This window comes from Ambystoma mexicanum, chromosome 11, assembly GCF_040938575.1.
Source record: "Ambystoma mexicanum isolate Mex_15411 chromosome 11, UKY_AmexF1_1, whole genome shotgun sequence".
Classification (NCBI taxonomy): domain Eukaryota; kingdom Metazoa; phylum Chordata; class Amphibia; order Caudata; family Ambystomatidae; genus Ambystoma; species Ambystoma mexicanum.
This window is the reverse complement of record NC_090934.1, coordinates 1,244,429,459-1,244,573,637: the sequence shown is the minus strand read 5'-3', so window position 1 is coordinate 1,244,573,637 and position 144,179 is coordinate 1,244,429,459. Positions and strand designations below refer to the sequence as shown.

At 48.8% G+C, this 144,179-nt stretch overlaps 1 protein-coding gene across 5 annotated transcripts; it reads right to left on the bottom strand.

Moving 5' to 3' along the window:
• Positions 1–28,066: 28,066 nt before the first annotated feature.
• PKM (pyruvate kinase M1/2) lies at positions 28,067–142,923 on the bottom strand. 5 transcript variants are annotated; one of them, XM_069624647.1, is made up of 11 exons: positions 142,547–142,923; positions 129,374–129,549; positions 129,165–129,256; positions 124,664–124,795; positions 124,391–124,577; positions 122,436–122,706; positions 108,784–108,934; positions 107,938–108,090; positions 75,507–75,673; positions 51,635–51,816; positions 28,067–29,011 (listed from the first exon to the last, which is right to left on the bottom strand). In XM_069624647.1, the coding sequence occupies exons 2-11, from the start codon at positions 129,528–129,530 to the stop codon at positions 28,905–28,907; spliced, it is 1,599 nt and encodes a 532-aa protein (XP_069480748.1). In that variant the 5' UTR covers positions 129,531–129,549; positions 142,547–142,923; the 3' UTR covers positions 28,067–28,904. The 5 variants fall into 5 exon arrangements, with proteins under 5 accessions (XP_069480748.1, XP_069480749.1, XP_069480752.1 ...); XM_069624648.1 differs by having other exon boundaries at positions 142,736–142,813; XM_069624651.1 differs by lacking the exon at positions 75,507–75,673 and adding an exon at positions 76,138–76,304 and having other exon boundaries at positions 142,547–142,805.
• Positions 142,924–144,179: the final 1,256 nt, after the last annotated feature.

Genomic DNA, 144,179 nt, shown 5'->3' with positions numbered 1-144,179 from the left:
CCTAACAATGGCCTTCGTCCTTTCCTCCGACGGAGACGCCACTCGTTCCACTGTATCGAGCTTCGCTCCCAGAAACAGTGCCGCCTGCGACGGAACCAGACAGGATTTCGGGTAGTTGGAGAAACCCAGCTCTGTGAGTAAGCGGACGGTCTTCGCCATGTGCTCGACAGCGAGTTCTCTTGTCCTTGCACGGATGAGCCAGTCGTCCAGGTAGGGGTAGACGTGGATCCCCTGCAAGCGCAGCTGCGCCGCCACTGGTGCTAGACACTTGGTGAACACCCTAGGTGCCAACTTCAATCCGAATGGCAGAGCTCTGAATTGGTAGTGGCGTCCTTGAACTACTAATCTGAGGAACCTTTGGTGCCCTTTTAGGATGGGGATGTGGAAGTAAGCATCCTCCAAGTCCAACGACGATAGGAAGTCACCCTCCTCTAGCTGTTCCAGCACGTGCTTGGAGAGTGACCATCCTGAACTTCTGTGCCTCGATGTATTTGTTCAACCGACGTAGGTCCAGGATGGGGCGCCAACTGCTGGTCTTCTTTCTGACGAGGAAGTATCTTGAGTATACTCCTGAGCCCCGGAGCCTCTTGGGGACAAGCTCGATGGCACCTTTCGAGCATCACCTTTACCTCCAACAGCAGTTGAGGGACGTGATTTTCCTTCCTGGCCACGGGAGGAATGCAGGGACACTTCTTTTGGAATTCGAGAGTGTGCCCATGGGCCAGGGCATCCAGCACCTAACGGTCGGTGGAGATGGACTCCCACACGCTGATGAACTTTGCCAGCCGGCCTCCCACCTGGGTGCTTCGATTGGGGCCTAACACTACGGCCGGTTCAATAGAGGAGCGGGCCGCCTGGCGGTACGTAGAGGAACCACCGCCTGATCCCTTGGAGGCCCCCTGTCTGCCTCTGGCGCTCCGAAAGGGCCGTCGTTGCTGAAGGACTCCCAGGGCTCGGGCCGTCTGTCGGCCTTGATAGCCTGCAGCGACTCATCCACCATTTTCCCAAACAGGTTGTTGCCGTCGAACGGCATATCCAACACCTTGGTCTGCACGTCCTGACGGAAGTCTGTCGCCTTGAGCCAGCCTTGTCGTCGAAGGCAAACGCTGTTGCCTAACTGGCGAAACTCTGTCGTAACGGGCCACAATCGCTAAGGCGTTGGCTGCTTTAATTGTCGCCGCCGACGACATGACCCCGTCGCCGCATGGCGTCCAATTTCTTTCCCTCACCGTCAGGTGGGGAAATGGAGGTTGAAGCTGTCGCCCCGCCACCACCTTCTTGGCCGCCGCTGAGATGACCGAATCCGGCACCGGCTAAGACCTGAGGCAGAAGGGGGCAGCGTCGAGGACCCGATACTACTTCTCGTACCGGTCCCTCTTGGCAGGCGTCGTGGACTGGTTCTTCGGGACCGCAAGTCCCTCGTCCCAGATATCGTTGAGTAACGGTACCGTGAGGACCGTCTTTCTCTTGGCCTCTCACCTTTGATGGAGGAAACCTTCCTTCTGTTCCTCGGGGCAGAGCTGGAAGAGCTCGGACGCCCTGGCGATCATGGCGTGAAAGGAGCCAATTTCATCGGGCGGGGAATCCCGAGGGGGTGATGTTGGAAGGTCCATCGCGTCGTTATCCGTCCCCGTGTCCATCGCCCTGTCATCCCTGGGATCCAGAGAGGGGGGATGAAGGCTCCACAGGCCGCGAGGGCATGAAGGGCGGGGGGGATGAACTCTCCTCCGCTTGTTCGGAGGGCTTCCCGACGGGCCCAGTTCTGGATCATCCGCCGGGGTTCGTGGTAATCTCGTCCTTATCTCCGTGCATAAGGTTTGTATCGCCATCAAAATGGCCGCCGAGTTGTACAGAGGCTAGGGCAATGGCTGTGACGGGAGGGTTGGCTAGTCCTCAACAGGGGCCTTGTCGGCGCCACAGTCATCTTCGACCACCTCTTCGGGATCTCTCCCGTGGGATCGTACCTTCTCGAACCCCTCGTTGAGGCTGTTCACGGCCTCCACCAGCTCCTCAGAGGCTGAATCCGTGTCCATAATGGCCACCACCCCCCCCCCCCCATCTTTTTCCATCGGGGTCTTCACGGGGGTCTTGTCGATGGGCTGGAAAGAGGATTCCCTCAACAGTGGCAGGGAAACTCTGGGCCCAGAGGTCACCTCCACTGGTGTAGCCTGGACAGGCTTCGCCAGGGTCGCCGTGACTCCCTCAATAGTGGCCTTAGCCGGGTGAATCAAGGCCTTCACCACCTTGGGCGCACTTGAAGCCTTCACCTTGGGGGGGGGAGAGAGGGAGGGTCACCGCCTCGCTCCCCCTCGGCTGAATCCTTTGAGATCGACCGGGGCCTCTCCAGAAGCTTACCCGGGTTCTTGGATTTCCTCTTCCCCGAAGCAGAGCGTTGGGTCGTGGTTGATGGTGCCAGGGAAGGTGCACCCTGCCTGGCAGCCGAAGAGCCTGACCATTCGGCACTCCCTGTGCCCGCAGACTCGCAGTGCTTAGCCTTCTGTCGGGCCCCCGTCGACGGGGCGCCCTCACAGGACTTAGAAGACTGCTCCGACCCCTTCTTCTCACCTGCTGGGCCATTCTCCAGCCAGCTGGCGAGGCGGGAACAACGATCCCTCATGGTCCGTTCCAATAGGTTCTTGCAGAACGCACAGTCCTTCTCCACGTGCGTCTTCTCCTCATGAAGGCAGTAGAGACATCTCGAATGCTCGTCCTCCTTGAAAACATTCTGTAAACCGCATCCAGGGCAGTTCCTGAAAAGCTTGGATCCGGGCGTCTAGCTACCCTTGTCCTGGGCTGCGTCCATGGTAGGCCTCAGATCTTCCGGAATCCTCCAAGAAGCGGCACTCGACGAAAACTTCACCCTTGAGGGGCATAGGAACGGGTCCCCGTTGATCGGAAGAAGAAACAGTGGAGCTTGAGGCTCGATTTAACTGAAAAATGAGAAAATCTCCTAGAAAGAGCGAAAACGCAGCAAAAGCTCGAGAGCTATAGCACAAGGACACCCAACGCTTGAACGTGCGGTAAAAAATCTGAAGATGGCTGCCAGAGGAGGGGCTTTGGTAGAGGGCAGTCATTGGCTGGGGGCAGTATGACCCAGAGACCAGCGATTGGTTATTAGTAGAAAGACAGTTCAGAAACTGAAACTGATTTTTTCTTTACCGAGGATTCCCAGCCTGACGGGGAATATTCATGAGCAGGTGAATCCATGCCAGACCCCATGTTGGAGAACATGGTTCTCTCCGAGGCACCAGAGGCAAGCGTTGTGCGTGTCCGTCAGCGACATTTTGGACCCGCACACTCAACACTTAAAACCGGACAGCGGGGTGGAAGAAGCTTAAGACGACATACAATATTTCGCAAGGAAGAAACAGGTTCGAAGAACCGAAAGAACAGGATTCAGTAGAACCAAGGCGCGCCGAGATCTCCGAAGCAAACACGTCCGCGGAAAAAACGGAACTGAGGCTATGGGCGTCGTGCGTCCTACTTATAACATCCGGTGACGTCGGCTCGACAGAGGGCCTCGAGGACAGCATATCGACGTCATCGATGCAGAAAGATTTTCCGAAGCAGCACAGCTGTGGTGATTACCGTCATAGATATGGAATACAGAGGACCCAATCCCCGTGAATAATATTTTAGGTTCACTCTTAAACTTACAGCAAGTTATAATGCAGATCCCTCAAATAACAATGGAGGTGTAAGAGGGGATAGTCACTAAGCCCATACAGACTGAAAGGAGTGAGATGGGTGTGTACTGACCCCTTTTCGTTTCAATCTATACACAAAACTGCCATTATTGACCCCATGCAGGACTAGTGCATGTGTGTTAAATTCTCTAATTTCTCCGACTTTGGCGATATTGTCCTACTTGTAAACTCTTAGATCATTGTATCACCTAGTTGATTCCCACTCTAGTTCCATGAGAAAGCTTAATGTCAACTCTCAAAATATGTTGCAGTACTATTTGGAAATAGACCTTTTTAATTTTTCTTTTTTTTGAAGTGCAAGTAAAAATGGGGGGAATGCACTATTACCAGGATGTCATTTGACCAGGCACTTGCCTGGAAATGACATGCATTTCTTACTGTAATAGCATTTCTGATGATTGCATCTGCTTAGATTCACCTGCTGTGCATATAGTCCGACATCTAGTGGTGATCTAAGAGTATTGCATCTTTCTTTCGAGAAACGAAGGGGGACGTCGACATGGGCGCGACTAACACTATTCCGAACGTGACGTGTAGTGTACCCAAAATCCCTCACGCATCGAGGTCCCTCAGATTGTGTTTTTTCTGCCGCAAGGGAGCCTAAGTCATCACGAGTACAGAAGAGATCAGGTTTAAGATGTCTATGTTCCCTCTACTCCATTAGGGGAGGAAGGGTGGGCGCATGTGACTCTAAGCAGATACAATCATCAGAAATGCTATTACATTAAGCAATGCATGTCTTCTGATGCAGGTTAATCTGCTTAGAATCACATGCTGTGCATAGGTAACCAGATATGGTGGGTGTGGGGTGTGAAGGAACAGTAGCAAAGAGAAGTCTTAGCACTGCTTGTCCCACCCGAGAATCAGACCAGAGTGTGTAGGTGTGTACAGAACACCAGGTTGCTCCTTTGCAAATGGACTCAAGAGGAACATTTGCAATGAAAGCTATGGAAGCCCCGTGTCCCGAGAAGAGTGTGCTCCAGGCCCGAATGGCAGATCTCTTGGCAAGAGTGTAGCACATTGTGATGCAGTTTATGATCCACTTTAAAATGGCTGATTAAGAAAGGGTTCCCTTCTCTACCAGCTGCCACTGAAATGAAAAACTGGTTGGTTTGCCCTAGTGGTCTTGTCCAGGTAATAGATCACCGCTCTCCTCACATCAAGTGTGTGGAGGCTTCTTCCTGCCACATTAGTTCGGTTCTGGAAAAAGATGGGTAGCTCTAATTGGTTCACATGGAACGTTGAAATACATGTAGGCACAAATCGTGAGTGAGCAGGACCACCTTATCCTTGTGAATCTTGACAAATGGGTCTTGAACTGAAAGGACTTGCAGTTCACCAACTCTCATTGATGAGATGGTCACGAAGAAGGCAGTCTTGTAGGCAAGTGCTTTAAGGCTAGCCTTATGCATAGGTTGAAAGGGAGGCTCCATTAGTCTAGTAAGTACAATGTTCAGGTCCCATCCAGGAGCCGAGTTGGAAATAGGGGGATGAAGTCTTTACCCCTTTCATAAATGCCTGTATTACTGGAACTTTCCAACACAAAACCTTCTGGGACGTGGTGTATGCTGAAAATGCAGCTAAGTGGACTTTTGAATTGAAAACCAGGCCTGAATCTAGTAGGCGAGTTAAGTACAGGAGAATAAGTGTTGGTGTGCATTCAAAAGGATTGATGCTTTTGGCATTGCACCAGATGTCAAAGCGTTTCCATTTGCTGCAGTAGCAATGTCTGGTGTTCGGTTTCTGTACGTCCCCAAGTATGTCCATACATCTTTGAGGGAGTTGGAGGTGCCCAAACTATGGCCTCAGGAGCCAGGCTGCTAAATTGAGAGTTTGAGGGCCTGGATGTAGTGTTCCTCCCTCCCCCACGTCTTGCGATAGCATGTTGTAAGGGAGGGCATGGCAGCTTCCTGGGAGGGGAGACCTACATTGACGAGAGAACCAAGGTTGGCAGGCCCACATCGGGGCAACCCGAATCACTGCAATTGGTTCCTGGTGCATTTTGTGCACCATCTTGTTGAGCACAGGAGTCGGTTAGCCCTGCAGAGTAAGTGCCCCCTCGTTTGTTCAGGTAATGCATGGCTGTGGTACTGTCCGTGAGGACTAGGACCATCTTCCCCTGGAGGTCTGTTTGGATTGTCTTCAGGGCCTGAACACTGCTAGCAGTTACAACAGGTTTATGTGGTTGGTTGCTAGTGCTGGGGGTCGTGCGCCATCTGATGAGGTGAGCCCCACACCCCATCAGATGCGTCCGTGGTGAGAGTGGCTTCTACTGCGGGGGTGGTGAAGGTCTTCCCTTGCAAGAGGTTTTCTCTTGACCACCACTGCATAGATTGAACGAGGGCTGCCGAGTTAGTTTAGTTTGTTTATTTGTAGAGCGCAGCAAAACGCTGGGGTAACTGGGAGCTTTATCATTAGGATCAACAGTGGTTACAGAAAGTTGCATACAATGTAAAGGCAGGTGAAACAATACAGTGGATAGTGTGAAGGACCTGGTTACAGGTTGGTCCTTGATGTGGCATAAATTAGTTACAGAATCATCTTTGAAACAGGCAGCATAAAATGCGGAGAAGGCAGGTGTCTTGCTGAATGTCTACATCAGTTTACTGCTGAGCTGTGAGTAGTTCATTTACCTTGGATTGGAAAGACAGAACGATACGTCTGCTCTGATAGTCATGGTAGTGCATTGCAGGCTTTGGCTGCTACCACAGGAAAGCTAGCTCCCCCTGCTGTTTTAGGTTGAACCTAGGGATGTTGAGTTGGTGTAGGTAAGGAGATCTGGTGGGTCTAGTAGAGATCGGTCTGATAGATAGCGTGGGGCCGTCAAATAAATGCATTTGTGTGCGACGACTAATGCTCGAAGTTTAATTCTATCACGGATGGTTAGCCAGTGATATTTTTTCCTGACCGCAGAGATGTGGGCCTTGCGCGGAAGATTCAGGGCACATCTAAGGGTGTTTTTTTGGAGTATCTGCAGTCTGTTCAGGTTGTGGTTCGTAGAGCCGAGGAAAAGCGTGTTACAATAGTCCAGTTTAGATAATATGAGGGCCCTGCCCAAGGTCAGGCAGCTGTTAGTAGATAAGGGTTTGCGAGCATTGATGAGTTTTTTGGTGTATGCGATGGTGGCACTGATCTGTTTGAGCGAGAGTGTAGTGTCAAGATATACGCCCAAAGTTTTGGACTTCTTTGAGACTTTTATAATGTTGCCGTCAATAATGAAGGATTGGTACCTGGGGTCAAGTTTATTAAGACGGGTCTGTGAACCGACAATCAGCAGGTCCGTCTTGTCGTTTAAGCAGAGGCTATGGGTGCCATCCATGCTTGGATTTCAAGGTAGATCTCGTTCCATTTTGCAACGCCTTCATCATAGTTCCCTGTGAGTGCGATGAGGACCTGGGTATCAGCATAGTTTGTATGCGACTCCCAGGTTGTCAAGGCAGTCAAAGAGGAGCTTGGTAAAGACGTTGTAAAGTGTGGGGGAGATGCAGGAACCTTGTGGGACTCCACATTGGATAGGGACAGGGTCAGCTGCAGCGCCGTCTGACGGGGCAAAGACCCTGCTTGCTCTGTCCGAGAGGAAGGATTGAATTGGTGGCATCTGGGAGAATGCAGCAGCCAAAGGGGAGATGTTCAGTAAGTATTTGGTGGTCGACTAAATCGAAGGCAGCAGACCGATCTAACAGGAGCAAGATGGCCAAGTTGCCCTTGTCTTTAGCTTTATCCATTTGGATTTTTAGGTCCAGGAGGGCCGTTTGTCCCATGCCTGGGTCTATAGCCAGATTGCCGTAGGCCACGAAGGTTGTCGTCTTCCAAATGTTATATTTGGAGGTATGCTACTCTGTCTATTATTTTTAGTAGAAGGGGGACAGTCACGATGGGCCTATAGTTCGTGGGTATATTGGGGGTTGAGATTTTTTTTTTTTTTTTTTAAGTCGTGGTAGGACCCAGGCCTCTTTGAGGTTGTTAGGGACTGCCGAATTTTTAAAAGACGAGTTAATCAGTGTGGTGATAAAGTGGGCAAGATCTTTGACTGCGTCCTTGATAACTGAAGCCGGACATAGATCACCTAGACAATTGGAAGGTTTTAAACTGGCAATTATGTTGATTACTTCGTTCTCTGTGACTGGTGAGAAGTGGAAGAGGGGGCCATTCTGCTGGGGGTGCATTGTGTGTTGTTCACGTAGTCTTTGGAAGCAATATTGGCTTTTTTGGAGGCTCTTGGTTTGCAAGAGGGCTATTTTATTAGATAGTGCTTGTTGTATGTTATTGCACCAGGTTTTATCCTGGATGCAATCATCGGTAGGGGGCACAGGTGATTCCAATTCTCTTAGGATGGAGAATAACTCTTCATGCCAGATTTTGAGTTGTGGATTCTAGTAGTTATAGCCACTTTGAATGTGGATGTTGTCCGAGAGAATTTTTCTTTAGTGGAGATGGATGGGGCTTTCCTCCAGCTAGATTCAGCCGTTCTCTTGCGGTTGCGTAGTGCTTTTAATTCTGCCGAGAACCATTTGTTCACATGGGCAGTTGGTTTTAGCTTTTACATTTTTGGCTAGTTCCAGTGTGTCATTGTAGAGTTTGACTAAGGTTCTGGGATTGGAGCAAGTTTAGTAAGGGCAGCTGACATGATGGGGTATTGTAGTGGTCTAAGATTCTCAATGGTTATATTAGGTTTATTCCTGGCTAGAGATTGCTGAGAGGCCGTGGGTGGTTGGCTTTTTTGTGGAGTTTTAGGTATGGTGAAGGTGATAGTCTGACCAGGCGCATGGTGTGATGTTGGTCAAGGAGCGATCACAGTTGACGTCGGCTAGCCAATCTAGGGTCCTGCCTTTGTCATGTGCAGGTTTGTTGATACGTTGCGTCAGGCCCGATTGTGTGATGTGTCATTAATCACAAATGCATTTTTGTCACCTGGGTCCTGGAGGCCACGGTTAGTCTCCCAATTGCTGTCAAGAGGTGGGAGAGGTCTTCCTCGAAGAATGTAATAGCTCCTGGAGGCCTGTAGAGGAGGTGAAATAGTATAGTTTTGGAGTTGGAGAGTGGGAGTTTAAAGGATAGTAGTTCAGCTGATATATCTACTTTGGTGACTTCTCGGATTTTCAAGTTAGATTTTGCAATGACAGCGACCCCACCGCCTGTCCCGGTTCTGTCAGCTCTGATAGAGTAGTTCTCTGGGATGGCAATTGCGAGAGATGGTCTGGCAGCCGTGTGTAACCAGGTTTCCGTTACTGCAAGGAAATCCAGGTTATTGGAGGTTAGCACGTCTGCTACGGCAAGAGAGTGGGCTAATAATGATCATGCATTGATAAGTGCACCTTTCATAGTGGTAGTAGCAGGAGCCACTGAATCGTGAGGTACGGGGTTGCCTGGTGAAGGGAGGCAGTGGTCATTGGCTGTATATATAAGATGCTCGTGGGGAGGGGGTGCCGGTATGTGGTCCCCAGTGGAGGGTGTTCTCAGTGGCCAGTGTTTGGGGTTAGTGCAAGATCTTAGTCTAGTGTTTTAGGAACACAGGGCATGCAAGGTCTAAACTCATAGTATTGGTGTGTTCAAGCAGGAGCCAAGTTTAATGTTTCTCAAATGGGTGGGGCATGGGATAAGAGGTGTAGGTGGGGTAGCGAATTTCAAGATCCATTCTACTGGTGACAATGGAGACGGATGGTTGTGCATGGTTTTGGTAGGTATAGTAGGGGGAATTGTTCCCCACATTAGATGGAAGGTTAGAGGGTGGTATGTTGTGGAATAACGGGAGGATAATGGCCATAGTAAGAGTCACACTTACTAGTGCAGCCATAATTGGGTGCTGGGTTGTTGGCCAAGGGCAGCGTGTGCTGCTAAGAGTAAGATCGCAGTAAGCTAATTTGGGCTGTGGGACTGGTGCAATAGGCCATTTCAACTGTGCAGAACTTTAATAGGCTATTTCAGGAGTTTTCTTGGGATGGTACCATGTTGCCATGATAATGAACGTCTGAGAACCGTGGAGACGGTGGCCCGGTTGCCAGACAGGCTAATCTTGTAGGCGGTGCCTTAGTGGCAAGGGGCCAGGTCACTCCTTCCAGTTGTGCCGGGAGCAGAATGTAGGCTGTTGGTTGCTAGGCGACCAGAATAACCATAAACTTGTTACGAAGTGGCAGCCATGTTCTGCATGTAGGTAAACTCCACAAGGCAAATGGGGGCCCGTGATGGTGGACAGGTATGGGCTCGATGGTGGCTGTGAGAGCAAGTTAAGGCACAGCAGGGCTGTGGATGGCCTACCGTGATTATAGCAGCACGGGACGGCTAGGAGGCGCAGGGGTAGCTGCTCCTGCAGCTGGCCCTCTAAAGGCTCCTGGGCTGGCTGAGGGTTCCTCGATGGCGCGGTGGCTGCTCCTGCAGCTGTCCTGGGAGCTCCTGCCCGGATGGGTGCTGCAATAGAGTCAACCACTAGATCAACCAAGACAACCACTAGATAGTCTGATTGTCCGCTGGCCTGACACCATTGGTTCGATCGAGAGCCACTCTTGCATGGGGCACATACGTAGATGTGCATGTGGAACTAGGTAAATGCAGGAGGCCATCCCTAGCAGTCGCATGGCTTTGCCTACAGTCACGTCATAACTGGCTACATATTGAGGGATTTGGAAAAGCATGTTTTGAACCCTCTCGTTGGAGGGAAAGACACCGTCTCTGGTCCAAATTAGAGCCCCCAGAAACTGTTAGACTTTGACTGCTTGCTAGTGCACCCTAGACTGGATATCTATTGTCTTCTGGGTGTTAGGCATGTTCCGTACGAATCCCCGGTCGTTAGTCGAGGTAAGGGTAGACTGAGGTGGACTGCATGCCAGTACCTTCGTGAACACCCTTGGAGCTGAGGGAATGCCGAAGGGAAGAACCTAAAACTGATAGTGTGCGTTCTCAATCATGAACCTTAGGTACTTTCTGTGCGCTGGCAACATTAAAGTATGCATCTTTCATATCCAATGTTGCCATGTAATCCCCTGCACCAGCAGCAGGATTACTTCTTGCAATGTTGTCATTCTGCACTTTAGCGGTTTGACATATTTGTTCGCTGTGCGCAAGTCTAACAGCGCATGGTGCAATCCTTTTTGGGTACAAGGAAGTACACTGAATAAATAACCTGGTTTACCTGATGAATGGAATTCTATAGCACCCCTTTTCCTGAAGTATCTGCATCTCTTCCAGCAGGATTTTCTGGTGATGGGCGTATGCTCTTTGGAGGATGGTATTGAGGTGGCCAGTGGAACTATATACAATAACCGTGGGTGACAGTTATCAGCACCCACTGCTCTGAAGTGATCCTCCCATGCGTGAATGAATGACAGCTGTCCCCTGACTGGGGAGGCATGGGAGGGGACCTGGACTGGCGGGTCATTTTCTGGTGGAGTTTCTGCCTCTGCACTGTGTTGCTATTGGCAGTTGCCAGATGAACCTTATCCATAGGGCCAGGGGGTACCTACCCCCTGACCCATATTGCCCGTGTAGCAATTGGGAGAAGGACTGACCCCGAAAGGAACAGTGAGAGTTTGCACCTCCCCACTGTTGAAGGTTTGTGGCTGTGATCTGATCAGGGATTCCCCCCCACCCCCCAACAAGAATTTGAGAATATGTTGACAAACAGCTGTATACATTATTCAGATCATAGTTGGGTTGAGATAGATGAGTGAAGCACTAGTCCGCTTAACTCCAGTCTCTTGTTTGGTAGATGGTCTGTGGGTGCCCACAGCGGGTTTATGAGCATCATTAGTCGTACTTCGCCAGCCAGCGGAGGGACAGCGGTTGTCTCACCACTCCTGGGAATAGTTGCGCGTAGTCCAGAAAGGGAGCCCAGATATTGTAGAACTTGCTTCTGTTCCCCCATGCGGAAGACAATTTTTTCGGCGACTGCCATATCCAAGCACTTTGTCCACCACATGGGGACCGCTGAACCTTTGGGATGCTTCCATAGTCTTGCTATTGAAATGTTTGCTGCTGTGAGTAGCTGAGACCATAGGTCGGCCAATCATCAGGAATTGGCAGTCTGCTGTATCAACCCAATAGGACCATTCCTGGGTTCCACAGGATCAATAGGCAAGAGATTAGCTCAATCTGCTCTAGCACCCCTTTCCAGATCCATGCAATTTGATTGAGGGATTTTAATGCCTCATGTTGCTTCTTAGCCATTTCCAAGGAGTTATCCACAGCTTTACCAGACATGTAGTCTCTTCTACTGACTTATTTATCAAGGAGGCCTGGGTCTCCCGTTTAAAACGTGAATTCTTGGATTCCAAGATGGCCACCAGCACAGTGTAGACGTGCTGATTGCGCTCTCCGGATCCCGATCGGTGCGATGTGCCCACCCCCCCACTAGGAGGTCCCCAAAAATGGCAAAAGGACCACCCTGCGATTTGGGGGAGTTGTGCATGAACAGCAGGGAGGGAGCAGAGGACGTTGAAGTCGCCCAAGAAGTGAAGCTCCCAGGTGGGACGCGGCGGCCCTCAGCGAAGGAGCCAAGGAAAGAAAGTCTACCTGGAGAGTGAGGGAGAGGAACGCCCAGTGAAGGCGGGAAGAGGATCCGGCGCTCCTACGCCACATTAAGAGCCGCTGGGGCGCCCTGAGGAGGGACGGCGTTCAGCGAGAAGGTGGGGCCCTGCGGGCTGCCGGGCCTCAGTGTATGCGGGGCGCATCGGCATCGGACGCAGCCCCTCAGGCTGGCTAGCGCCCCCCCCAGCAGAGTGCAGCACACCAGCGAGTACCGCAGTCCCCGATGGTCTTCAGCAGGAGGAGGCCGGCAGTGAGGGTGCCCGGGAAGCCGCAGTAGCAGCGCAGTATCCCGCAGCAGAGGGGTCCGCGGCGGTCACTGACGGATCTTGGCAGGAGGAGGTCCGCAGCCTTGGTGACCGGGCAGCCGCAGGAGTGGAAGTAGACCGGGAAAATCAGCAGTGGAACCCCAGAGGCCTGGAAAGCCAATGAGCCAGGAAGCAGCGAGCATGGGAGGTGCCATCGTCAACCGGCACCCCCGACCCAATGGGGGACCCAGCCAAGAGCCGAGGAACAGGGAAGGCTATGGTGAGTGCTCACGGAGGTGGGAGAGCCCCCAGCAGCGGAGGGCCTGGTGGCCTGGGATCAGTAGTCCAGCAGTGGGAGGGGGGACGTGGTGCCAGCTTCGTGCCCCCACTCCAGAACACAAAGGCAGGGAGAGGCACACCACGAGGCAGGAGGGGGTTTTGGCCCATCTGTCAGAGGGTCGGAGGACCCCCCCCCCCTTTCCTGGGCAGCAGGACCCCGGGCCCCCAAATCAGGGGTTGAATGTGGATGAGAAGGCCCAGGCCCGTGCAGTCACGCGGGCTGATTACCGGGAGCACTATTTGGCAGAGCGAGTCAGGCGGCGGTCTACGCTTACATACCATTTCGCCATTGGGGGCACAAACCTTGCCCAGGTTGCTCCTAACTGGGGCCGGTGTGGAGGCGAAAGAGGCGCTGACAGAAGGGACACTAGTGAGCAAGGCATACAGAGTGAAGAGCAGGCGTAGGAGGACTGTCGTGAGCGGCTGGATAAGGGGGGGTGGGGGGGAGGTACAGTGGTGGTAAAGCTCCATACCCTGAAGCGCAAAGGAGGACTAGAAAGAAGTGGAGCGGCCCGGGACCACCCAGCGGAGAGACAGAACTGCGCCAAGGAGGGGGAGATGGATGATCAGGACTACGAAAGCCAAAGGAAAAGGGGGTAAAATAGCTCAAGCCCCAGGAGATACCTCGGGCACCCTCCACGCAATGTGGCCTGCGCAAAACAAGAAAGACGGGGCCAGGAACAGCCAGCAAGAGACTGGAGAAGGCAATGTTCAAGGGTGTACAGAGGACTCGACCTTGATGTCGAGACAAGAATTCCTAGGGGAACTGCATGCTCTATAAACCAATCTGGCGAAGACTTTTCAGGAGCAATTTCAACTTATGCGGGCCGACTTAAATGAAGCCCTAGGTGCGATCAGATAAGAGGACAGACCTCCTGGAAAATAAAAGCCTTCAAGAAGTGGACAAGGACACTATGGCTAGCAGTGAAGCTATTGAGAGATTGGACATAGCAACTCGTAATCTGGAGATTCTGATAAAAGATATTGAAAACAGATCCCGAAGGATCAATATAAGGATGAAAATGCTACCAGAATCCGTGCCAGATAGACCTAAAAACAGTAATTCAAGAAATGTTAGCAGATATCCTGGACGAAGGGAGCCCAGAGACGATTGAGTTGGATCGGGTGCACAGAACAGGGCGGCTAGCCAAAGGACAGACAGCAAGGCCAAGATATGTACTGGCTGCTTTCACCAGATAGGCGCAGAAGGAAGCGGTCCTTCGAGCTGCAAGAAAACGGGAACCCATTATGTTCAAAGGGCAGCAGATTGCACTATTCCAAGATTTGGCGAGTACCACGCTCACAAAGGAGACAAATTAGCCCGGTGCTTAAAGCATTACATGAGGAAAGCCATCCGTTACAAATGGACCTTTCCGTTTGGCCTGCTCTACGAGTGGGAGGGGAGCCAGAAATGGATCAACTCTGTACAGGAAGGGGCAGATTTGCTTCAAAGAGATGGCGGAGGCCGCCACAGGCTCTGGCATACAAGGAACAAGCATTCAGTCCAGCCGAGACCTTGGGAGTGGATGACATTCGGGGAGAAAATAAAAAAGGAACAAAGGAGGGTGGAATGCTGTGAAAAGAGAAGACCAGAGAAGAAGTGAAGGGGACACAATTAGACCTCTGATGCGAAATAGTGGTAGATGGGGTGGTGGGCCTTTGAAAGGAAGATAGAGGCTTTGGGGGTCACTGGGGGAGCAATCATTTTGGGAACGGAAAGGGCTGGAATGCCAGAGTTAGGAGTGGCGGGTAGGCGGGAAGGAATTGTCCTCCTGGGGGGGGGTTGGGGCAACGAGCGATTCGGCAGAGGGGAGGGCGGTAGGGCAGTAGCACGGGATGCGGAGCAAACATTAGGTAGTGACCTTTCAAGTGGACAACACATAATGTGAGGGGGTTGAACACCCCTCTTAAATTAAGAGGAAAAAGCTGGAGCAATTTACAAGGAAAGAGGGGCCAGACATTATGGGGCTACAGGAAACGCATCTTTTGCACAAGGATCAGGGGCGGTTGAGAAGCTGCGTGGGTTTGACCAGATTCTACACGCCTCCAGTCAAAGCAAAACAAGGGGAGTGGCCCTGGCTATTAATACGTTTGACTTTAGAGTCAGGTACGTAATAAGGGAAAAAGATGGAGGTATATTGTAGCGAAGGATCAGGATATCCCCTATACAATAGCAGTCGTGTACGCTCCAGACAGGAGTAGTTTTTGCAGCGAGTTCTGAAGGTGCTAGAAGAACAAGCTTGGGGTCAGATAGTCCTGATGTGAGACCTTAATATTGCCTGGGATAGAGCGGGATAGGGTCGGTGGACAAGAGTGGGGGGGAGCGATAATGTCAGTGGAACTGAAGGATAGAATCGGCAGGATGGGTTTGAGAGATCCGTGGAGAGAGATGAAGGGAGGAAGGATACACCTTTTTATCGGGGGTCCATTGGTCACAGTCTAGAATTGATTATATCTGGGTCTCTGTGGGAGAAATTCGGGAGGTGAGCACAGCACCAATAGGGATTGCAGACCACAAAACAGTATCAGTCATTTTGGAAATGGGTCGAAGGGACAAGGGGCTATGGGGTTGGAAATATCCAAGGTCAATTTTAAGAGATCCAGGGATTCGGAGTGAAATTCAAGAGAAGATTAAGATTTTTGCCATTAATAGGAAGGAGGATACACGAGAAGATGGGATGCGTTCAAGGCCACTCTCAGGGGGGACTTAATAGCAGTAGCCGCTCACTGAGCAAAACAAATGAAGGCATTAGAAACGCAACTTGAAGCTGAGGTGGAGGCAGCTAGGCAGAAAGCGGGCATGACTCCATCTAGGTCTGCCATGAGGGAATACAGAAGAGCAATGGGGCAGCTAGAAATTCTCTGGACTAAAACTACAGGCGCGCTTGCTTAGGGGAGCGAGAGCGAGGAATGCCATCACAGCGCTGAAAACGGGCTCAGGGGAGCGGGTCACGCAGGCAGAGGATTTGCAGGAAGTTTTGGCGGAGTACTATGACTCCCTCTATACTTCTCAGAATCCTCAGAGCAGTTTGCAGGAAAGGTTCCTAGAAAGGGTGCAGCTGCAGAACATTGGGAGGGAGGCCCGGGAGATTCTTAATCAGGAAATTACGGAAGAGGAAGTACGAAGAGTGATTAGGGCCCTACCGGCAAACAAGGCCCAGGTGGCTATACCGCGGCCTTTTATAAAAATGTTTATTACGGAGCTGGCCCCGCAATTGACCTAATTATTTAATACATTTCGGCAAACATGCAGAATTGCCCCATCCATGGAGGAAGCTAAGCTAACCCTCATACATAAGCCAAATAAAGACCCAGACAAAAAACATCCTATGGGCCTATAGCATTGATAAATATTGATGCCAAGATATTTACATAGATCCTAGCAAACAGACTTGAAGCCCACCTTCCAAATCTGATACACCCAGACCAGGCAGGTTTCGTCAGGGGTAGGCAAACGGCAGATAATATCAAGCGGTTGGCCCACTTGGTGTAAAAAGCACAGAAAACTGACACTCGGTCCTTCTGGCACTAGATACAGAAAAGGCATTTGACCGCATGGAGTGGTCTTTTCTGTTCTAGGTCTTGCGGAAAATGGGTTTTGGAGGGGAATTTTAGAATAGTGGTGAATGGAACAACGTCACGACCGGTACGATTGCAGAGGGGAACAAACAAGGTTGCCCGCCATCTCCAATACTCTACGCAATATATCTGGAGCCTCTTTTACAGGAAATAAGGGAGGCGGAGGGGATACAGGGCATTCTCTTTGGGGGGGGTGAACAGAAGGTAGCAGCGTTTGCTGACATGTTGCTCACCCTGACTACACCAATCACCTCAATCCAAGCTAGCACGACCCTGTTGGGGGAGTTTGGGGCGGTCTCAGGGCTAAAGACTAATGCGAACAAATCTGAAATTCTGAACTGAACACGGAGGGCAGAGGAGCGCGACATGCTGAGGACAAGCACTCATTTTATATGAAGTCCGGTGGGGGAGGGTTAAGTACTTAGGAGTTAGGATTACAGCAACCCTGTCAGGTTGGTATATGGCCAATTACCTCCCCCCACTTCTGAAGGAAATTAAGAGACTTCCAGAAATGGAGATGTCTCAGGGTGTCATGGTTGGGGCAGATTGCCGCAGTCAAGATGGTCACACTCCCACGATTGCTGTATTTATTTCAAGGAATCCCGCAGCCGATACCACCGGGTTTCTTTAGGGAATTAGGAACGCTGACTAATGGATTCTTATGGGGAGGGAAAAAGAGCTGGGGTGGGCAACCGCTTACTGATGGCACCCAGGTGTGAGGGAGGGCTGGCATTACCGAATTTTAGGTGGTACTATGAAGCAGCGCAGCTCCGGGTCATTAGTGAATGGTTGAAGGGAGACGAGGGTACCCAAGACAAAATTATGGGTGAAGATGGTAGGGCAGGAGCGCATCGCAACTTGGCGGAAGTCTTATGGCTGCCTAAACCGCATAGACCTAGGCATCTCTATGAGAGCTCCATAACCAAGCTCATGGCGGATGTCTGGGACAAATTGGTAGGACCCAAAGGAATTACGACATTTCCGTCGCCTTTCACCCCTATTTTTGGCAACGTGGACTTCACCCCGGGACTTAAGGGGGCATTTAAGCGTTGGCAAGATGGAAGCTGCAGGAAGCTGAGTGACCTGTTCCGAGGAGGGGAATTACTGTCTTTCCAGGACTGTAAGCGGGAATTTGCAATACAGGAAGGGAGGGGTGGAGATTAAGGTATGCACAGCTACGACACTGGGTGCTACACCCAGGGATCTGAACAGCGCTACTAGAGAAGCAACGAAATTTGAAAGCTTTCCGACCAATGACGGAACGAGGGGCCTAATATCCAATCTGTATAAGACTCTGGATGGCGGGAGTGCAGGTCATCAGTGGACGTATATGCAGAAATGGGATTGTGTCCTGGGAAGGGAATTCGACAGGGCAGAATGGGAGAGGCTGTGGAGGAAAATACCCAAATTGGCAAAAGCCTCCCAACTGCAAGAAGCTTGGTATAAGATACTGGTTGGGTGGCACTATACACCGGCTCGTCTCCAGAAGATTTATCCGGGAACCTCAGGGAGGTGCTGGAGGGGTTGTGGGTTGGTAGACGCAGCGGAGCATATTTAGTGGGAATGCCCAAAAATCGAACCTTTCAGGAGGGAGGTGCAGAGAGCACAGGAGCATGCCTTTGGCCTGGGGGATGGAACAACACCAGTACAGATCCTTCTAAGCATTAGAGGAACCACGAGAGTGGGGGAACCTAGGGCGAGGGAGAAAGCGAAAGTGATACTAACTTTGGCAGCTACGATAATAGCCCAAAGATGGAAGTGTTTCGGAAGCCCCCACGATTAAGATTGGCTTCAAAAGGTCTGGGAAATAGTAGCTCTCGAATGGGCAACGTATGCCTTGGATAATAAGATCCAAGAACTTTGCCATGGAGTGGGGGGAAATAATGTTTTTTCTTAAGGACAATTTCAGGGTGATGTGGTGCCCGCAACGTCCGAGACTGCTAGATCTACAATGAATGTGGAGTGTGGGCCAGGAGGGAAAGAGAACCAGGAACTGAATGATCATTGCCTTGGGGGGAGAAATGGGTGGGGGGGAAGAGGGGACTGGAAAGGGAGGGTATGTTGGGGGAATGTTTTAAATAGGTTGTAAAATTCAATAAAAAGTTTTTTTAAAACCTGAATTCTTTATCCAGGTGTGTCTCTTGAGGAGAGTTCCCTGTGCCAGGGTGTGTCCCACCATCTCAGCAGCGTCAAAGGTGTTTGAGGATGTTGTGGGTCACCCGTTTACCCTCAGTTACAACTGCCAGCAGGCTTGATAGTGTGGGTTCAGGGACCTCTTGGAGGCCTTCTTGGAGCAGGCCACCTTGCGTGTTGCTGTAACTAGCACGAAGGAACAAGTTACTTATCTGTAACTGTTGTTCTCCAGCATGGGTCTGGCATGGCATCACATGCTCATGAATATTCCCCGTCAGGCTGGGAATCCTCGGTAAAGAAAAAAAAAAAAACAGTATCAGTTTCGTTTCTGATCTGTCTTTCGTAGTAATAACCAATCACTGGTCTCTGCGTCATACTGACCACAGCCAATGAATGCCCTCTACCTAAGCACCGCCTCTGGCAGCCATCTTCAGATTTGGAAGCACGTGAAGTGGCAGTATGACCAAGTGAAGAGCCGCAGAGGGGTAGGCGGGAGGGTTCGCATGTGAATCCATGCCAGACCCATGCTGGAGAACAACAGTTACAGGTAAGTAACTTGTTCCTTCTCCAGCATGGGGTCTGGCATGGATTCACATGCTCATGAATAAAGAATACATAGCAGTACACACATGCACAACCACGGGAGGTGGCAAAGGCTCAACATTAAGCATTACATCAAACTCAACATTAAGCATCTTACCTCCTCACCAGGCTCACCTCAGGCGAACAGGTTGCGCAGCACTGCTTGGCCGACCCTGGACTCCTCCCTGGAATCCCGATCGACGCAGTAGAATTTCGTGAAGGTGTGCGTCGACCTCCACGTAGCAACCCTACATATGTCCAGCAGGGGCACACCAGAAAGGAACGCCGTGGTAGCTGCGATCGCTCTGGTGGAATGGGCTCTCGGACGGCCAGGCAGCGGTCGGTTTGCCAACCGATGACAGTACATGATACAGCCGGAGAGCCATCTGGAAATGGAAGCCTTCGAGAGAGCCTTCCCCTGATTGACAGGTCCAAAGTTCACAAAGAGTTGTGACGTCTTCCGAAAACACTTTGTGCGGTCCACGTAGAACTTCAGCGCTCTAGCCACATCCAGCGAGTGCAAAGTCCTCTCAGCCGGCGACGAAGGCGACGAGAAGAACACAGGCAACACCAAGGGTTCGTTGAGATGGAAGTCCGACGGTACCTTGGGCATGAAGGAGGGGTGCGTCCTGAGCACTACCCTCGTGTCGTGAAAAGTCAAGTACGGGGCCTTGCAGGAAAGGGCCTGGATCTCTCCCACCCGTCGTGCGGAGGTGATGGCCACAAGAAACGCTGTTTTCCACGACAGAAACTTCAACGGGGCCGAGTGCAGAGGCTCGAACGGAGGTCCCATGAGCTTGGTCAGCACCACGTTGAGCTCCCACGCCGGGGCCGGAGCCTTCACCGGCGGGAACGATCTGAACAGTCCCTTCATGAACTTTCACCAGACGATGAGACCACAAGGACGTCCGCCCCGTGGTTCTGGTGTATCGGGAGATCGCAGCAAGATGAATCTTGATGGACGCGTGTGCCAGACCAGCTTTGGCCAGCGTCAGCAGGTACGGCAGTACCTGGGGAGCCGTATTCCGTAGAGGGTTAATCTTCTGTGCGTGGCACCAGACAGAGAACCTCTTCCATTTGTGTCCGTAGCATTTAAGAGTCGAGGATGCCTGGCCTTTGCAAGAACCTCTCTGCAGTCGGCCGGTATGTCGTATCCCCCAAACTCTAGCGCTGCAGGAGCCAGGCCTGCAAGTTCAGCGATTTCGGGTCGTGGTGGAGGATGGCGCCTCCTTCCCTGTAGAGTAGATCCGCGTCCACCGGCAGCTTGATTGGCGGGGACGCTGACAAGTCCAGAAGGTCCGGGAACCATATCTGCCTCAGCCACGCAGGTGCGACGAGGATCATCCTGCACCGTGACCTCTTGAGCTGGTTGACGAGCCGGATTAGCAGTGGCAAAGGAGGGAACGCGTAGAGGAACAGGCCCTCCCAGGGGAACGAGAAAGCATCGCCCATGCTCCTCGCCTGGGGAAACCTGCTGGCGAACCTCCGGCACTTGGAGTTTGTCGCCGTCGCGAACAGGTCGATCTGGGGTGTACCCCACCGTCGGAAGAGGCGATCCACTAGATCCTGCCGTAGTTCCCACTCGTGGCACGAGCGCAGCTCCCTGCTGAGTGAGTCGGCGATGGTGTTTTTTATCCCTGCCAGATGAAACGGCACCAGAAACATCCTTTCGGCGACGGCCCAATGCCACAGGTCCTGCGCCTCCTTGGACAGTGCTGGGGACCTGGTTCCGCCCTGTTTCCTGATGTAAAACATGGTGGTGGTGTTGTCGGTGAAGATCCTCACCACCTTGCCCTTGAGGGACGGAAGGAAGGACCCGAGGGCCCAGAACACTGCACGGAGCTCCAGGACGTTGATAGGGAGGGACTTCTCCGTCGGGAGCCAAAGGCCTCTCGCGTGCAAATTTTCGGTGTGCGCTCCCCACCCTTCCAGGGAGGCATCCATGGTCACTGTCTCCTGGTGGTCTGGGGTCTGGAAGTCCATGCCCGTCGTCAGATGCGCGCGGGTGCCCCACCACCGGACCGCTCGGCGGAAACTCTCGTCGAGTGTGATCCTCTCCTCGAAGCCGCCCGTCGTTTGGATCCAGCGCGCGTCCAGGAACTCCTGCAACGGGCGCATCCGGAGCCTGCACATGGGAATGAGGTAGATGCAAGAAGATATCATTCCGAGGAGGGACTTGATGGACCTCACCTTGGCCGCGTCGGAAACCAAAATCCGCTGTACCTTGCCCAGGATGGACCTGGTCCTTTCCTCCGACGGGAGGCCAGAAGGGACACTGTCGAGCTTCGCTCCCAGAAACAGTGCGTTTTGCGCGGGTACCAGGTGGGACTTGGCGTAGTTTACGGAGAATCCCAGGTCCGTGAGAAGGTGGACGGTCCTTGCCGTGTGCTCCACGGCGAGCTCCCTCGTCTTGGCTCGGATGAGCCAGTCGTCCAGGTAGGGGTAGTGACGCCCTTGGACCACAAACCTGAGGAATTTTCGGTGCCCCTTTAGGATGGGAATATGGAAGTAGGCATCCTCCAAATCCAACGACGACAGGAAGTCTCCCTCCTCCAGCTGACCCAGGACGTGCTGGAGGGTGACCATCCGGAACTTCTGCGCCTTGATGAACTTGTTCAGACGTCGCAGGTCTAGGATGGGGCGCCATCCTCCCGTCTTCTTCACAAGGAAGTATCTCGAGTAAACTCCGGAGCCCCGAAGCCTCTTTGGGACGAGTTCGATGGCGCCCTTCCTGAGCATCGCCCTTACCTCCAGGAGAAGCTGAGGGACGTGAAGCTCTTTCCTGGCCACGGGGGGGACGCACGGGGAGCTTCTTTGAAACTCGAGCACGTGGCCCCGGGCTAAGGCGTCCAGCACCCAACGGTCGGTGGAGATGGACTCCCACACGCTGACGAAGCTCGCCAGCCGGCCTCCCACCGGGGTGCTTCGGTGGGGGCCCGACCCCACGGCCGGTTCAATCCTGTTTCGACGAGGCTTTGCCGCCTTGACCTCCTTGGCGACGAGGTCCGCCAGACTTGCCTCGTCCTCTGTAGGCCTCCTGAGACGACGAGCGGGCCGCTTGACGGTAGGTGGAGAAACCGCCGTCGGAACCTTTGGAGGCGCCCTTGCCTCCGCTGCTCCGAAAGGGCGTCCGTCGTTGCTGCAGAACCCCCAAGGGCCGGGCCGTCTGTGTCCGCTTTAATGGCCTGAAGGGAATCGTCCACTGTTTTCCCCAAACAGGTTGTTCCCATCTAACGGCATGTCCAGGACTCTGGTCTGTACGTCTTGACTGAAGTCCGTAGCCTTGAGCCATCCACGCCGCCTAAGGCACACGCCGTTGCCCAACTGGCGAAACCCAGTGTCGGCGATGTCCGTCGCAATAGTGATGGCGTGGTCCGACGCCACCTCACCTTCCTGTAGGATCTCCAGGGCATCCGCCCTCTTGTCGTCCGGTAGGAAGTCCAGCAGGGGAGCCAGTTTGTACCATAGCTCCCTGTCGTAGCGGGCCACGATAGCCAAGGCGTTGGCCGCTTTAATCGTCGTCGCTGCAGACGAGATGACCCTGCGTCCCATAGCGTCCAATTTCTTTCCCTCGCCGTCCGGTGGGGAAGTCGATGTGGAGGCCGCACCCCCCCCGCTTTCTTCCTGGCCGCCGCGGAGACGACTGAGTCCGGGGTAGGCTGCGCCCCGAGGCACAGGGGGGCCGCGTCTGGGACCCGGTACTTCTTCTCGTACTGGTCTCTTCTAGCTGGCGTCGGGAAGGGTTCTTGAGGAGGGCGAGGCCCTCATCCCAAATGTCGTCCAGTAGAGGCACCGCGAGGACCGTCTTCCTCTTGGCCTCGCGCCGTTGATAAAGGAATCCTTCCTTTTTCTTCTCAGGGCAGAGTTGGAAAAGCTCGGATGCCCTGGCGATCATGGAGTGGAACGATCCAATCTCGTCGGGCGGAGAAGCCCTGGTGGGAGGTGACGACGGTAGATCCTCATCGTATACCTCGTCGTCCGTGCCCGTCGCTGCCGTGTCAGTCCCCGTATCATCCCCTCGGGTGGACGGGGCGGAGGGCTGGACAGGGCGCGACGGCTGAAAAGGAGGTGGAGGGTGAATCCTCCTTTTCTTGGGCGGGGGAACACCAGAAGGTCCCGGTTCAGGATCCCCGACGGGAGAGGTTCCTCCGTCGGCAATGGTAGTCTCGTCCTTATCTCTGAGCATAAGGACTGTATAGCCAACAAAATGGCCGCCGAGTTGTCTTGCGGCGCTGGCAGAGGGGAATCCGACGGGCGATCAGTGGCCCCGTCGGCACCCTCGACGATGTCGTCGTCACCTGCGTCGGGATCCATCCCGACGGGCCGGCCTTCTTCCACGCCAAGGCCCTGGCTTAAGACCTCGATCAGCTCTTCCTCCAAGGTTGAAGCCGAAGCTACGACACCCTGCCCCCCCTTTTTCTTCCCCGCCGGGGATTTCACGGGGGTCCTATCGATGGGTACAAAAGAGGACTCCCTCCGAGGTGGCAGGGAGACTGAACCCCAAGGTCGCCACCACTGGTGTAGCCTCCACAGGCTGAGCCAGGGCCGCCGTGACAGCTTCGATAGAGGGCTTGGCCGGATGGATTAAGGCCTTCACCACCTTAGGTGCGCTCACCGCCTTATCCTTGGGGGGGGGGGGGGGGGGGGGGGGGGGGGGGGACACTGCCTCGCTCCCCCTCCGATGGGGCCTTTGAGGTCGACCGGGGCCTCTCCAGGAGCTTCTCCGGGTGCTCGCCCTTCCTCTTACCCGACCCAGAGCGTTGGCTCGTGGCTGAAGGTGCCGGGGAGGGTGCGCCCTGCCTGGCGCCCGTAGAGCCCGACCGTTCGGCGCTCCCGGTGCCAGTGGACTCGCGGTGCTTGGCCTTGTGTTGGACCCCCGTAGCCGGGGCGTCCTCAAAGGTCTTAGAAGACCGCTCGGATTTCCTCTTCTCGCCTGACGGGCTCTTCCCTTCCAGCCAGTTGGCGAGACGTTGATGGTGGTCCTTCATGGTCCGCTCCGACATATTGCCGCAAAACGCACAGTCCTTCTCCACGTGCGTCTTGTCCTCATGTAAGCAGTAGAGACAAAAGGAGTGTTCGTCCTCCTTAAAGACGTTCTGCAGCTGGCATCCAGGGCAGACCCTGAACAGCTTTCCGGGCGTCGAGCTTCCCTTCTCCTGGGCCATGTCCGGGCCGGAGAAGCTTCTGGAGTCCTCCAAAAACGTAGCTCGACGAATTCTTCACCCTTGAGGGGCGCAGACGAATCCGACACGGGTCCCCGTTGATCGGATGGAGAGTCGGTGGAGCTTGAGGCTCTTTTGACCGAAAAAAAACGAAGTTTTTGAGAAAAAACGTGAAAAAATAGCACTAACGCTCGAGAGCAATAGCACGAGGATCCCAACACATGAACGTGCGGTAAAAATCTGAAGATAGCTGCCAGAGGCGGTGCTTAGGTAGAGGGCAGTCATTGGCTGTGGTCAGTATGACGCAGAGACCAGTGATTGGTTATTAGTACGAAAGACAGATCAGAAACGAAACTGATACTGTTTTTTTTTCTTTACCGAGGATTCCCAGCCTGACGGGGAATATTCATGAGCATGTGAATCCATGCCAGACCCCAGGCTGGAGAACGGTAGTATTGTTCCCAATTCTGGTACAATAGGCTGCAGGCGTGGTAACGCACTTGCCAAGGGCATAGAGTTTCTTGCAGTCATCATCATGGGGAGCCTGCGCAGTAGACAATGGTACCCCAGCCATTTTTTCTGGTGGTTATGACCAGAGAGTCTGGTGTGGCATGGCCTCAAATGTACATAGGGTCAGCTGGAGAGGGGCGAAACAGTACTCAACTCGAGGGTTAACAGCCTTTGTGAGGGGAGGAGCCAGAAAGGAAGGAGCAAGGAGTTTCTTGATAAGAGTTCAGCAGAGGAATCGCTTGACTCGTAGGTGGTTTTTCTTAAAGAATGTCGATCAACCAAATCAGTCCTGAACCCCCTCCTATGTGGCGATTTGGAAATGGTCTGCTGCCCTCTTCAGGATGGCATTAAAAACCATCTTGTCTTCTATTGGCGATGGCCGCCTCTGTTGAGATGAGGAAGGTGGGTCCAGACAAATAAGGTCTGGGATAGGAGTGGGTGAGAGTCAAGGCACTTCATCTGCTGGTTGGATCTTGTCCCCAGTCTGGGCCCTGGTCAGTTATGTCCTGACCAAAAGGATTGTCCTCCGGAATAAAAGGATCCTCATAAGTTTCTTCTGGCTCAGAGAACTCAAATACCTCCTCCCGCTGTGTGTGCGTGAACAGACAGCTTCTGTATCTTTGGTAAAATGGGACAGTCGTCCTCCTCCTAGGTCTCTTGGGAGTTATGTTTCCTTCAGAAAAGTCTATAAACTGGGACATCCTATCCATATCATTTTCAAACCTGCTTCTAGCAGAGGGGTCTGGAGGAGCGGAAAGAGGGAAAGGCTCTTCAGGGAAGGGGAGGGTGGGGGTACCAACTAAAGCCTTAGGGAGGGGCTGGCATCCTTCGAGTACTCCTCTCGACGAGAGGATGTACTTCTGGGCCGTTCACTGCCAAAATTGCTGCAAGACTTGCGCTATTTCGGCGGCTGTGAAATAGATTGATGTGCCTGTAGGTGCTGGCCTTGACAGTCACCGCCCCCCCCCCCTCCCCACCACCCGGAGCCTTAGGAGCTGACCTGCTCTTAGACGTGTCAGTACTCGTGTTTTTAGTATGAACGCCCTTCTGAGTAGAATGCCCAGTTGCATGCCAAGAGGCCAGTTGTGGGGCGGGCACCAGACCGCGAGGTTCGGCAGGCACTGAAGCTAGACATGCCTGTTGGTGTTTGGTGCCTCTGACATATCCGTCAAGGAGGCTTTGGGGGTTGTGTCCTTTCCCTTGATGGTGCGCGAGTGCCCCTGTCGCCAGGGTGTGAACTCCCCATAACAGTACCAGTGGCTTGTCTGTCGGGGCCAGGAACAGGCATCTGGGACCGGAGGGGTCCGCCGAAAGGTCTATGCCTCCAGGTTGGAGCCATGGCTGCTGCTAGAGTCCAAAATGCATTGGCATTTTGCTTGAATTCTGCCTCCTCACTTAAAGATGAACTTTGGGGTTGGGAGGTGACTTCGGCCTGCATTGCGTAGGCCGCCCACCGCTTTGTCCACCCATCTTAACTTCTTAGGACAAAAGTTAGCAGGACTTACAGGATCGCTCATGGTCACGAGGTAAGCACCCATTGCATTTGCGATGGGCGTCCTTCCAAGGGTATTTTCCGTTGCAAGACGGACACAATTTAAATTGGGTCCTCTCCATAGCAGAGGTGAAAGGCAGCCAGACCAGAAAGGAAAGCGGGGGAAAAGGAAATTCATCCTCAGAAAGAATCAACCCAGGGCCCTACTCCCTACTGTACGGGCCTGGCCGGAGGGCCGAGGCCACACGGTCGACAGACTATTGATGCACCAGTCGCCGAACAGCAATGGAGGTCTTCGGCGTAGGGGTCCATGAAGCAGTCGAAGACTAGACGACCATTGGTTGTGGGACAACGAAATAACTATTGAGCAACCAACTCTTGCAAGCACCGCATATGGCGACCAACTAGTTGGGCAGAAAAAAACAATCCGAGGGACCTCGACGTGTGAGGGATTTTCAGCACAGTACATGTCAATGTTAGAGTGTTACAATCACACCCATGTCGACATCCCCTTTCAATCCTCGAAAGAAAGATTCAATGCTGCGCGATTACCACTAGATGTCAGACTATATGCACAGCACGTGATTCTAAGCAGATTAATAAGCATCAGAAGTAATTATCCAAGCCATCAAAACATCAAGCAATTGGTAGAATGTGTTAGTAAAAACCTCAAGCTTCCGCTCATCCAATCCAACAGGAAAGGTGGAAATCTGTCTAGAAAAGGGCAATGAGGCATTAAGGGACCCTACAATCAGCCCAGAACACGTTTTGCAAACGTCTTTAGGTTTACAGCTCTGCCCCATACTCTTGGGATGGCCTTAAACATTTACAAAACAAACTGTATGGTCTAAAACTGAGCTCTGCTGGGCAACAGGAAACCCAGTGATTCTTTGGCCAAAATATGTAGATACAGTTCCACTCAACACCTGAAATCCATCCACAGATCCATCTACTTTAAGGTAGGGTTAAGAAAAATAAAGGCAGCATCAGAAAGATATTGTATTATGAAGATACCATTAAAACCAACAAAACAGATCCATAGCAAGCACTACAGAGGACAGTTATTTACTTGAATTGCCCGCTACTTCCGAGTGATAGCCATTTAACATGTATCCGGGTTGTCGGTTTAAGGGAAACAAGGCAAATGCAAACTCCTTTGTCTGAACATACTTTCCCCCATATTGTTCTTCTGCTCAAGTTCAGCATTACAAATTTTTTTTACTTAAAAAAAAGAAAGCCATTATACGAGAGAGAAGAGCCTAAAGTCATTGAGAAGGGCATGTGGCACAAGCTTTTAATAAAAAACCTGGTTGCCAAGATTATAAATGGGAAATTAATTAAGGCTGAGGGATTTTACAACTTTTGATTATACAGATATGGAATTTCAAAGGAATCTGACCTACTGAGACAAAATTTACCAATAGAAGGAAAATTGTGCCTTCTAAATGTAAAGACAATGATTTAAAAGTAGAAGCAGGTGTAGTAGAGTTTGTCTAAAAAGGTTAACAGGTATGAAGATTAATTTTTCGGGGTGGAAAAGCAGTAAATACTCAGTTATTTGGGACAAGCGAGTCAAAAGGTCAAGTTTGCCTTCCCCTTTAAACAGGACTAGAAAATTGTCAAAATCTTAGAAGTTGAAAGGAACTTAAAGCTACATTATGTAAGACCCTTGCCAAACCAATGCAAAAAAACAAAAAACCTCCTGCACCTTCCATCCCTGCCCCTTCATTATTCACACAATGGTTTCAAATGATTTATAAACTTGAATTTGTAAATGAACACCAAAAGGACAAATGAGACGGTGCTGGAGATCTTTAATGGAGTACAACGTTGCAATCTGTAAGCGGAACACCCACCATAGTTCTACATTTGTCCGGAGTGATTGCCAGAGAACAAGCATGGAATGAACAGCTCACACATACACCTATACTGCCAGGAGTGCAAGGAGCTCCGAGGCCGCCGGAGACTGAAGATAAAGATAATGATCAGGACAAGGGCAGAAAACACGTGTGTGGACTAGTGTACATTCCAGTGCGCAGTGGAGGCTGAGCCCGGCAGGTGCAACAGTGGGTACAGACAGGAGTGTAATGCACCTCTGAATAGATTCCTCACTCCAACCTGGTGCTCTCTAAACAATAGCTACAGTAGTGGGAAATTGGGGGCATAGTGAAAGTTGGACAGAGGCCCAGAGTAAAGGGAAAAAAAGTGCATTTGCCCACAACATATTCACCTACACGTGTCGTTCATCACAATAAATCCAACTATACAAAAAAAGGGAGTAGGTTTAGGATGGGCAAAAGAAATTCAGATCACAGATGATTTTTTGAAGGAATCTGATATGCAATATGGGTAGAATCATTGTAGTATTCTCCCAATGGCCACAAGATTCAGGATTTCACAGAGCAGACCTTGGCAACAACTGTCAGAAAGAATGACTAGGGCCAAAAGTGCACATATAATTTACTCCTGTGAAGGGATGTAAACTTATTTTCTCCAGCAGGTTTAAGTGGGTCTGTTCTTTGTGCTAGTTACCTAGCAGTCAACATCCACTCTACAAACGTGACGGAACACAGCAAGCAGTTCTAGACTAATTAAACAGTGCAAAGGAAGTGGTCTGAGTTCTGCAATGCAAGCTTTAAGGAACTGGCACCACGCGCATGGTGTTGGTGTAACCGGAGCCAGGGCGCCAGCCTGTGAGGACGACGACCACATCTCCACTCTTAAAGAACCCTCGTGCCTTTCCTGCAAGGAGAAAAAATAAAAACAGATTAGTTTCAGCTGTAGCCTCAAAAAGACTAGCTACAAAGAAATGTTAAACTCACTCAAAGGAATTTGTTCAGACAAGGCAGCAGTTAGTCATATGCCCTATAACCAAAAAATAAAACCCTCACCAATGGCACATAGCCGGCTCAAACCTACCCCTCCCTTCATCCGACAAGGTAAAGCCCCAAACAAGTTCACAGCAGCGACTACTCTTATGTTCATAGACACCTTTGATCCCCATTTTCTCATCCCATCACCTAAGCAAATTCTGCCACCCACCCGCAAGTTCTAGAGCAGCACTGAATAAAGAACAAGGGAGCCCAGCCAAGCCACCCTCTAGGAAATAGGAAATAATTTAATACTTTAAAAGTCAGTCCCTTAAGACTCTGGTGAAGGCAGGAGGGCAAGGCACTATGAAGTACAGTTGCTACTAAAATTAGTAACCTAGCATTAGAGCGCTTTCCACCTGCTTCTAAGTGATTTTTAAGCATCTCAAAATAGATTATATATTGGACACATTATGTCCCAGAAAGGGTAAAGCAGGACTACCTGACCAAAAATGTGCTTGTGAGCTAGAAGAACTAGTTACTCTTACCTTGTAACGTTCTTTCGATGGGATGTTCCTCCGACGTATTCCTTATCTTAGATAGAAATCCTTCAGCTTTGCTGGCCTCGGAAAATTTTTTCGCCAGAGGGCGCTGCGCGTCGATGATCGCCGAGTCGATGACCCTCGACGGCCTCCGTGCCGACGTCGACGTCATCCTGCCTATAAAGGCCGCGCGCAGCGTCCGTTGCTCAGTTCCGTTTTGTAGTCCCCAGTAATGTTTTTGGATTAGACTAATCACCTTGAAGGAGCATAGGCTGCAAACCCACAGGAAGTCATACTGCGGGGATGGATGGGAGGGTCGATAAGGAATACGTCGGAGGAACATCCCATCGAAAGAACGTTACAAGGTAAGAGTAACTAGTTCTTCGAAGGGATTGTGTCCTCCGACGTATTCCTTATCTTAGATAGACTCCCATAGCAGTGGTATTGTGACTGGAGGCGGGAGTAATAAAAGTTATGTTACCCTTCCAGAATGGACAGAGTGTAACACAGCCTTGCCGAATCTAGTTTCTTGACTAGAGGAGGAATCCAGGCTATAGAATTTGGTAAATGTATGTGCGGACGACCATGTGGCAGCCGCACATATATCTCGAATTGGCACCCCTCTTTGAAGGGCTGAGGATGTTGCGATACCCCTGGTAGAATGAGCCCTTAGATTTTGAGGAGGCTCCTTTCCTGCCAATTTGTAGCACTCCAGAATGGCTAAAATAATCCATCTGGAGATGGTTTGTTTTGTTATTGGAAGGCCCAACTTATGTCCTGCATAACCTACAAAGAGTTGGTCTGCTTGTCTGATCTTAGCCAATCTGCTGATATAGAAGCTCAAGGCTCGCTTAGGGTCCAGCCTGTGCAGTCTCTCTTCCTCCTTCCCCGGATGAGGAGGAGGGTAGAAAGAAGGTAATATAATCTTCTGAGTGATGTGAAACTCCGAGACTACCTTCGGGAGGAAGTTAGGCTTCACCTGAAGAACAACTTTGTCCTTGTAAAAGATTGTATGTGGAGGTTTACACGATAAGGCTTGCAACTCGCTAACCCTTCTAGCAGATGTCAATGCTATTAGCAAAACAGTTTTGAGGGTGAGAAGCTTCAATGAACAAGAGTGTAGTGGTTCAAAAGGGGCACCCTTTAGGAAGTTTAAAATTAGGTTTAAATCCCATAAGGGAACTTGAAAAGGTTTCGGGGGATAAACATTAGTTAATCCTTTTAGGTATTGTATTACCAATGGAATTTTGAAGTATGAAGGCTCCTCTGCAGTGCGCTTAAAGATTGATAGCGCTGCGAGATAGCCCTTAATTGTGCCAACCTGTAGGCCTGAATTAGCCAGGTAAAGTAAGAATGACAACACCATAGGTGTACCACAAGAAAAGGGTTCAATATTCTTTTCTCTGCACCAGCTGCAAAATTTGTTCCAACGGCAGCGGTATAGAGTTTTAGTTGCCGGCCTTCTGGCCGAAAGCAACACCTCCATAACATCATCCGGAAGGTCCCAATCCTTGTACCTCAACCTTTCAGACACCAAGCGTGAAGGTTGAGGGTCTTGATGGCTGGATGGAGAACCTGACCTTCCTTCTGCGAGAGAAGATCCTCTCTGTATGGCAGTCGAATTGGAGGGCAGATGGACATGTCTAGAAGGTCCGGGTACCACGTTCTCCTGGCCCAATCCGGGGCAATTAGGATCATGGTCTTCCGAAACCTTCTCAACCTCCTGATCATTTGAGGAATGACAGGGACCGGAGGGAACGCGTACAGAAGTGGGAACTCCCAGTCCACTACGAACGCATCTCCTAGAGCTCCTCTCGGGGGAAATTCCCTTGAGCAAAATCTGTCGCATTTCCTGTTGATACTGGTGGCGAACAGATCCACTTGAGGGGTTCCCCAAAGGGCGAAGATCTCTTGAAGGACTTCCTGAGCTATCTCCCACTCGTGAGAGACTGTGCTCTGCCTGCTCAGAGCGTCCGCTGTCAAGTTCTTCTCTCCGGCTAGGTGAATTGCCGATAGAGAGATTCCTTCCTGAATTGCCCAAAACCAGAGCTGCATCGCCTCTCTGCACAGTGGTAGTGAGCCTACGCCTCCTCTTTTGTTGAGGTAGTGCATGGCCACTGTATTGTCCGTCATTATTAGGACGTTTCTTCCCCGTACAGACGGCAGAAAAGCCTTCAGCGCTAGTCTGATGGCTCTCAGCTCCAACAGGTTGATATGTAGTCTGGACTCCGATGGAGACCAACGACCGCTGATGGTCAAGTCGTTGGCGTGAGCTCCCCACCCCGTGAGTGAGGCATCCGTGACTACTGTTATCTCCGGCCATGGTTGCCAAAACATTTCTCCTTTCAGGATGTTCTCCCGACAGGCCCACCACTGAAGGTCTCGGGCTACTTTGACCGGGATCCGAAGGAGATCTGTCATCCTTCCTGAGAACTGTGACCACTGAGTTCTCAGTGCCCACTGGAGGGATCTCATTCTCAGGCGAGCCTCCGGCACGAGGAATATGCAGGATGCCATGAGGCCTAGCAACCTCAGAAAGTCGTAGGCTGGGAGATATTGGGCATTCTGAAATCTGATGACCATCTGCAGAATATCTCGAGCCCTCACCTCTGGTGGCAAGGCTTTTCCCAGGGAAGTGTCCAGGACTGCTCCAATGAATTGGAGTCTCTGTGATGGTATCATCTGTGACTTCTTTAAATTGAGGGAGAAGCCCAGCTTGTGAAGGAAGTGGCAAACATAATCTAGTTGTCTCTGAGCCTGTTCCGAAGATACAGCTCTGATCAACCAATCGTCTAGGTAAGGGTAGACATGAATCCCTTCCCTCCTTAGACTTGCAGCCACAACCGACATTAGCTTGGTAAAGACCCTCGGGGCGGAGGTTAGCCCAAATGGCAGAACTCGAAATTGATAATGAGAGCTGCCAATTGCGAACCTCAGGTATCTCCTGTGCCTGGGATGGATCGGCACATGGAAATAAGCGTCCTGGAGGTCTAGAGATACCAACCAGTCCTGAAGCTGGAGGGCCTGAAGGATCTGAGAGAGAGTCACCATCTTGAACTTGTCCTTTCGGAGGAATTTGTTCAATTCCCGTAAGTCTAAGATGGGTCTCAGTCCTCCGTCCTTCTTCGGTATTATGAAGTAGGGGGGAGTACCAACCCTTGTTCCTTTCCGCTACAGGTACCAGTTCTATGGCACCTTTCTCTAGCAGGTCTAAAACCTCCTGCAAGAGGAGCGGATCTGGAAGCTTCAAAGGGTTGTTCCCCGGTGGATGACTCTGAGGGATATGTAGGAAGGGCAGGCAGTAACCTTGGGCTACTGTCTCCAGAGCCCAAGCATCTGACGTAATAGCCTGCCATTCCGTCAGATGGTGAGTTAACCTGCCCCCTACTGGTGTTCTGTGAGGGGAGACCTCAGAGTGGTTTTGAAGCGGCTGATGCAGTTGCCGAAGGTAAAGTGGCTCCTGCTCCTGCGGGTGCGGCTTTCTTTCCCCTACCCCGTCCACCACGGGTAAATCTTCCTTGGCCTCTTTGAGCCGGTCGTCCCCTGCCCCTTCCATATGAGGAATAGTAACGAAAGGACCGTCCTCTCCACGATGATCCCGAAGGACGAAAGGTATTCTGACGGATAGCAGCTCCCAATGACTTGGCTGCTGCCTTGGACGTTTGCAGTTTCTCCAAACTGTCATCCGCCTTCTTTCCAAAGAGGGTAGAACCGTCAAAGGGCATATTCAAAAGCCTGGTCTGCACGTCAGAGGCAAAACCAGACTTCCTCAACCACGCATGCCTGCGGATTGTGGTACTTGCCGCCATGGCCCTGCTGATACTGTCAGCAGAATCTAGGCCAGTTTGTAGGGTCTCGCACATCGCATCTTTACCATCCCTGATGATGTTTAAAAATGCGTCCCTTTCCTCTCCTTCTTGGAGGCAGTCAGCCGCTGATGAAGCGCACTCCCAAAGGGTGTGGCTGAACCTAGCGAGCGTACAGGTCGCGTTAATAGACTTTAACGCCATGCTACAGGCAGAAAAAACCTTCTTAGCCATGGCATCATATTTTTTGTCATCCCTATCCTGCGGAGCAGTGGGGTATGCAGATGTGCTGCCTGATGAGGTTGCAGCCTGTACAACCAAGCTCTCAGGAGTAGGGTGTTTTGACAAATATTCAGGGTCAGAACTAGCCACCCTGTATTTTGTTGACAGTTTTTTATTTACTGCCGGGATAATTTCTGGCGTTTCCCAGTTTGTCAAAATCCTTCTCTGTAGAGCAGAATGAAATGGAACCACAGGATCCTCCTGTGGGCCCTTGTCCAGTATGTCAGTGAGGTCATCCTGCTGAAAGGCAGGAGAAGGTGCAGACCAACCCATAAATTCTATGATTCTAGACATCAGAGCTCTATATGGAGTCTCCGCATGTTCTCCTGGGTCTGGTTTGATAAATTCTGCTTCAGGAGAAGTGTCCAAGCCACTAGCTTCCTGAAGTGCATCCTGAAGATTTTTTAATCTTCCTTCCTCAGAGGCGAAAGTCTCTGGCTCTGGTGATGTGGTCCTCTGTAAATCAATATCTTGGTCTGAATCCTCCCTTTCCTCAAAAATCGAGGTTAAAGGGGGATACATTGGTTTTTGGAATGGTATAAACCCCATTTCCAATGCAGAAGGAGCCATCATCACAGGCCTTGAAAACGTCGATGTCGTCGACACCGACGTGAAAGTACTCGAAGGCGCCGTGAAAAGCGTCGAGAAATGTGTACTAGGCCTCGAAGAACTCGAAAGGATCGGAGTCTTGCTCGAGAACGACGTCGACGTTCTCGGCGTCGAGTCGGAGGTCTTTTGTCTAACCGTTGGCTGTGGAGTAGCCGTGGTTCTTTCCTTCACCGGCGTCGATATCGGCGTCGACGTCGGCGTCGACTCGATCGACTGATGCGCCGATGAATCCTTCGACAACGGCGTCGATGGCGCCGACCTCTGTTTCGAAGGAGTTTTCGACGATGGCGTCGATGATGCTTTATCTCCCGATGGCTCGAGGCGCTTTCGGGTTGACTTTTCCGCCGGGTACTGCGACTCGCGGCGTTTAGATTTTTTGGGTTTTTTACCCGGGGTATCACCCTCAGCTGTCTTCGAGGGGGACGAGGCCGCTTTCTCGAAGACGCTTAGCATCTTTTTCCTGAATTCCTCCCACTCAGCTTGCGAGCTGCGTTTTGTGGGGCAATGAACTCTCTCAGGAGAACTCGACGAAGATGACGAAGGGGATCTCCTACGTCTCTTCTTCGAGTGTCTCGATGTCGACGAGTGGTGGGAGCCACTTCGTGATCTAGATCGAGAGTGTTTTTTATGGTGAGGAGACGAACGTCTCGACTCTACCGAAGAAGCTTTCGAGGAAGTTAAAGTTGACCTACCTCTCTCGAGCTTCCCCCTACGCTCCTTCAAGGCTTTCGCCGTCATGGAAAGGCATTCCTCACACTCCGAACTCTGGTGCGTGATTCCCAGACACCACAAACAGACCCTGTGAGGGTCCGTCAACGACATTTTCTTCCCGCAGTCTCGGCACTTTTTGAAACCGGACCGAGGGGTCGTCGGGTCGGAGGAGGATGCCATCGATATCGAGGTAAATAGTAGTTATTATATACGTTATCTTGACGAGAACTGAGCAACGGTGTTCCGAGGCACAACGAAGCGCGGAAAAACGGAACTGAGCAACGGACGCTGCGCGCGGCCTTTATAGGCAGGATGACGTCGACGTCGGCACGGAGGCCGTCGAGGGTCATCGACTCGGCGATCATCGACGCGCAGCGCCCTCTGGCGAAAAAATTTTCCGAGGCCAGCAAAGCTGAAGGATTTCTATCTAAGATAAGGAATACGTCGGAGGACACAATCCCTTCGAATGGCAGGTTTTTCACAAAGCATACATAGTCCCAGATGGCAGCCTTACATAGGAATAGGCCTTGGAAAAAGCGGATGTGGCTCTTGGAGCATGCCCTCTGAATGTGCGTTATTTCTCAACCTGTAAGTTTCTAGGATGGCAGTCTGCCACTGTTGCTTTAGAGACTGGTCTCTGCAGAACCACTTCAAGGTTAAAGTTCTCCACAGATAAAAATTTGAGTTCTTATCGGAGCATGTAAGGTCCAACCTGTATTTAAAGGCCCAACCTGTATTTAAAATAGGATTCAGACACTTGACTGGTAGAAAAATGTCCTGATCAATGTGAAAACTAAACAGTCGGAAGATCAGAAGAAATGATGGGTCCGTCCTCAACCAACTTGTTGCTATGAAAGATCAAAATTGGCTCTTCGAAGTACAGTGCTTGCAATTCACAGTCTATGGGGAGATGTAAAAAAAAAAAAAAAAAAAAAAAAAAAAAAAAGCCGGTTTCATAGACCCATAGCAAATCAGTCAAAGACGTTGGCTGACATGGTATGACTCAGACTAAGCCACCCATGGTTTAAATTGGGCATTTCTGTAGATACATGCAAAACAGATTCATCTGCCATCAGGGTGTAATTAAATGTCAAAATGGGGTGAAAGGCAGAACTTCATCCATTGACTAAAGGATTGAGACCAATTACAGAATCAAGTCCATAAGAGTAGTGTAATGTAATCAGATCAATTTTCTAGTAACTTTAACAAAGGTTTAAACTCCGATACCCAAAATGACCACATCCTTATGGACCAAACTTAAAGTAAAGGACCAGTAAAAAGGTGTGGTGTAGAACCGTTTCACCTGGGACACAAGAGGCTAGTTCTTCCAATGCTGGCCGAGTACTCTTTAGGAACCATAGGGCAACCAGCAAGACACCCAAGTGAACATTAAAGCACTGGTCAAAGTGGGAGGGGTTGGAGGCAATGCAGTTTGCTCAACAATCTCAAGCCCTCTCTTCAAAACAGTCAAACGCCTCCCTGGGAATGTCCCTTTAATGCAGAGCATTAGATTGGTGGTTTAAAAGGTCTGCTTGCACCTTATCGCCTGCCAGTTGGAAAACTAGAACCTGAGACATCAATGCACTGGCTCCAAATCTCCATTGCCAAGAGGCAGCAAGGGATTCTGCCATGTTTTACATTAACAAGTAGAACTGTCTTGGTGCTTACAGTCATCAAAATGAGGGCAGTAGAACTGCCATAAACTCCAAAAGTGAGCTTGTGCTGCACATTACTCAAGTCCCACAAATCCATTAATGCGTCCCAGTCCTAAACAAGGAGTTGGAGGACAGGAGTCTCAGATTCCAATGGTAAAGTTTGGCACATGCATCCACCATAGCAGATCTGCAGTCAATCAGGCAACCATAAATCAACTGAGGTGGCTTGTCCAGAGACCAGTAACCCAGTTTTAGGGGGATTGTCCAGAGACCAGTAACCCAGATTTAGGGGGATGTGCTTTCTATATGAAGCTTTGAAGAAGGAATGACCAGAATACATGAGGCCATAATACCAATATACTTTTCAAATGTCAAAACACTAAAGTGGTGGTGCGCAGACATTCTCTGCAAACTTCCGATCTTGTAGACTGCAGTACCAGCCTGCCCCAATGTACTGGATTCTTTAGAGACAGAATCAATTTTGATCGTTTAGCACAGTGAGCCAGAGCACAAAAACTCAGTTGCGGAACCCAATTGACGCAACCTTTGGCCAGCAAAATAGCATAGGCTTGCCTTAGCCAATTGTCTCCGGCGTACACCTGACTCAAATGATAGTATGGAGTTATTACTTTTGTAAAAGCCATTTAGGCTAAATTGGGCAAAAAGGGAATCGCGGCATGGGAATACATTATTTAAAACAGATGCCGACTCTGGCTCCCTGATCAGGACGTGCACAGGCCACTTGAATGTCTATGGCGAATAGCCATTTTGAGCAGTTTCAAAAGACAATGAGGGGGGGTGATTGAAATCTCTGCTGAATGTAAGGTTGAAGACCGAACGATTGAAGATTGTCCTCCACTCAGTCTTTTGCTGCTTTGCCTTCCAAAGGAAGCACAAGACTACATCCTATAGACATCGTCCAACAACTGGAGTTTAATGCTGTGGGACTGTCTTCATAGCTTAAGCTACTCACCCAGATTCTAGATCTAGTTTAAAAAAAAAAGTTTCTCTTCTGGTTTGTGCCACAGAAGACAGTCCATATCAATCTCTGGTCTTCGATGAAAGGGTGAGGATTAGGGAGCTGACAAGCCATTGGTCGTTGTGTATTTTCTTCAGCATTTAATTACCTGTTGAGGGGTGAAAACAGCCAATGGGTGCAGCATTTGTCATAGGTAACTCTAGGAACTCCACACAAAAAGCAAGACAGCCATGAATGACATTTATTTTCAGTGGACAGGGTATTTTCTCAGGGTATGGACCGTGTCCTGCAGTGTACACTGGAAATAGTCAGGTGTGGTACTCTGAAGTAGCATACAAGATGGAAGAGATCACACTGCACCAGTTTGCCTGTGCCTGCCACTACTGTTGGCATCACCCCCTCCAAGTGAGGGACATTTTGAGCCCCATTGGCCGATTACCAGTCCATGTCCTTATGGGTTATGTTGAAGTAGAAGTCCGAGGCATTACTTCATGGAACTCCATTTGATGAGGTCTTGAAAGAAAATGGCTCTGCTGGGTCTTGAAGGGTTTTAGTTTCCACACCAGTTACAGACGTGGACTCCGGAATAGTGTGCTGAAGCGAACTGCCCAGGAAAGGATCATGTAAGGCACCCAGACCTTTGGCAGTAGAGTCATGTATAGCCTGCTCAGGTCAGACTTCATTGGTTCACAATGTTGGAGAATTGGAAGGGAATAGTTTACCTGTAACACCATTTCTCCAGCATTGGTATCTTTCATGGATTCACATGCTTAGAATATTCCCCGTCGACAGACTGGGAACCCTCGGTACACTTATAAAGCCGTTTCCCATAGGAAAACTTCCAACACTTGTGTCCCATCTACGTTGTTTTTTGGGCCGCCCACGCATGCCCCACTAGGACGTAGTGGTATAAATGCCCCACCCCCGCGGCTCCCTTCAGATTCCGACCCCTCCAAAGCAGAATGGGATGAAAACCTAGTTATACAAGTCGATTGCATTCCGGGGAGGCCGGCAGGCGCATGTAAATCCAAAGATACCAATGCTGGAGAAATGGAGTTACAGGTAAGAAACTATTCCCTTCTCCAGCATTGGCTCTTTCATGGATTAACATGCTTAGACTAGAATGCACAGCAGTGATCCTGAAAAAGGAGGTGTGACTGCAATCCGGCACTCTCCTAAGCACACGTATAGCGAACCACGCTTACGTAAACTGCCAATTTATAAATACATAACAGTACATATGCATATATAAGTACAGACCCTTCTTGAAAAGGGCTTACCTTATTGAAACAGATGGCGTAAGACTGCTCGTGCCATTTGTATCTCGTCCGCATGCTGCCGTTCGAGGAAGTAATGGTGGGTAAACGTGTGAGGCACTGACCATGCCGCCGCCTGGCAAATGTTCGTCAGCGGAATTCCTGCCCACAAAGCCGAAATTGCCCTTGTGGAATGAGCACCGACGCCCTTGTAGCGGTTTTCCCACTTTGGAATGACAGAAGGCAATCGTCGATGAGACCCATCGGGCCAGTCCCTGCTTTGAAATTGCTTTTCCTCTCGCCGACGGACCATATGCAATGAAGAGTTGTTGCGTAGATCTAAGTTGCTGAGTCCGATGAAGGTAAAACTTTAGAGCTCTCTTTACGTCCAAGGTATGGAGGACTTTTTCCCGCAGCCGATGAGGGGGGTCGCGAAAAAGGTAGCCAGGACAATGGGTGAGTGTTTATGATAAGCCGTAGGAACTTTTGGAATGAAACTAGGATTAGTTGACAGAACCACTTTGTCCTCAAAGAAACTTAGGTACGGCGGGTCTACGACCAATGCTTGCAATTCCGAGATCCGCCTAGCTGATGTTATAGCTATTAGAAAAGCCAATTTCCATGACAAGAACTTCATCGACGATGTGGCCATTGGTTCAAAGGGTGCTTTCATTAACCATGCTAGCACCACATTAACACTCCACGTTGGTGGAAAACGTTTAACCGGCGGGAACATTCGGAACAGACCCCTCATGAAGTGTTTCACCAGCCTGTCACTAAATAAAGGGAGACGAATGCCTCCTCCTCGTGAACCTAGAGATGGCCTCCAGGTGTACCTTTGTTGATGAAAGACAATCCACTCTTCGCCAGGTGTAGCAGATACGGTAGAAGCTGCTCCGGAGTTACCCTTACAGGTTGCACTCCCGTCTGTCCTTGACACCACGTACAGAACCTTCTCTACTTACAAGAGTACGACTTGTTGGTGGAAGGGGCCTGTGCTGCTTGCAGGATTCTCCGACAATCCGACGAAATGCTCAAGGCACCAAATTCTGAAAAGTTAGGAGCCAAGCTGTGAGATTGTCTGGATTGTGATGTCACACTGTTCCTTCGTCCCGGGACAGGAGATTGGGAACATTATTGGTTGATCCGACAGGTGAAGCAGGTCGGAAAACCATGGCTGCCTCGGCAAACATGGTGCCACTAGGATGACCCGGCACCTGTACCTGCGTATCCACTGCAGAGTTCTCTGTATAAGAGGGAACGGAGGGAAGGCGTAGAGGAACTTGTCCGTCCACGGGAAGGAGAACGCTTCCCCCAGAGAACCTTCCTGTGGCCACCTGCTGGCATACATTTCGCACTTGTTCCTCTTCGTAGCGAAGAGATCCAGCGGAGGCCGTCCCCATTTCTCGAAGACCTTCGACAACTGAACGCTGTCTCCCATTCGTGTATTTGGTCCATTTTTCTGCTGAGTGAGTCCGCTTGCTCGTTCCTTAATCCCGAAGATGAGCTACGATGGATATATCGTGTTTCAGAGCCCAATGCCACACCTGAGCCTCAGTGGAAAGGGTTCTGGATCGCTTGCCCCCTTGCTTCCTCAAGTAAAACATTGCCGTTGTGTTGTCTGTCAATATTCTCACTATGGACCCTCTGATGTGCGGCAGGAAAGACTTCAAGGACCAGCGCACTCCTCTCAGTTCCAGAATGTTGATGTGCAGGAGAGACTCCCTCCGAGACCAATGACCTTGCGTTTCTAGAGTGCCCATGTGTGCTCCCCAGCCTGTCAGGGACGCGTCCGTCACTATGCTTAGCCGAAACTCCGGCTCCTGTAGGGGTACCCCTCTGGATAGATTCTGAAAGCTCTTCCACCACTGAAGAGCTAGTAGGAGCTCGTTGTCGGTCAGTTTGTCCAACCAAAGCCCTTGGGCCTGCGTCCACCGTTCCGCCAGAAACTCTTGAACCGGCCTCATGAACAGGCGGCAGTTGCCTACCAGAGGAATGCAGGACGCCATAGCACCCAGAAGCGACACATTTTCTCACTGATTGGCAGGTCAGCAGAAAATCAATTCCAGACTATCGATTGAGTTTGGTGATTGTAGAGGGATGGCTTCACTAACCCGGACTGCGTCTCGAATTGTGCACCCATGAACACCAAGCCTCTCGACGGCGTTAACGAGGATTTCTCGAAGTTTACCGCAAACCCCAGCCGTTGTAAGAGGTGCATGGTGGCCTGTAAACGTGCGAGTCGACATAGGGGAGGACACCCTCACCAACCAGTCGTTAAGATACGGGTACACATGATGGCCTTGCCTTCACAGCTAGGCCGCCACCGGGGCCAAACATTTCGTGAACGTTCTGGGAGAGGATTTCAGCCCAAAAGGAAGTACTGTGAACTGGTAGTGAGTCCGTCCTACCACAAACCTTAGGAACTTTGTGTCGCCGACACATTGGTATGTGAAGTATGCGTCCTGCAGGTCCAAAGACGCCAGAAAGTCCCATTCCTGAACTGACCGGATCATTTCTTGGAGCCTGTGCGTCGAATTGCCTTGTTTAGATTGCGCAGGTCTAGAATGGGACCCCACTTTCCGTTTGGTTTTTTCACCACAAAGTATCGGGAATAAACCCCTTGAACCCTCTGCGACGATGGAACCAATTCTATAGCACCTTTTTGTAGCATAAGTGCTACTTCCTGCTACAACACACTCAGATGGGGTTGAGCTACAAACGCCAGTGGAATGTGCAGAGGGTTGCTTTTGAATTGCAGGGAATGTCCGTATCTTACAATGTCCAACACCCATTGATACATTGTTATTTGCTCCCATTCGTCGATGTAGCATGATACCCTGCCTCCCAGAACGTTCCGATGCCCGTCATTGCTGGTCCTTGGTCTGCTTATCCCTCGTCAACGAGTAACCTGTTCTCTTCTTGGGGGGCCTGGTAGTCTCTGCATCGTTTGGCCGCTTGAGCCCGTCTGTATCCCTGGGAGGGGTATGCTGGCCTACTGAAGGATCTGTCTCGATGCCGAGAATCTGGAGTTTCCCGATGCTCCCCTAAAGGGACGAAAAGACCTGAAACTTCGACCACTTGGAGGGCCCCTAAGGAACGCACCGTGTCCGAGTCCTCCTTCATGCCCTTCAGGGCCTCGTCCACCTTCTCGCCGAACAGAAGGTCTCCCTCAAAAGGCATATCGCACCTTGTATTGCACCTCTGGTCTAAAGTTGGTGCATTTTAGCCATGCTTGTCTTTGGAGAACCACACCGTTATTCACCTACTTAAACCCCGATTCCGTGAGGTCCACCGCGATGTTTATGGCACGATTGGAGGCCTCTTCACCTTCCCTGACCAGTAACATCGCCACCTTACTATGTTCTTCCGGAAGATGCTCCATAATAGGCACCAGTCGGTGCCACATCTCCCTGTCGTATCTGGCTACTATGGCCAGAGAATTGGCTGCTTTCACTGGTTACTCCCACTGACCGCACACTCTTTCTCTCCGTCACCACCGAGTCAGGGGTTGGTTGGGAGGACAGACACTTGGGGGTAGCTTCTGGGGCCTTAAATTTTTTCTCCAGGCGACCTTTTATTGCTGGTTCCGAGAAAGGGCGACGCATGGTCTGTAACCCCTCCTGCCACACATGATCCAGGATGGGTACTGAAAACACCAACCTTCTCTTTCCCATGTGGTCAAAAAGGAACAAGTTACTTACCTGTAACTGTTCTCCAGCATGGGTCTGGCATGGATTCACATGCTCATGAATATTCCCCGTCGTCAGGCTGGGACTCCTCAGTAAAGAAAAAACCAGTATCAGTTTCGTTTCTGATCTGTCTTTCGTAGCAGTAACCAATCACTGATCTCTGCGTCATTCTGACCACAGCCAATGACTGCCCTCTAACTAAGCCCCGCCTCTGGCAGCCATCTTCAGATTTGGTAGCACGTGAAGTGGCAGTATGACCAAGTGAAGAGCCGCAGAGGGGTAGGCGGGAGGGTTCGCATGTGAATCCATGCCAGACCCATGCTGGAGAACAACAGTTACAGGTAAGTTACTTGTTCCTTCTCCAGCATGGGGTCTGGCATGGATTCACATGCTTATGAATAAAGAATACATAGCAGTACACACATGCACAACCACGGGAGGTGGCAAAGGCTCAACATTAAGCATTACATCAAACTCAACATTAAGCAAATCTTACCTCCTCACCAGGCTCACCTTAGGCGAACAGGTTGCGCAGCACTGCTTGGCCGACCCTGGAATCCCCGATTGACGCAGTAGAATTTCGTGAAGGTGTGCGTCGACCTCCACGTAGCAGCTCTGCAGATGTCCAGCAAGGGCCCACCAGATAGGAAAGCCATGGTAGCTGCGATTGCTCTGGTGGAATGGGCTCTCGGACAGCCAGGCAGCGGTCGGTTTGCCAACCGATGACAGTACATGAACAGCCGGAGAGCCATCTGGAAATGGAAGCCTTCGAGAGAGCCTTCCCCTGATTGACAGGTCCAAAGTTCAAAGAGTTGTGACGTCTTCCGAAAACACTTTGTGCGATCCACGTAGAACTTCAGCGCTCTAGCCACATCCAGCGAGTGCAAAGTCCTTTCAGCCGGCGACGAAAAGAAAACAGGCAACACCAAGGGTTTGTTGAGGTGGAAGTCCGACGTCACCTTGGGCATGAAGGAGGGGTGCATCCTGAGCACTACCCTCGTGTCGTGAAAAGTCAAGTACGGGGCCTTGCAGGAAAGGGCCTGGATCTCTCCCACCCGTCGTGTGGAGGTGATGGCCACAAGAAACGCTGTTTTCCACGACAAGAACTTCAACGGAGCCGAGTGCAGAGGCTCGAACGGAGGTCCCATGAGCTTGGTCAGCACCACGTTGAGCTCCCACGCCGGGGCCGGAGCCTTCACTGGCGGGAACGATCTGAACAGTCCCTTCATGAACTCTTTCACCAGACGATGAGACCACAAAGACATCCGCCCCGTGGTTCTGGTGTATCGGGAGATCGCAGCAAGATGAATCTTGGACGTGTGCGCCAGTCCAGCTTTGGCCAGCGTCAGTAGGTACGGCAGTACTTGGGGAGCCGTAATCCGTAAAGGGTTAATCTTCTGTGCGTGGCACCAGACAGAGAACCTCTTCCATTTATGTCCGTAGCATTTAAGAGTTGAGGACGCCGTGGCCTTTGCAAGAACCTCTCTGCAGTCGGCCGGTATGTCGTATCCTCCAAACTCCAGGCCTGCAAGTTCAGCGACTTCGGGTCGTGATGGAGGATGGCGCCTCCTTCCCTGGAGAGAAGATCCGCGTCCAGTGGCAGCTTGATTGATGGGGACGCTGACAAGTCCAGAAGGTCCGGGAACCATATCTGCCTCGGCCACGCAGGTGCGACGAGGATCATCCTGCACCGTGACCTCTTGAGCTGGTTGATGGGCCGGATCAGCAAGGGCAATGGAGGGAACGCGTATAGAAACCGGCCCTCCCAGGGGAACGAGAAAGCATCGCCCATGCTCCTCGGCTGGGGAAACCTGCTGGCGAGCCTCCGGCACTTGGAGTTTGTCGCCGTCGCGAACAGATCGATCTGGGGTGTGCCCCCACCGTCGGAAGAGGCGGTCCACTAGATCCTGTCATAGTTCCCACTCGTGGCACGAGCGCAGCTCCCTGCTGAGTGAGTCGGCGATGGTGTTTTTTATCCCTGCCAGATGAAACGGCACCAGACACATCCCTTGGGCAACGGCCCAATGTCACAGATCCTGCGCCTCCCTGGACAGGGCTGGGGACCTGGTTCCGCCCTGTTTCCTGATGTAGAACATGGTGGTGGTGTTGTCGGTGAAGATCCTCACCACCTTGCCCTTGAGGGACGTAAGGAAGGACCTGAGGGCCCAAAACACTGCACTGAGCTCCAGGACGTTGATATGGAGAGACTTCTCCGTCGGGAGCCAAAGGCCTCTCGCGTGCAGATTTTCGGTGTGTGCTCCCCACCCTTCCATGGAGGCATCCGTGGTCACTGTCTCCTGGTGGTCGGGGGTCTGGAAGTCCATGCCCGCCGTCAGATGCGCAGGGGTGCCCCACCACTGGATCGCTCGTCGGAAACTCGTCGAGTGTGATCCTCTCCTCGAAGCTGCCCGTCGTCTGGATCCAGCGCGCATCCAGGAACTCCTGCAACGGGCGCATCCGGAGCCTGCACAGGGGGATGAGGTAAATGCAAGACATCATTCCGAGGAGGGACTTGATGGACCTTACTCTGGCCGCGTCCGCAACCAGCATCCGCTGCACCTTGCCCAAAATGGCCCTCGTCCTTTCCTCCGACGGAGAGGCCAGAAGCGACACCGTCGAGCTTCGCTCCCAGAAACAGTGCATCTTGCGTGGGCACCAGGTGGGACTTGGCGTAGTTTATGGAGAATCCCAGGTCCGTGAGAAGTTGGACAGTCCTTGCCGTGTGCTCCACGGCGAGCTCCTTAGTCTTTGCTCGGATGAGCCAGTCGTCCAGGTAGGGGTAGACGTGGATCCCCTCTCGGCGCAGCTGCGCCGCCACCGGTGCAAGGCACTTGGTGAACACCCTGGGCGCCGACCTCAGTCCGAAGGGAAGGGCTCTGAACTGATAGTGACGCCCCTTGGACCACGAACCTGAGAAACTTTCGGTGTCCCTTTAGGATGGGAATATGGAAGTAGGCATCCTCCAAATCCAACGACGACAGGAAATCGCCCTCCTCCAGCTGACCCAGGACGTGTTGGAGGGTGACCATCCGGAACTTCCGTGCCTTGATGAATTTGTTCAGTCGTCGTAGGTCCAGGATGGGACGCCATCCTCCCGTCTTCTTCTTCACGAGGAAGTATCTTGAGTAAACTCCGGAGCCCCGAAGCCTCTTTGGGACGAGCTCGATGGCGCCCTTCTTGAGCATCGCCTTTACCTCCAAGAGAAGTTGAGGGACGTGATGTTCTTTCCTGGCCACGGGGGGGAGTGGGGGGGGGGACGCGCGGGCACCTTCTTTGAAACTCTAGCGCGCGACCCTGGGCTAGGGCATCCAGCACCCAACGGTCGGTGGAGATGGACTCCCACACGCTGCCGAAGCTCGCCAGCCAGCCTCCCACCGGGGTGCTTCGGTGGGGGCACGACCCCACGGCCGGTTCAGTCCTGCTTCGACGAGGCTTTGCCGCCTTGACCTCCTTGGCGACGACGGCGGCGGGGCCCGCCTGACTTGCCTCCTCCCCTGTAAGCTTCCTGCGACGACGAACGGGCCGCTTGACGGTAGGTGGAAAATCCGCCGCCGGAACCTTCGGAGGCAACCTGTTTGCCTCCGCCGCTCCGAAAGGGCGGCCGCCGCTGCTGGAGAACCCCAAGAGCCCGGGCCGTCTCCGTGTCTGCCTTGATGGCTTGAAGGGAATCGTCCACTGTTTTCCCAAACAGGTGGTTTCCGTCGAACGGCATGTCTAAGACTCTGGTCTGCACGTCCTGACTCAAGTCAGTAGCCTTGAGCCATCCACGCCGTTGCCCAACTGGCGAAATCCAGTGTCAGCGATGTCCGTCGCAATCGTTATGGCGTGGTCCGACGCCACCTCTCCTTCCTGCAAGATCTCTAGGGCATCTGCCCTCTTGTCGTCCGGTAGGAAGTCCAGCAGGGGGGTCAGTTTGTACCACAACTCCCTGTCGAAGCGGGCTACGATAGCCAAGGCGTTGGCCGCCTTAATCGTCGTCGCTGCAGACGAGATGACCCTGCGTCCCATCGTATCCAATTTCTTTCCCTCGCCGTCCGGCGGGGAAGGTCGACGTAGAGGCTGCGCCCCCCCCCCCGCTTTCTTCCTGGCTGCCGCGGAGACGACCGAGGCCGGGGTCGGCTGTGCCCGAAGGGGGCCGCGCCCGGGACCCGGTACTTCTCGTACCGATCCCTTCTAGCCGGCGTGGATGGGTTCTTGAGGAGGGCAAGGCCCTCATCCCAAATATCGTCCAGTAGAGGTACGGAGAGGCCGTCTTCCTCTTGGCTTCGCACCGTTGATAAAGGAAACCTTCCTTCTCTTCCGGGCAGAGCTGGAAAAGCTCAGATGCCCTGGCGATCATGGAGTGAAACGATCCAATCTCGTCGGGCGGGGAAGCCTGGGTGGGAGGTGACGACGGCAGATCCTCGTCGTAAACCTCGTCGTCCGTACCTGTCGCGGCCGTGTCAGTCCCCGTATCATCCCCACGAGTCGTGGACGGGGAGGAGGGCTGAACAGGGCGCGATGGCTTAAAAAGGAGGTGGAGGATGAATTCTTCTCTTAGGGGGAGGGCTCCCAGAAGGGCCTGGCTCCGGGTCCCCCGTCGGGAGCGGTTCCTCCGCTGGTGGTAACGGCAGTCTCGTCCTCATCTCCGAGCATAAGGACTGTATAGCCAACAAAATGGCCGCCAAGTTGTCTTGCGGCACTGGTTGAGGGGAGTCCGACAGGCGGTCAGGGGCCCCGTCGGCACCCTCGACGTTATCGTAGTCTCCTACGTCGGGGTCCCTCCCGACGGGCTGGTCTTCCACGCCAGCGCTGTGGCTTAAGACTTCGATCAGCTCTTCCTCAGAGGTGGAGGCCGAATCCACGACAACCTCCTGCCCCCCCTTTTTCTTCTCCGGAGGTTTCACGGGGGTCCTGTCGATGGGCATAAAAGAGGACTCCCTCCGCGGTGGCAGGGAGACTGAGCCCCGAGGTCGCCACCACTGGTGTAGCCTCCACAGGCTGAGCCAGGGCCGCCGCGACTGTCTCGATAGAAGAGGCCTTGGCCGGATGGATTAAGGCTTTCACCACCTTAGGTGCGCTCACCGCCTTCTCCTTGGGGGGAGGATCACTGCCTCGCTCTCCCTCCGATGGGGCCTTAGAGCTCGACCGGGGCCTCTCCAGGAGCTTTGCCGGGTGCTCGGCCTTCCTCTTACCCGAACCAGAGCGTTGGCTCGTGGTTGATGGTGCCGGGGAGGATGCGCCCTGCCTGGTGCCCGTAGAGCCCGACTGTTCGGCGCTCTCGGTGCCAGCGGACTCGCGGTGCTTGGCCTTGTGTTGGACCCCCATCGCCGGGGCGTCCTCAAAGGTCTTAGAAGACCGCTCAGATTTCTTCTTCTCGCCTGACGGGCCTCTTCCCTTCCAGCCAGTTGGCGAGACGTTGATGGCGGTCCTTCATGGTCCGCTCCGACATATTGCCGCAAAACGCACAGTTCTTCTCCACGTGCGACTTGTCCTCATGTAGGCAGTAAAGACAAAAGGAGTGTTCGTTCTCCTTAAAGACATTCTGAAGCTGGCATCCAGGGCATACCCTGAACAGCTTTCCGGGCGTCAAGCTTCCCTTCTCCTGGGCCATGTCCGAGATGGGCCTGAGAAACTTCTGGAGTCCTCCAAAAGCGTGGCTCGACGAAATCTTCACCCTTGAGGGGCGTAGACGAATCCGACACGGGTCCCCGTTGATCGGAAGAAACGGTGGAGCTTGAGGCTCTTTTGACCGAAAAATCAAAGTTTTTGAGGAAAAAACGTGAAAAATAGCACTAACGCTCGAGAGCAATAGCACGAGGATCCCAACGCTTGAACGTGCGGTAAAAATCTGAAGATGGCTGCCAGAGGCGGGGCTTAGGTAGAGAGCAGTCATTGGCTGTGGTCAGTATGACGTAGAGATCAGTGATTGGTTACTACTACGAAAGACAGATCAGAAACTAAACTGATACTGGTTTTTTCCTTTACCGAGGATCCCCAGCCCGACGACGGGGAATATTCATGAGCATGTGAATCCATGCCAGACCCTATGCTGGAGAAAAGTTGTTTCTCCTCTTCCTGGGCCAACCCGAATTCTGTACACGCTTTGGCCATCATGGCGTGCAATGACCCAATGTCGTCCAGGGGAGACAGAGCCGGCCTTCTCAGTGTTTCTAATTCCACCTCAGACTCCACAGTTGGATCCCTGGAGGGGGAAAGTGAGACATCCGATAAGGTTCTCCTGTCCGAGTCTGAATCTATCAGTTCACCTGCCTCGTGTCGTGGAGCTGAGAGGTCTCCACCCGCTGGCACTGCCGTGGGGGTTGACGGAGGTGGCCGACGATACGGGCCCGGTTCGTCAATGGCCGACCTGGCCGCAGTTGCTTGAGGTAGCCTCTCGTCTAGTGTCTTCAGCAACGTTAGTAACGTGGATAAAACCTCCAGCGACAAGAGTGACTGCGGATTGAGAAGAGGGGTAGACCCTGAAATGCTCCTGGAGAGAGGCCTGGTAATCCCTCGTAACCCGAGGTCTGCAGGGCCAGCTACTCTCACATCCTCATCTCCCGAGGACACTGACAAGGCCTCTTGCTGCAGCAGGGTCTCCGGCAAAACCAAGTCGAATATTTCTGGTCGCCAGGCCTCTTGCGGGATCTCAGTCGACGAGGCTAAAGCTGGCCCCGTCATCATCGCCGTCTGCAGCCCAAGAACAGTTGAGACCAATTGTGTGAGTGGCAGAGAAGTGGTCGACGACTGCCCTGCCGTCGACGGCAGTGGTCGTCGTGTAGGACCCTGAGGCGTTCCCGCCTTTTCTGAACTTTATCTACGCTTCTCGACTCGAGGTCGATCTATGAGGATCGCCCAAGGAGGATTTTGACTTTTCTTTGTCTTTCTTCATCGAAGATGGATGACGAGGCTTTCTTCGACGAAGACTCCTTAGAATGGCTTCTCTATGATTCCTTCTCCGCCGGTTGTGATTTCTTCACCGGGGGTTCCGACGATGTCGAGCAGCACGGGGCCCCTGAAGATTTTGAAGCCGAGGCCACACTGCACGTGGAGCCTACCTCAGATGGCGGGTATGCCCCTGCTCCATCGTTTAACCTTGCCACTAGTCTTCGATCTTTAAGAGTCTTCTGGGAGAAGCCCTTACATATGTCGCACTTGTCTGCCGAATGGTGATGGTGTAGACAATATATGCAATCCATATGTCCGTGCCCCTCGTACACCGTCCAACCCGCATGGGCGGAACAGCGCTTTTCCTGACATCAGGACAAAACTCCAACAGCACAACCTAAACAAAATAGTAGACTACACGAGGTGCTCCCACTACTTTGGAGACTGTTGAAATCTGAAGGGAGCCACGGGGACGGGGCATTTATACCGCTACGTCTTAGTGGGGCATGCGTGGGCGGCCCCAAAAACGACGTAGATAAAGTTTTCCTATGGGAAACGGCTTTATAAGTGTACCGATGGTTCCATGAAAGACCCAATGCTGGAGAAGGTTTGTTCTGCAGCACCTTCAGGGTGTCACATGTTAGATCATGAAACAGGGAGGCCACAGCATTTCCTAGACGCCTCTGTCAGGCTGAGGGGTGTTCAGATGTAGGTGTTGTACCCTGTAGGATCAGTTAAACCCAGTGTAAACACTCTTGCAACCCAGAGTATTATATGGCAGGCTTCATGAGGCCTCAAAGCTAGATCAAGCACAAGTGTAGCCTTTGTTGAGCGGTGGTTCATTCATCCAACACAGATTACCCACTGTACTGATGGCCACAGCGCCTTGGACAGGGTGCCGTTCACCTGGTGGCATGAAGGCACCATAATGGGTTACTGAAGCAGTCCCAGGAGGAACCTCGGTCTGGTGGATATCTACATCCCCTGACTGAGGTGCCTGGAGAATAAGTATTCACCAACTCTGAGGTTTGTGTTAAATCTTTTTCACTAGCATGGTCTTGAAGACCTAATCCCAATATGCTGGCCTCTCTGGTTTGGAGTCGTACGCGTTGCAAAGAAGTCGGCTTGTTACATTTTCTGGGTGGGCAACCGTACACTGCACACTGGTCCCAGGCATGACATGCACTCAGCTACTCCATGCAATACATGTGCAGATCCATGGTGTGTGTTGGGGTGTAAGCACAAGCAGGATGACCGTGCTTGAGACTGGAAGGCATGGTGGCAGGTAGGCAAAAGGTCTCCACCACAAGGTGCAAGTGCAATGCTGGTGGTGGTCCAGTCCCGTCGGGCAGAAGCGTAAATGCAGTTGTACAAGGAATGTTCTCATGGAGGCATCCTGTGAGGGACATGCAGGCATATTTTCCAGAATGTTCTTTTCTATGGAAGTGCTGTGGGCATCAGGCTCTGCTCCCATCTGATCCCAGAGTACAGCATAACAAATGTATGGTGGAAAAGAAACGAGATGGTGGAAAAGAAACGAGACACTGGAGTAACCCCCAAACTAGTTCATGCATGGGCAGCTCCTGATGCCCCCTAAATCTCCCAGACTGGAATCATGTTGCACAGTAATGGAGACAAATAGTCATTTAAATCTAAACTGTGAAATGTAACATGCCAATATTTTTTTTTTCCAGGTGGGCAACCTATTGAGGACCAACTCACAAATGTATCAATTCTGTATATAAATACAGCAAGGCACTGTAAAGTGAGTATTTAACAAATACTGATAGGTTAAACACCACCTCCTACAACCCATCAACTGGCATACAACATCTCATCCAAACACAAAAGTCACAACTGAATACAGCTCGCAGTCTTGCTCAAAAGCTAAATGCAAACATGCAACAAATAGCACAAGCGAAACATTCAACAAGACAAATCACAGAAAAATGAACATATCACACAAACAAAATAAAGAGAAGTGATGCAAAAAGAGGGCACAAGGATCAGCAAAACAGTGATGCAGACGAGTGGCTCCAGTGGTGTGCTGCATACATAGATTAATTTCACCTTCAGGTGAGCATGCAACACATTGATCAAAAGGATATTCTCTTCAATAGCCACTGTGGGCGAGCCTCATACACCATACCTACCGATATCCATAGCAAAATTCACTCTGCGATCCACATCCTCTGCCCAGGACTCATCTACAGGTTCCTTGTACAGCACAGGAAAGACTCCACGGTATAAATGAGCCTGTCGGGCAGTCTGTCCATTACGAGTTACTGCAATGATAGGAGCACGGGGTCGATATCGCGACAGCAATTGAGCAGACCTGATTTTTAGGAGTGAGAAAAATGAATTAAGAGGCAGATCTGCAATAGCACTGTATATAAAAAAGCCACCATACACAACTTCTACTTACAAAGTCAAACATGCTATACTACCATGCACAGAAGCCAGTAGTATTTGTAGTGGGCAATTACACCAACAGAAGTAGGTTATGAGACGGGCCAACAAACTGTGACCTATTAACAACCTCCGCCAAAAAGTCGGCAGAGTATATACATCATTGGTCGCATAGTGAAAACACAGAAAAGAATTAACCTGCATTACTGGCAATGCAGTGCCAATTCTGGACTAAAGGGGAGGGGGACACGCCAGCTCATTTTAGGGTCAGGATGGTAAAAATGGATAGTGTCCAGGGCACAAACCCTAACATTCCATGAGATCTTGATAAGGTTAGTACTAAAATCGCCACACTTTATTTCTGAGTGTCAAGATAAACTTTCAGAAAGATTTCCAGATAACAAAAATTGAGTACAATTTAACAGTATCAAGCTGTAAGAATTAATCTTTTCTAGCACGCTTAATACTGCTGACCAGTCTCCAGCAGTACTGGAATTCGTACCCATGTTGCCCTGTGCTGTCTTGCGTCCCAGACAAACTCATTGCCCCGAGCCATCCTCCCGGTGATTACATGGTCATCTTCAAATATATTCTGACAATAGCAGTTGCATTATTTCTTTGTTGTACTTCGTGCTATGACAGCCAAGTGATGTGGTAGACCTAGTTTAATATTAAACTGGCTAATAGGCATGAAACTATGGATTACCATCCAGGCTAGGAATAACTTCCAAGGAGGGTTAAAATAAAGTGCATTTGTTGCATCCAAGGGATAGAAGTTGGACAGCAAGAGATACAGAAAGGAGGAGAAGACAGCAGAAGAGACAAGATGTAAAGGTGAGCAACATGAGACACTCCCATTTTTCATTTAAGGATGTGTGAGGTACTGTGAACGTTTGACGTTCCATAACCATCATCGATCATTCCATTTCCAGAGCGGGAGGGTTGTCCAATATATACACAAATTGTGAGCTTAAAACATTTCAGTATGCAGAGAGTAAAAAAGGGGGGGGGTGACTTCGATTACATTTAGTCATTGATTAGGGCTCGTCAGCGTTCAAGTTTTATGTGCAAGCCAATACGTTCTACCAGGCCCTGAAGGTTTGGGCACTGGGGTCTTTCCAATGAGTCTTAAACCTGTAATGCTGCAGTTAATGCATAAAGGTTTGGGGTGTTTAGATTGGGACCACCATTCACAGCTAGAAGGCTTAACATATTCCTTCAACAAAATGAATCGGTTTGTAAGATCTCCATAGTCAAGTAAGAGCTCTGATCAGCACTTGGTGATTTGTGGTGGGGGGTAGGATGGTGAAGCATAGAGTCCCTATTTCAGAGTTTAACATTTTCAGCACAGTGGGTCCAATTTTATATTGGCTATATGCACCTTATCCAGGGTACATTTTGCTCCCATTTCTCTTCAGGCGAAAACGATTACTGGATACAGATTTAAATGGCTCTAAAGTCGCCTGGGACAAAGTCGCCAGGGGATAACATTTACCCAAATTTGCACTCCCACCAAAATCAAACTTTCCCCAAATATTCTATGACTGGAATTAGAAAAGAAAATTGTACCCGTCCCAGGATAGGTGGGGGGACTTTTAGGGGTGTAAGGAAAAAAGATGCCTACTTGGCGACTTTCCGAGGGGACATTGCATGAGTGCATTATTGTTTATAGAGCTTGGTCAGTGTAATATTTGTCAACACTTATTCATATTGGTTTTATGGAGTCACATTTGTTTAGTTGTACAGTGTCCAAATTGGTCAGATTGTAGTACATATTGGTTTTGCAATTCCACAATAGTTTCCATTGTGCAATTTAATATGAAAATATTACTGTCATGTTGGTTCAAATTCTTAGTCCATAATCTCCCTCCTTCCCAACTGGTTGGGTACATCTGCATTCCCAGGCGGGCAAGAAAAATCCGACTTGGAAAATATCTTCCCCTTTAAACTTTGGCAAGACCATCACCACACGCCAGCCCTACGCCACCAACTGCCCACACCCATTTCCTGATTTCAGCTACTGGCGGTTGAAATAAGAGTATATGCTAGGGGGGTGATGTGAAGGATGGAGCGTATCCACCAAGAACCCAAATCACAATGAAGGTATGCAATGGTTTTAATTTTACGTCCTGCGCGCACTCCCTACCAACTGGTTAAGACCAGACTAATACCAGTAAGGGTGGAGGAGAATGCATATATGCTGTTCAAGCTAACAAGTTGCAGAGCACCTCTTAGCCAAATTTGGCATCTTTCCTGGAGGATGCATCCATAGTGTAGTGCTTGCAAAAAGAAAGTGCAATAGCCCTGCACATTTCTGCGATGGGGACATGCCTAATAAAGGCTACTGATATGGCCTTAGCTCTTGTGGAATGAGCAAGTCTCTGTGGAACCGAGTCCCGTCACGTCATAAGCCTTTGCGATAAATGAAACAACCCACCTGGCAACAGCAGCTTTGGCAGATTTCCTGAACATTTAATTCTGTAAATATGTCCAGATTATGCAAGATTCTCAACCAAAGCATGTGGTCTGGGATTAAAAAATTTAAAAAAGAATCAGGAGAATTATTTTGATTGAGATGGTATTCTGAAAACCACCATAGGTAAACACGAGGTTAATGTACAAAGGACTACCTTAGCCTTGTGAAAAATCAATAAAGATTCTTTTGAAGAAAGAGCCTTAAACTCTCCAATTCTGTGTAATGGCCATCAAAAAAGCAGTCTTCCATGCCAAAAGATCCAAATCACCAGGATGCCACTGGCTCAAAAGTCTTGTGCATGAGCGCCAAAAGAATATATTCAGATCCCATGGAGGTGGGGGCTTGCTCGGGAAAAGGTGGATGCAAACGAAGGCCTTCAAACTGCCCATGAAAAGCCTCATTTGACAGAAAAAGCTTGCTCTCTATATGCACCAATAGCAGCCAAATAATGTATCAACTACTGTAGATGCCAGATAGGACCAAAGACAGTTATCAATTGATAGGGGTTCAGACTGCAGTCTAGAGTCGAACGGCAGAGCCTTAGCATTTGCCCCGATATTGCTTTCTTGTAGAAGCTTTCCTGGAAGCGATCATTCAGATGCTATTCTGATAATTTAAGACGGGTGAAGGTCACTTATCCAGGAACCAAGCCTTCAGGTTCAGCAATTGAGGGGAGGGGTGAAGCACCTGCCCCTTCTGTAGAGTCAGGCCTTCCATATCTAACTCCGATGCCCCTGCTAGTTACAGCAGATCTGGAAACCAAATCTGGCGTGGCCAGAATAGGGTTTCAAGAATCTTTGTCAAATCCTGAGACAACCTGAACTTCATCAACATCATGTATATGGCATTTATAACGTGTCTACACACAAATGTTTAAAGGCGCGGAAACAAAACATTTTGTAGCACCAGTCCAGCTGTAGGGAGTTTCCCAAAGAATGACGACCCAGGCCTTCCCTCGAAGAAAAGCAAAGACAAAGGGCATTGTACTGTGTGGCTAAGAGGTCCACCGCTGGACGACCCAACTTTTGAAATGTCTACAGAACTGATTTCAGTTCGCACTTGTGGAGGAGCAGATTCTAGCCTGCTGAGCTCATCCGCCAAAACGTTCTTTGCCTCCAGATGGGACACCAACAGGAAAATGTGGTTCTCCATGGCCCAATTCCATACTTTCTCTGAGAGGACACAGGAAGACCCCCCCCAACCCCCCACCCCCGCGTTTGTTGGCAAAACATTGGAGTGGTATGGTCTGTACTTGGACCACCTTACCCTGAAGGTACAGCCATGAGCTGTCCCATCTTGCTTCCCCACTAGCAGAAATTGGTTCAGATCTAGAAATGGACCAAGTCTTTTTTGGAATTATAAAATAGCAGGAGTAACCCTTCCCCCCTCCCCCACCAACTCCCCTCCCCCGGGATAAAAATTCACCATCAACTGAAGGTGAGCTGCAACAGCCCCCAGGACATTGGTGAACACTCGCGGGCTCAATTGAGCCCGAACTGGAGGCAAGTGTAATGGCAAAGCGACTTCCCTATGGTGAACCTCAAGATACTAGCCTTGTTCCTTGAATATGGGAATATGAAAGTACGCATCTTGAAGGTCTATGGATGCCACCCAGTCATTGTGCTGAAGAGCCGCGTGAATCTGAGGCACAGTAACCATTTGGAAAGTCTACACTAGCAGAAATTGGTTCATATCTGAAAGATCTAGAATTAGATCTAGTCTTTTTTGGAATTACAAAACCAGTGGGAGTAACCCTCCCCGACCAAATTTTTTGGGAGCAATAACATTGGTTCCAGACGTTTTTGAATCTCAGATCATTTTTGGAACTGAGAAGACATGTGTAGCAGGAACCGTGGCAAATGAGGTTTACGTCCATGGTAAAACGTCTGTTAAAGAACTCAAAATCCTTCCTGCTACCAGGAATGCATGGTCCTTGAAGTTATCAGCAGCTGGATCGTACATCCCCGGATGGAAGTCAGACTTTGAACTTGTGAAGTGGTAGTCAAGGGAGTGGCCTGTATCTCCGGTTCTTAACCAAGGAATAATACCATTTAGTGGCTGCAAATCAACCATCATTTCCTTGAGAATGGAGGATATGCTTGCTTTACTGAGATGCAATGGAGTGATTTTGCTTCAGTAACGCTCGACTTGCACTTCTGAAGAATCTGATCAGTAGAAGGGTAAAACAGCGTTTTGCCATCAAAAGGAAGGTGTAAAACCCTGTCCTGAATATTTTGATGCAGGGATGTGGCTGCCAAATAAGCATGTCCATGCATGCAAAGTGCACCCGTAATCTCCTTTGCTGTAGTGTTGCAAATCTTTAACAACCTATAGTTCTTCAATGGCCACCTCGCCGTTCAGAGACCCAGTAAGAAAAATCTGCTACAACTAGTGGAAGCATTTCTGTAAGGCGATCCAGGTTTTCCCCCCAATTTAGAATATTGGCCGCATTGACCTACCTGAGCTGGGGAGAAGCATTGTTGTAGGATGTCTTAACCTGCACCGCCAAAGTTTTAGACTGGTCATCCAGCACAGTAGGTGCATGACCCTCCCCTTAGTACCCAAAGCTGCTGAAACCACAGTAGATTGTGCCAGAAAATTATCCATTAGCACAAAATGCTCCTCCCTAGGTACATTGTATTTAGCATCCAAAGATTTTGAAGTATGAGGATCATAATGAGGTTTGGCCCAATGACTCAAGAACTGTTTCCATGACAGACAATTCCAAAGGCAGAAGAGACTTGGTCTGTTCTGGTACGAGGCAGATCCGCCCTTGAAGTAGTAGAGTTTGCCAACCAGGCAGTATGCTCAGGTGTAAGTAAGCTTGGGGTTTCTGGTACCCTAAAGAGGCAGTCACAGCTGTGCCAAGGAAGGAGTATGTTGCTTATCGGCAACTCCTGTTCTCCAGCATTAGTATAATTTCATGGATTCACATGACATGCTTTGAATATTTCCTGCTGGGAATCCTCAGTAACCTTATTATAGCATAAGAAAGCTTTTTAGGCTCACTTCAGTAGCCCATTACTGCCCTATTGGGTGTATTCTGCCCCAACCAATCTGACGTTGAGTATCTAGCCCCACCCAGGAGGCCATCAGATTCTAACCCCAGAGAAATTAGAGCTAGCATATTGTAGCCTTACTCCCAGCGGGGCGGTTGGTGGGTGCATGTGAAACCGAAGGATAAGCAAAATACTCCTTCAGCATTGTATCTTTCATGGACTCTCAGGCTTGAGTAGTGTACACAGCAGTTTAAATTTCTTCATCAAAAATGGTGGAGGAAAGGCATAACTTATTGAAACGGGCATAAGACGGGTCTTCCGACCCTTGCCTCTGCCGCTTCTCGTCCCTCAGTTGTGCAGTACTGCCCAGGTTGCTGCTCAGCAAATGCAATGGGGAACCCCAGCCCATAATGCCACTGATGAATCTCCTGCTCTGGCAGAGTGAGCATGAATGGGCCCTTGTAAGGGTCTATTGGCTTGTGTATGTACCGGTGCAATTGTAGGGGAAACCCATTTTGCAACTCCTTGCTTAGAAATGGGTCAAACAGTTAGGGGTCACAAACAGTTGCAATGTTTCGCTGAAAGTCTTTAGTCCTCTATATAGCATTTCAAAACTCTCCGAAGATCCAGTGAGTGCAGACACTGTTCTGTTGGAGTAGTAGGTCTTGCGAAGAATACTGTTAACATTACTTCTGCTTGTAGGTGGAATTCTGACAGTACTCAGGATGAAGGTAGGATTTGGTTTCAGGACCACCTTTTTTCTCAAAACATAAGTACATTGGCTTAATGGATAATGCATGTATTTTAGATAGGCGTCGAAGAGATGTGACTGCCACCAGAAAGGCTGTCTTCCAGGATACATTTTATGTCCGTAGTGGCCATTGGCTCAAACAGTGGTTTCATTACAGCCGACAAGACTGCATTTAGGCTCCACTGCGGTGGTACCATCTTTTGTGGAAGGTAGGTGCAGAAAGGGCCTCATGAAATGTTGCACTATGCGAGCCCCAACCAGGGGCGTTCTGTTACATCTAGGTGTACCTTAATGGAGTGAGACCAGCAGTCTTTAGCTAATTTTGGCAAATATGGCGAGCTCATGAGGGGATAGATTGATGCCAGCAGAGAGCGTTGCGGTAGTCTAATCTGGCACCCACCACTGCCCGCGCCATTGTCATGCAGCTATCTGTCAATAGGAAGGGTCTGTAGTAGTTTGGTGGAGTAGGCTGCGGAGGCAATGGCATTTAACTGTCTCGATAGTGAGGCATCCAAGTAGACCAAGGGTTTTGACTGCTGGAGAGACAGGTGTGCGGTCAATGACCAAGGCAGAGTATTGCAGATTCACCTTTTTTTGCGCTGCAGCTGGGCTGAGGCGTTCAGTTACATCATCGTTCAGGTATAGGCCATGTGTGGCCATCCATGATTGAATGATGGGAAAGGTGGAGCTTTGTGTGGCAGCGTCTTGAGAATATGTGCCAGATTGTATGTCGTCCGCATAGTTGGTAGATGCAATGCTAAGCTAATCTAGGTCAAAGAGGGGCTTGGTGACGATAGAGAGTAGAGGGTGAGGGGGGGGGATGCAAGATCACTGGGGGGTGGAGGTGGGGGGACGCCGCAGTTATGGGAGCGGGTGTTAAGCTAGCAGTCTGAGAAGACTAATTATCCAGCCTTTGTGGATCGAGACTATCCAGGAGGCTGCTTCTGGTGAGAAGGATGCTGCCTGTGTGAGGTGATGGCAAAGTATGTTGTGGTCTACCAGATCAAATGCTGCCAAAAGGTCTAGAAGAAGAAGTAGTGCAAATCTACTGTCATCCATCTGATTTTTTTTTACATCAGGGAGGGCTGATTGTTACGTGTCCTGGACAAAGGCCAGACTCCTAGTACGTCGTTAGCTTCAAGATTACTCTGAATTTGGATATATGCTGCGCCAGGGATTATTTTGTAGCAGAAAGGTGATAGTTGTGATGAGACCAGCAATAGTTTTTAGGTAATGGTAGGTTTGTTTTAAAAATGCTAATACCCAGGCTTCTTTGAGGCTGGCAGGTACCATGCTTGCTGTAAATGAGTTAATGACTGCTGTGATAAAGGGGCCAGTGTTTCAGTGCAATCTTTGATCAGCGGGGCTGGGCATAGGTCTCCTTTACATTGGGAGGGTTTTAGGCTTTTCAGGATGAGTAGTGTCCTGGTTGGAGATGGTGTTGAACTTGAAGGGGAGGGCTGGTTTGGTTTTTGGCAGGGGGGGGGGGGGGGGGCGAGGGGGGTTTGGATTCATTATCGTGTGGTTCATAATGCCTTGTGTAGGTGGATTCAGCCTACAGAGATCCTTGGAGGGGGTAGGAAGATTTTTGCAAAAACATCTTGACAAACCCTTCAAAATCAGTCATACTAACCTCCACTAAAAAAATTTTACCTGGAGACTGAACGAGTTACCGGTCACCAGGGTAAACACCATATGTTATTTGGGTTTTCCGATCTGAAGTGTTTTTTCAAAAGCCCCTGCAATTTTTTTTTTTTATTGAAAGTAATGCCATGTATATCCCTCGAAGGTACCAAGACGAAACTTGTCTGTTCTCCTAAGCACCCCTAATTGAGCGGTACAAGCTAAAACTGCACACTACTATAGGGGGTCTGAGGGGATTTCATTTAAAAATCCAAAATTCCTAGGCTCTCGAATGCAAAATCTGGAGGTCAGTCCTGGGACCTGGACTCTTATCGCCTAGAGTTGTGCATAACATCATGGTGGGCCCACTACATGAAGCGTAGCTAGTCATTGCTTTAATTAGCAGATGCACCTAGTGTGGGGTTCCATCTACATGAATGTTTAACAAATGGGTTGCATTAGGCCTCTTGAGAATCTTTCATCAACGCTGTATGGTCTTTGAGGAGCTTCCTTTGATCAAAATAACTGATGTCAGATTACGTAATGAATAATCTGGCAATTGGACAAGAGCTCAGATGCGACAGACCTGGAAAGATTGAAATTGTATAGGGATAAACAGCTATACTACATTCCCAGGTCCACCCCAAGACACATTCTCAAATTTCCATCCCAAAAGTACAGAGACTGGCATTTCAAATTTCGGCTAAATGTACTGCCAACAATCAAAGTCATAGGCCCCAAACTGGAACTGCCAAGGACTGTGTGGCTGTCGGGTCTGTGGCGACTCAGAAATTGAATCTTTGTTTCCATTAGTGCTAATATGTACTGCCTTTAGGGAAGAAATTATTAATTTACTGGGCCCCTTTGTTTACTCCATTGATCAAGTTTTGACACTTGCTATGGAATAGGCTTGTGATACTTCCAAATCAGGCTTTGATATTAGCCTTGAGCAAACGATTAGAAAATTTACGGATTTGAAATGGATTGTACAACAAAGAATGAGTGTCGTGCTATCTGGGATTGAGGTGCTTTTATAGTCATGTATAAAAGTAGTTGTGACAGGTTAAGCCCTCGTTTGGATTGGATTTGTATTTGTTTGCTTTAACTATGCTTGATTTTCTGTTTTAAAAAAAAAAATTGTATTAGATGCAGAAAGAAATAAAGTAAAACATTTCACTGTAAACTGAAAACACGAACAAAAAAAAACAAAAGTGAACACCACCGATTTCCTATATTTCTGCATTAAATCAAAAAGGAAACAATCCTTTTGTTCAGAAGGAATAGGACCAAATTCCTTGCATGCTTTTTGACCTGTAGTGTGGAAAACGCCAGATACTGGATCCAGTCCCATGTATGTATCATCCCAGTCATTTGGTTGAGGAGAGTGGGTAGTACTGCTGTCAGTTTCTCCATTATCGCCATTGTCATCCATGGTTGACGAGTGAGGTTCTCCCTCTTCATTGTCGCGATTGTATTGGTCGTGGAGAAGAGCCCACAGGCTTCTTGACCTATTCCTTTGTCAAGGCATCATGGTTCGATAACCGACCCTCTTGGGGTGATGTGGTTGGTGTGACTGCTTCCCTCTCCTTGTTAGATTTAGAGGAATCCCAGAAGGACCTGGTGCACCTGCACCGATGGTAATCCCTTTTACAACTGTTGGACTTGAGACTGCAGTGTGGACAATATTTGTAGCGATACTAAACATTGTGGGTGAAGTAGCGGTTATACAGGTTAAGGAAGGTATATTGGTTGGGAGACCTGGGTCCGTAGGACCCGGCAAGTGCCTTAATACTGGAGATCTTGGGTGTGCTACACATGGCGATTAAGGGTTTGAATAGGGCTCCTCATCTAAGAACTGGATTACTATCCCTGCTCAGAGTCAATATGGTGCTCTAATATTTGCTAAGGCAGAATTGAGTGGACTGGAGACAAGGATGGTTGTCCGTTTGTTACTATGGGCTGAATATCAGTCTTCTTGGAGGACTGCAAATTTGAGTGGTAGTTTTATAACTCTAGGTCTTTCTTCTGTAGTTGGAGCTTTCTGCAGCCTCAGATTCCTTTGAATCACTTCAGTGGTTGTTGCCAACTGGATTTGTGTGGTTTATGCTGATTGCAGTGATTTTTTTTCCAGTTTTGCTTCTCCGGTATCTTTTTCGTCGTTTTACAGCTTTATTTGTCCGTTGATGAAGACTTACTGTAAAGATGTAGGGGATATTCCATGTAAGGTCAGAATTTGTTGCCTTAGGCCGATTAGTCAATGGGTCTTCGCCGACAGGCTGCAGTCGATGGGGGCCATGCAATCAATTCTAGAGTCACCGAGGACTTGGCTGAAGTTGCTCTGACTGTTGACAGGGCGGTAGTCTATTTTTTATAAACCACAGTCGAGTGATTTGTCGACGAGGATTTAGTTTGATGAACTCACACGTTGGCTCAGTTGGTGAGGTCAATTGACAGAAAGATCATGCATTTTCTTTATTCTGACCTGCCTGTTGGGGGTTGGGAGAGGGGGATGTCAGTTGACCCGGTCATCCATCACACTTCTGGAGGAGGCAGCCTCTGAAGGAGGGTATTTTCCTTAGCACAAATCTCAGTCTTCCTGGCTATGGGAGTAAAGACAATATATGCATTCAGCATGTCCATCCCCCCCCGACCCCCCATACAAATGTTTAATGCTACATTGGCATGGCTTAACAAGTGCTTTATGATTTTCTTCCATTCCCCTTAGAAAACTGCCATTTATCTGTTGAAAGTTCAGAAAAAAACAGGTTCCTTGAAGTATTTTCAAATATTGGAACTGTCTCAGGAAAAAAGGTTTGACTCCTCAGCACGATGTACATTTAGAATCTGAAGATGGCCTCCTGGGTGGGGCTAGATACTACACGTTCTATTGGTTGGGGCCGAATACACCCAAAAAGGACAGTGATAGGCTACTAAATCAAGCCTAAAGCACTTTATTAGAAGCTATAATAAGGTTACTGAGGATTCCCAGACTGTCGGCAGGGAATATACAAAGCATGTGAATCCATTAAAGACCCAATGCTGGAGAAAGACAACTACACAGAGAACTCAGATGATTTGCACAACAGAAGACACAAGCTCATTGGGTGTTGGATCCCAGGCTCAATGTGGATCGACCGCTGAGAATTTCTTCCTACAGCAGATTCACTGCTTGAATCCCGTAGTAAATGGCGAGAGTCAGGGCAGCAACGCACAAGAACAAAATATGAATACATCAACACCAATGAAATCAAAGAGGGGCGTTAGCCAAATAACTCCACACAAATTAGGGCTGTCAGAGCACAGATATTCCAACCCACCCAGTAGGTGGAAAAAAGAGGAAATTGTCTAGGCAGTTGGTGACTTAGGGGTGAGGGATGGGGCTGACACATGAGGTAGTCTCACCAACTTCTTAAAGGTGCAGCTATCTTTTTTTTAGTCTGCTTTTTACAACCCTGCCTGCATCAAACCAGTTGGGAAGGGGAGAGCAGGACGTAAGAAAAGTTACTTACGCATGGCAATGTTTTTCGAATCGATGTCCCTCCCACGTATGCGTCATCTTTGATATATTCCCAAGTCCGCTTGCAGCTTTGGAAACTTCACAGTAGCAGGCACAGGGTATAGTCAACTGGTGGCCCTCTTTGGGCTCCATGTCCTCGGCCGCGACGTTGATGCTGGTATAAGTAGCTCACGCCACTTGGCTAAGTACTGAGAGGGCGTGCGGGGGCAGGGGGTTGTGAAAGCATCAATATTCTTATTTCTGCACCAGCTGCAAACAGGTTCCAACAGCAGCAGTACAGAGACGACCTCTGGCCTTCTGGCCCAAAGCAACACCTCTATTACAACTTCCCCAATTCTTGCATCTTCAGAAACAAGGCATCAAGGTTCAGCACATGATTTCTGGGTGAGGAAATGAGGCCTCATTCTAGCGAGAGCAGATACTCTTTGTTGGGGGGGCGGGGGGGGGGGAACACTACTGAAGGCAAATGGCCACCTCTAGAAGGTTGGGATACCATACCTCTGCATCCTTTTTCAGAACATGTTTATAGGGCTACCATGTTCACCTGGCCCACTCCAGAGAAATCAGGAAAATGGATTTCCCCAAGCTTCCACAACCTCCTGATGACATGAGGCGGGACAGGGGCTAGTGGGAACAAGTACAGGAGAGAAAGATTCCCAGCCCACTATGATCGCGTCCCCTAGAGCTCCTGAGGAAATTCCCTGGAGCAGAATAAGTCATTTCCTGAAGATACGGGAGGTGAGCATATCCCCCAGAGGGGTTCCCCAAAGGGCGAAGTCCTCTACGACTTCCTGAGCTAACTGCCCTCTTGTGGGAGACTGCATTCTGCCGGCTCAGAGTGTCCAACGCTGCGTTTTCTTCCCGGCTAGGTGGATTACAGACATATGCCTTCTCTTAGTTACCAAACCTAGAGTTCCATTGCCACCCTGCACAGTGGCATGGACCCTACACCAGATGAAATACACGGCCACTGTGTTCTGTCATCAGGACAGTCTTCCAAAAGCAGTCAGTCGGATTGCTCTTAGCACGAACAATGACCGCTGGACAGGTTGTTCATGTGGACTCACTACTCAGTCAGGGAGGAGCCAGTCACAAAGTGATCTCCAGCCATGGTTGCCAAAAAGGTTCTCCTTTATCACGTTCTTCTGACAGGCCCACCACAGGAGATCCTGTGCCGCCTTGTTTGAGACCTGAACGTCATTCTTCCGGTGAACTGACCAATGGCCCATTGAAGGGATTTCATTTTCAAACAGGCTTCTCGCAACAGAAAAATGCAGGAAGCCATGAGACAGAGCAACATCAGGAAACCCAAGGCCGGAAGATACTGGCCACTCTGAAATTTGTAGAACATCTGCAGAAGGTGTTCAGCCCACAACTCCAGGGGTGGGGGCAGAGCTGCCACCCCCTCCCAATCCCCCCCCCCCCCCCCCCCGAGGAAGAGTCCAGGACCCCTCCAATAAACTAGCTGAGAAGGTGGTGTGGGATTTCTTGAAATTAAGAGAAGCCCAGTCTGAAGGAAGAGGCAAGTATAGTCTAGATCTTGAGCCTGCTTGGGGAAGCCAGCCCTGATCAGCCAATCGTCCAGGTAGGGGTAGATGTGAATCCCTCCCCTCCTTACCATCAGTTTAGTGCAGACCTTTGGGGTGGAGGAGAGCCACTACATTTTGAAAACGAGAACCGCCAATGGGGAACCTCAGGCCCTCTGCTTCAGATGAATCGGCACATGACAGTATGCATCATGAAGGTCCAATGACACCAACCAATCCTGTAGTCGAAGGGCCTGAAGAATCTGCAAAAGAGTAACCATCTTGAACTTGTCCTTTCTGGGGAACTTGTTCAAGAGTCTCAAGTCCCAGATGGGTTGCAGTCCTCCGTCCTCCTTGGGGATTGGAAAATAAGGAGTGTACCAACCTTGATTTGTCTCTTCTGCAGGCATCGACAATCGCACCCTTCTCCAAAAGTGAGAATCTCATGTAGGAGGAGCAGATCCGGATCTTTCAAGGCTTGGCCTCCTGGAGGACAAACTGGGGGTCTTTTTAGGAAAGTGAGGCAGTAGCCATGAGCCACTGTCTGCAGTGCCCAAGCATTGGACGTTATGCCCTGCCAACTCTGCAAATACTGTGACAGCCTGCTGCCCACCACAGTCCTGTGAACCACAGACTGACTCCAAGGGGGTTTGGGGTTGCTGCTGAGGGAGAGCGCAAGGAAGCAGAGGCTAAGAAGGAAGCTTACCTCCCTCGTTCTCACGAACCACATCTTTGACAACCCACCCCTCTGTGCAAACTGGCCTCTTCCTTTTACAAATTAGGAATACAAATGAAAAGGCCAACGCCTCCAACTGTGAAAAGAACAGATTGCTGGGGCTGGTTTATCACTGCTCCCGCAACCCAGCTGTGGCTTAGACGCCTGTAATTTCTCTAGGCTCTCAGCCTTGAAAGTGAGGAGCCGGGAGCCAGCAAAGGGCATGTCCAAATGTCTAGATGACATCTGGTGCAAAACCGGACTCAGCTATGCAAATCTTCCGGCAACAGTCCTTGCCGCCATAGCCCCACTTACGTAATCTGCATAATCTAGACAAGACTAGAGAGACTGGCAAATGGCATCCTTACTATCTTGTACCTAGAGAAAAACTCCCCTCCCCCCCTCCCACACCTTCAGGAATATGCTCCAAAAACATCCCATGAGGAGTGTGTGTACTTTGCCAGAGCACAAGTCTCATTAATGGCCCTCAGGCCCATGCTGCCTGCAGTTAATACCTGCTTTCCCAACATCTAGAAGGTCTGTGAGACCATCCTTTCCAAAGGCTGCCTCTTGCCTTCCCCAGCCCAGATTCTCGGACGCTGCCCATAACTGATCCGTAAGCATCAGCATATGCAGCCGAATCTGGAGTGGCAAAATCTAAAGATGCTAGTGGCTTGGACTCTTCTGAAATGCATTGTTCAGGCACACTAGGAGTGCCATACTCCAAGCCAAAAGGTACATCTCCATCTACCTCCTCTACCTCAATTAGACCCCATGATCTTGACGAAATCTGGCTTTGGCAAAGGTATGTAAAGGCATGAAACACCTTGACTTGAAGAATCCTTCTAAGACTTTGAGGATCTCCCCAGACCTGGTGCTCACTCTTCCAAAAGGAGCGGAGGAAGGTTTTGGCTCCATTCAATGTGGAGACAAAACCTTCAACAGAAGTCAAGGAGACTTGCTGTCCAGGCTCTTTGGCATGAGAGCAGTGGTCTCTGAAGACGCCCTGCCGTCCTTACTAGGCACAGTTGGGTCAGAAGCCTTCTTGGGCATATCTGTAGGGGAAGTTGGAGCTGCCTTCTTAGACAACACCAGCATCTGGAAAAGAAAATTCTCCCAGTCAGCTCGAGATGCAGACTTGCTGGGAAAGAAAAACCTGCTTTTTTCTCTCAGGTGAGTCGGTCGATGGAGACTATTTTTTTATAGGAAGAGGACGAATATCTAGATAGAGTGCTTATGTTTACGTTAAGAGCGCTTTCTCACAGGGGAAATGAAATCTCCCTGGATTCGACAGACAACATTTTGGAAGGTGTTGATGAAGATTTAGAAAGGGGCTTCCCTGCTGCAAGCTTCCCCTTCCGCTCACTCAAGGCCTTCACTCATCAACTGACAGGAATCGCAGTCATCTGTTTTATGGTCCAAACACCAACGGCAGATCAGATTTGGGTCCGTAAATGACACTTCAGCACCACAATCTGAACTTCTGAAACGGGTTTTCGGTGTAGACCTTGTCGAAAAGTGTTTCAAAACACATTGAACATTATGAAAAATAAAAATACCACAGGCATGAACCATCCGAAGCGTGCTGAGCATGCAGAAAAAGAGAACATTCACCATGCAAGCTAGCTACTTATACTAGAGTCGATGTCACAGCCGAGGACAGTGCTGAGGCAATTTACGGCACATGGCGCCCACTAATATGAAAACAGTTGCTGAAGCAGCAAGCAGAGAGAATATATCAAAGATGAGGAATACATGGAAGGACACAATCCATTTGAAATAGGTTTCTATATCCATGCATCCATTAGAGGAGTTAGGAAAGATTGATTGCCGCTTTCCTTCCAGACATATGGAAGCGCCCCAACATTTGTGATTTTGAACTGGTCCAGACTCTTGAAAGCAAGTAAAACATTTTACTTTATTTACCTTGCTTTGTTAACCTCTTTTGGTGGCATTAATCAGTCCTGATGGCCATCCATTACGAAATATCTTTCTGGTTTTACACCTTTGCTGTACATTGTGAGGTAGGGAAGCGCTACTTTGAATCCTTTTAGTAACCGTTACTGCCATGATGTGCCCAGGACAGGCTGGTAAGCAGCAGATGTTTTCCTATCATTTCCCGCCCACGTCCCCCCCATGTGTACATGCATTTTACTACATAATGCCTTTAGAATACAACATTCTAAAATGACTGCCACTGAATTTCGCCTAGTCTATTGACCATCTTGTCTTTTGGCCTTAAGGTTGGGAATACCATATTCCCGGCCAGAGCGGCAGTGTGTGGGTTCGTGGGGGGCGGTTGCTTGGAAGACATGGTGGCCAGAGGCTGTCTAGGATAGGACAGCCCCTGCAAGGGTTATTGGTGTACTTACTATAGGTGGGCTTGGGGACAATCCAGTTCGGACTTGTGATAAAAAGGAAGACGCCTGCAACCATTCTTCGCTGGAGCAAGACAAGGAGTGCACTGAGAACAAAAAGGAGCTCTGGAAATTTGGAAAGTGGCCCCCTATTAACATCAGCAAGCCCAACCCTTTTCCTATGAGAACATTTGAAACAAATTAGGTTACCACACAAGAGGCACATGACAAGTTCTCTAGACCAGTTCACCCCTCAGCAAGACATTTGAGGAGCACCAGCCCACTAAAGACTTGTGCCGCTGCAGGCAAACCGCATTGCTTTTAGCAACTGTCCTGGCAGAGCCCTGCACCTTTAATCTAGAGGACTTCAGCCGTGCTTCAATCACGGGACCAGTAGGAATAAACCGTCTCGAACTCCTGCTCATGTGTCCTGCCCTTGGAAGCATCTGCGGAATCATGTTGTGGATGGACCAGCTCTCACCTGGGCTACCTAACTGTATTGGTTGCCCTTCAAACTTGGGACTAGGCATATCCTTGACTGGTGCCGGATAATTGAGACCACTAGGATCTGCGAGCCCACTGAAGGGATCTCATTCTCAGGCAAGCTTTCTGGCACCAAATAAATACAGGATGCCATGAGGCCGAGCACCCTTGTAAGTCGTAGGATAGGAAATGTTCAATACTCTGAAATGTCTATACCATCAAGAAATGTTGGGCCCTTAACTCTGGTGGCAAAGCTTTTCCCGAGGCAGAGTTCAGAACTGCTCCAATAAATTGAAGCTTCTGTGAAGGCTTCAACTGGGATTATTTTAAGTGGCGGGAGAACCCCAGCTCGTGCAGCAAGTGACAGGTGCGACTGAGATGACTTGTGACAGTTCCAGAAAACAAGCCTTGATCAACCAGTCTAGGTAAAGGTAGATGTTAAGCCCCTCCCTCCTTAGACTTGCTGCCACTACTGCCTTAAGCTTGGTGAACACCTTAAGGGCTGAGGCGAGACCAAATGGCAGAACCCGAAACAGATTAGGTTCCCAATTGATGGTTCTCAGGTATTCTGCGCTTCTAGATTTGGCACATGAAAAGTAAGCATCCTGAAGGTCCAATGATGCCCGCCTCCCCACCCCCACAATACTAGAGTCGAAGGGGCCTGAAGATCAGCGATGGAGTCCAAGGTGGGTCGCACTCCAGTCATTCTTGGGGAATCACGCTGTAGGGGGCGGGGGGGGGGGGGGGGGGGAGAAGAGTACCAACCCTGGTTCCTCTCCACCACAGGTACTAACTCTACTGCAACTTTCTCCAACAGGATGAGAATCTCATTTGGAACAAAGGGTGATCGGGCTTTCAAAGTGCAATCGAGAGGAAGGCAGTAACCATCTGCTACTGTTTGCAACACCCAGGCTTTGACAACTTGGGAGGTGATGTGACAGTCTGCCACCTACCACAGACTTCTGGGCGAGCCATTTTGCTGCTCCACCTGCCTGTGAGGCCAACTCTGGGTGTTGCAGTGAGTTCTAACTCTGCTTCCTCCACAAAGAGCTCTCCTCCGACCCGTCTGCGAGAACTGTCCTCTTCCTCTAGAGATGGTGTAATAAAAAAAACGACACCCTCTCCATCCTGGACCTGAAGTTAAGGTTGTCAGAGTTCCACCCCTAGTGGATTTAGCTGCAGCTCTATAAGCCGGCAGGTTCTCCGGGCTGCTGTCAGCTTTTTTTCCAAACAGAAAGGTTCCATCAAAAGGCATGTCGGAAACGTGCCTGAACATCTGCAAAAATACATTCTGAGCCATGGCATGCACTCACAGTACTGGCAACCATGGACCAACTTAGGGTAGCCACAGTATCCAGGCTGCACTACAAAGACTGCCCCATAACACCTTTTCCATCTTGCACTAGGCTTAAAACTCCTTCCCTTTACTCTCCCTCCAGAATATGTTCTGCTGTAAAGGCAGCTACACCCGAAGGGTATGCATATGTTTTAGCCAAGGCACTTGTAGCAGTGGCCGATTTTAATGCCATGCTTCCTACACTAAACACTCTGGCCAACTGTTCCATCTTCTTTGTCTGCAGGAGTAGAAGGATAAGCTGCAGACTTGGACAAAATACAGCTTGAAAAACCAGGCGCTCTAGTCTGGGATGCCCTTCTAGAAAAGGAGGGTCCACAGAAGCTGCTCTGTACTGGTTAGGTTCCATGCAATAGAGTTGTGGGTGGGGGGGTGGACCCTGCAACCCCCAGATAATTTATACTGCACAAGGGGAGCAAGGACAGCCCCCCCCCCACCCCCCAAAACCCTGCTCCTTTGTGTGGTAGAATGAAAGACATGCATTACTCACTGTAATAGCATTTCTGATTGTATCTGCTTACAAGATTCACATGCTCTACATATGGTCCAACATCCAGTGGTAACCGCATCTTTGCATCTCGTCTTTCGCGGATCGAAAGAGGACATCAGCATAGGCGTGTCTGTAACACTATCCCCAACGTGTAGTGTAGCCAAAATCCCTCCCGCGCCGAGGTGCCTCGGAGTGTATTTTTTCTGCCATGGGGAGCCCAAGGCTAAGATGAGTGAGTAGATAAAAGAGAAAGTAGTAAGACATCCATGTTCCTTCCACGCGAGCGGGGAGGAAGGGTGGGCGCATGTGAATCCAAGCAGATACAAGCATCAGAAATGCTATTATGGTGGGTAATGCATGTCTTCTGATGCTTGTTAATCTGCTTAGAATCACATGCTGTGCATAGACTAGCGAGCAGTACCCGGAGTTGGAGGAGGGCGGGAGGGGGTGATTGGGGGGAGGTTGTGAGAAGAAACAGTAGTGAAAAGATGTCTTAATACTGTTTGTACCACCTGAGAATCAGACCTAGAATGAGTGTCCAGGCAATAGTGTTTAGTAAAGGTGTGTACAGAACTCCAGGTTGCTGCTTTGCAAATGGACTCTAGGGGAACATTTGCAATGAATGCTATGGAAGCCCCAGTGCCTCGAGTAGAATGTGCCCTATGCTTGAAGGGCAGTTCTCTTAGCAAGAACGTAACGAAGTGTGATGCATCTGACCATCCACCTTGCGATAGCTGACTTGGAGACAGGATCCCCTTCTCTGCCAGCTGCCACTGAACAGAAAATTGGTTTGTTTTCTCAGTGGTTTTTTCTTTCCAGGTAATAAAGGACTGCCCTGCGCACATCCAATTGTGTGGGCTTCTTTTGGCCAGGTTAGTGGGGTTCTGGAAGAAAGTGGGCAGTTCTATTGACTGGTTCACGTGAATCTTGGAAATAAATGTAGGCGCAAATCAAAAGGTGAGTGTGCAGAACCACCATCTCTGTACAGTAACGAAAGGGTCTAGTACTGAAAGGGCTTGTAGTTCAACCCTTCTAATAGAAGTGATAGCCACTAGGAAGGCTGTCTTCTAGGAAATGTCTTTTAGACTTTACTTGTGCATAGGCTCGAAGGGGACCCCATGAGTCTAAAGAGAACCAGGGCTCTGTCTGGGGACAGTGAACTTCGGGGGGGGGGGGGGTGAGTGAGAAAAGGAAGAGTCCCTTTGAGGAGGTGCAGCTAGTAGTGGGACTTCTTGGCGACAGATGGGAGGAAAGAGTGGAGTCGAAGATGGCACCAAGGTTTCTTTGCCTCGCAAGAAGGCTAAGGAAGAGGGCCCAAGGTGGGAGACCAGAGAGCGCGGGGGGGGGGGGGGGGAGGGGCAGGGGTTCCAATGAGAAGTAATCTCAGTCTTACTGGCCTTAGGGCAAAGATTGTTGGAAGCACACCAATCGTGAATAGACAGTCCGGAATGAGTGGGAGAGGAGGTAGAGGGGAGACGGAAGGAAAGCGGTCATCTGCATAACACTGAAAATTAGAGAAGTTAGAGATCAGGTGGGCCAAGTAGAGGTTGAAAAGCCAGCATGAGAGGAATGAGCCCTGGGGAACGCCAGAGAGAGGGGTGGTGGAGGGAAAGGGACATAGTTCGACCTGGGAGGGGCGGTCCAAGAGAAGGAGGTCAGCCACTCCAGGGTCTGATCCGTGATGCCCAGTATCTCAGTAGTTGATCAGGACGGCATGGTTGCCCGTGTTGAAAGCAGAGGAAAGATCAAGGTGGATGAAGATACTGTGTGGATGAAAGCCAGGGTTCTGGCTCACGTGTCCATTTCCTATTTTTTATTGGGGGTATTTTGTATTTTTTTTTAAGTATTTCCCCATTTTAAAAAAGGGAGTAAAGTGGACGATACACCCCTTATCTGTAGGGCTGCTGAAGCAACATGCCTCTGCCTGTGGTCTTGCAAGGCACACCACAGGAACACAATGCCAATGTCCTGCAACATGTCGTCCTGAAATTGCAAACCGACACTGAAGTAGCCATTGGATCACCTGATGAGCCATCAGGCTTCCAGCAGGATACAGGTGGTGCAGAAGATGCAAAGGCAGAAACCAACCTCTTGGACTGAACTACATGGACCATCTGAAGGACATAAGCTACCGGATCCTCAGGAGGAAAAACTCTGCTCAGACAGGTGTCCAAGACCACTCAGATGAACAGAGATGGCATTCAGAATTAAAATGCAACAAGTTGCATGTACGGCACAAGTGCACAGACACCAAGTCCAGGGTGCTGTCCCTATTCCAAATAAGAGGGTATTGGAACTAATGTTACCCCTCTCTACACGAGCTGCCAACAAGACCCTCTGTTCAGAGGAAAGAGGGAACAGCAGAACCTAGAACTGGTAGTGGGTGTTCAAGCACAAATCACAGGTGCTTCCATGTTCAAACACAGGAAGTTTGTGTCCCGAGATCCAACCTGGAGCTCCAAGGAACGAAAGATCTGGACCAACTTGACCATCCTGAACTAGTCTACGCACAGGTACATGTTTCAAGAACTTCAGACCATGAGGAGGCATGGGCCCCATTCTTTCGTTGGGATCAGAAAGTAATCCAAGTACCAGTCCTCCACGCAATCTGAAAGGAGTACAATACTATGCCCTCCCCAACACCCGTTCTCTTAACCGGGGAATACACAGAGGCAGAGAGTTTATGAAAAAGGGAGTCAACGCATACTCTTGACCTGTAAGCATCCCCCACAGCTACCTGCAAAAGGTCTGAGATGCCACTCAGGCGTACAGGTACATCCTCTTTCCCACTGGTGTCAAAAGGACAGTCAGCATTGCAGGTTGCTGCGCAAGGGAGGGGACAGCAAATTTGGAAAAGCCTACACTCTGGACAACTGCCACTACCAGGTGAAGGACAGCGCTGTGGCAGTTTGCCTGAAGGCACCCAACCTCCTTGGCCCACTGGCAGGGGCTAAGTGCCCAAATAACCCCTCAGAGCGGCGGTACAAGCATGCTGTTCAGCAAGGCCCAAAGATTTGGCTGTGGCCTTGGAATTCCCCCACCCCCTTGGTGCGCAAGTGATTCCTGTCAAAAGGCATATCCAAGAACTTTGATGAAAACCTCAGGGTTCACACCCGGTGTCTGTCTCCTCAGAACAGACCCTGTGCCCATAACGCAACCCATAGCCCATTCCACATAATCAGCAGTGTCCAGGCCCAACAAACATCCAATGCAGGGTCTTTCCCCATCACCAGTGCATCTCTTCCCTGCAGCCCATGGCATCTCACTTCTTGCTCTCTTGGCCTGGTTTAAGAGAGTGAGTTCTTCAACCTGGTACCTCAGCAGATACCAGCGCTTGCACCAGGTGTGCAATCATGCACTAGTCATCTTCAGTATCAGGTCCAGGTAGGACATAGTATACAGTTCAAAGACCTTGGTTGAATGTGCTTGAACTGGACACAAGAACCCACTGGATGGTGGTTTACCAGGTAGCAGCATGACAAGATGGCAAGTACTTCCTACGTATGGCAGACTGTTGAGGTCAGTGCTACGCAGCTTTGATAAGCACACATAAGTGTGGAGGGGAGCATTCATTAAGGAATGGATGGATGCACCACCACAAGAAAACCTACAATATCAACATTATACAACATTCTTTTTTGCTAGCGAGGGACAACTGAGTGGTTTGTCAAATGGCCAGCTTGTTAAGTTATCTTTCCCCAAACTGCCTGCAGGTACATGTTATCCAACAATGTTTGGAGGGAGGGGGCAAATCTAACTGAATTTCACTACGCCTGGTGTACTCCATATATGCACATCAGAATGCACTTTGAGTCAACGTCTCAGCAGCATACCTAAAATCAGTTGCCTGGAGGGAACGGTCTCCAAACTGCAGCTGAAAAGTGAACCCACTGTTCAACCACTCATGTTCAACTATAGTATAGGCCCAACTATCAAAAGGTGAACATTTCAATTAATGGTGTGGTGCTAAAGTAAAATACATTTTTTTTAAAAGCAAATACTAAAAATGATGTGTTGATATTGGTCTTGAAAGGACACTTCTGTTAATCCAAAATTACATTAGAAACCCATGTTCATCAGCTACTCCTAGCACCCGCCCCTCCCTCTTTCCGCCCTATTACAGTTCAGTCAATACATGGGCCCTTTACTGCTGAGATCCAAAACAATTGGCTGCATCTGTGTCAACCATTTCTAGCAATTGCCCAAAAGGTAAGGCACTAAAAAAGGATGAATAATTGTGTTACCAGAATAAGTCATCCAAATTCTAACATTTTAGACTGCCTTTCAGACGAGTTACCGGTTCTGAAATAAACATTTTTTTAAAAAAGTCAACTCTTGGTAGAAGATTTTGCCACTTCCAGATGAAAATAAACAGTGCTGGCCTGATTTGCAAAGCGTAGTTGAGTTTTGTACTTTTAAAAAGGTTACTTTCCCTACTCAACGCTCCAACCAATTTAACAGTTATGGGGAGGCACAGATAAAGTGCTTTGTCCATATACGGATTCAGTTTATATGAAATCTGGGAATTCTACTAGCCTGAAAAAAACTGCCTATACAATAGTAGGCATGGGATAGGAACAAAATAAAGCTGGATTTCAGGTAGACCCACACGACCATAGGAGGCATGATCGCTTAATGCACATAATTGCCTGGCTAATAATCACTTTCTTGGATCGTCTTTGATACACAAACCGACACCTATAAAGAGCTTTGTCACAGACAGCGCAGAGTTTACCGAAAGGAGTATAGGATTTGGGAAATGAGGTCTGGAGACTGATCCTTGGACCATGGAAAAGTGCCTGAGCCACATAGTAATAGGGAATTTCATTTGGCAACAGTTCTGTCCTGCACAGGCAAATTATACCAGCATTGTATTATGATCAGATGGCCCAGGTGACACTGGCTTAAACTGTACAATAGGCATTTAAAAAAAAAGCAGCATCACAAAGCCATGAGTCAGGACATCAATTCAAAATGACAGGAGCATAGTGCACATGGCCAGGCCAGTAATCAAATTGGCAAACCAGACTAATGCCAATAAACAACTGTCTGACCAACCCATGATGAAGATGCAACTGTTCCAGCATCTTGGCACAGAATGTTGTTCCTGCAATATTACGAGCCCAACATCGTCACACTCACATTAAAAAAAGAAAAGTTAAAATAAAAACCGTGCAAGCAAGGAAGAATACCAAGACCCTAGGAAAGAAAAGCAGCTGCCCTTTACAGTCATCTTGAATCGTTGCAGTACTCCTTCCCTCCCAATTTTCAGGTTGGATTTCCTGCAGCTCCACCAGACCTTCAGGATGGGCATTACTCTCCTACCTTCCAGACTTGGTTAGGACGATAATGGCTCCACTGGAGCACTTGAAGGAGGCCTCCACAGCACCAACGGCAGTCGCTTCAGTGGGGTCACTGGTTAAGGGCGATACCCGGCGGAGCTCCTCAAACAGCTGGCGGTGAAAGATGGCAGCCTCTGCCTCACGGGCAATCTACATGCGTGCAGGGGAGGTGGGAAGATAAGTCAGCACAGTGAGCACAGGAGGCTGCCTAAAGTGACGTCACAGCAGGATGCACAAGAAAAAGGCCATGCCATATAGAAACCACAACAAAGATTTGTTCAATATAAAGTTGCTGCAAAGGCTCCAGCAACAACGTCCATCCATTGCATGGTCAAGCACTCGCTGTGTAAATGCACCTGATCTTATGTAATGGTTTCACATGGTCATGGTAATTATTTTGCTGCAACATCCAAAAGACCTTCAAGTGTTCTCTCTAAACCTCCTGGTGAACTGCCAAGCACTCTGCTGCTGTGATCTGTGTAAGTAAGGAAGGGAAGCAAAGGTCTGCTATGAAGATGGGAAGATGCAATTATGAACCAGACGGCTCACCTCCTGTGAAAAGAAAGAATCCATTCATGCCTGTCACTCAATACATTGCTAATTCAAAGCCCTACCTGCCAGACTCTGTCAGAACTATCATAGCTGTAGCTAAGCACTTAAAGGAAGCCTCCACAGCGCCTATTGCAACTGCCTCTGCTGGTTCCGTGGATTTAGCGGTGAGACGAGCTAGTTCTTCGAACAGCTGGCGGTGAAAAATGGCGGCCTCAGCCTCACGAGAGATCTGCAGGCCAGAAAACAAGATGAGGAAAAGGAAGGTGAAGGGAATTTGGAAGGAGACAAGAAGTTTGGAACAGAAAAGGGGTTGGGGGGGGGGGGGGGAGCACAAAAGAAATGGGAAGGGTAGTAAACAGACAGGGGAAACACCAAAGAAAGAACAGTTGAGAAAGTTTTGCAGCATGTTTTTGCAGCAAGCCATGCACACCACGCAGGCAAGATGCAGCAACAACAGGGCTGGGAGAGTGGCACAGAGGAAGGTAGCAGAGGTTACTAGACTTGGGTGCGTGTATGCAATATATAATCTTGCACACAGGTGGTGGCAGTCCAATTTGCTCCCACAAAAAAACATGCAGCCGTTCAGTGGAGTGTGCCACCCACACAGAAGCATGTGTGGAAGGTGAACACTAAATCCATTGGCAGTTGGATGGGGTACATTCAATTCTAACCCACTATTCAAGCCATTACCATGCCATCAGGGTGGAGCCATAGGGGCCCACCATGTAACTGGATAGTCCAAACTAAAATTCAGGGCACAAAATTTGCAGTCGTTAGAACCAACCTAAAAACAATCTAGAGGGAAATTAAATGGTACCGTCACCTTCATGGTCTCCAGGTTCTCAACCTTTGGTGAAGGCAGCCTGTGTCATGGCTTCTCCCTTAACATCCCACTGAAATCGTCAGTGGGGTGATTCAACTGCAGACATAAGTGTCAGCCATTTACCGACTTACCCCCAAACATTTGGTATTGAGATGCCAAAATTACAATTGGGGACTTTTGCGTAGGGTGCAAGGCTTAGATTATTTTCCAAACGGTACATGGCAAGCAACTTGTGATTTTGATTAGACATGGTATTATTTTGCAATTTTAGAAGGCGGTACCATGCAGGTTTCATAATTGGATCCCTTAGTTTGCTAGAATGAAGGAGGGGGGGGCAGATTTATTTGTAATGGGACGCACGATGCCAGATGTCGAATTTAGAGAAAAAAAAAACCTCAATATAGCCACTTGCAGACCATCTGCTGACATGGGGTGGACTGGCCTATAGCAAACTCTGGAAATTTCCCGGTAGGCCTCTGCACCATGGGCCTCTTTAGTATTTCCACATTAGGAAAGGGGTTGGCTTTGTTGAAAGTGATATATGGTCACTTTGAGAACTATTTCCAGGGCCTCTTGGTTCCCAGTCCACCACTGCTGGTGACCAATACAGGTTTGTGTTTCCCCTCAAGGCATCTACCTCAGCTTCTGTATTGGGTTAGGGTAGGTGAAGGGTCTTTAGAAGCTGAATAGAAAAGAGACATTATGGTACACCCACAATAAACATGGACAAGTCGGACATCCCACAAACAAAACAAGCTAAATAGGACAAATGCGGCACATGAAGTAGAATGCATGCTAAAGTTGTGTACAAAGCCACCAGCGGAGGCTAGACTAAACTAATGGGCATTGAAAACGGGTCTAGCAAAGAAAAATGGAGCATGAGGTGCACAAATCTTTAAGCCATACATTTCAGAGAGCAAAGACATGAAGAAACGCGGTTCTTTAAATCTTTTACAATGTGTTCAAGCACACGCGCTCCAACCAGGTTTTGCAGTATCCACCTTTTCCGGCAAAGGATGAAATATGGTAACAGCAGACCTCTAGCTAGTTTTATCAAATCAGATCGCTGTTACATAATAAATTCCACATTTAAAAACCATACTAGAAACTCCCTCCATAATTTACCGCCTTGTAGGAGTCTAGTTCAAATTACACACTTCAACCTTCAAGGAGTTTAAAAAAAAAGATAATTCGCAGCACTCACTCAATTCAGAGTAGTTGTAGCAAGTCGGAGTTCAAATTTGTGTTCCTGCAGTCACCACATGTATACGAAAACATACCTCAGACAAACAATAGATGGTGCTTAAAACCCCATCAACTAGGACAAAACATTACTCTTCTCACCGGAGGACACCTCGCTCTCCCGAGATAGTCTTTAAACAAATATCTATAGCTTGCAATAAGCACCGCTCAAAGTTCCAACACTAAGAGCCATTACTGAAGCATGCCAGTTCCCTTCTTTTGGTTACCTCAAGTGGGCTCCATTCTCTATTAATGGTAACGAATGAGCCTGAAAGCTTGACCAAAAACAGCCACAACGAAAGGTAAAAAAAAACAGAAAGCAAGCTTATTGCAAGACTTGCTTCTAAACATATAGGTTTCCCTCAAACAGCATTTTAAGGATTCAACGCACACTTGCCAGATGGAACAGAGGTCTATTGTTGCCCACGATTGCTCAGTGCATAGGACAGTCAGGGGGGCCAAATCTGACAGTAACTTTAAAGAACAGGGCTCCAAATAATAGACTAGTTACTTATTTTTAACTCCTAGATGCCCAGCATTGATCATTCATAGGTACAACTGAATGCATCACATTTGATAAATGGCATGAAGTGAGTAGTTATCGCTTACCTAATGAGTAAGTGGGCAGACCCTATACCTTGACCCCCAGGGGTCATCGTCCGATTCTAAGGTGCTAGAGTTGGGTGATTAGCCTCAATCGGTGGTGGTTAGTCCACATAGGACCATGAAAATGTACAAGACTAGACAAGTTGTTAATCCAGAAATGATCTTTTGCAGTTACAAGTTTTAACTACATTCTGAAACGTTATTTGCATATACAGTTACAGCAGTTTTCATCAGGATGCAGAGGCTTAGCAAAAGTGGTTCACCAGCACTGCTTTTCCAACCTGCGCCCCTTTGCGCTTGAAGATTCAAGCCTCAACTGCCGGATAAAGTAATGAATCTGTCCCATGTAACCTCCCTGCATATGCTTTAAAGAAGAATACCAATTCAGCCGCATAACAATTTCCTTCGGTTGGAGAGGCACGGTTAAGGAGATTCTCCTGAAGACCTGTGGTCAGAATGTTAAAGCAGGTCTACGACTTAGTACCAATTACCCTCTTAAATTCCACCAGGCTCTAGTATTGGTGTGGGACAGCATCCCAGATTCAACTCAGGAGTTGGGCTGGGTGATCAGGTACCATACACCTCACTAAAAATAGCAAACGACAGGATGTCCACACTATATTCTTCTTAAAGAAAAAACGTCCCAATAGGAAAAAATAAAAAACACCTAACACAGATAAGATGCCTTTATCCCCCCCCACCACATCTAGCACACCGGAGAGGTTTTTAAAGAGGCCAAAGGGAAACCAGTTCTGCAGATTTGATCAGGCTTTTGTAGAAAGTTAGCTATCGCAAAACTTTCTGCAACAGTGCCATTTCTGATGGGAGGCGGAGGTCCAGCTGAAGAAGTTGTTGCAATTAAGTGCTCCAGCGACGAAAAACAGTGCAGGAGTGTCAAAGGCCCTTGGGTAGAACAGTATTTGAAGATTCATCATCTAGGGGGGGGAACGAAACAGGCGCTGAAATGAAGTCACTGAAGTCTGTGCTAGTCTGCAATGCAAGGATACTTGGCCATCCTCAGGTTTTGTGTCAACGATGGAATCGGCTTCAGGAGACCCTGCCCCTCTACCCCCTGTGCAAGACAATTATTTAAGATTCACCGACGGAGAGACCAGAGAGGGATCAGCCATGGGAGAAGGCCAAGGAGATCTCAGCGATAGTTGCCGGACAAATGGCAGCAAAAGCTCCTAGGGCATCCCATATGAGGGGTGCAAGAACATTTGCCTGATAAAGAAACTCTGGTGCAGACAGTGCAAGTGCAGAGAATCTTTGGGGTCCCATCAGCAAAGGGGCTTTCACTTCTGAGGCAGGATCCAGCAAGGCAGGCATGGTAGTCACTATGGTGAGTAACTTATAATTACTCTAACGTACTCCTAGTCCATAGGCCCCCTTTCCTCCATACTGTGTGGGCGTCCGTTCCAAGGGACAGGAAAACCTCACTAGAAAAAAACATCCCCTTTAAATTTAAAGGCGCACAGGGGTGCAGCCCAGGGATCATGTGCTGCCCTGGCTCCGCCCTCCGGCGCCACACCTCAGTCCACATCAATGGATTTAAAATTGCCCAATGACACCAGTATTATTAGGGGTGGGAGGGGGAAGGTTGGTGGGACAGGGGGAGGAAAGGAGACTATGGATTAAGAGTACATTAGTCACTACGGTGAGTAATTTATAATGACACTTAACATCCTATCCTATCCTGTCCCCTTTCCTCCATACTGTATGGGCGATTACAACTTTGTAGCCCCACGGTGTAGAGGAGACCCACCTTAAGCAAATAGGTTCCTGAGAACCGCCTGTCCAAAAGCCGCATGAGATCTAGAGCTGGCATCCAAACAGTAATGCTTACAGAAAGCAGAGGGAGAGGCCAAAGGGTAGATCTAGAATGCGCTCCTGGACGAATTTTGTTGCCCGGAGCCAGGCTGTTCTCATGTCCATGGCAATACAGATGGCATGGCCTGAGGTATCAACATGAGCCACTGTAGATTCATGAGGTCATGTGCCACCAGCTTGGCTTCAGCTAGCCCCGCCTTAAAGCATGATTGGCTCTGGTTGGGGAGTTCCGGGAGGAAGTCAATTTCCCACCATAATATCTGGTTGGCAGCAGCCAGCATGGCATCGGCCTGACGTAGATGTAAAGAGGCGTTAGAATAGTTTCTTGCCATATGCCTCCAAGATCTTCTCCTTGCCTAAGAGGCAGAGGACGACTGAGGCTTGGAGTATAGTGATGCTGCAGCGATCACCAAAGAGTGGCTGAGGATGGGCCGAAAGCAGGAGTGTATTCCCCCCCCCCCCCCCCCCCCCTTCCCTCCCTCCCTCCACCTGCCTTGATTTGCCGGCTGGGCCAAGTGCAGTTTGAGCCAGCCCTTCTTGGCCAGGGAGACACTGGTCTGCATAAGAATCCCCGATTTGGCAGAGGGGCGTCGCGTGAGGCTTCAACCAGGAGTTCCTGGGAAGGAGTCTCCCTTGCGGGGTGCGATGGAGAATATCGGCCCTACCTTGGGCCAGGTTCGATGCTTCATGAAGTGCTTGAGATCCTCTGGAAGAGCTCCCCCTCCCCCACCTGGCGACTGCTCTTCAGCACCTTAGAGGACAGCGAGTCTTGCGCCGAACGATTGCCAACCGTGGTCTGGGCCAAGGCAACGCAGGCAGCGGGCGTCTGAAGTTGGGAAGAGCCTGTTGCAGAATGGACACCTGCTGAACCTTGTAGAAGTCTACATGCGCCGGGGAGGCGCGTGACGCTTGAGGACCGAGTACCTGAATGAAAGAAAAAGACAGTAGCAACTGCGCGTGGAATTACATGGCCGAAGCCAAACCGAGGAGCGCTGGTGAATTCGGCCCGTTCCAGTCGATGCGGAAAAGGGGACTGGGGTGGCACTGGAGGGCAGCGCATGCTCCCTGGGCCGCACCCCTGCGCGCCTCTAAATTTAGAGGGGAAGAAGGTTTTTTCATGTGAAAAAGGTTCCATCTCTCCTTCCCTTGGAAGGGACGCCCCTACAGTATGGATGAAAAGGGACGGGACGCAAGAGTAAGGTGCTTTACAGAGAAAGCCTTGGAGCAAAAGGTGATCAAGATTTTCCCTACCAATCGGGAGGCGGACTTGGGGCGCTGCAGTCAGTCTTCTGGAGAGGCAGAGCTTAGATCATTCCTCAATGAGGTCTTCCAGAGCACAAGTTCAAAGTTCCAGCAGTAGACAAGGAAAGTGGGGGGGGGGCTATCTGCTTGTATCCCCTTCAGGAGTAAGTTATGTAACACCTTATCACTCCCACAGAATGCTGCAGTTAAACATAGTGGTCAATCAATGACAGACTCCCTCCAAGCACACGCAAGAAGGGTCACATACACAATGGGCATGAAAGCACCATTACAGAAATGCAGTTGCATATACTGTTCTGAACTTGTTTCCCACTGGCTAGAGACCCAAGTTGCGAAATACAGTCAGTTCTTGGCCAAACGTAGTCTCTTCCTGCCCCACACAGTGCAACAAGGTATAGTAAATGAGACTCCCTCAGATATGTCAGGCCAACAAATACAATCTACTTTTTGTGGCGGGGTGGTAAAAATGTCCACAAAGTAGGTTCGGGCTGATCCAGTTTAAGGTCTTACATCGATACCACTATACACCAGCTAGGTTGCATCGAATGTCAGGAGAGCCTCCCTCCAACTGTCCTAGATGCAACACTGACACTGCAGGGTACATGTCACATATTGGACTAGCCCTAGGGTTGTACCCTTGGAGTTTGTGATGCAATGTCATTAATGATGGACTGTACAATTGAACAGAGTCCTAGGACTCGTTTGCTCCAGGAGTTCTCACCATTGCCCGCCGCCACAGGAAGCGAGCGTGCCTTTGCATGAGTTTGGCAACTCTGCATTCTACTCCTCTGGCTGTGCCCAGCGACCCCTACTGTGGATCAATGGCTGTGTGCAGTAACTTAGGCCCCAGACACTGAAGAGCGCTGGTCTGCGCTGCAGCCATGTCAGCAGACCCATCAACATCCGCCTTCCACTCTTACCTGTATTCCCTGGGGTCCGATGGCAAAAGCACCGATTCTCTCCCCACCCCCCTCTATGCTGATTGGAGTGTAAAATATAGTGGACTGTGTGCATGTAAAGAATTAAGGTTGAGTGACATTGTTGGCAAGTAGCTTGCAACTTGAAATTTTGCACCCCGAGTTTACCTTTACACTTTGAACAAAACAATGGTGGCCTCCAAGATGGACAGAGCGCTATAAATTGGCATAAGCTCGTTTTCAGGAACAAAGCCATACAACTCCATTTAGGTTTACTCCTGGTGCATACACTGGATGTTCCATTTAAAGGAGGTCATGTGCTTGGGTGTAATCTGGTACTTGCTCATGGTAGATGGTCGTTTAATTGAGAGATGGAGTTGTATATTTATTAGTATTTTGCTTGATGGTTTATCTAGAGCTTGTTTGCAAAGTACATAATTCTGCCCAAGCCAAGATAGAGTTGACAGAACATAGCAGATTGGTGGGGGTCAACGCAAAGGAATTACGTGCGGGTTTCTAAGCAGGACGGTCCCGTTTCAAGGGACACTCAGGTTTTTTGTTCTTCTGCAAGTTCTTTAGGTGAATAGTAAAGTTAAGAAGGAGTCTTCTGGAGGCAGAGAAGAAGCCTTGTGGGAAAAAAAAAAAAAAAAAAAAAAAAAAAAAAAAAAAACACATTGAAGCGCAGTGTTGCCTTCATCAAATGAAATAAAAGTTAACTTCTTTACATATATGCATATATAAAATTTTGGATCGCTCACTCAGACTGTTTGAACTTTAGGAGCTCCTTCCCGGCTCCCAATGCATGGCAGCTGACCCAGAGGGGTGCACTGGGCGAAGCGGTGGAACAGGCAGGCCGAGTGCTTCCCAATCACGGGTGAGCGATTTTGCAGCATCACATCATACAACAGGTGCCAGGACCCGCCTACCCCCCCAGTAGTGTCTACACAGGGCTACGATCATCCAGGGGTGTGCAAATAGCAGGTTGGGATTGCAGAGGAGCAGACTGTAGGAGGTGCGGGGGGGAGGAGAGGTTGGGGGAGTCTGCTTGCACAAGTGGTGGCTGGTGGAGGGCACGAGAGCCCTGTGGCCTGGAGCTTGGCAGGCCTGAGGTCGCTGCCTCCCTACAGTGACGCTGCTAAGGCCTAGGTGTGAGGGCAGTTTGTGGGGCGTCCTGGAGCAGAGGCATGGGACAGGGATACAGTCCTTGCAATAGTATAGGGGAGAGACAGTGATGTCAGGCTATGCAGGAATGTGTGGCGCACAGGCAGCACAGCGTTGGAGATGGTGAGCAGATTCCTTCCACAAGGACATCAAGCTATTTTGCAGGAGATATAAAAAAAAAAAAAAAAAAGAAAAAAGGCCCACGGGGGATGGGGTGGGAGAAGAGAACGACATCTAAGCAACTTTCCTAGCATCTAGTATGGATTTGCATGGCAGAGTGGAGGTGCTCTAACATTAGTTTGGGGCATCTTTGAGATGAAATATGAGGTAAACATGGAACGGAGGAACAATCTGAATATTTGGGCTGAAAGAGCAGAAAGATGGGACCCCAGGAGACGTCAACAGAAAGTGAAGGCCCAAGTGAATTTGGTTCATGGATCGGGAAGGTGGGGGGGAAATTGTGTTTAAGGAGGTTCGATTGGCGCAGGCTCTCAGGGGGCATGGTGAGGCAATGATTCTGGGAGATGTCAATGTAGGCCGACCCATTAGATCGCTGTACACAGGATAGGGTTGGCAACATGGGTGCTGTGGAAGGAGAACGGGGGGGGGGCTAATAGATACCAGGGAGCTGGACAGCTATGGTGGGGGAGGCAGCAAAAGAAACAAGGGTCTTGATAAGGGAAGGGGCAAACAAGAAAAGGACTCCTGAAGAATAAACTGATCCGAGAAAAGCGTTGGAAGAAAGGACACAGTACTGATCAAATCCCATTAGGGGAGATAAGGGGGGGGCTGAAAAAAAAGGAGGTGGGTAAGGTGGTTTATAAATTGTAATTTCTACATCAAAAATATTATGTACGTGGAGATAAGCCAGATGCTCTTGGCGGCACGACTTCAGGGACAGGCAGGTGGGTTGAAGTGATCTTGGGTGATCAGGGGAATGTTCACACTGCATCAGAGGAGATTGTGGACACATTTGCGGTGTTCTATGAAGGGCGTTCTAGGAAAGAAAGGAACGGGGAGGATAGGGAATTACCTCGAGGGGATATCACTCCTGAGGCCGCGTCTTGAGGAAGAGGGCGTGCTGGATGCACCGATTGGGCAAGAAGAGGTTGTGGAGGCAATTCAAAGAATGTGAGGGTTGAGGGGAGGTCATCAGAAGGCACCTGGCAATGATGGCTTTACAGTGGGCTTTTGTAGAGGAGCAGCTGCATGCCACTGCAGCAAATCCCACTCCCCTACCTTCTATATCTTGGAAGCCTGAAATCATGCCATGTTTGACACCAGCAGTTGTGCCAATACTGCAGAGAGTCGGGAAAAAAAGGTTTCTACAGAAAACCCTATGAAACGTATCCCCGAAGAGACGACAATCTCAGGGAGGAGTTCCCTGAAGGAATATGAAAAGGAGCAGGAGAAGTTCACAAGAGACGAGTGACACCCTGAGAAAACTGGCTGAAAAGAATGCATGGATCTTACAGAAACTGATGAAGTTAAGAATCGAGTCAACTTCATATGCAGAAAGATTGCGCGTGTGTGAAGTGCTGCTGAAAATTAACCATTCAATAATTGTACAGACGATGAAACGCAAGTAGACCAGACCATTATAGAAGCTGGATATACATAGTGAATTGAATGCAGGCGTAGCCGTCATTGTATAGGAGCTGGACATATGTCATGAAATTAGTAAGCCGAGACCCATGAAGAAAGTTTGAGAATTGTGTCGCAGCAAGAATAAGCCGAGACTGTGGAAGCACCTCGCGAGGCTGTCTGGCCTGGCATCAAAACTGAAGCAGCCAAGGTCAGTTATCCATTCTTGAAAGCAGTGAATGTGTGGCAGGCTAAGCATCCTTCAGGTGCAAAGAAAGAGTGGCAAGTTCTATTTAGGACATTTAAATACTGCAAAAGGGACCAAATTGTGGTCTCTTGTCATGTGAGCCAAGGATGAAAATAGAGTTGAGCTTGGAGTCCTACAACAACGATAATGAGTTCCTGCACTCCCATATATCTCCACAGACAAGGATACTAGTTCAAAGACAATCTTCATGGCAGAAGGCATAGGTGATGAATGTTGGGCCAATTGTGTGGGGAGGTAAAGTCAAGTCCAACTCCTGGCATCTGGGTATGAGCTTATGTGCTGCTAAGTGAACCAAATGTTCCAGACATGGCACGAGCGTGCCAGCCAATTGTAGAGGGCCATATAACGAAGGGCCTCATAGTTTGAAGACCAATGATAAACCGTGCACTTAGTGTTGGAGATTAGTTCTCCAGTGTTGGAGATTAGTTCTCCACCTGACAGTAGGGCAGCCAATCAATCCTAGCTCCTACAGAAGGTATACTTAGATGTTCCACTGAACCAATTATAATTGCTTGCAAGTTTCTTATTCGCCACGGAGTACGACATCACCTCTGACAAATTTTTAGCATGAAGTCTGTTAATGAGAAAAGTCGTTAATGAGAAAATAGTAGTGAGTTGAGCGAATGTACGTTGTAACCTCCCCATTTTAGATCATTGTAAATAAACAGTAAAACTGCCATCTTCCTGAGTCAGTTCGATTACTTGTTATTCGGTAACCCCCAGCCATTGCATTCACATTACTAAAGGACCATAAGTTACATTTTATAAAACCTTTGGTCCCCCATTTGTCCAAATTGTTTAATTATATACTGTCCCCAGGATGGACACCAAAGTCCGGTCAGGCTTTGCTGACGATACCAAAGGAAGGAAAGGACCCAGCCTCATGTAAATCATAGAGCGATATCAATTCTAAACGTGACGTGACAAAATTCACGAGCAAGCTCAGATCTGCTTGAGGGGATAATGCCCAGGTTGATTCATTTGGATCAAGTGAGGATTATAGCCGGGAAAGGTACATGGTAAGGAAGACTTTACAACTCCTGAATGAAGCGCGAGGTGGATAATCCTATGCTTTTAGCCCTGGATGCCAAGGCCTTCGGCAGAGTTGACTGGAATTTCTTCATACAGTTCCCAGATCTATAAGGCAGTCAAACTGAGCGTATTGTGCCCCATTTCAGGAAGGATGGGATCAGCAGTGGGTTTCATTTGGAAAATGACCAGTGGGGGCGGGAATGGTTGTGGGTTCGAGAGGAATTGGGGAGCACCCAATATTGGAGGGAGAAGAGAAGGTCAATGGGCCGTGTTTGTTCTTGCAGAGGGGTACCTATGGACTATTTTGATTGTTTAAAGGACTTGGGTTTAGTCACCCCAAGTTTCCTAGGGTCATCCAGACGTGGACCCCTTGCTCACTGTGCTCAGAGAGGCAGAGCTTCCCCTCAGCGATGAGGCCCAACAAGGCAGAAACACGTGTATGAGGTTGCTGTTGGTACTGTTGTTCCGAAGGGAATTGCCATAGCATTTTGGTGCTGGACTGCCCATGTGGGCTGGGCAAAGACTGACATGCAAATAGATTATTTCCCCATCTGTGAAAGGTACAGTGAGCTAAAGTGTGGCTGCGGACTCTAGTGGGTACCCAATGGGCCGCGTTTGTTCACAAGGGGCGCCTATGGACCATTTTTTGATATTGAGGAGATCTGGAGGAGGCAGGGTGTTAATCACATGGCCATCTCCGCTCAGTCAACTGGGTACTGGTGGTGAGACTATACACCACAACCAGAGATGGGTTTGTTCAAGGCAGGTTTGGCAACAGCAGGCCAATTACGGAAGGAAGGCACATAATTGCCATATAGGAGCTGGAGGCATCCCTACACATCATGCCTTCATTGGCGTTCTATCTGCAGTTGAAGGTGTCCCAATAGCCAATAAGTGGAACGGAACTCACAAGAACCGTTAAGATATTGGACTCCTGTAGTAATGAAGGGTTTGTAGTAATTAAGGGTTTAATCTCCATGTCGGATGCCTCTGTGCAGTAGACTGATATGGCATTTATAACGCGCCTGTACACAATTGTTACTAGGCATGACAAGACGAGGGGGAAACAAAGGGAGGACAAACAATCTTACTAGGCCTGGTGTCATTTAGATCATGCAAGCGCAGGGAAGAGGGAGGGAAGAAGTGCCATAGAGGGTTTGGGGACGTGCAGGTAACTCAGTAAGTGCAGCCAGCGGGCGGCTAATAAGCACAGAGAAGGGACTGCAGGGTTGCAGGTACAGACCCTTAAGTGCAGGGGGAGCCCGGAGGCAATGCAAGGGCAACTGGACATGCAAGAGCCTGAGCCCAAGGTAAGGGGGTAGCTAGCCGACCAGTGCATGGAGCAGTCATGGACATCAACAGGAGAGAGTAAGATACAAGGGAGAAGATCTTAGTTGCTTCCAGAACCAGGAGGTGGGTCTGCTCAAGTTCGAGAGAAGTAGGGAGGCTGTTCGAAGCCCCAACCGAGGAGAGATCTGCCCCCACTCTATGCTTTGAGAAGCGTATGACCCTCAGAGTTGGAGGCGGATGAGCATGGTGCTTGAGAAGGAAGATGTTTAGGAAGAGAAAGTTTGAGGTAGTGTGGCCCAAGCCCCAGAAAACCTGGTAGACGTTACAGGTCAACTTGATGCTTGCAGCCACAGGGAGCCAGTGGTGAGATTTAAGAGCTGGAGAGATACAATCCCTGGGCTTGAGGCCAAGGACAAGTCTTGCAGTACTGTGCTGGATAAATTGTAAAGGTCAAAGAGTAGAGGCACGCAGATTTAGAAAGAGGCTGTTGCAATAGGCCAGCCTAGAGGACCAGATCTCTTGACAGTGAGCTTCGGGGGCGGGGGGGGAGAAAAGGAATAACTGAGGAGGTGCAGCAGCTGATAGTTTGACTTCTTAGAGACAGATTGTGAGGAGAGAAGGAGAGGGTGGAGTCAAAGATGACACCAAGGTTCTTAGCCTCACAGGAAGGAGCTGGAAGAGGGCCCATAGCGAGCAAAGAGGAAAGGAGGGAGCAGGTTTATCGATGAGGATCTCAGTCTTACTGGCGTTAAGGCAGAGATCATTGGCAGCACACCATTCCTGAATTGCAGCCAGACAGTGTTATAAGAGGAGGAGCAGAGGTGGCTAAGGGGAGCCTGAAAGAGCTGGGTCTCATCCGAACACTAAATATTTGGAGCATAAAGTAGCGATGCATTGGGCATGAGGTGCCAGGTAGTGGTTGAAAAGCCAGGGAGAAGAAATAAAAAAAAAAAAAAAAAAAAAAAAAAAAAAAAAAAGGTTAGCCACCTGTGGAACATCACAAGTAGAGAGAGAGTGAAAGACCCAAGTTCGACCAGAGAAGGTCATTCTGTGATAAAGGAAGTCCTCCAAGCCAGCACCTGATCAGCGATACACAGATTATCATGGAGGCAATTAAGCAGGATGGCATGGCTGACCGTATCAAAAGCAGAGGAAAGGTCGAGGAGAATGAGGATAGAAGGAAGATAGAGAGCAGGTCTTCCTAGGTGTTCAGGGGAGCCTTTTCCATGCTTCTGGCAGCTCTGAAGCCAGACTGAGGGTCGTGGAGACAACCAACAAATCAGTAAGCATATTAAGCTGGGAGATGGCCAGCTTTTCCAGGAGTTTGCCCAGGAAAGGAGTGAGGAAATCACACAATAGTTAGCCAGAGAGGAAGGATCGGCACGGAAGGATGGGAGACACTGAAGCTTTGAGTGGGTACATGGAAAGTGCTGGGTAGGGAGGTGGACAAACACTTATGGCAATTAATGTGTAAAAGCATTCTGGACCTCAGTAGCAGGTCAGTATAACTAGCATGGCATTAAATAACTAGATCAATGGCAATTTGTTTTGGTCCAGCTCTCCAAGATGTATTGGGGTGGGAGTCCCTCCTGCTAGCAGGCATGTGAGGAACAGGCCACATACTCATGTGGGGGGCATGTGCGAAAGTGCAGGTGTACAGGGCTGAAGTGTTGGGATGGATAAAACGTGGCAGGGATAGACAAGAGTGCTTGACCCCATGCTGATCCTCTTTGGGTTGGTGGAAACAGAATAGTGAACCACCCCCTCCCTAATTTCTTGTTGGTTGCACCAACAGCTTGCCTGGTGACAGGAGAGAACGCCTCCCGGGGAGGGTAGAGTGGTTGGCAAAAGCTGGGGATTTGTTCTTGGTGGAAAAGACTACTGCCGAAAGGGCTTAGGAGCAGACGTGGGATGGGGAGGGGCTCCATAGCAAATGGGATGTCTCAAGTCCCTTGTGAGGGACTTTAAGTGAGTAACCCGGGAGATTGTTTACAGCGTCCCCCATCCTAGGGTTTACCCTCGCTCAGAGTGAGTGACCATCCCAGAGATTTATTTTCAATTGCAATGTTTGAGATTGCAGATTTCCAGCATGTGTTCTGTAGAGGTGGGGTCACGAAATGTAAAGGTTTGTTTTTATCTGAAAAATATGCAATACAAGTCAAACAAAAAGGGTAATTTTTAGAACCACCATAGTTAGGGAAGAGCTTAATGACTCATCTGAAAGCAGTTAGAGATTCAAGTGAAGATTTAAAGTTTTAAGTTACTAGTAGAGAATAAAACAGCATCTCATTGGTATCATCTGAGCACATCCTCTAGCAATCAGGAACACAGGTTATCTAGAACGTCTTTAAGGATATTAGAATGTAGGAGGGGTGTTCACTTGAATTGAATGTCCCTTGTCTCCCATGCAGTATAAGCTGAAGCGGAAATTTATTTTATCCCCTTTTGACCACTCCATTAGGAATAGTTCCAGAGAAGGCAGGCCCAGACCACTCTGGGATGTGTGTTAGTGGCACAGTGCATTGCGCTGCAAACAGATCTACTGCTGGAAAGCAACATTTGCAAAACATTTCTGCAACCAACATTTTCTGCACCCATTTGTGAGGTGCAGAGGGCACCCAGTCTGCTTAAACTGAACGCCAACACTTTCTTCCCTTCCAGATGGGATGCAATCAGTAAAATGTGGTTCTGGGGGGCCCCAATGCCAAATTGGTTCTGCAAGATGACAGGAGCAGATCCCTAGCTGCTTTTTATTTAAAAGCATGACTAGGACATACACCCCCCCCCCCCAACGTAAGGCTACAAGAGCGTAGAATAGTCCAAAGTTAAATAACATTTATATGATCTTTTATATCCAGATAAAACCAAAGACCATCGCAAGCTCCTCAACCATAAACTGAAGTTGGTTGCAGGCAAGGAAATCATGTATAAAAAAAAAAGGTTTTCTGGTTGGCTAATAAAATCATTTTGCTGGGATGATTTTAGCAACTGCCCAATTCCACCCCCCCCCCCCCCGATCCCCGAATCATCTCGTTCGTAGCCTTGCCAGATACAAGATGCAGGACTTTGGCCATGAAGTATCTGGAACCACCTGAATATTTTCAGTGGCTTCAGAAAGAAAAAGACTCCGATTTCCAGCATCCGTCTGGACGTTGGAGATGCTTGCCTTACAGTAGTATTTAACACTGCTCAATAAAAAGGAGATTTACTGAAGGAACCAGATCTGTCTTAAATTCATTGTAAAATACCAGTTCTTTTGAGTCGCCCATTTTCCTTAACTGAGACTACATCAGCCAACCCACTCAGTAAGGACAACCAAACAATATTTTTGTTCATCTTCCAGGAGTGAGGATAGTCTGAAAGACAGTGTATTAATAGTGGTTCTTACCTACCATGAGCCTCAGACACTGGCGATTTGCTTTTAGAATGTCATCACTAGAAATTCTGAACCCCTACTTGCCACATCTCAACTGGAGATCCACCAGATGGCACGTCTCCATGAGAAGAAACAGTTTCAGGATGGGCTTAGGTGACCATTTTGTATTTAGAAAATTGACCATAAAACCTCTGGCCTTTATCCTCTCCTGGGACCAATTCCATTGCTCCAAGTTTTAAAATCGGGAAAGCTCAAAGCAATGGACTAAAGCTACAATGCCCAGGGTAATATTTTGCCAACCCCATTCACACAATGTAGCAACTTGGAAACTCTTGATGTGACCAATAACGGCAGAGAAAATATTGCTGGATTGTTTTCAAATAGCATTTTCTCACGTCTTGTGTGGAAGGAGCGCACTTCACAGGCCCATCTTCCCTTTTGAACGGAAGCATAACAGGCGCCAAAGACTATACCTTTGCAGATGATTGCCAAGGCTTGAATGACTTCTAATCTGGTGATAGGACAGTCGGTAAGGTTGAATGAAAAGATTGTGCAGCTTAAAAGATTTCTGCAAATAGTCACCTGCCGATAAATTATCAAAAGGAGACCCTGTCCTGTTGAAAGGGAGCAGCAGAAAGATAAGCAGGTCTCTGCATGCAATTTGCTCCATTCATGCCATTTGCCATAGTTATCAGCCATCTTTCACAATCTGTAGCCATCGATGAGCCTCTTTTCTACCTTCGGAAATCCAGAAGGCAAATTCATCACCAACCCCTAGTTAGAAAATATTGCTTTTTGCACCCTTCCCTCAATGGATTTCAATTAACACTTTCTGCTTGTTCTGAACCCAGTCCTGACTTGAGGGAATTAAAGATTTGCTTCCCTTGGCAGTTTTGCTAATTCTTATGGTGAAACACACTAGTCCGAGACTGTCTGAATTTGTATATTTTTATAATTTGCACACACCTTACAATGAATAATACTTTGTATATATGGGATACATTACGTACCGTAACTGAAGCTAATATCTGCTTTGATTCACATTCTACGCATAGTCCGACTAAGCGGTAGGCAGAATATTTCAGAATGCTTTTGATACTCGAAAAGGGACGTCAGCAGGGCGTGTCATTAATACTATCCCTAGTAGGGTCCATTTTACCCATGGTCCTTCACACGTAGAGATCCTCAGATGGCTTTGTTTCAGACATGAGGTAGCATGAAGTATAGCTGGAGTACATCTACTCCAGAGGGGAGGAAGGGTGGGCGCATGTGAATCTAAGCAGTTACAAGAATCAGAAATATTACAGTGAATGTATCCCTTCTGATGCTTGTGGATCTGCTTAGGTCCCATGCTATGCATAGATTAGCAAGCAGTATCTAGAGAACACAAATTATGAAAAGGTACAGTGTCAAATAGATGTTTTAGCACTACATCTAGTGTATGGAGGTTGCTCTCAGCTGAGTTGGATGGATTTTTGAAACAGTAGGTAGTTCGATGGATTGGTTGACATGGAACTTTGATATGAATTTGGGTGAGAACATAGGGTGTGTTCCAAGGACCACCTTGTCATTGTGGATTATAAAGACAGGGTTTTGTACAGACAGTGCGTGTAGCCAACTAACCCACCTAATGGAGGTTATGGCTACTAAAACAAAATCACTGTCTTGTCAGTTATGTATTTTAGGCTGGCCTTGTGCATAGGCTCAAAGGACCCATGAGATTTGGGAGCACAACATTAAGATACCAAAACGGTGGAGGGTTAGAAATGGGAGAGTATAGCCTCTTACTCCCTTCATGAAAGCCTTATTAACACAAACCTTCACCAAGACAACTTGTGGACAGACACCAAGTGTACTTTGATGGCGATAAATACTAGGCCAGAATCTAGTAGGTGAAGCATGTAATGTAGAATATTGGAAGGGAACAAACTGGGTTTAATGATGGGACTCCCACCATGGTGAATGTGCCTCTTTAAGGGTGTCCATACACCTTGGTGGCCAAACTTACTTCAGGAGCCAGGCTGCAAGTTCATAGACTGAAGATGTGGATGGAGTGTTGTCCCCTCATACTGGAACAGCATGTTGGGAGATGCATGGGAGCTTGAATGGATTGCACATCGCTAGTTTGCCAAGAGGTAGCCACCAAGGTTGCCTTGCCCACATTGGAGCTTTCAGGATCAGAGTGCCTTGTTCCTGGTGCATCTTGTGCACTATCCGGCAGAGAAGGTGTGTTGGTGGAAAAGCAGGCAAATTTCCCTGACCAATTCATCCACAGTGTGCGCCCCCCCCCCCCCCCATTAGATCCTGGCTGGGGAAACCTGGAAGCAAAGTCTGAGCATTGCGAGTTTTGGCTTGTGGCTAAATCGTCTAAGGCAGGATAACTCCATTGGGAAAATATTTAGTTTAGAATCTTTGTAGAGTTGCCAGTCGTTTTCCTCTGGCAGAGCGTTTCTGCTTAGCGAGTTTGTATTGAGTTCCCCTGGAACATGGCGAGACTAAGACCATGTTCCGCTTGAGTGCCCATTTCCAAATGTTTAGGTACAGCCTAAGTGTGTGCCACCTTGTTTGATTATGTAAAACAATGGCAGCTGTGCAGTCTGAAGACCTGCACTGGCTGACCTACTATAAAAGCATGTAGAGCCTTGAGTCCTGCCAAAAGTTCTAGGAGGTTGATGTTTTGGGCTGTGGCGTTGTGTCCATGGGCTGTGAGGTGAAGGTAATGCCTCCCTATCCGGATAGCGAGGCGCTTGTAGATAGTGTCGCTTGAACTGGTGGGATTGCAAAAGGGTTTTCCTTTTAGCAGGTTGTCCCTGGACCACCAGCAAAGCGCTTGAACCAGGTTTAGCGAAACCACCACTAAATTGTCCCACTGACCCACTTGCCCAAGACCAGTGTTTGTTAACCACTCCCGCATTGGGCGCAAGCTCACGTGGAACCAAGTGTATGAATGAGGCCAGCAAGCACATTGCTTTGTGTACAGTTATCTGGCGACCGGCTAGGTAGTGAGGCACTTTTAACAGCATGTTTTGTACTCTGGAAGCTAGCTACTTTGGATCCCAGTTTCTCCCTCATTGATGGAGAATCCAAAGTCGAACAGAAGGTTGATAGTTCTTTGGATGTTGCATTTGCAGAGACTACCTGGTTATTAAAAGGAATGTTTAGGTCAGAAATTATTGGCCAAAAAGATGGCCAATAATAAAACAAATATCTAAAATATATTTTCTAAGTCCCTATGGAAAGTTTCGAGCAAATGAAGCTCAAACTTTAAAATTGGAAGCACTAGGGGGCATCCATTTTGCGATTTCAGGCAGCCTCCACTCTGCCTTTGCCTTTGCAGCACTAAACAAGCAGCAAAAGCCCCCTACTGGGTTTCCGTCTACAGCAGCTTTCACTTTGGAGCTCTCGGGCTCCCACCGGGGTGCCCGAGAGCCCCAAAGTGAAAGCTGCTGTAGGCAGAAACACTACGGCATGGAAACACACACGCGGTTGTGTTTCCAAAATGCTGCGGATCTATATATCTTACCGAGATGCAGCTTTCCTGCCTGTAGTCTCTGGTCCCCGTCCTCCGAGTCCGGCAACAATGAAGCAAAAGCCACCCAGTGGTAGCTTTTCTTTACTAAAGCTGACTGGCTTTTGCTTCATTAGTGCCGCAAACACAAGCGCAGGCGGCATCCATTTCACAAAATGGATGCCCCCCTAGTGCTTGCAATTTTAAAGTTTGAGCTTCATTTGCTTGAAGCTTTGTTTTATTATTGCCCATCTTATTGGCCAATAATATTTTCTGACCGAACCATTCCTTTAACTAGTCTAGATGAAGCTACACTCGGATAGACTCTCCAAAGGTGCGCCGCTACTACTGCGAGCATCTTTGTGAACACTCTTGGTGCTGAGGCCATGCAAAAGGGGAGCACCTTGAACTGGTAGTGTACTCCTGCAATCTGGAAACAGAAAATTGAAATATTAAAGTATGCATATTTCATGTCCAATGTTGCCATGTAATCACCTTGTTTTAAGAGCAGGATTACTTCTTGGAGCATGGTCATGCAAAACATCTGTGGTTTGATATGTATTCGCTGAGCACAGGTCTAGTACTGGGCACACTGAGGTCTTTGACACAAGAAAGTACAATGAACCCTAGTTTACTGGTACAATCTTTATGGCGTCTTTTCCCCAGCAAGGCTTCTACCTCCTTCAGTAATATGCAGCCTTCCAGATGAGGTGCGTATAAGGCCTTTCTACGTACAGAAATCTCGTCAATACGCCCCTTTTAATTATTCCTTGCATGCCACTTACAAAGGTCATTTATGCAGCACCCCCATAAATCTTGAAGCTCCATGGGGACAGTTTGTCCTTGAGTCCAGTTTTTTTTTTTAACTCTGTTAATGATTCAATCAAGAGCAATACTTTTGAGTAATGTAAAAGGGAATGTGTTTTGTTCACTTTGTCAACTGCTTGCATTTTGTAGGTTATATTGTCATTAAGCATCTTGATTCACGAACATGCTTTTCACTTTGCTTTAGGATACATGTAGTATTATGTAAAATGAAAATGGTCTTAAATAAGGGCTGCGTTTCGGCTTCATTTTCCTCAGTCTTAATCCGCTTTAATGGAGGCAGCGCTGTTCCAGCAGCATGGGTATTTCATACTTTTCATCACATAAGCACATCAATTGCATTTAATGGCTTGGGCTTCTTGATCTCTTGATGTTTTAAAAGATCCTCCCAGAAAGCAGTTTGGCTTTTATGAGAATTATTTTTTATAAAGGTTTTTTTTGTCTAAAGATGCATGTGTTTGCATGCATGAAAGTGCACTAAACAGTTTGAGTTCAACAAATAGTTAGGCATGTGGTCTGAACTTTTTTTCTGGCCACCCGCCGCAAGCAGGTATAATGGCTACAGATAGAAGCAGTGCTGTATATATTTTCATTCGCACCAATTGTACTGGTACCACTCAACAGGACTGCTATATACTCAGGCTATGTACAACACATGGCACAAAGCCAAATATTTGCAGCGGTGCCAATTGCATGATGCCCACATTTCTTAGCAGGACTGCTATTTTTTTGGAACAGTACCTGATTTTCTTAACATAGCTGCTGTAATGACAAAGCACAAACATGTGTTGGCATTTTCTGCAGCAAGCTAAGTACTAATCAAGAACAGTGACTGAGCGCTTCCCATCAACCTCCTGAGCTGGTGTGATGTACACTGGCAGACAGTGAGAAGATGCATTGCTGTCATACTTCAATCCTTTCTACTCAGTCCTGCTTTTCATATCTGATTACTACTGAGTCCCACTGCCAAAAATCAAGCACTATTTTAAAGCCTCTTATATAGCGCCTATACACAATGTGATATCTCCCGACTCATGTAGGATAGTTCAAACAGGCTTAGAGCTTTTGACAAGTCATTTATGTCAGGCAAGCCTCACATGGAACTGCCCGTGCCCCAACCCTATGTCTCAGTGACAGCCTGATGGGAAAGACAGCTCAGTGGGTCAATAACCCTGCTGCAGAGAATATGGCGTAACCTGTTAGTTCAAATCCTGTTGATAGGCGAGTTAATGAATCTGCAGAGGTGTGCGTTTAAGGTAACATTCTAACAAAGATAAACTTTTCAACAGGACTACTAAAAGTAGTGTTGATTTGTGTGTACTGAGCCATTACACGTAGAGCATCTGACATTTGTCAGATTCACTGGACTGCTATACCCGTGACTGCTCAGAACACATAGCTCATATGGGCTCTTCTAATGCATTCAATCAAGTGCTGCATCTGGTCAGACAAACCTCTAACTCCAATTCCCAGCCGAACAGCCAAAAGAAGGGTTGCACACTACAGAGGAGCACCCAAAGATAAAGCTGCACTAAATTTTCCAACAGAAAAGGCATTTTCCGAATTTTGGCTATTTATTTATTGGTGCTATGTTAAAAGACAAACAGAAAAATTCGAGCAACAGGAAGCGAGCAATGAGCTACATGATAAAAGGTGAGAAGGCAAAGAGTTAATAACAGGACAAACAATAGGAGTGAGGGATAGACAGCAACAGCAGATGGGGAGAGATGGAATAAAGCAAGGGCAGGGAGCGCAAGAAATATCAGGAGTAGCAACCACAACAAGAAAAAAACTAAACGTGGCATCGCAACACTTACGGGTGAGAGGCAGAGCGTCAGAAAGTGAATGACAGGGGAAAAAAGTAGCAAGTGGCTGTCAAGCATGTAGTGCCAGGCAGCAGCGGTAGGCCCGAGAGGCAGAAAAGCAATGCTGGTAGAGTGAGTGACTTAAGCACCCAATGTAACTAGCTGGCATTTGTGCCCAAGTATCAGGAAGATTAAGCTGGGTAGTATGCATCTACAAGGTTCTTTAGTGTAGAATCTTTGTAGAGTTGCCAGTCGTTTTCCTCTGGCAGAGCGTTTCTGCTTAGCGAGTTTGTATTGAGTTCCCCTGGAACATGGCGAGACTAAGACCATGTTCCGCTTGAGTGCCCATTTCCAAATGTTTAGGTACAGCCTAAGTGTGTGCCACCTTGTTTGATTATGTAAAACAATGGCAGCTGTGCAGTCTGAAGACCTGCACTGGCTGACCTACTATAAAAGCATGTAGAGCCTTGAGTCCTGCCAAAAGTTCTAGGAGGTTGATGTTTTGGGCTGTGGCGTTGTGTCCATGGGCTGTGAGGTGAAGGTAATGCCTCCCTATCCGGATAGCGAGGCGCTTGTAGATAGTGTCGCTTGAACTGGTGGGATTGCAAAAGGGTTTTCCTTTTAGCAGGTTGTCCCTGGACCACCAGCAAAGAGCTTGAACCAGGTTTAGCGAAACCACCACTAAATTGTCCCACTGACCCACTTGCCCAAGACCAGTGTTTGTTAACCACTCCTGCATTGGGCGCAAGCTCACGTGGAACCAAGTGTATGAATGAGGCCAGCAAGTGGGGAAAATGTATTCCGCAGGTGCAATTAATTTGGACCCACTTTCAAATACAGCCGTTTTGTAACTAATAACAGTTTGAATTTCACACAAATTGGATAGTTGTCAGGCACTTTACTCTTGCGAAGGAGGAAACTTTTAATAGGTCTGTCAATTCAAAAAATTAATAAAAAATACTCACGCCAGAATCCTATCTGGAGCAGTGGTAAAAGGCGCCTTCCTTCCAGAGTCATCTTTGTGCTTTGGCGGTTTTGGTAGTAGTTCTATGCAGTAACCACCCGCCATGGTGGACACCATCCACTTGTCTGACGCGATCCCTCCCATGCGTGGGTTAATTGAGAAATGCAACCTACTCGAGTTGCATGGGAGGTGACTTGAGCGTGGTGTCATTGTTTGGGTGGAGCCTCTAGCTGAGGAGGTTCTGTGATCTTTTATAGCCGCTTTTAAAATGAGCAGTGTTGGCCCCATATGTTGCCTAAGGATGATTGGTTACCCTGGCTGTACCCAGAGTAGCGTGGAGCGCCATGTCCATGAAACCTTCTTGTGTTAGAAACACACCGCTCCCCACCCCCATGTGCACAAACTGTTTGCTGGACAGCTGGGCAAGAGATTTTTAGAGTGTCATACTAAGGGAATCCTCAATCCCCTTGCCAAAAAGAGCATTGGTTTGATAGGCATGTTGAGCAACATGGCCTGTGTCTCTAGGGAATAAATTGTGTAGCAGACTTCAAGAATGTCCTCCACAAAATCTTTATCCATTTGGACCTTCTGGGTGTCTATGTTGATTTTCTGCAGCGAGGAGTAGTTCATTGCATTGTAGCTGGTGGTCGACTACAAGTTGATCCTGGTTGTCTGGTGACTGGATGATGTAGTCAGTCTTGGTCACCCTGGCCCCATTGACCTCCGAGAGCCAAGTGAACCTGAAGTGTCTACAGAATATGGGCAGCCAAAGGGTAATCTGGCTCTGGGCAGAGGTACTCGGCTGAGACGTATCCAGTCATGCATTCTTGGCTGCTGGTTCATCTCCAGCTACTGTAGTACGAGACTTTCTGAAGGGCAAGTAGCTGTGCAGGGTGGCGGTCCATCAAATCTAAGGAGCATATTCTCCTCGTGACCCTATCTAAGCTCTCTATTCAGATGACCTTTGGGAAGTATGGGGCCGACGGTAGAGGAGTCAAATAGAGGATTTCAGCTTGGACTTCAAAAGACTGTTGGAACGCGTTTATTAATAGATGCTCTCATTTTTTGGAGGTAGTGGAAGGGGCAGTTGAAGCACCTTTCGATGCACGAAAGGATGTCGGTTTTATGCGCAGTGTCAGAAACTGCCTTGTGGGTCTGTTTTGGGAGTCTGTCATGCAGCGAGTGCAATGGTCCAGAGTACAGGGATTTTTTTAAAACATTGTTTTAAGGGCCTTTCCCCTCGACACCACGTGGCTTCGACGGTTGACAGTCAGCCATGGAATTTGTGCTTGGTGTGGCGTGCAGTGTGCTTGAGTCGCCGAGTTTAACCTTCTTACAGGACCGCCGACCTGCTTATTGGAGTCATGGGCTCGCACTTGGGAGTCAATCAAATCCCGATCGCCCTCGGCATTCGTTATGAAACCGACGCTGCCATCACTGGAAGCTCCTTCCGCATCAATGGAGGCCTCAGCCTACATGGCATGGGCGGCCCAGCGTTTTGTTCTGCAGTCCTTTAATGTTTTAGGTCGAAAGAGCTTGCAAGATTTGCAGTTTTTTTTGGGTGATCCTGTGGGAGACAGTTACACACCCTGTGCGTCTACCCAGGGGTACTTTCGATTGCAGGACGGGCAAAACTGCATTTTCCATGATTAACGGAAATGGCAGTGAAGCGAAAGGGGTGGGGGGGCAGGGAGGTTAGGCCTTCTGGCCTCCCCACTCTCCCTACTGCAACAGGCCGAGGCCCGGTGAGGCCTGTGTAGGCTGCAGTCAGCGTCTGCCAAGGTGATTGTTTGGTTGTCCGCCGAGCTCTGCTGTAGAAGATCTCCCGGCAGGCGATGGGCGCTTAGCAAAAATAAAGATAAACTTTGTTTCTTCAGGCTGATGCCTTTAATTAGAAACTAGTGGCACTACAACGGTGGAAAACAATCTGAAGGACCTAGAATAGACATCACACTAGGGATAGTATTACTGACCCGTTTGGTCAACATACCTTTCCGTTTCGAAATCATGTACTATTGCGTGACCATCACTAGATGACAGACTATGCATAACAGGTTATCTAAGCAGACGCACAAGCATCAAAAAGATTACATTACTCACTGTAATTGTATTCCCGATGCTTGCACTTGCTTAGAGTCACATGCTTTGCATAGGCCAACATCTAGTGGATGTTACAGAGTATTGCACATTGCGTTTTTCAAAGCTCGAAAAGGGCCAGCGACAGGGCAGGACTAAATCTATCCCTTGTGATGTAACCATGATCCCCCACGCGTCGAGGGACATCAGATTTGTTTCTGACAAGAGGCAGTGCAAGTTACAAGCGTGAAGTGTAGGTAGAGACCATGAGGTGTGAACGATCTATGCTTCTTTCCCAAGCCCCTTCTACTCCAATAGGGGATGAAGGGAAGGGGGGGCCCCCCCCATGTGAATCCAGGCAGATACAAGCATCATCAATACATTGCAGTCAGTAATGCAGACTTTGAGGCTTGTGATCTCCTTAGAATCACATGCTTTGCATAGATTAGCGAGCAGTAAGAAGGTGGGTTGTTGGAAGGTAGCGCTGCAAAGACGTTTCAGCACTACGTGTCCTCCCCCCCCCCCCCATGTGTATCACCCCTAGAATGTGTGCCCATACAGTAACATTGGGTGAAGGTGTTTACTGCACTCAAGTGGCAGCCTTGCAAATGGACTCTAGGGGTACATTTGCTATAAAGGATAGAGTTGCCTCTGCCTCGAGTGGAGCGTGCTCTAGGCTTATTCGGCAACGTTCTCTTAGCAAGAGAATAACAAAGTTGGATGCAGTGGTCAATCCATTTAGAAATTGCTGTTTTAGAGATAAGGGGCCCCTTCCTTAGCGGCTACAGACAAATACATCTGTTTTTAGCTAGCAGATTCAGTCTTTTGAAGGTAGAACATGTACATCTAGTGTATGAAGGCTTTTTTCTGCTGAATTTGTAGGGTTTTGGAAAAACACGTAGTTCTATTGTATGATTTAAATGGAATTTTGATATGAACTTGGTGAGCATCAAGGATGGGTGCATAGCACCATCTTGTCTGTGTAAAACTACAGAGGTCTTGTACCGACAGCTTGTAGTTCACTCACCCTTCTGATTGAGGTAACAGATAAGGAAGATGCATGCAAGACATTTAAGGCTGGCTTTGTGCATTGGCTCGAAGTCCCAACCACCGCCCATCCTGAGCTTTGAGTGTAGTAGCGAGTATGATTATAGTGGTCCTAGCCAGGAGTAGGGTTAGAAGTTGTGGTACCTTTTTTGATGCCTTCCAAGAAACTACGGGCAGCTTCCGCCACAACATTTACTACGCGATGTGGTGTAAGAGAACCACTAGGTGTACTTGAGTGAGTTAAAGACTAATCTTGAGTAAAGTAGATATAGAAGGTAGTTTACTATATACTGGACGGTGGACAGTGAACAGTCAGATGGATTAAGAGATTGTGTCCTGCACCATAAGAAAACATTTTCAGGTTTTAATTTGCTAAAATAGTAATGCCTTGTGTTAGGTTGGAGTATTTCCATGCACCTTTGGTCTAGATGACCAAATTATATGACCTCAGGAACCAAGCTGCCGAAGGCATGGGTGAAGCGTGGTTCTCGGATGATCCTGTGTCAACAGGTTGTCCGGACACAGTAGTTTCATGGCGGAACAGTGACATAAGGTGGGAGAAACAAGTCAGTCGTTCCCACATTGGAGCCATTCGGATCAGTGCTGCTTGTTCCTGGTGTAGCTTGTGGACCATTTAGTTAAGAGCTATGGGGAAGGAGGAGTATGCAAAAGTACCTTCTCCCTTGGATCCTGTCTGGGGCAACCTGGGTGTGTAATTTGCATTGTGCATTTTCCAGGGTTGCGAAGGTCTACATCTTTGAACCCCAAGTTTGATAACACCATTTCCACTCATGCGAAGGGTAGCATTCTACTCCTGCTTAGCACGTTGCCCGAGAATAGATTTTCCCTGCAACATAGGAACATGTGATGTAGTGCCCACAGCCAGATGTTCTGGGCCATTTATGACAGCCCTGGAGAGTTGTTCCACCCAGTTTGTTTATATAATACATGGCTGCGGTACGGTATGCGAGGACCAAGACTTGTCTGCTAGCGGGGGCTTGAGTACTTTTAGGACTGCTAGTAGTTTGGTTATACTAAAGGATATTTATACTGCACACTGAAGTGTTCCTGTGGCAGATCTGAAAAGCAAGAGTGTACGATAAGTTAGCAGAACTGAGAGGGTGAAGAGCAAGAGCTATGCTGTTCACAGCTTCAGTTCGTTTTACACCTCTCGCTGAGCTTAGGTGTGTTTTTCAATTGGTAGCCTTCACGTGCTGTTGTGCAGGGCTATGTGTGGTTTGTTTTGTTGTGTGGTTTGTTTTGTTGTCGTGTACTGAAGTGTGTGCGGTTTGTTGTGCTTTAGAGGAAAGGTTGTGTGTAGTTCAGTGTTTGAGACGTGTATGCAGAGGGGCGATTTCCCTCTCCCCCCCCCCTCCAACCCGTTCTGTTCCAGAAGGTTTTGATGTGTTTTCCACAGGCCATGAGCAGTATAGTGAAGGAAGTGAGCACCCCAGCCGGTCATGGACGCATCTGATATGATCCCGTGTGTGGAAAGACTCCAACAGATTGCTTCTGTTCCACCACTGCTTCTGTTCCACCACTGCAACCCGCTTGCCTGCGACAATTGTTTTGCTAGCCACACTTGCATTGGACAAATGTGCAGTCTGGTGTGACGCACCAGGTAAATGCAGGAAGCTATAATTCCTAGCAGGCGTAAGGTCTTTCGTACCATCACCCGACGACTGGCTACATACTGCAGTGTTTGAAACATGTGTTGGACCTAGCTCTTAAGAGCTAGGTTTTGATTAGTGGCCCCAGAAACTGCTTTACTTGGCTGGGCACTAGACTTCTGGAGATTGGAACAGCAGGTAGATTGTCAGAGTTTAATTTTAAAGCTTTATTTGGAATAGACCTGCAACACAATTCATCATGATAGCACTTAAATTGAAACACAACTTTCTTTAAAATTGCATATAAAAAAAAGTGGTATCATTCCAATGGCATTATCCGCTTGCGTGTTATGAAGGCACCTCAGGGGAGTCCCCGGTAATTAGCCACTATGTAAGGGTAGACTGGAACAGACTGCCTTTGCAAGTGGGCGGCTACCACCTTTGTGAATAACCTGGGGGTGATGCAATGCCGAAGGGTAGCTAGCACCTTTGATTGCTAGTGCCAGTCTCCCAATTTGAATCTGAGGTATTTTTGAGAGCCATCAGTGACATTTGAAAGTATGCATCTTTCATGTCCAATGTTGCTATGTAATCCCAGGTTTCAGGAGTGGGATGACCTCCTGCAACGTTTGAATTTTTGGGGTTTGACATGTGCGTTTGCATGGTGCAGGTCCAACACTGGGCGCATTGTGGTCCTTTGGCACAAGTACATTGAATAAATACCATTTTTTTTAACAAATTCAAGGTAACAATTCGATTGCTCCCTTTTGGAGTAGAATTTTTGTCCTCCTGCAGGGTGTAGTGTTGAGGACATTCTTGCTATTTGAGGTGGATGGTGGTGAGGTGTTACTCGTGTCCCTTAGCCACTGTTTCCAGTACCCAGCAGTCTGATATTCAGGGGTAACACCAGGGATGCATTGGAGAGAACCTGGATCAGCCCATCATTTGGCAGCAGGGACTGCTGCGCCTCTAGAGGCTGTACTTTCCCACAGTGAAACCCACACTGTTGGTATTGATACGACAATTGACCTTGGGTGGCTATAGAAGACACTAGACGTGCTTGCGCCAGATTGGCCTGGTCTGCTGAAGCCATGTGCCCTGAAGTTCCAACAATACCCACTTCTGTATAAAGGGTTTATTAATCATTTGACCCAGGGTATTGATCTCATTCTCCTTGGTGGTTTTGAGCTAGTAGTCAACCGCTTTACCAGAGGAGACCTTCCTCGATGGGCATGATAAGGGTTCCCCTGGTCTCTGGTTTAAAGCCAGAGTCCCCAAGCCAAGAGTGTCTTCTCAGGAGGGTTCCCTCGGATGTGTCTGCAGAATCTAGAACGTTTTGAGACACTAGTTTTCCCCTCTGGCCACCTTAAGAACAAGCAGGTTCTCGTCCAGAATCAAGTTTTTACTACATCATCCCACTGGGTGCTGCTGGCAAGCAGGGTTGTATGGTTTACTATTCTGGTCATGTACGCACCAGAAGTGGCGCTATGCTTAACCAGCGTGTATAGCCTTCTGCATTCCTTGTTTAAAGTGCTGTCAAGGTGGAGTGTGGAACACCAGCTCTTTCTGGTAGTACCCACAAGACAATCCGGCTTGACGTGTCATCTGATATAAAGGGGTTCAGATGGCTTGAATGTTTTTCCACCCTTGTGTTGACTTCTAGTAAGAGGTGGGGGCGCCGGGCGAGTAGACCAGGAAGGAGAGACGTCCCCCCCCACCCCCCTTTAATGGATTCTAGGAGGGGGAATATCCTGGCTAATGTGTTTCTCATTGAGGAGATCCTCAACAAAGTCATTCCCTACACAGGACTGGTCTCCTCTGTCTGTATTCCAAAATGGCGAGCTGCCTTTTTAAGCAACTCATAAGTAATTGGTTTGCTATAGATAAGCATGAACGCTCTCAACTGCAGAGGGGTCGATCAGATGCGGGTCATCCTGGTCTCAGATATGGGTCATCACCATTTTGTTGAGATGGACTACCCACATGTCTTGGTCTGCTCGAACCTTGTGAAGACCCCCTGGCTTAGGAGGAGAGGGAGGTGTGGGGGTTGAGTAGGCATCACAGGCCGAGGGCTGCTCCACAGGTTTGTGGAATGGGCAACCTGCTCATTAAGTCTAGATTTTCCCCATTGTACCTTCAAATGTTGTCTGAGTCCAAGGAGTCTCCCCCAGGATGGTCTTTTGCACCTTGGATGCCATTGGTGGTGACCTTGGGGCCACTGTTGGTACCTCTGTAGGGCAGTCGAACCTGGATGTGTCCTTGGGGCGTATCTCGAGGGCGGAAGATTCTTCCCGATGATACTCAGAGGCATGTCTGCCACGAGCACAGTGCTCCATGTTTTTCTGTGTGGAGATTTTTTAACTGCCGTTTTCTGTGTTTCCACCTCAGCCGTCGAACAGTATTTATGCATGCCTCGCTGGAGCATCTGCATGGGTGCCTTGTGGTAAACACGAAGACAGAACCACAGCGGGCTTGGTCAGCAGCATAACGGTGGGCGCCTGGCGTGCGCCCCTCCATAGTTGTGCCGCCAGAAGCCTTCCTCATAGCACCCTGTGACTGCCTTTCAAAGCTGGGGAGAGTCATGCAGGAACTGGTATGTTCCGCTGTAGTGTCCAAGCGCGGATTTCGGAGACTTGGCTTTTGTGATGACTCTGCAAAAAAAACTAGCCACGAAGGTGGGAAAAAAAAAACCATCTGAGGTACCTTGATGCGTGAGGGGATTGGGGTGAAAATCATGGGTATGTCACACTAGGGATAGTATTACAGTCACACCCTGTCGACATCCCGTTTTGAACTTCAAAAAAACTACGTGCAACACTCACTACTTCCACTTGATGTCAGCATTATGCAAAGCATGTGATTCGAAGCAGATACAAGCCTCAGATGGAAACTGAAAAAAAGCCAATTATCTACCAGTGCCCTCAGATCGCCAAACAAAGGTCCTACTGCATTGTCATCACAAGGTAATACGGGGGGGGGGGGGGGAGGGGTTGGGGTGGGGGGGGGTTGGGGGGGCAGACCAGTCCATACGAAGCAAGTAAAACCACCAGCCGCATAGTCTGTCACTGGACCTTCGACGCAAACAAAATGACGACACATCTTGAAACTGATTAGTTACCCCCAGCCATAGGATGCGGTCCGTTTGTCCTGCAATTGGTGGACAATCTCTGCCATCTGATCGAGCTTTGTACCACCAAAGCAGACCTGACTCAGGATTCTCATCTGAACAGACAGTTGCAGGTTCTCTATTGCAAAAAGCAGGATCTCCAAAACGAGAAGCATTTCTCACTGTTACAAGTCACTTGAAAGCGGCGAGTAATCTGCATCATAATTAAGCAGAAAGTACATACATTTAGGAAGGCTGCTTTTGCCAGAGGTCGCAACAATCCATCATGGCGGGTGTGGGCCTTGGTGTTGCTGAAAGATTTCAAAGCACCACGAATTTATCGCAAATTGTTATACTAACCGATAAGATTTAGAAAAACTAACCATCAGAATAGAGTAACCACCAAAAGAACAGTAATCAATGCACCCAATCCACGAAAAAAATCAATCACCCAAATCTACAAGAAGTTATGCAGCAGAGCATATGCAGGAAACAGTCTTAGTTGAAAACACGAGCAAACCGCAACATTCAAGACACATCTACAGGCAATTTTCTAGAAGAACCAAAGAACAAAAGACTGGCTGCTAGAAAAGGCAAGCATAATCAAACCACCCTACTTTAACAAAGGCAAGCGCAATACCAACACCTGTAATTTGTGAGGGGCCCAGTCTAACCAAGCACAGCACATTCACTCGAGAGCCCAATGTCAGAATCAAACGCATGGTCTGTACAAAAGATACATTAGAGTTTACTGCGGAGACCAGTGTGGTGTGGTGTAGTTGGGCATTCTCGTTATCCGTGGTAGAGCAGAGAATGCTGGCAGTTCAAACAGGACTAATGATCCCTGGCTAGGCCAGCCGCAACAAATAAAGCAGCGAGACAACATTTAGGAAGAGTACACAAATAAGGTCTACAAAGTGGACATTTAGGATTCAATAGGGACAATCAACATTTCTGCTCAGATATATAGAAACATTCTTTAGACATCGGCTTCAGGGGCATGAAATGAGCAGTCACTGCTTCATCATAACCATCTGAGCCAAAGGATCAGGGGTTTCAGCCGCAAGAACCAAGGGCATCTTACTGCCAAGCCATGACAGAGTGCAAGCACCATTTTGTACTGGAACCAGCAAACCATAAGGGCATCATCATGGAAATGGCATGCAAGTAACTGGTTGAGGTATACAGATGCAGGAGCAAGCAAATCTGCCCAGGTTAGATTAAGCCTGCAAGAACGTGCTCTGCACAAACACATGTAATGCAGTGCAAGTGTAGGAATAGCTCTGCATGGAATGCAATTGCAACATCAGTCTAAAGAGAGGAGAGGCAAAGGTTTTTAATCAAGTAATCAGGCTGGATTAATCCACCTGACAAACATATGGGGGATTTAGCACTGGAACACATCACCAGGCCATTTCAGTGAGCAAGCTCGCCCTGTTAGACTGCAGCCAGTCCAAACCACACCGATATGCAGCACGTAAACTTTTTTAAACCACTAGCTCTACAGCATGGTAGCATGTTCTACTTACGGCATGTTGCATACGGACAGCCTCTAGTGGGTAATCCCCCTTGGCAGTCTCTCCTGACAACATGATACAGTCTGCTCCATCCAAGACAGCATTGGCAACATCACTGCCTTCTGCCCGGGTGGGACGAGGCTTCTTAATCATACTCTCCAACATCTGAGGAAGGATACACACTGTTAAGAATAGTCAAGCGCATACTCGTAGTCCCAAAGACGACAAGTGGAATGAGAATATGGAAATATGCAACTATGACTGACTTTGGACCTCAAAGATTGCAGAGTCTATTGATTGAGGGTGCCCACTGTCCAGACGAGGAGAACTAAGTACCTAAACCTGCAGTCAATATCTTTTAGGAAACGCCCATAGTGATGAATAAAGTACAATGTTGTTTGATTATATCGAAAGCCCCAAGTCATGCTGCATAGTGAGTGTAAAGTTATGGTTTGAAGTTGCCACACGCAACGGCGTGGAGTGGTGGAGGGTTAAGACATTCAGACTGCTTTCAAGCATAAAATATGCCTACCAATTGATGCAGGGTGTGTATACTTTTTTTAGGACAAAGGAACAGAAAAAATATCCCCAGTGGGAAGAAACCCTTGCACTGTCCCGGGCACCACAGGAGTAGCAAACATGTAGAGGACGGGTATTTGGGGAGTAGGGATGGACATATTTTCAAAGAGTGGGGTTTACGAGAGGATATATATATATATATATATATATATATATATATATATATATATATATATATATATATATATATATATATATATATATATATATACACACACACTAGATTTGCATGCATAACTACACTGAGTTTTTTTTGCAGATCTTCTGCCTGTGTAATACCTGTGTGGCACAGATTACAGGCTTCCCCGCCCTATTGCAGCGCCCAATCATCATCTTCTGAGCAAGGAAGACTTTCTCCGCCGGAATCTCAATTCCAAGGTCTCCTCGTGCCACCATTATCCCATCACTGGCCTCCAGGATCTCGTCAAATCTGAGGGGACAAGACATGAATGATCAGGATGGCACATAAAGCCTAATTTGTGTTAATGTTAAAACATACCACTTGTGCCAGCTCTGCAAGCATCCACGCAACCCTCAATTCCGATGTTCCTTGCAGACACAATTTCCTTGTATGGTAATCTAGCCTGAACTAAAGCAAAAAACAACACGGTCTCAGTCTTTAACAGATCTTTGTAGTTTCAAAATTAAAATGGGAGGGGACAAGTTTGAGATTGCCTCCTCTTCCCACCCTATAGTGCTACAGAATATGCTGCAGCCTTATTGAGCAACACAGAAAAGAGGCTGCCAATTGATTGACATGTACACAATCACAGCAAAATAAATTCTAAACGCCTACTATATATTCGAGTTTTTCTGATTAAAAAAAAAGTGACGGCATATTTAAGACAGTACTACCGTACAAATAAATGCTTGGGACAACGAGAGAAAACAGACCCAAAGGGTACAGAGTAGTGAAATGAGAACTACACAGTGCAAAACAAATGGTCAAAGCACAAAGTGTGATGAGAAGATGGGCAACAATCTCCAGTCCTTCCAAAACTGAGAATTCGATACATGCTACATGAACAGGCCTTTCAGAACCTGAACAAGCTGCAGTCTTTTGGGCATCACTTCACCCAGGGTAAACTTGTACAAAAACAAAACATTTCATAAAAATCAAGGGATTGCTTTGATCAGTTTTCCCTTAAGATATGGGGTGCGCATGAAGGAATTTTGGTTTACAGAAAGCCTTCCACAAAATACAAAGCATAACATCAGAAGAACAAAAAACAGATCTTAATTTGCGAGTAAAGAACTGAAATCAAAATTTGCAAATTTATTGCAAGTCCATTGGCCATCAAGACCAAGATCAGAGCAATAAAGACATAAAACAGGATTATTAATAGCACATGAGGAGGATTCGGAATAAGAGCCATCTAGCAAGCTTTAATATTAACCAGCAGGCAAGAGCAGTAATGTGAGCAGGTGGGGTTCAATATCCTTTGCCAGCAATTTAAAGCTAGCCCACACCTAGCTATGCCCATCATGTCGAAGACTAGACTTCACCACACCCAGCCATTTCAGTCCATAACCCTACGAAGCCAACCACTATAAGGTGCAAACCCAGCTCTAAAGCCAAACACCATCCTACTGGCAAATTAGCCACAGTTCCATCCCAACAGTACCACCAGCCTGAAGTGCAACATTAAACTGAAAACATGTGCCGATAGAGGACTAGATCCACAGGCTCAATGGTGGGAGGACGCTTTGTGCCAAATGTTTTGTGGGGAGGCAAGGAATGTTGGATATATGGATTAAACTGCACACTCGTTTTCAATAGACTCAATGTAGGAGGGCAATGCTTCCCCCCCCTCGCACCCCCTCCCCCATTTCATATTGGAAGGGGAGGTCAGAATGAATGCAAAGGTGGTGACCTCCTTGGCTGGCAGTATAGAACCCACAATAGTGTTCTAAAACAACCTTTTATCAGAAGACCTTGAAGGAGCAGGTCCTTCTCAACCAGAATTCCACCCTCAGGCCAACTTCAAGGAAAATCTTTCTGAAAGTGAAGCATGCAACAGGATCTAGAATTGGTGGCGAGACCCGATGCAATTCATGAAGAATTAAGAGAACTGAGAACTGTAAATGGTGGACTCACGTTTTCATGAGCTTGCAGAATTCTTAAATCAGATCGTACTCATCTTGCAGCCAGCCACACAAGCTAAAAAGCACGCGTTTAGTTGTGCACACTAAGCAGTGTCTGGAGATGGGTGGGGGCGCATGAGAGCAGCATCTCCACTATACTGTTTTCAGGGCCCATAGGTTAGGAGGAGCCAGACACTGAAGGTGAAGGGCAGTTTCTCTTAGGAAGATTTGCAGGATGTTTCAAGTGTGCTTGGGGAGTGGATCTGGTGTTGGCGAGTAGGAAACCTTAAGGTTTTCCTCTAATCAATTAGTGGAGCCATTCTCTTCCCTCAATCTTGGACGCATATGGATTGCGGATCTTCATGAACAGTCTCGAAGAGCCTTTTATTTCTACTTTTGATACCACCAATATATTTGTTGGATGGTCTGGATCTAGGCCATTTTAGGGATTCCAGAAGAACCCAGCATCTAACAGGAAAGTTGCAGAAGATCTGGTAGGAGAAACTAGTGTAGACTTCTTTATTGTTCATCTTCAGGTGGCAGCCTGTATAATTTTTAGACAAAATCTGAGGGTAAACACAAAATGCCAGCTTTGGGCTTGATACACCAAAAATCAAGGGTAAGCAGGCTGGCCAGTGCGTGGAGTTCACTGAGAAAAGAAAAAACGACTGTCTACTCGCTCACGTTCAAGCAGAAGAGGTGTGCTCAGTTACGCTATACACACAATTTCAATTAGAGCGCTAGCACTTATTCTACTTGCCTCTCAGTGGAGCGCGAGTTAAGTGCGCACTGAAACCTTTAGTGTTCAAATAGCCTGCCAGCTACCCCAAAGGGAGCGCTGTACAATTAGATTAAAAAAGCCAAGGTGGTTAAAAGTTCCCCAGCAAATCAGACGGGAAGAATAGAATATGCAAATGTTGAGCACGCCAAAGGTAGTATGAGCAAGGTACTAACATTTTTCTTTAGCAAGCGCCATATTCTGCATGCATTTGAGAAAGGACCATAGAGTAACCGCTACCACACAACTTCTAGCACTTGGCCCCAAGATGGATGCTTATGTAAAGAGGCTATTTGGGACAAGTGATCAAGACTTCCCCAAATGGGATCAGAGAATCCCACAACAGTGATAATATATAGTTAGATTAGGGCCAGGTTAAGTCATTTCAACAGTTAAACCAAAAGCAGAGGGGGTCTATGCCTTCTGTGTGGGGGTGTTAAAGAGCAGGCACCATTTTTTGTATCTCTACCATAAGAGGACGATCTCCTGTAAGCTCTCAGGAGACCAGGAATTGTTGGGAAAACAAAGGTTAAGATTAGGTCCTAGACTAGATCTCTAAGTTTAAAGAAGACACACTAATCAAGGAGTGCTCCTGTGTTATTTCAACCCCCCCCCCCCCGCCCTCCGGTTGCCATGGAGGTGCCATTTGTCCATACAGTTTATGCAGCTGGGCGCAACAGTAGTTGCACACACTATGTCCCGAGGGGCTGCAAAGGTTGTGCCATGGCTCCTATAGGTAGGCACACATGCCATAGGGCGAGTATTCTTCATTGAACAGGATCTGGTTAAAAAAAAAATCGTTGTGTACCATTTTTCTGCATTTACTGCAGAGGCCTGTGGGAGTGAACGCAAGGGTTTGGGTGTGTTTTGATCACAGTAAACTGGCTGCAATTTATCTACTCAGGGCCCAATTTAAACACATTGTTTTTGCTCCCTGCCTCCAATTTTAAGGAAGTTGGGACACCCCTGCATGCCCAAAATTGCAAAACAAACACAGGGAGCAGGGGACACCCCTGCTCTCCAGGGTTGGTATTTTGCAATATATGCGACAATTGCCCCAGAAGACCAAAGCACCCATGCAAAATTTGATCTAAGTGGCCATTAGGTCGTTAAATAAGTTTGGGAATGTGCTGCAACAGTGGGATTTCAATATGCATGCTGATGTGTGCTTCAATAGTTTCAGCATCCCACAAGTTTCGATAAACAAACATCAGACGCAAGCCTTGTGTAGTAGCTGAAAGCTATCAAGTGAACACAACAGTAAGGACAACAGGTTTGCATGAAGGACATATCAAAGATAGCAAAGTGAAGAAGTGTTTAAGAAAGGTTCCTTTAGAAGCCCAACTGCCTAGAGGGAGGTCCAACCCCGTAGCAAAAAGTCTTTTTTGCACAAAAGTTTGTGTACGAACGTCAGGAATTCCAAATAGGAGCCTGCTAGCCCAAACTACTAACACCACAATAGTTTGTCAGGACAAACTTACACCATAGGGAAAGCTTTCTTCAGGACACACTTCGTTTCTAGTAGTCTCTGGGCATCGGAGGATCCAAGAGCTGAAGAGAGTAGAGTACATTATTTTATCCTTTCGCCTTAAAATGTAGGAAACTTGGCATGAGGTTAGACCTACTGGGCATTGGACACTTCTGCAGGGTCAGCAGCACTTGGACCTGGGATCCCAAAGGATTTGGTCAAGCTGGTGACTGAAACCAGAATATCTGGGTCCTAGTGTAAGTGGTGGGATTCTTGTACTAATCACTAAGAAGATGCTTCAAATGAGAGTTTTTGCCGCAGTAGCTTCAGCGAGTTAGAAACAACTGATTTGGCCGAATATATATGTGTGGGTGGGTTTAGGCGTATAATTATTATGACAGCAGGGGTCTCCCCCACACATTTGCAGCAAAACGTTCCTAAAAAACCCACAATAATTCTACTTTGAATTTGAAGAAATCACATAGAACCCTTCAGTCCATGCATCTCCCCGCAGCCCCCTTCATAAAGCAAGGCAAACACACCGTTTTAAAGCAGGTGGGTGGATATAGCTGACCTTTTACATTTGTTTGGCAGTCTAGGATTAAGGGTGAACACATGCAGGTGAACATAGGTTTCAATAAAGATTCCCACTCTGCATATGTTTTTTTTCCTCATTTGAACTCCGATCTGTCTTAGTAGTAACCAATCACTGGTCTCTGGGTCATACTGCCCCCAGCCAATGACTGCCCTCTCCATAAGCCCCGCCTCCGGCCGACATCCTTAGATTTGGTAGCACGTAAAGTGGCAGTATAACCAAGTGAAGAGCCGCAGAGGGGTAGGCGGGAGGGTTCGCACGTGAATCCATGCCAGGCCCATGCTGGAGAACAACAGTTACAGGTAAGTAACTTGTTCCTTCTCCAGCATGGGGTCTGGCATGGATTCACATGCTCATGAATAAGAGAATACATAGCAGTACACATGCACAACCACGGGAGGTGGCAACAAGCTCATCATTACATTAAGCAGCCCTTACCTCCTCACCAGGCTCACCTTAGGCGAACAGGTTGCACACCACTGCTTGGCCGACCCTGGCCTCCTCCCTGGAGTCCCGATCGACGCAGTAGACTCTTGTGAAGGTGTGCGTCGACCTCCACGTCGCAGCCCTGCAGATGTCCAGCAGGGGCACACCAGACAGGAACGCCGTGGTAGCAGCGATCGCTCTGGTCGAATGGGCTCGGACGGCCGGTCAGCTGTCAGTTTGCGAACCGGTGACAGTGCATGATGCAGCCGGAGAGCCATCTGGAAATGGAAGTCGAGAGCCTTCCCTTGATTCAGTCCCAAAGTTCACAAACAGCTGTGACGTCTTCCGAAAACTCTTCATGCGGTCCACGTAGAACTTCAGCACTCTAGCTACATCCAGCGAGTCCAAAGTCCTCTCGGCCGGCGATGGGAAGAAAACTGGCAACACCAAGGGCTCGTTGAGGTGGAAGTCCGACGGCACCTTGGGCATAAAGGATGGGTGTGACCCCCCCCCCATGAGCTTGGTCCGCACCACATTAAGCTCCCACGCCGGGGCAGGAGCCTTCACCGGCGGGAATGATCGGAATAGTCCCTTCATGAATTCTTTCACCAGGCGATGAGACCACAAGGACGCCCGTCCCGTCGTCCTGGTATATCGGGAGATTGCAGCCAGATGTATGATGGAGGCGTGAGCCAGTCCAGCTCTGGCCAGCGACAGTAGGTACGGCAGTATTTGAGGGGCCATAATCCGCAAGGGGGTTAATCTTCTGTGCACGGCACCAGACAGAGAACCTCTTCCATTTATGTCCGTAGCACGAGAGTTGAGGACACCCTGGCCTTTGCAAGAACCTCTCTGCAGTCGGCCAGGATGTCGTACCCTCCAAACTCTAGTGCTGCAGGAGCCAGGCCTGCAAATTCAGTGACTCCGGGCCCTGGTAAAGAATGGCGCCTCCTTCTCTGGAGAGAAGGTGGGGACGTTGACAAGTCCAGAAGGTCCGGGAACCAGATCTGTCTCGGCCACGCCGGTGCAACGAGGATCATCCTGCACCGGGACCTCGAGCTGGAGCAGCAACGGCAGCGGAGGGAACGCATAAAGAAATAGGCTGTCCCAGGGGAACGAGAAAGCATCGCCAATGCTCCTCGGCTGGGGGAACCTGCTGGCGAACCTCCGGCACTTGGAATTTGTCACCGTCGCAAAGAGATCAATTTGGGGTTCGCCCCATCGTCGGAAGAATCGATCCACTTGATCCTGGCGTAGTTCCCACTCATGGCACTAGCGCAGCTCCCTGCTGAGTGAGTCGGCGATCGTGTTTTTTATTCCTGCCAGATGAAGAGGCACCAGAAACATCCCTTGGGCGACGGCCCAATGCCACAGATCTTGAGCTTCCTTGGGTAGGGCCGGGGACCTGGTTCCGCCCTGCTTCCGGATGTAGAACATCGTGGTGGTGTTGTCGGTGAAGATCCTCACCACCTTGCCCTTGAGGGACGGAAGAAAGACCTGAAGGCCCAGAACACCGCACGGAGCTCCAAGATGTTGTGGAGAGACTTCTCCGGGAGCCAAAGGCCTCTCGCGTGAAGATCTCCGGAGTGCGCTCCCCAACCTTCCAAGGAGGTGTCCGTCGTCACCATCACCTGGTGAGCTGGGGTCTGAAAGTCCGTGCCCGCCGACAGATGGGAGCGGGTACCCCACCACCGGATCACCTGGCGGAACGTCTCGTTGAGGGATCCCGTCCTCGAAGCTGCCCGTCGACTGGATCCAGCGGGCGTCGAGGAACTCCTGTAAGGGTCTCATCCGAAGCCTGCAAAGGCGCACCAGATAGATGCAGGAGGATATCATCCCGATGAGGGACTTGATAGATCTTACCCTGGCCATGTCCGTGGCCAGCAGATGCTTCACCTTGCCCAGAATGGTCCTGGTCCTTTCCTCCGACGGCGAGGCCAGCCGCGCCACTGTGTCGAACTTGGCTCCCAGAAACAGGGTGACTTGCGACGGAACCAGGTGGTATTTTGGAAAGTTGGAGAATCCCAGGTCCGTGAGCAGCTGGACGGTCTTCGCAGTGTGCTCCACGGCGAGCTCCCTTGTCCTTGTCCGGATGAGCCAGTCCAGGTAGGGGTAGACGTGGATCCCCTGTAGGCGCAGCTGCGCCGCCACCGGTGCGAGGTACTTGGTGAATGCCCTGGGTGCCAACTTCAATCCGAACGGGAGGGCCTTGAACTGGTAGTGCCGCCCTTGGACCACGAACCTGAGGAACTTTCGGTGTCTTTTAGAATGGGGATGTGGAAGTAGGCATCCTCCAAGTCCAACGACGACAGGAAATCGCCCTCCTCCAGCTGTCCCAGCACATGCTGGTGGGTGACCATATGGAACTTCTGTGCCTTGATGTACTTGTTCAGTCGTCGTAGGTCCAGGATGGGGCACCATTCTCCTGTCTTCTTTATTACGAGAAAGTACCTTGAGTAAACAGAGCCCCGAAGCCTCTTTGGGACGAGCTCGATGGCCCCCTTCTTGAGCATCGCCCTTACTTCCAACAGTAGTTGAGGGACGTGATTTTTTTTCCAGGCCACGGGCGTAACTCGAGGGCACTTCTTCTGAAACTCGAGGGCGTGCCCTTGGGCCAGGGCGTCCAGCACCCAACAGTCGGTAGAGATGGACTCCCACACGCTGACAAATCTCGCCAGCCGGCCTCCCACCAGGGTGCTTCGGCGGGGGCCCCGACCCCACTGTCGGTTCAATCTTGTTCGGAGGCCGCCTTGCCTCCTTGTCGACAACGGGCACCACCTGACTTGCCGCGTCCCCTGTAGGCTTCCTGGGCCGAAGATCTTGCCGCTTGGCGGTAAGTGGAGGAGCCACTGCCGGATCACTTGGAGGCACCTTGTCTGCCTCCGAAGCTCCGAAAGGATGGCCGTCGTTGGAGTACTCCCAGTGCCCGGGCAGTCTCCATGTCTGTCTTGATGGCCTGAAGGGACTCATCAACCGCCTTCCCAAACAGGTTGTTCCCGTCGAAGGGCATGTCCAAAACCTTGGTTTGTACGTCCTGGCGGAAATCCGTGGCCTTGAGCCATCCTCGTCGTCTCAAGCAAATGCCGTTGCCCAACTGACGGAACCCGGTGTCTGTCATGCTGAGAACCTGGTGTCTGCAGAAGCTGCTGAACCCCCGACAATCCACCCAAAATGTGGCACTCTGAGCTGACAAATATAACTGCTCACAGTTTACCTCACTTTCAGGGGGAAGGGAGAAGGGACAAAGCAAACACCAGGCTGGAAGCTATCAACTCGCTGGTTCTTCACCTGTAGTTAAAACATAAACATGCAATATACCTCATTACTCATGGGTTACTATACTAACCTTAAACTCTAAATCCTTAACCAAAATAGTTTAAAAACCATACCTGGTTCTTCTCTTCAGAATGCTCAGAGATGTGAAAAGCAGACAAGGCTTCCTTACTTGTGGACCAGAATCTTATAGATAATTCAGCCTTCTCAGTAGGTCCATGAATGTAATTTAACTTTGTAGTTAGTCTGCTCAAATCTAAGATTCTTGAACAAGGTCTTCAAGTAAGATTTATGAAGTTCTTTTAAGTTCTTGTATTTGTTTTTAATATTTTCTTTGTAGAGAGTCTCTCAGGAACGAATTTAACTTGCGATGGAATCCTCACGTGGAAAGCCAGAAACCGCGGGAAGAAAAAAAATCACGCGCTTTTTCTCCAAATCGCGGGAAATATGCACACGCGCTGGCGATTCAATTCGCGGGTAAAACACACTTGCGTTAAAGTCCAAGACGCGATAAAAATTACACGCGCTTCCCTCCAAGTCGCGGAAAATACGCTCACGCGCTGACAATTCAATTGCGGGTAAAACGCACTCGCGCTAATGTCCGACTCACGAATAAATACGTACACGCGCAAAATACACACGCGCTTATTTTATCTCGCGTGAAGATCTCCGGAGTGCGCTCCCCAACCTTCCAAGGAGGTGTCCGTCGTCACCATCACCTGGTGAGCTGGGGTCTGAAAGTCCGTGCCCGCCGACAGATGGGAGCGGGTACCCCACCACCGGATCACCTGGCGGAACGTCTCGTTGAGGGATCCCGTCCTCGAAGCTGCCCGTCGACTGGATCCAGCGGGCGTCGAGGAACTCCTGTAAGGGTCTCATCCGAAGCCTGCTAAGGCGCACCAGATAGATGCAGGAGGATATCATCCCGATGAGGGACTTGATAGATCTTACCCTGGCCATGTCCGTGGCCAGCAGATGCTTCACCTTGCCCAGAATGGTCCTGGTCCTTTCCTCCGACGGCGAGGCCAGCCGCGCCACTGTGTCGAACTTGGCTCCCAGAAACAGGGTGACTTGCGACGGAACCAGGTGGTATTTTGGAAAGTTGGAGAATCCCAGGTCCGTGAGCAGCTGGACGGTCTTCGCAGTGTGCTCCACGGCGAGCTCCCTTGTCCTTGTCCGGATGAGCCAGTCCAGGTAGGGGTAGACGTGGATCCCCTGTAGGCGCAGCTGCGCCGCCACCGGTGCGAGGTACTTGGTGAATGCCCTGGGTGCCAACTTCAATCCGAACGGGAGGGCCTTGAACTGGTAGTGCCGCCCTTGGACCACGAACCTGAGGAACTTTCGGTGTCTTTTAGAATGGGGATGTGGAAGTAGGCATCCTCCAAGTCCAACGACGACAGGAAATCGCCCTCCTCCAGCTGTCCCAGCACATGCTGGTGGGTGACCATATGGAACTTCTGTGCCTTGATGTACAGTAAAAACCCTTGCGTAAACTAACAGTAAACGCGAGTCCACTCTCACGCGCAGAGACAGACACGCGGGCGAAAAGTAACGGACAAAAAACTTGCGCTAGTTTGATTAGACATGTAGCGATAAAAACAAACGTACGCGCTTCAATCTTTTTAGATAGATTTGATTTCAATCCCTTAGATAAAAATAACCTTTTTACAAAGTTCAACAAATCTAGAAAGTCACTTATCTTGAATAAGACTTGAACACTTCTTTTCTCAGCAAAAATGGAAGTTTCTGACTCCTGTCCCGTGTCTCCACCAAACTCCAAACACGACTCCAGTTATACTTTCAGATCTTCCGCTCAACTGCTAGAAACTTGTCACCCTTGACAAAGTTAAGCAGGAGCAACAAGGCACACAACCTCTCAGCTGGGCAAGGACGATGAAAGGCAGTTTAGAATGTTCATTGTCCTCCCTATAAGCAATCTCCAGTCAATCAGAATTTAGACTGAGAACCTCCATCTTGGCTTGGGGCAATCTCCATAGACTGCAATGAAGGTTAAGGGCAAAATTGACTGTTTAAAAATATAACCCATAATAACTTCCTAAAACCTTTCTATACTAAATATGTGTCTCCCCTGACCCAATGTAAATGAGTATATGATACTGTATGTAAAGAATATGTCACTCCAACCTGACAGTACCCGACAGTCGGCGATGTCTGTTGCCACCGTGATCCGAAGCAATTTCCCCCCTCCTGTAGGATTTCAAGGGCCTCAGCCCTTTTTGAACCACAACTCCGTCGTAGCGGGCTACGATAGCCAGGGCGTTGGCCGCCTAAATAGTCGTCGCTGCGGAGGAGATGATCCGTCGTCCCATCGTGTCCAACTTCCTGCCCTCGCCGTCCGGCGGGGAAGTTGTCGAGGCCGATGCCCCCCAGCTTTCTTTGCTGCCGCCGAGATGACCGAATCCGGGGTAGGTTGTGCCCGGAGGCACAAGGGGGCAGCGTCAGGGACCCGGTACTTCTTCTCGTACCGGTCCCTCTTTGCCGGCGCCGTGACAGGGTTCTTGAGGAGGGCGAGCCCCTCATCCCAGATGTCATCAAGAAGACGTACGGCGAGGACAGTCTTCCTCTTATCCTCGCGCGGTTGGTAAGGTAACCCTTCTTTCTTCTTTTCTTCTGGGCAGAGCTGAAAAAGCTCGGATGCCCTGGAAATCATGGCATGAAAGGATCCAATCTCGTCGGGCGGGGACGCCAGAGCAGGGGGCGACACGTTTCCGTCGTCGCCTCAGTCGTCATCTGTACCGGTCGTAGCCGTGTCTGTGCCTGTATCATCCCCGTGGGTAGTACACCAGGGGGAAGGCAGAGCAGGCCGCAGAGGTGGGAGAGGTGGCGTCGGATGCGTCCTCTTATGTGGTGGACTCTCCGAAGGTCCTGGCTCCGGTACCTCTGTCGGGGGAAGTGGCAACCTTGTCCTTATCTCCGAGCATAAGGACTGATCGCTGACAAAATGGCCGCCGAGGTGTCTTGCGGCGCCGGAAACGACTGGCGCGAGGGCTCTTGAGGAGCCTTGTCGGCGACAGGCGCTCTCGTCGGGATCCCTCCCGATGGGTTGGGCCTCTTCCACGACTTCGATGAGCTCTTCAGAGGTTGTGTCTGTATCCAAGATGCCACCAGCCCCTCCCCCACCTTTTCCAATGAGGACTTCGTGGGGGTCTTCTCAATGGGCCTGAAAGACGACTCCCTCCGCGGTGGCAGGGAGACTTTGGGTTCTGAGGGCGCCTCCACTGGTGTAGCCTCCACAGGCTGAGCCAGGGCCGCGGCAACATCCTCAATAGAGGTCTTAGCAGGGTGAATTGAGGCCATCGTCACCTTCTGGACGCCTAGGGCCTTCAACTTGGGGAGGGAGAAGGGGGGGGGTCCGAGCCTCGCTCCCCCTCTGCCAGAATCTTCGAGATCGACCGGGGCCTCTCCAGAAGCTTTGCCGGGTTCTCGGACTTCCTCTTACCCGAGCCAGAGCGTTGGCTCGTGGTTGATGGCGCGGGGGAGGATGCGCCCTGCCTGGCAGCCAAGGAGCCCGACCGTTCGGCACCCGCAGACTCGCGGTGCTTAGCCTTTTGTTGGGCCCCCCGTCGCCGGGGGTGCCCTCACAGGACTTAGAAGACCGCTCAGACCTTTTTCTTCTTCTCGCCTGACGGGCTCTTCCCTTCCAGCCAGTTGGCGAGACGGAGGTGGCGATCCTTCATGGTCCGCTCCGACATGTTCCCACAAAAAGCACAGCCTTCTCCTTGTGTGTCTTGTCCTCATGGAGACAGTAGAGGCATAACGAATGCTCGTCCTCCTTGAAAACATTCTGAAGCTGGCATCCAGGGCAGGTCTTGAACAGCTACCCGGGCGTCGAGCTTCCTTTCTCCGGGGCAGGCCTCGGAACTTCTGGAATCCTCCAAAAGCGCAACTCGACGAAATCTTCACCCTTGCGGGGCGTAGAAAACTCCGAAACGGATCCCCGTTGATCGGATGTAGAAACGGTGGAGCTTGAGGCTCTATTTAACCGAAAAATGAGAAATATCTCCTGAAAAAGCACGAAAACGCAGCAAAAGCTCGAGAGGTACAGCACGAGGACTCCCGAGGACTCCCAACACTTGAACGTGTGGTAAAAATCTGAGGATGGCTGCCGGAGGCAGGGCTTAGGGAGAGGGCAGTCATTGACTGGGGCAGTATGACCCAGAAACCAGCGATTGGTTACTACTAAGAAAGACAGATCAGAAACTGATACTGATTTTTTTTCTATACCGAGGATTCCCGGCCTGACGGGGAATATGCATGAGCATGTGAATCCATGCCAGACCCCATGCTGGAGAAAAGGTATTACATGCCTCGACAACCCCACACCCCCGGCAACAACTTTTGCAACATGTTAAAATCAAGTCTCACTAGTTTTTAAACATAAAAGCTAATGACATCACTCTTGCATATCAAGATGCATGTTGTGCAAGACTGTCCCCTCCCACCACAACAACCTGCAAAATACAAAATCGGACCTAAAAACAAAAACTGAAATAACTCCTCATACACTATGCGGGCCCAAACGACATGGCCAGAAACTGCAGCCTCTAACCCTTAGTTAAACTGGTTTGAAAATAAAATGAAGCCCAATAGCAACAATGTGCTGCTGCGCACATTTCAAACAGAAACACTGACACCATCCAGTTGCATTCGCAGAGCAAGCTGCAAGGCCAGTGTCCATCCCCACTACTGGACTAGGGGCAGAGAACAGATTGGGGGAAGCAACGCCAGTACAGACAACAGCAATCTGAACTGGCCACATCCAAAGGCTCATTGTGGGGGTAAAGGGGTTAGGGTGCAAGGGACACATTTCCCTTCCTCCCTCCTGGCGTACTAAGCAGAACTTGCATGCCTAGTCCTGCCCGAGGTACAACGATAACGCAATATAATTTGCACATATGCACTGCCGGCACAAGTGCCTCAATTCTTCTAGACATCACTAGCCACCACAAAGCCAGACCAAACAGGAAACGCAATGGAATAGTGTCAAGCTATATGAAATGCGATCAGCCCATGGACAAGCATATGTAAACTTGTGTTCACTCATGCTAACTAATTAGTGAGGTAAGAGCTGCCCATTGGAATTCTACACAAGCTAGAAAAAGCAAGTTGGGACTGTACATAGAACCAACATTTACTGCAAATTCTATAGGCAGCCGTTCTGCCCAAAATTCCAACTGCACAGCACCAAGAGACTCCTTACCTGCACAAGAGCCAACAGAACTCCACCTAAAGACCTCCCCAATCCTCAAAATGCCAATTAACAGAACAGGCAGGGCAACACGCACCTGCGCACGCCTTCATGGTTTTCTATCTTGCTGATTATCCGGATGTTCTTCCCCTTTTCTCCTAAGACGTTCCGGACTGCTTCAACATCTGAAGCTTTGCGGATGAAAGATGCAAATACCATGTCCACATCCTGCTCGACTCCAAACTTCAAGTCCTGGATGTCCTTCTCAGAAACAGCAGGAAGATCAACAGCTGCACCAGGGAGGTTTACCCCCTTCTTACTGCCCAAGGTACCACCATTCTCCACCTCAGTAAGGACGTAATTATCACCTAGACGAAGTAAAGCAGAAAAAGTAAATTAAACAAATTATGAAGTTGTGATGTCACCTTTAATAACGATGGGGCTAATCTGAACAATTTGAGCACTGCACCATTCTCAAAGTAAATGTTAACCAATCCTTTGTGATCCACTCCTGCAAGCTATGTGCCAGAGACGTTCCATCTCCGAAATATCTGTAGGTCCATACACTGTCACTCCTCACCATAAAAGGGACTGATCTGATGCCTACTGTTACCTACCCTGGTTATTTGTATAGATCATTTTGGAAATTGCCCTCCTTCCACTATTATATCCCCACTCCTTGTTGGCTCTGCTCCCAATTCCCTGTAGGATTGTAAAGCTCTGTTGCTTCCAAAAGCTAGGTCTGCTCAATAAATACCCTAATAGGGTAAGGGTTTTTCCTTCAGTAACATACTTGCACCACTAAATAACCCATAGTCCCCTATAAAACATTACCACAGTGCCCCAATTCTCTTCCACCAGCTGCCCAATCGTTGGGCACTTGCTTGCAACTAGTGACCAAAGCCAGAGCATGAATACCAGTGCAAGTAATTGACCCACCCATCAACAGCCCTTGTCAAGTCTACTGTGCCCCCCCCTACCCCAACAGGATGGCCATAAATGACAACAGCTGAATTTGCATGCTCTGCGTGCATTTTTTGGTGCTGCGCTGAAACATTTGGACTACGATGCTCGCATGGGGCATGAGCCTTGTGTATACTAAACTAACCTTAAGAGGACATTAAAACTAAGTCAACCTAAATTAACTATATGGCAAAGCAATTGTGCCACTCAAACCACCACAATGCCAAGAAGGTTTATCAAAAGCAGACTCCTTGGATTCAAACTCGATTGGTAACCCCTAGGTTTTCTTCCCTTCCTCTATTGGCACAAATACATTGAAGCTGCACACCATTTACACCAAGATGGGAATAGTTTCTTACCCGTAACTCCATTTCTCCAGCATTGGCATCTTTCATGGATTCACATGCGTAGAATATTCCCCGTCGTCAGGCTGGGAATCCCCGGTTGAAACCGGGGATTCCCAACCTGACGGGGAATATTCTAAGCATGTGAATCCATGAAAGATGCCAATGCTGGAGAAGGGAATAGTTTCTTACCTGTAAGTCCATTTCTCCAGCATTGGTATCTTTCATGGATTCACATGCTTAGAATATTCCCCGTCGTCAGGCTGGGAATATTCTAAGCATGTGAATCCATGAAAGATCCAATGCTGGAGAAACCCTTTTCACATTGTACACTGGAAAGCAAGCGCATTATACTAGACTATGGTGATGGCCCACTGATTAACTGTTGAACAAGTCCCCTACAACCATCAGTAAAGCCCTCAACAAGAAGACCCCTTCTTGCCAAAGTCAACTTAGCCTGCTTTATTAATATAAAACAAAGTTCGTTACCATGCATCAATAACAAAAGAGTAGCAGGAAGAGTGTTCCTATACTAGTCAGGGCAGGAAGCTTTGGTGAAGGCAAGACTCTAGTAAACATTAGAATCCAGACTATTTTGTCAAAGCTCTAACCACTTAAACATAGGCAAACAACCCCTCTGACGCCCAAGCACTCCTCTGCTGCCCAAACTCAGACAAGCTGGAAAATACTGCAGAGTCATTGAGGCACAGGGCAAGCTACCTACAAGGTGCAAGCAGCCACATACCAATTTCTTTCACGAGTAGAGAGATGAGACCATCATCCACATAGACTTTGCTGCCTGGAGACACGACCTTGGGCAAGTTCTTATAGTCCACCCAGAGATTTTTCTCATCACAGTGGTCCATGAAGGCATCATCCAGTGTCAACTTGAGCTCAGCGCCCTTTTTCAACTCCACCTCTGCTGTGGCACACTGGAGGTAAGAAGGGAGGGGAGAAATTAGTTCAGCCTGTGGAGTCCCTTTAGACAATTGGAGCAGAATGACAAATTGACACTTACTCCCTTTACAAGTCCTGTTCGAATCTCTGGCCCTTTGGTGTCCAGCGCAACTGCCACTGGTCGGTAGTGAATGGGGGTTGAAGCAAAGCTCTCTGTAGCCGCCCTTACGTTCTTAATCGTGCTTTCATGGTACTGTTGGGAAAGAAAATGGGAAGACAAAGATTTTAACTGTGCAACGTAGAACTCCATTCCCTCAATTCAATGCCACCTACAGCAGAGTACGTGCTCAGCGATAATTTCTACGTAGCAACCTAGCTAGCAACCTAGCCAGCAACAGCTGTTTCCACCATACTGCTAGTGCAGAAACACCTCTAAACATGGTGTCAAACCAAAAAGTCGACCAATCTAGAAATGCTCCGAGAGACCTTTTTAAATTGAACCGTCAACAGTGACAAGGAGGTAAACATGTAAAAGTGTGTATTTTTGCATGTCTGAATCAGTGTGTCTGGGGTGGGTGAAGAATTTAGGGGGTAACATATGCCCACCCCCCGCTGCCCCAATATCTAAGAAAGCCCACCAGCACAGGAGTGGATGGTGTGGACAAAGCCTCCCCAAATGTATGCCAACTCTGCTTTTGAAGGCCACACAATATTTTTTGTGTGGCCTTCAAAACAGAAATCACAGCACCCTAAACATTGAAAGGGATTTAGAATACCCTAGACCATTTGATTCCAGACTGCTGCTGCTGCTCAAATGCATAAAGCACCCTTATGGTGCAGTGGATAACCATCACCATCAAAGGAACTGTTTGTAGACCAGGGCTGAAGTTCAAACAATGGTGAACATCTTGGTTAAAGAAACCCCTTGTGCAGATTATTCCATGAAAGTAAGACTTTATACATGGTGGGAAATGTTCCATACTCATCAACACTTGTGCTACAGGGTTGAGAGGAGTATGGTTTCTAAGCAGTCAAACATGTCAGTCAGATTTGGGAAAACGAGAAATGACAGATGTGAGGATGCAGAGATTGGATCATATTCAGTTTCAAAGTCGGTAATGCAGTAAACTAGACCACGTGGCATTCTTTTTTACCTTCCAATCTGCACCAACCCCCTCTAGAGCCAAGGCTAGCCCAAAGGTGAGGAGGGACCAGTAAGATTTTACATTTAGGGTGGTGGGTTTCATCGCTAAGCTTTGACAGGGGTAATTTGGTTTGAAAAGGAGAAACTAGTGTGCCTCCAAGAAGGGCAACTTGGGACTAGGTCAATGGGGAAGGGGTGGGACAGATTGTGTGTTGGTGGGTGGCTAAATGGTGCATATCAGAAGAGAGACCAAGGGTAATTTGTGGGGTTCATTCTCATTTCTCCAATGGCAGTACGGTCAACAGCTGCTATACAGGGGATGGGGGGGGGGGCGCGTCAGGGTACGATTATCCTGACCTCACCAACTATGCAATCACCCAACCGATGTCCAGCAAGAGTTAATTGGAAAGGAAGACAGATTAAAGAAAGGATATACATTGAGAGGCTTTCGGGGGTGGGGGGTAAGAAATGGTCATGTGTGGGCTCCCTAGCCACCACATTGTTTGGCCAGTTCGCCACAAAGGCAGGCAGTTAAGGATCATTTGGGGGGTTTCAAGTGAGATTGTGTCCCAATTTCCAGTTGCTGCCTCGGAGTAAGCCATGAAATACACAAGGTGACTTCTATTTTACCACAAAAACAACTGGCACTCACAAAATTATACAGAGCTTCCTTCCCCTACCGCCACCCTCCACACCCACATTGAGAGTAATCTATTAGGCTGGAGAAAGTAAGTCATTTTACATATTTGTGAGTTCTCATGCCATGTCTCCCCGTCCTCAAGCAGAGATGGAGTGAAACATTTGAGAAAAAAAAAAAAAAAAAAAAACACAAACAGCCTACACATCCCCTCCTGCAGATACCCAGTTCTGTCTGAAGCAGAGTTTTGCTCAGAGAGTCAAGTGTTCGACCCCACACGTTACGATCTTAAAGGTCTAAAAATGGTATGTTAAGTGGGGTAGGGTTTAGTGAAATTGGAGAGCAATCAATGAAAAAAAGGCTCTCAGAAAGGCAGGTGGGGCGGGTTAGGTGTTTAAGCTCAGTATGTCGGGCCAGTCCCTTTACAAAATCACTGGTAGCGCAAACATCAGGCTTGTGCCTCTGGAAGTCTGAAAGAGGAGATAGTAATTTAATAGGTTAGGCTTGTGGCCGTTGGAGCGGAGTTGTAATATATCACAATCAAGAGGAAAGGTGGGGTTTGACTAGGTAAAAGGGCCCAGGCATGTATAGAAGTTCTTTGGCTGGGGCATTTGGAGGGCAGATGGGGCAACAATTAATTTCCTTAGAGGCGCTGGTGCAGTGAGAGTTCAATGTCGGAACCACTTTGGAAAAGGTTAGGTCTGGATGGCGATACCTGTATCTCCATGGATGGAAAAAGTGATTGTTAGTTGAAATAGTGACTCATGAAACCATGATGTCTGGTCAAGCCCCCTGCCAGTGTATTGAAAGTGTGCATGCATTGGAATTCATAGGTCTTTCTGGCTTTGCAAGTCCTGAAATTACCCCCCCCCAGCCCTCCCTCCCCGGACAGCAATCTTGAGATAAAGGATATGATGGCTTCTGAAAAATGGTCGCCCATTGGACTTTGTATATTTATTCAATGAAAAACATCTTGGTTAAGGCGATCAGATGTTTGTTGCATTCTAAGACATTTCTATCAAGTCCACATTCACTATGCACCCCCTGCTGCACAGCTTATGACCACAATGATTACTGACATTACAAAGTTTTGTTGCTTTGTATTTTTCACAAGATTTCAAGGATTTTGTTATAGTTTTTGGGCCCCACTAGCCACGACCCAGGAGATGTAGGCACTGTAGTAATCCCCTCCCCCACTTCTTACTCAGGTAAGGATTTAAATTCCTGCGGTAGAGTGTCAGTTCGCAGATTCCCCGATAAAGTGAAATATTGCTCAGAATTAAAAAAGTCTTCCATGTCTTCACAGACACTCAACATATGTCCTGCTTCTTTTTTCCAGGAACGCTCACTCTGCTACCTGCTTTTTCCCCCCTCTCCCAATACCCCTCATCACTTTTATGTGCGCCATCTTGCAGCATTACTGTTGTAATCTTGTGGGATTTACTCAGTCTTCAAACTGAAGATGTTCTACCTGGAACTGGCTCCTCAACCCACCCCCAAATCCCCATTGCATGGCTTCTTCTTTCCCACTCCTGAACCTTAGCCTAATGCGATTGATATTGCATTGGTATTTATATAGTGCCTACAGTCAGGCCATCAAAGCACAGTTGTTTAAACAATCAGGGTTCCCCTAGGAGCGACTACACAAACAGAAGAGTTGAGTCTCGGATGTCGAGAATTTTGTATGTGTGTAAATACGCAAAGTAATAAGAAACTACAGATTTACATTACTCAAATGTCACTAGCTCTACGTTGAAAGTTATCGCCACACAAAACACTTTGTAAAAGAACATTTTGAACGTGGATAAAATGGATTCTATTGCTTGACATGGTTAAAGAAAGATTCTTTTTGGCAGTCTTATCAACTAGACCTCAGAAACCACCAGCCACAACGGCAAAGGCATTCTGCCTCCATGTACAACTAGAATTCACGACTGCATATTCTATAAAGGACACCAAGAACCCACTTGAAAGTTACTAGCTACAAAATGTGACACATGCAGTTAAGAGTGGAATAGAGGGTATAGAACTACAATATAACATTTGTAATGTTAGCCAAATGTCTGATGGCATACTAATTAATTCCCAAAAAACAGCCATTATACAGACATGCATTTAGTGTACACATTTTGCCGTTTGACTCATGATCATACTAACAAGCCGCCCAAAAAAATAATTAAATGTTTTTTTTTTTTAAAGTCCCTTTACTCGGTGCCTTTCATCCAAAAGCCTTGCAAGTGGTGGAGAGTTCAGAAGCAGGCATTGCCAGTGCAAGAGGCTGCTGCTCCGCCCGGGAGACGCCTATTAATAGTTGAAACCCATTATGGATTCAGTTTCATGGGACCTTTGACTAAAGGTCAGGAGTAAAATCAGATGTCGGGCCCTGGGAAGAACATCACTGGCAGTGCAAGGATGCAAAGAAAAAAATCCTAGAAGTTAGGAGGATTAAGGCAGGGAGGTGCAATCGAAGTAGTTTAAATTGATTATACAACCTAAAACCAGAGTTTCCATGACAACAGATCCCAGCCCCAAAAGTGTTCGGATGTCCCACTACCCTGCCTGATGCACAGAACAGATGCAGTCCTGCTACGGCACATGAACACGCACATGGCCACTCCGCCCTCTCCCATTCAACCTTAGTTAATTCCTCTTCTCCCCTGCTAATTTCCGGATCCATTGCCAAGGGAAGAGCATGTTGCCACCCCCTTGCCTATGATCTGGCATTCAGTCAGTATTTGCAACTCGCCTGAAAAAGTTAACACCCCCGTCTGCAAAACAGAACACAAAAAGCTACCCTCTGCCACACCCACCCCAGCATATATTCCACGGCTCACTCCTTACCTCGTGTGTTCCGTGAGAAAAGTTGAGGCGAGCTACATTCATTCCAGATTTTATCATCTCTTTCAATATCTCAACAGAACGGGATGCAGGGCCTGAAGAAAAGCATTAAAGCATTAGCTCGAGAAATAGGAACCAAAATAGTTAAATAATGCTACAGAAGACAGTCAGTCCTCACATCCTCCACCCCCCCCTCCAATTCCTGAACACACCGATGGTGCAGATAATCCCTGTGTTTCTTGCCACGATTGGTTCAGAGTCAATGTCCAGGCGGCACATGTGCTCCAAGAAAGTGTCAGCCATGGCAGCATGGAGTTGCTGGGTCTGGATAAAGGCGCTGCCCGCTTCAGAGATGGTTATCTGCGACATGGTTGCGTTTGAGATTCACCTAGTGAGAAAAAAAAAAAAAAGTCAATCCATGGGCCGCAGAAAGGGACTCAAAATCCAAAAAGAACCACAGTAGCCAGACCATACATTAATGTAGCTTGCCATCGGCATTTCTGGTGTCCAACACTTCCTGCACACTGATACAGTTGGCTAGACATTTGCACCTTGCAGGATTTCTGCTGAAGTCCCCAGGTTACATAAAACCGCCTACTCCAAGAACCTTGGGTCTCCGCCTACCAGACAACCTGTACTGTCTCCTCCCAACCGCTGGCAGGTGTATTCAAAATCAGTGTAATCACAGGCCAACATGATATGGGAACTAGTGAATAGATGTCTAGAGTGGAAGACGAAGCTATTAGGGCGCCGTTCATTTATTCTTGAGCGTCAACAACTAGTAATGTTTGCTTAAACAAGTGAAAAGCTATCCAGAATTGTAAAGCAATACCATCTACGTGGACTAGAATATGGGGCACAGGGAGGTGGGTAGAGCAAGTACCACCCACCTTGGCATTGTACCAGCCTTAAAGAATTCAAATATGTTGCCATACAACTGGAAATCTCACAGGAGCACTTTGGGCACAGCGTTCGAGCGGACTCGCTCACCGACACCTCGAAGAAACACATCAAGCTCACTTGTCAATGTCCAGCTCATGTTGGACCGATACAGCTTGAAATCAAGCTTCCAATTCCAAACCTTGGAATCGGCAAGTCCATTTCATATTCACTTATCAAAACCCAAGCTTAAATTCATGCACAGAAAAAGCTAATAGTTTCAATGCCCAGGGACCTATACAGCCTACAAGCTCTGCACCCGATGCCAAAGTACTGCTGTGAGCAGGTACAGTGGGGTTCTGCAACCAAGTTGGGGATTACGGGAGGGCTATCAAAAAATGATAGAGTTCCTATTATTAAAAGGCATGCAACTGGCACACTCCCTCCTGGAATACAAATACTGACATTTTGGCAGCAAACCCAGAGAACACAATATACTGTATAGGGTTTCAGGGTGCGGCATGTTGCTACTCGGATGGGTGAGGCAAGCCTAGAACAGAAGGTGCATGCAAGAGTTTACAGAAATGCTGTTGAGCCAGCAGCTCAGTATTTCACAACAACTGAAGACCATAGAATCTCGTGTGAAATGGATGCAAAAGAAACGCAATCAATTTTGCGGCCAATCAACATTCACGGTGACACTGCTCTGCTCAAACATAGTGAGGCTGTTGGGGTGGTGGGTTTCAGGGGTGCGAGTAGGGAACCAACATAACAGCAGTGTTAGAAAAGAGTAAGGCAGGACCAGTTTACAACCATAGGGATTGTTGAGCTAGAGCAGCTCCTAGATATCCCACATCACACAGTAAGCAGGAGCTACATCTGGGAAGCCAGGAGCCGTTACATAGCAAGCTGAACATAGCCACAAGCAAGGTTAAGATTCATCCTCATGTTGCACTGTTTTGGGCCATCTGGTGAAACAAGTAAACCATAGACCTTCAAAAAAAAAAAAAAGTCTTGGCTCTAAATATCAAAATATTAAGGGGGGGGATGTCGAAGCGCAGGAAGCTGGAAGGCAAGCATTCATTGCTGAATACAAAAGGATCCTTTCCCCACCACCAGAAAACTATAAAGAACATACAAATTTCTACAGAAAGGATGGAGAAACAAGAATTATAAGTTGATTTTATTTAAATATAACAAAGGCATCTCAAATACAACACTCCCCTCCACCACGCCGGTGGAACTTCAAGGGGATCAGTCATAGGCTCACTTTTCTTCACCCTTTACACATACCCGAGCATACTCATTTCTTCCTTCAGCTTCAACACTTACTTGGCAAACCATATTCTGGTAATATTCGCTCATGCACCCCTGCAAACTACAAAGCGCATAAACTGTCTAAGCACCATCCAGACCTTGAGGACTATGGTGCCTGATACATAACACCTGTAAGACTCCACTTACCTTTCTCTGCCATGGACACAAACCCCCTCCTTCCCTCATCTCCTTAATCACCAGGCATACTTTCCTATCCATTGCTTACAACCTTGAGGTTCACTTTGATCGCAGTCTGAAACCCTTACAACTTTGCTGCGAGGATCAACCAGGTCATAAGAAAAATATGCCAACTCTACACAGAAATCCTGCTATGGCTCTAACCCACACAAACCCTACTCCCCTCACCCCCCCAAAAAAAGACAACCATGTACTCGCAATCTCTAGTATTTAAAAAGGACCCGCGGTCTCGCCACTACTAACTCATCAACAGAACCTACCTATACTCTTCCTTAACCTTCTGTTACTCATCCGTCCAAGCACTGTCCCCTGCCCACTCTGCTTCATCCTGCTCGCCCCCTTCCCCTACTAGCACACGAATGCTGTCCCTCTGTTAAGTCAATTGCCAAGGAGAACTGAGAAACCAAACAAGCTCCACCAACTAGTGTCAGGACAGGACCCCCACCCATCACGCCCCAATTTGCAACCAAACCCATTTCTTGCGCCTTTGTCACCCAGGGACACACACACACATATATATATAGCAAAGTTCCACTGGAATGAATGGCGGTGAGCACATTTGAGATTTGTTTTTGAACTCGTTCTTGATATAGGTTCCCACGATACACCTTCAACCTCAATTAGTCTTCACCGTGAACGTCATTTATGGTGGAAACTGCACCCTGCTGCTTAAAAAGAAGTAGAACTTCTAAGACATTGTACACCTGCCAGGCACAATAGGGCACATGCCACAAACTCGCTCAATTAAAAAAAAAAAAAAAACAAAAAAAAAAACACGACTTCAGTAGGTAATGGTACAACAGCAGGTTGGTGATCCAAATGGAAGACCCAAAACTTAAAGAAAATCCTGAAATTCAAGAACACCAACACCTTCCAACAATCTGGCCCAAGCTTAAAACTTATCTCTCAAAGCCCCTGTGACTGGAGTGAAGTGTGGATGTTGAGAGGACACACTGGACATCTAGATCTATCCCGACTGCCAACGAGGGTGCTGCACCACCTCCAACAACAAAAAAAAATAAAAAAAGGAGACCGTTTTCTAAATTTATAAAGGGGTCTTACCCCACCACTGCTGGGAATTAGGAATGCAACAAGTCCATTATTTGCAGTTAGCAGAAAGTTTCTAGAGTATTTAGGGTTCGGCACAGATTTCAACTGGAAAAGGATTGGTCACACCCAGACCAGATAATGGACCATAACTAATTAAGGATGACCATTGGTACAATCAAAGATACCAAATCCATCGCCCTGCACTCAGGGTGGTCTACTAGTAGTGTGTCAATGGAGTGAGAACTCAGAAAAGGCTGGTCGAAAATTTGTGATGGTAATTTCATAGTAAAGGGAAATAAATACTAGCTGACAGAACCAAGTAGGAAAGGCTGGCATCCGGCATTTTCCAGCACATGGCAAAGAAAGCAGCAGGTGTACACTACAGAGGACAGTACACATCCTGCAGGGAACAAGTAGTATAACCTTTCCACCGAACTTTAAGGCTTTCATGACCTGGAAACACATTTAAGAACAGTGAGACCCCAAGTTTTGTATGCAAGAAACTATGCCCACTTGCTCGTCTTTGGCGTGCCCTTTGCATGATCAGTTCGCAACTTCCCTAAACTTCTGGTGGTGCCGAGTGTTGCAACACTGGACGGGGAGGAGGTTGGTGGGAATCTAGGATTACATAACGGGCTATACATTTAAAGTGAGTACATTGCCATGGCAGGCAAGTGCAAAGTTACCGTGGATACCAAACGATCGAGACGAGAGGATCCACAAGTCACAAGCACGACCATTATTCTGCCAAGACGTTGGTGTGCTCATGTACAAGATAAGTCAAGTGAGCAGGAGCAACAGCGCCTTTAGTTTGTGTTTTGAAGACACCTCATACTGCAAGTAATTGGCCTAGATTTGCAGCACCTTGTAAGGCTAGGCCCATGCAGACATTTACAGCAAAGCAGCGGGTGCGGGGGGGGGGGGGGGGGGATGAGGAACCAAGCTACCCCCAACAACCCCACCACTCACCTCAGTGGCAGATCAGTCTGGCGTCAGTTTCAGGAAGTATGGTGTGGAGAAATTAAATTTCAAACTCTTGGTACCCCCTCCAGTTGCCCCACTTAATAGATGCCTCTTTTAACAGAGCCATATTGCCATAACTGATTTGTGAGACCACTGCAGAAGGCTACTGGCTTTCGAAATCCTCGCTTTCTTTCCCGTTTGGCACATCAAAACACTTTAGAGAACCGCCTTCCGAGGCAATGTGGCTCCAACAGGTAGAACTAGCAGCATTAGGCAGATCATCTCACCGTGAACTGTGTAGGAACCACAGTGCACTGCAGAAACTACTCCAATGTACGCTAGAACATTCCTCTAGTATCAAGATTGTGCTCTCCCAGGCATGAGAAAGCTGTGTACGCCCAATAACTTGTATGCTGAGAACCAGCACTCATACAGAAACGTTGCTGTACTCGTCAATATTATGAAATATCTGAACCACCCTTTCTATTGAAATGCTTTGGTCGATACAGTCTTGTTCCATTGGGTTGCTGCTCGTCCTGCGTTTGATGAGACGTTGCCCAATCCACCAGATTTTTCCAGGATAATGGCAACCCACCAACCTGGTAAGGAATAACTACAAAATCTACCATGGTCTGGTAGATCAACAACCATGCGAAAGAAATGGAAAGCAACCCAGTAACAATAGACACGGAACTGAAGCTGGCTACAAAGCAGGGCCAGTTTAGGTCACGGAATGAACCTCTAACCAAGGGCTAAGGCTGAAATAATAAGGCAGCCCAAGCTTTTGATAAAGGGGTTCTATTCAGAAGGTAGTAGGAATGTTACAGTGATCGAAATTATGTTAAAAGCAGTTCCTGGGTATCTAGCATTAACCAGCGACCAGGAGCTACCACTGTGGAACCAGGAGATAGTACATAGCCTCCCGCAAATCTAAATTATGCATAAAACCCCCAACGTATCACTTTTTCCATATGACCACTTATGTTGTATGGATGTGTACAAATGCTCATTTATAGATTGTCACACGCACAGTTAAATGAATATTAGTGGGTGTTTGGCATCAGTTGGACTGGGGAGCCAAAAGTAGTTCATGGTAGCTGTTGGTGTCAAGCAAACCAGGCTCTACTAGGCCACAGGCAGGAGCTAAACATTGCTAACCCTGAGGTGGTTTTAAAAATGTAACATTTAGGCAATGTTGCCTTTTTTGCTAACCGAATATGAAACAAAATTGTCATGTTAGTGCACTGCTCACATGGGGAAATGGCATGGAATGCATGTTATGTAGGAAATGTATATAGTGGAAGCCTATCAAGAGTGTTTGATAAAGAGGTGGAACGCAGTGGGGGTGGGGGAGAAACCTTGTCCATCATCATTTCTCAACAAAGTGTTCCTTGAAGAGTGGGATTTTCAGGAGGAGCGCTGTTTTCTTGTCTTCCTAGATTCGTCTGGCAATATCTTCTCTTCTGGTGCTACATTGATCTAAAATGGTAATCTTTTCAGCCAAGTATGATGGCACTCTGAACAGAGTTTAGTTGGTGATGAAGGAGTTCCCAGTCTAGTTCCATTTGGAGGGGGGGGGGGTTGAATTTATTCTGTGAAGAGGGATACTGGACAGCTTTCCAGGGAATAGTGGTTGGGACACCTGCTAAGAGGGCATTGCTTTCAACCAGATGAGATAGCACAAAGGGCTGGACGACTGAGCTGAAGTCTGAGGTGGGGATGAAGGGTTTGATTCAGCGCAGTAGTCGAGGGCTGGTACCAGTACCATGGTTTTTGCATCTTCTTGGTGATGTGTGCTTTCCTAGCAAACCAAAGTTGTTTCTCCAGGTCCCTTCCAAGAAAGACATTCCCAGCCCACGTAGTAACAGGTCCATCACAAGTCCGTCAATTTCCCCTATGCCTAATGAGTGTAAACAGCAGTACACCAGGACAATACTGATGGAGGCTGCTAACCTGAGGGATAGATTAAAGGGAGCTACATTTGGGATACTGCCTTGCAGCATCCAAAAGCTCTCATGCAGTGGCATGGCAGAGCTAGGATTCGAGAATGGGGAAAAAGCGGTCAGCACAAGATCAGTGGACAGTTGGAGAGAGATGTATGCAAAGGGAGGCAGGAGTGTGTGGTTGGTTACTGGTACAATAAAGGCAGTGCTGTCCAGATTCACCTGGTTCCAGTCATTCATACAGCAAGCAGGTGACCCAAACATACCTCTACTAGACGGGACAGGAATGTCTTTCTAGAGAGGGGACTGGATACAACAGAGAAACCATTTATAAACTCCTGGAGAGCGGGGAGAAGGTATCAGAGTGACAGATTTGATATTAAACCAAAAGCACCACACGTTTATCATGGGGGAGGTAGTACTGAAAGGGCCATTAACAAGCATTAGAACAATGTCCAGGGATACGGGCGAATGTAAACAGGGCTGAAGAAACATAGTCCGTTCATCAGATGACAAACTTAGTATTTATTATTTTGCTCGTTTTAACCAGCTTGCTGATCTTCTGTTGAATATGGTGGTTCAAGCATGCAACTTTGCCAGAAATACTGATTGTCCAACACGACTAATGAAGTTGTATGAAAAATTACAGTGGGGCACATCTTCATTGCATAGACTGGAACTGGGCCTATGAAAGTAAGAGGTGGGGACTGCCAAGATTCAAAGTCAAAAGGGTAAAGAAGCCCACAGCAGACAAGCAAGGAGGAAGCAAACCAACAGTCAATAGAAGGTTTTCTTCACCAAGTCACTTTCTGCAAGTGGTTAAGTGTGCTTATCACCAGCTTTTATAGGAATTCACGATAACGTATATATCTTATCCCATGTATTAAACTTGCATCCTCTATATATTCCATGCCAATGTGATCTTATGATGTAGAGCAATCCCCATCCCAGCTAGGGGTGTCCCCACCAAAACAAGCAAGTAGCACCCATAGCAGCTAGAACAGATTTTCACATGACATGTAATTTAGGGTTTTAATGCATGGACCCTAAAACGGACAAAAGGGGAGCACTTACATTGGGGTGCTACATACTTGGGGAAGAGGGGCAGAGAAATTCTCACCAGGCTGATGGCTAAGCCACCATATGTAAATATGATTGCAAGAATCAGCAGACCCACCCACCTATAACTCAAGGGTTCGAAATTGAGGAGAGCCATTTAGCTCCTGCTTTGAGCTTATATGAGCCTGGTTAACTTGACACCAACATGTACCAGAAGCTACTTTTGGCTCCAAGGCCAAGAGACTACCCTATGCAAATTTATCTCTGCATTTAGGACACGTCGATACAACATTTAAAAGCATATTGGGTCGTACACAGTAAAAAATAGATTTTGAAATCTATTGTGGAAGTCACATTCACGTACACTGTACTAGCTCCTTATCCCGCTGTGGTAGCTCCTGCTCACTGGTTAATGCTGAATACCAAGAACTCCTTTTAGCTCCTGCTTATCCAATCCCCGAAGCTCCACTAATCAACCAGCACCAAAGGTTTGCTGCTACCAACTACTCCTGCAGCAAACTACTTCAAAAGCAGAGGTTGACATTGCAGTTGCCTCAAGATGCAGGATTGCTAAAACACCAGCAGAGCAGCCAAACTGCCCAATGGAGTCTCAGTCAGCGGTGTCATTATGTAAATTCCAGTCCCATGACAGTGATCACTTGTCCACGAAATGAGAGGGACAAACTAGGACGGCTGTGATTAAGGAACACAAGCACTATTACTGTATGCCAGCTCATTTAGAGGGGTATATGGAAAGCTCGGGTGAGCTTCCAAAGCCCATTGTAGCCAGCACACCTAGATGCGGGTGTGGGGTATGGGCACTCCGTATAGTTACTAATGTCGTCAGAAACAGAAATGAGCTTATTCCGTGTGAGTGCTTCAACCACCATTGCTGAACTGATGCCGGTTCTCGTGTGCAGGGAGGGGCATCCCTCAGTGGCGAGGCAACTAATCCGCGCAGCATCCCTCGGCTCCTCCCCTGCAGGCCCGCATGCATCCCTGTACGTGCGGCTGCTCTCGTAGAACAGAGCTGAGTCACCGTCTAACCATCACACTGGCACCAGGAGGTGGTGCTCGGTGGAGCAGGAGAGAATGCCCGTGGACGAAATACAAGCTCAATAGGGCAGCGAGACGGCAAAAAAGGCCACGAAGCCCGGGGGCGGCTCATCCATTTGAAGGTCACCGAAGCGCGCGCATCTCCCCTCCTCCACACATCGACTGATGGCGCAGAGCAGAAATAACTGCGGTCCTTGGCTGATCGCCATCTGCTGACAGTGCGCTCAACAGACACCCCAGTCAGTCCCGTTATCTTAACGCATTTCATAGGGTTCGGGGGAGACTAACCTCGGTCTGGCATCCCCCCCACCCCCCATCAGTAGAAATAAACTAGAAGGGGGAGGGCTTTTCTAGTGCGATGGTAAAGGCACAGCGTCAGCTGAATGATGGACTACAGTCCAACTGGACGCCAGAGGATAGTTTAGAGGCAACTTTGGTCCCTAGTGCGGCTATTCGAAGCATTAAGCGCGATATAATTGACCAATACAAAGTGTGGCAACACGCGTGCTCACATCATTGGACTAGCAAGCAGGGCTGTATATGCATCAAGTGCTTGAAGCCACGAAGCGTTGCTTGGGTTAAAGTGGGGTCGGTTTTTGCTGGTTTCCAAGCGTCAACGTGTGCCTTTGCGCCACTGTCAAGGGCTTAGAGCCTACAGTATGCCAAAGGAAAAGGGACCTCGTTCTGGTAGCAGCAGAACAGCATCAATGTGCCAGATGGACTAAGTAGATAGAGGCCATAGGCCCACATTGAGAAGGCCTCCTGTCCGACTCCCCTGATTAGGTGGGATACCTGGATGCCCCCCCCCCCCAGAAAAGTGGCAGCCAAATTTAGGAGGGGTACAGAGGAGGCCACAGACAAAGTAAGGTTGGCCGCCTATACAAGGGCAATGTGACAGGTCAGAAGCACTCCTGCAGAGAATCTTTTAAGCACAACAACTACCACACCCCATTGCACCTCCACTTCCATCAGAATGTAAGCACTAAACCATTAAGTCACTACATTCTGATTCTAATTGGAGGGGCTGCTCTTGGCTGCAGGGGGAAATTAACAGCTCTTCATTGTGCAGCAGCATAGATTGTGGCCCCGTGTGTATTGTGGTGGTGGGAGGGGAGGCAGGTTTTCAGAGGAGGGATCCGGGCCCCTGAGCCCTTGCATAACGACCACATTGCCAGAGACCACTGAAGGGTGTGGGGGTAGGGTTACCTGACTGCTCACCTCTTAAACTGGTGACCCACCTTCTAGAAGTCACCTGCATAGAATACTAGGCATCTGCAAGTTCCATAGGAAACTAGGGTCGGCTGTCCCGATACAGACTACCAGGGGCGCTCTACCGACAGAAATGGCATTCAATGAGAGCACTAGCGCTCACAAAACAGGGCTAGCAGTTATTTTTTTTTTAAACATCGCATTCATTGGTGAATTAGTTGATGGATCAGTGGCTGAAGGGCATTGGCAGACTAGGTGGGCGCAACAGGCTAGCAGTGAATGAAACTGGATGGATCATGATATGGCATTCATAATGCGCCTATACACAAGTGTTTCAAGGCAAGGGAGGGGAAACAGGGAAGACCGGGACAACGATCCTACTAGGCCAGGTGACATTGAGATTGTGCAAGTGCTGGGATCATGTGACAGAAGCGCAGTGCAGTGTTGCAGCAAATACGGCACTGATGCAGTTTTATAGTACCTAGCTGACTGTGCGTTAATAGGATGGTGAGCACTGGCTGAAGTGCGTTGCATTGAGTGGGAGGTACGCTTTTTAAAATAAGAAGGATTCTTTGTGGGCAGGACAAAGGGCCATTATTAGACTGCTTTCCGTGCATTATATAAGATGGAGGGTGCGGCCAACACCCCTTCCTCAGCGTTTTCTCCAACATCTTGCATCACTTTCCTAGACTTTGACAACACACTTGTGGTTCTAGTGGAGGGGCCCTGCTCATGGAGAATGTCGTAAACTGCAAAGATGAGCAAGGATTGCATTACTTGACCCGTTTCCTGCACAAATAACCACCTGGACATACATGCAGCTGCACTTCTGCCGCTACTCCATTCCCTAGTCGAACTTTGAAAAAACCCCTTTGCTTAGCTACACCCAGTTTCTCGCCATAAGACATTTAACACTGCCAGAAGTGCTCATTAACAGTCAGCAAAACGATCCAGCTACAGAGTGTGGTTCCAATATTCGAGAGCACTTAAGTCCTTGGCATTTGATAAAGCGTTGTCTTGGTTTTGTGACTCTACATTGAACAACAAGATTAGGAGTCGGGACAAGGTTTAACCTACACTCGGGTTTGTTAACTAAACCTAGGCAATTGACAAACTGCTTTTGAATCGGTTGCCATATTTCTTAAAAGTGGCTGGCTGAAGATCAGCCTTTTCTATAACCAAGTGTTATGTACCCTGGCTAACCCACCGAATCCTAGATGATAAAGGATACAAAGCACACATGCAACTTGTGCACTTTCTACAAAAGCAATGGATCCCCAGTGACAGATCACAAGTCTCCAGAACATACTCGGCCATTTAAAACAGTGCCTGACAGAACGCAGTCATAGCTTTGGATGGGGCTGCACCAGTACATTACGTGCTCCCTTTCCCTATGACCACCAATCCTACGATAGAGGATTAACACGTATATAACTTTATATATACACACACACATCTTGTACAGACATTAGGGTAGCAGACATTGTTTGTCAAAAACGGCAACAGGAATCAAAAATGCCTTCAAGTTAAATCAAAGTGTTAAGCACTTGCAGCACAGATTAGTGTGAACCTGCAGCTGGAATCCTATTGGGACAGTTTCAAATGTCCATCCTTCTATTGTGCATTCAAGGAGTACATCAGTTATCCAATAGTACCAACTCGAACGAGACCAGCATCTCGGCATTCAACGAGGCACAATACATCTCATGCAGAACAAGCATACTTTTCAATGTAAAAATACAGACAACCTCCGAATCCAGAAGCTTAACATAAGAAAGCTCTTCGCAGTAGCTAGACCGTAAGGTAGTAGCTTTCTGTGTTATGATAACTTTCAGAGGCAGACAAGACCAGTATGGTGGCGATGAATGCTACACTATAGGCGGTTATAATTTTAATATGTGCCGCGTTGTGTGCAGAAGATCCCAAAAACGCACACTGCCAGGTATCCTATGTGTTTAAGCAGGTGCAATCGGACCGCTAGAAATAAACACGTCTTGGGGTGCATGGTACTCTTGCCACCCCTTCCCTGGGGTTTCAAGTAGCAGGTTTCAAAGGCTGTAACACATACAGTAAGCTAATCTGCTTGGAGGTTACCCATAGTCAAATCCTGACATAGGTACACTCTCGAAGCCAATTCTTATGGTAGACATCTTGTGTAGCAGGATGAACTTGGTCATATGATTTATTGGGGGTCGGAGGGGGGAGACCCGAGCCATCCTCTCATACCAGCCAAGGCCTGACCATAGGGCATGGATCTGCAACCTTTGGCTCGCCTCGCCCAGTGCTTTGAATTACAACTCCCATCACCCTTCGACCGCATATGCAATAGGGAAAGATCAAGGGATTCAGTCTAACGCATCTAGTGAGCTGCAGGTCCCGGAAATTTCTCATTAAGGAGTAAACGGTCAGGCACGTTATGAAAATTGCTCCCCCCGTCAAACCTGATGCACCATGCCGCGGTGGTTGGCTTTCATCCCGCGAGTTGTAGAGGAGGAGGCTCAGTTTAAGAGCCCGAGACTTAAATAGGAGGCGCAGAAGCAGTTTAAACCAGCTCCCACAGGGAGCAGCAACGGTGACAAGCTAAGCTGCCAACGGGCTCACTGGCATGAAGGTCACTGGCAGCGAGTGGCAGGTACAGGGAAGACACTCCCTGGCCACACTCCCTACCACGCAACACTGCTCGATATAACACATCTCAAAAAGCGAAGTCGATGCCCGTGGGCACGTAAATCCACCATGCCCCGCCCTCCTCCCCAAAGACTAGATCTCAACGAACACGGGGAACAAAAAAAAAAAAAAAAATAGGCGTCAGAAGCACGGGATAAAAGACATGACCTGGCGAATGCCAAAAACTTGAATTGGGACAACAGACCTAAAGGTTTGGATGGGACAGTTACAACCGTAAAGATCACCTTTAGTCCTTTACGTTTAATCATAGTAGTGAATTCTCGTTAAGGCTTTCGCACACGCACCTCGCCCCACTTTGCTCTTAGGGAACGGACACACCCAAATCATTTCCGAGGGAAGCGCCCGGTTCTCTCCCCAAAGCTAACTGCATCCACATACCTCCTCAATGCAGCGCTCGCAAGCGCCAGCATCGCCGCTATGCTATCCCGCGCATCACCCACGTACACCCTTCAAACAAACCCGACTTCCCAGTGGGATAAAGCCGAGGCCTCGCTCCTTGTCGCTGTAAAGTGATATGGCAACCACAAAGCGCTTCGTGGCCGCGCAGAGCTGCCGGGTGAAATCAATCCCCAGCCATGTCCCTCCGGCTCCCACCGCCCTAGCTCAGGTCGGGTGATCGTCCGCGCGCACGACAGCGTCTCCAAGCGTGGCCCTCAATTACGCCTTAGCGCTTGCGCCGGGGGGGATGCTGCGTGCTAGAACCCCTGCCCTAACGGTCCGTGGCAGTTGAAGGAAGACTTGAAGAGGTCGCGAAACCTGTGCCCCTGAAATGAAGAACTACTGAACATTAGACTAACCTTACGCCACAGATCGGGGGGGGGGGGGGCGGTGGGGTGATAAATCTACACCGGTACACCCTCGATCCCAAAGGTCGCCCCCTCAGAAATCAATTCTGCCCACAGTCTCGAACCTCCATCAATCTACTTAAAACAAACCAGAAAACCACTGCTCCCTTTTATAAAAATGCATTCCGGGTCTTTCTACCGTACTCGATGCAACACAGCCACCCAGCAGGATTCTCACCTGCGTCCTGCTCTGTGCTCGCACTCAGCTCCTCTGACAGCGCCGGCTGTCGAGCACCAGTCTCCTTTCCAAGGTGATCACCATGGGAGCATCACTCAGCCTCGGATCCCTCCGCCACCTTGTAACGATTTATTGAGCCCCTTCAGAATCAGCATTAACTCGCTCGTCGCAGTGACGCAATCTCCTCACCTTTTCTTCTTCTCTCTCCCTGCACAGGGTGGCGGAGGAGCAGGTAAACAGGAAAGGGGATCACAGCACCACAGGACTATCTTTCCAAGCGGAGTGATATGAAATCATGGCGTCATAATATGAACCAATCACAAGGCAGGCACTCGTGGAGCACGCCTGACTCATGCAGTCAGTGCTAAGGGAAAGTCTGTGCTCAGGCAGGCCCTCTGACAGTTTGAGCTTTATACGCGTGCGCAGGCTGCATTGCAGGCAAGCGATGATTCGCGCATCCTTTCGCGAGCTCCGTGGATATGTCTTTACGTGTACGGGCCACAACACGTTGATCCAGTATTCCCCATTAAAACTATCAGGCCGATTCATGGAATAATTAGCGCGGCGCAAGTGGGCAAAAACGTGCGAATCGCAGTGGAATAGCGAAAATCGCAGTGCAAGTGCGAAAATCGCACGAAAAGCAGCGCACGTCGATTCATGGAAGGCCGTGCGCGAGAAAACCAGCGGATGTGCGATAAAAAAGTGTGCGGCGCACGTTGGCGCACAGGCCAACAAACAGCGTACGCCAGGTCACAGCGAAAATCGCACAGGCCACAGCGAAATTCGCACATAGCGCAGCGCACGCAACAAAAGTAGGCGGAACACGGGCGTAACACTCGGAATGGGCAACAACTTGCAAAAACGTGGGCGTCACGGGGGAAGCACAGGGCACAAGTGCGCGGAACGCCCACACGCTCGCCTACAACACGTATTCATGGAATAGAATAGGGCAAAAAAGCGCACGCTCAAACCAGCGCACAGGCACAAACACGACCGCCACAAGAAAGCAGGCGGTAGCGTCTCTGCGGCTGTAAGAAATGTGCGCCAAAAGGTGCGCCAACAAATAGCACCCATGTACTGCCATGATGAATGTCCTATACTGTGGCCCTCCAGGACAAATGACGTGCAAAGGGGTACCCACAAACACGGACACGCTGACAAAAAATACGTGTGCGTGTATACCGGGGTGCGCGGGAAGTCTCACACGCGATTTGGCCGGGTACGTGGATTTCAGGGGTGCGCGGGAAGGTCCACACGCGATTCCATCAGGGTAGGTGTATTTCAGGGGTGCGCGGGAAGTCCCACACGTGATTACAGCAGGGTACGTGTATTTCAGGGGTGCGCGGGAACTTCCACACGCGAATAGCCTGGGCGCGTGTATTTCAGGGGTGCGCGGGAATTTCCACACGCGAATAGCCTGGGCGCGTGTATTTCAGGGGTTCGCGGGAAGTTCCACATGCGAATAGCCTGGGCGCGTGTATTTCAGGGGTGCGCGGGAATTTCCACACGCGAATAGCCTGGGCGCGTGTATTTCAGGGGTGCGCGGGAATTTCCACACGCGAATAGCCTGGGCGCGTGTATTTCAGGGGTGCGCTTGAATTTCCACACGCAAATAGCCTGGGCGCGTGTATTT

Bases quoted from the DNA above. Each gene is read 5' to 3' on its own strand.
- PKM (XM_069624647.1), bottom strand. From the start codon at position 129,530: ATGTCGCAGATAACCATCTCTGAAGCGGGCAGCGCCTTTATCCAGACC. The intron at 122,707-124,390 runs GTATGTGGCTGC...TACTTCGTCTAG, and splicing joins TCTACTCGTGAAAGAAATTG to GTGATAATTACGTCCTTACT. The intron at 51,817-75,506 runs GTAGGAGAGTAA...CCTAAAAATCAG, and splicing joins GTCCTAACCAAGTCTGGAAG to GTCTGCTCAATTGCTGTCGC.